This window comes from Ochotona princeps, chromosome 3 (genome assembly GCF_030435755.1).
Source record: "Ochotona princeps isolate mOchPri1 chromosome 3, mOchPri1.hap1, whole genome shotgun sequence".
Lineage (NCBI taxonomy): Eukaryota > Metazoa > Chordata > Mammalia > Lagomorpha > Ochotonidae > Ochotona > Ochotona princeps.
Window position 1 is genome coordinate 105,433,432 of NC_080834.1, and position 144,179 is coordinate 105,577,610.

The window sequence follows — 144,179 nt, forward strand, 5'->3', positions numbered from 1 at the left end:
TGTGGGTCGAGCCAGGTTCGGTTGCGACACATACTAGTACACAATAAGGAATGCCAAGGTGAGATGAGCCGTACCAGATGTGGTTGCAGCACCCAAACAGCACATGTGATAATCAGGGGGAGGAGGCAAAGCTGACAGGGGAATGTGGGCTCACCTGCTGGACAACTACTTCCATTGGAAAGCGTGAGTCGGGATGGGGGCAGATCAGAATAGGCAGGGCTGTAACACCTGTGGGCCTCATGTGGACTAGATAAGGGAAGGGCCACGGTGGGCTGACTGTTCCGACTGGTGCAAGCAAAAACTAGAGTGGGTGAGGGTTGGTTGGGCTAGCCGCAGTACTAGCTGACAGAGGCTGGCACTTGGAGCTAATTCTGTCAAGTCAAATGCCAGAACTACCTGGAGAGTGCATAATCTGGGAGTGAGTGTGGCCTAGAAGGGAAATAGCAGGCACTTCCTTCGGGGCTACCACTCTCATTGGACAGCACGAACACCAGGACAGGGGCAGGGGTGGCTGTATAGAAGGGCACCTGCCAGTAGGTGTGTGGGCTGGATAGTAGGTTGGTTGGGTTGAGCTGGGCTTCAATGCCCATCAACACGTGCGAGAGCTAAACAGGATGTGGGACAGACTTGACAAGCCTGCGTTGTGTACTGGACAGCAAGGGAACCAGGGTAGGGGGCAGAACTGGTGGGGGTTATGGGGAGTCACCCCAACCAGGCTGCAGCTCCAACCAGTTTCCGTGAGGACCGAGTATGAAGTGGGCAGGACCGAACTAGACTACAACACCCGTTGGTTCACGAGGAAGACAGGGCTGGAAACAGAACGAACCCAGCAATTGCAACGACCAGCATGAGCATAAACTGATTGGTGTGACGGACGGTGTCGGACTCTGTACTAGCAAACTCGCGCAAGAATCAGGCCTGGGATCATCTCAGATGAAGTTTCTTTGGAGATTCCAACAACTGAACTGCTGATCTTAGAACCCCAACCATGAAGAGACTGTCAGCCAGTGGATTCTGAATAGGGTTCATTGCGATTGGAACTGAGAGACTGGCAGCAATCCAGAACTGATGAACTATCGAAACTGTATGAGCCGTACCCTCAGAGCGCGCCTCCCATTGGGGATCTGGGATGGGTGGGAGGTTGGGTGGGGCTTTCCCTTTGTTTTTTTCCCTGACCCCAGATACAGGGTAAAATGATATTGATGTGGAAACAATGGTATTACCCATTTTCACCCTGTAGCCCTTTACACTTTGTTCCCTAATCAACTAAGATTATTAAAAAATAATTTAAAAAAAAAGTGAGATTCAATGCCAGTCTCCTACATTTTATGATAATTCCTCTTCTCTGCCAATAGCACATCTTGAAGTATCATTTGTAGGACAGGTTTGGAAGAGGCATATTCTTGTAACTTTTCTTTATTGTGGAAGAATTTTATTTCATTTGCAAAAACAAAACAAAGCTTTGCTGGATATGTTATCCTGGGCCGACAATTATTTTTTTCTTTTAGAATCTGGAATATGTACTTCCATTCTCTTCTTTCCTGTAGAGATTCCATTGAGAGGTCTCCTGTGAATTTAATTGGCATTCCTTTATATGTCAGTTGATTTTTTTTCACATGCATATTTAAGGATCTTTTCCTTATGTTCAGTTGAAGAGAGCTTTGATGATCATGTGTCTTGGTGAAGACTGCTTTTGGACAAGCCTGTTGGGAGTTCTGTGCCCCTCCTGGAAGTTGTTTCCCAATTCTTTCTCCAGATTAGGGAAATTTTCCCTCATTATTTCATCGAATATATTTTCAAACCCAGCCTCTCAATCTGTGCCTTCCAGAACTCCCATAGCTCTTATATTTGGCCTTTTAAAAGTGTCTTTCAGTTCTTGAATACTTTTTTTTTAACTTGACCCAGCTCTGCTTCCAGCTTTTTGTTTGTTTCCCCCTGGTGACAGGAAATATCTTCCAATTTTGATATTCTTTCTTTTGCCTCCTTCATTCTATTTTGGAGACTCTCCACTGTAACTTCAATTTGCTCCACTGTATTCATTTCTGATATATCAGCTTTCATTTGATTCATTTCCTGACATATTCCTTAAATTCCTTGAATGCATGCTTTACATGCTTCTCATTGTTAAAAAGCTTTATAACAAATGTTTTGAATTCTGTATCTCCCATTTTCTTGATGTCTTCCTCAGTTAACTTTAAAGTTGGCAAAGGGCTTTGCTCTTTTGCAGGGAAGTATTCAGTCATATTCATTGTGCCTTTGTCTCTTCTTTTGCTCTTGGTCACTGTACTTCTGGTTGTCAGATTCTTCTCCTTAGGGTAGGTTTCTAAGCTGTGTCACCCACAGGTCTACAGTTTGATTTTACTTATTGTGGTTGGTACATGGGTCTTCGTTTGCAGTCACTTGTACCACTCCCTCCAGCAAGTTCCAGGTCTGGGTTCTTATGTTAGATTTCCACCAAGGTCTTTGTAGCCCCAGCTCCTGGCTCACCACTCTCCACCTCTTGTGATACCGTGCTGAGGATGCACCATTGTCTGTACAACCTCTCTCCTATTTCCGGTTGGAGCAGGTCCGTGGATTAGGGAGACACCAGGATTCTTATATAGCTAGGTTGTTGGTTGTGCTGATCTTGCCGTAACCTGTTGGCTGTTAGGTCTGAGGGCCACACAGACCTATTTTGAACCATATTGATGCCAAAGTCAGTATTATTTTCCTGCAAGACCAGTGCAACGCACTGAGCTCAGTCAGTTCTTGTGAACTCAGCACATGTGCAGCTCACTGTTGTCCCCAGCAGTCTTAAATTCTTGCCACATTGTACAAAATGTCACTACTAGAGTTCTTGATCCACTAGCCATCAGGTCTGAGGGCTCCCCAGACCTGTCTTGGGTGGAACCTGTAGGATGCCACATGTTGCAGTTCTCTGAGCCAGAAATGAGTTCACTCCCAGCTTAGTATAAGCACAGTCCTGCGCCATAGCCCTTGCCGCCTTAAATAAAATGGTGCCAAATCAGCTCTAGGAGGCAAACTAGGCTGTGAAATCCACCCTGTTCCTGCACTGCCCACCTGGGGTCTGCTTCTCTGTCTCTGCTCCTGGTCAAATCAAACAGACCAGCAGGATGAACAGTTCTTTGTCTAGGTTCACCTCCAGAGCTCCTGGTAAACATTCCTTCCCACCTTGTTGCTGGTGGAGTTCTGGCTGCCAGTGTAGTCCAGATTGCCATTGGCTGAATGCCCCTGGGGTACCAGTCACTGCAACACCACACTGTTGTTCTTGCTGCTTTCCTGTGTCTGTCAGTCTCCAGTTACCCCTCTGCTATTGTTCTGTCCTCTCATATTTCCTGGAATGTGCCCTCTCTGCTTTACACTGGCTAATATTCCTCCATCTGTTTAAACATGTCCTTACCCTATTCTGTTATCTTGATTCTAATATTTCCAATTTGTGAAGGCAGAAAGACAAAGACAGAGGTCACCCCTCAAATGCTGGACCAGATTGAAGCCAAAATGCTAGCACTCCCTCCAGATCTCTATACTGTGGACAGGGGCCCATCTGCTTCAGCCACCTCTATTTCCTCCCACACTGTACAATAGCAGGGAGCTGGACTAAAAGCCAAGTCAGGACTCAAACATGGGCATTTCAAATGGTATGTGGGTTTCCTAAGTACCATCTTAACCACTTGTCCCTCATTTTAATTATTTTTTAGTCTTTGCTGACTAGATAATTTCAAATGGTCTGTTGTGGAGTCTACAGATTCTTTCTTTTGCTTTACTGAGTGAAATATTGAAGCTCTCAGAGGCACTTCGAATTTTGTTAACTGTATTCCTCAGATCCAGAATTTCAAAACATTTTATGATTTGTATCGCCTTGTTTAAAGTTTCATTTGTTCACATTTTGTTTTCCAGATTTTTCTCAAGTTGGCTACCTGTATTCTCTTATTGTTCACTAATCCTGTTTAGAACAAGTATTTTGAGTTGTATCAAGCATCTCGTAGACTTCTATTTCTTTGCATTTAACTACTGGAAAACAGCTGTGTTCCTCTGGTACACTCATGTTTCTAGCAGTGTGTGCGTGCTCCTGTGTGTGTGCGTGTGCCTTAAAGTGTTGCTTTGCTGTCTTTGCATATGAAGTCTCTACTTACTAACTTCAAGAGACAACTTCATCAGTCTACCTGATTAGAATCAGCGATTCCTCAATCGTCCTATGGATGGACCCACTTCACTCTGTTGGTCACTTTTAGAGGAAAGCTTTAGATTTGTGTAACTTCCCTCAGTCTAAGAAAAACAAGCTCACTGATGAGCTCGTCATCTTTATTTTCCCTACGACAGTACACTGACGTGTTCAAGAGTTAGTACCTTCCCTCCATCAGAAGCTAGCTGGCTGTATATGTTTGCACATGATCTGAAGGGGCTCAAGGATGCTGTCTGTGGGAGCATGCATGGGATGCCAGGTGGATGACAGGGGAGCTGCACACGGTGCACTGGGCTGCATGTTGGCTAGCTGAGAGGTACATAAGCAATATACTTTCTGAGGATCATGAGCAAGTTGCTTGATGCTGTCCCTGAGGCAAGTAGTAGAAACCATGAGCCTTTGCTGAGTTCTCTGCCCTATTCCTTAGGGCCCCTTTCTTTTTAACCTGATTCCACCTGCTTGCAGACAATTATGCCATGTCCAACTTCTCAGTGCTCTGGATGCTATGAGAAATGCGTGAGCAGCATCACAAGCCAGGGTCTCAGCACAGTCTCACCTCCTCTTTGGGAGAAACTGAGGGCAAGCCGTCTGTTTTGGCACTGAATTACATTGTCTTGCGGAAGGGCAATGCGAGCAGAGTGACACTGGCTTTACTACTGTCTAAAATGAATCTGTCTCAGTTGTTGCTTTGTTTTTTTTCTTTTGCTCCAACAAAGTATAAAGATCTCTCCACTGGACTCTGGGGCTCTCTCAAAGGTACTCTCAATGTGTAACATTTCTGTAAAGAATGACAGATGAAAAGAATTTTTTCCATCTCTATGACATCATTCCTGTGTAATATTTTAACATCTTTGTGATTCCATTTTCACTCATCAAAGAGGGGTGAACTTGAAAGATGTTCTACAGTTGTCTTCCTGGAACTCTACCTAAGTGATTCTTAAATTTTTTTCTGTTAATATCAATTTTAAAGTTGTTAATATGCTCCATGGAATAATTTTATTAATCCACAAATTTAGGAATCTGTAAGAACTTGGAGAAATATCCAGGTCCGTTCCCTCACTGCACACACAATGGAACTCAGAGGCATCAGGGTAACTTATCCAAGGTTGCCCAATAAATCATGGGAGGAGGGGATGAGGAATCTAGATCTAATCATTTCACCCACTGAAAAATACTGAGCATTGTGAAATACCTCTTAATGATAGTCATGCTTTAACTCAACAGCCTATTGTTCTTAAATTGATTCCTGGGCACTGTTCTTGCTACATTCTTTAAGCACAAAGAAAAGCTGCATACTGTTCTGGATTTATACAATCAGATCTGAGGACTAACATTATTGTAATTGCTTGGTCCTTGAGTCAATTGGCAGTGCATCAACCATTAAAATCAAAATCATCTAAGGATGCAGGAAGATCTTGGCAATGCATAAATGCACTTAGGAAGAAAAGTCAAATTTGAACCTATCAACCTTGGCAGTTTTCCTTTAAGAGAGCAAAGAAAAGCCTCAGTGGCCACGGAAATTAAAACTGTGTCCTAAATGAATGAGAGGTGTTGCAGATAAGAGGGGCAGAGAAAAGAATAACAAGTAGTTGAAGCTTCTGTATTCCAATCAGGGTTTTAAAGATATATTCCGGATTCCATGTAATACATGAAGCATTGGAGTGAATAAGACCAAACCGTAAGGATAATTCTGTTCTTTTCCTAGGCTCAGACCAATCAGTGTAGTAGTGCATAATTTATATTTAAATGTAAATTTCAAACCTAATTATAATTTCCAAATAGCAAAGAGTAATTCAGTCAGAATCACAATCAAAAGAGAGATTCACTCAGTTTGTTAAATTTTTTTTAGAAACAGAGTGAAACACAAAATTCATACTGGTCACAGGTTTCATTCAAACAATATCATGAACTTCTATTGGGCATTTTAATAAATTAATCAGGTTTTTAGTTAAACCAAAATCCTCTGGCTTCTTTCTAAAATTATTCCATGAATTACAGAGTATCCAGAATCAACCTATTCCCCTGCAGCCCTTGTGCAGGAAGTGTTCAGGCCAACAGAGTTAATATTCTCATTCTCTTCAGCAGGGATCTTACACCTGTCCTTATAATTCCCATATGCCACATTTAGTCTCCACATTTCATGGACTGGACTCAACCTCAAGTTTCTGTTCCACTATCAGGACTTAAAGTCCCAGTATTCTGCTTAGGTAAATAACATCTCCATAATTTGATACAAAAGTAGATCAGTAAGGCCATTTTCAAGGCCCCACAAATTTTTAAAGCAGGTCTACAACTTGCCATTAAAAATGAGCTTCTTATTCACATCATGCAGCAGACAATTTCTTAGCAAAGGGATCATAAGCTTGTGTTACTCATGTGCTCTTAAAGGGAACTAGTAATCAGTTAGCAATATTTAGTTCATTTCCATACAACTCTCATTTACTTAAGGAGAAAAATCCCAGGACATTGCTGCTATAGCACTGCCACTTGGGCCGGCAGAAGTGATCAGTGACACCCACAATTCACATATTAAAAGGGGGCAGTTGATTATGATGATTTCTGTTTTTTTATTTTTAAATTTTATATACCTGCCTTATAGAAACAAGCACATGGGGCCCGGCGGCGTGGTCTAGCGGCTAAAATCCTCGCCTTGAACACCAGGGATCCCATATGGACGCCAGTTCTAATCCCGGCAGCTCCACTTCCCATCCAGCTCCCTGCTTATGGCCTGGGAAAGCAGTCGAGGACGGCCCAAAACCTTGGGACCCTGCACCCGCGCGGGAGACCCGGAAGAGTTTCCTGGTTCCCGGCTTTGGATCGGGGCGCACCGGCCTGTTGCAGCTCACTTGGGGAGTGAATCATCGGACGGAAGATCTTCCTGTCTGTCTCTCCTCTGTGCATATCTGACTTTGTAATAAAATAATAAATAAATAAATAAATACATACATACATACATACATACATACATGAATGCCTTTATAGAGGTAAATCAATTATATATTAAAAAAAAAAAAGAAACAAGCACAGCTCTCATTGACCTATGCGACGCTGTCATAGACGAAACTGTGACCTCCCTCCTCAAATTTTTAGTTGAAGTCCTAACCACCAACATAACTAGAACACCTCTTTTAAAATTATTTATAAAGCAAATAACTAATCCAACAAATACGTCTGGGAAAACTGATTTACACAGGCAAAACAATGAAGTTGGACACTTACCTAATACCACACACACACATTAACTCAAGGTTAGGCACTGTGGCTCAGTGGATTAAGCCAACACTTGCAATGCCAGGATCCATATGGGAGTGCTGGTTCAAGTCTCTGTGGCTCTGCTTTCAGCTCGACTTTCACTGATGTGCCCAGGAAGGTAACAGAAAGTGGAGAGAACACCTGAGGCCCTGCCTCCAGCATGGGGGATCAGAAGGGAGCTCTTTGCTCCTGTCTCGCTTCTGGCTCAGATCCGGCTGTTGCAGCTATTTGCACAGCCTCTTTCCCTTGCTCTATCATTTTGCCTTTAAAATAAAATGTATAGGGCCTGGCGGCGTGGCCTAGCGGCTAAAGTCCTCGCCTTGAAAGCCCCGGGATCCCATATGGGCGCCGGTTCTAATCCCGGCAGCTCCACTTCCCATCCAGCTCCCTGCTTGTGGCCTAGGAAAGCAGCTGAGGACGGCCCAATGCATTGGGACACTGCACCCGCGTGGGAGACCTGGAGGAGTTTCCTGGTTCCCGGCTTCGGATTGGCGCAGCACTGGCCCGTTGAGGCTCACTTGGGGAGTGAATCATCGGAGGAAAGATCTTCTTCTCTGTCTCTCCTCCTCTGTGTATACCTCTTCCTCTCTGTCTGTCCTCCTCTGTGTATACCTGGCTGTAATAAAATGAATAAATCTTTAAAAAATAAAACAAAATGTATAAAAAATCAAAGTGAAACAAAATTATAGAACTCTTTAAAGAAAACATAGGTCATGGGCCCAGTACCTGGCCTAGTGGCTAAAAGTCCTCGCCCTGAACTAGCCAGGATCCCATATGGGTGCCGGCTCTAATCCCAGCAGCTCCATTTCCCATTCAGCTCCCTGCTTGTGGCCTGGGAAAGCAGTCAAGCATGGCCCAAAGCTTTGGGACCCTGCACCCACGTGGAAGACCTGGAGGAAGCTCCTGGTTCCTGCTTCAGATCGGCACAGCACCGGCCGTTGCGGCTCACTTGTGGAGTGAATCATCGGAGGGAAGATCTTACTGTCTGTCTCTCCTCCTCTGTGTATATCTGACTTTGTAATAAAAATCTTTAAAAAAAAAAAAGAAAACATAGGTCAAAAGCATCAGGGATTTGGCCGTGATTTCTTACACATGAAACAAAGAGTACAGGCAACAAAAGAAAAAATAGACAAATTGTTTTCATAAAAATTTTAATGTTATGGATCAAAAGACACTGCCAATGAAGTGAAATGTCAAGGCACGGGGCACGATAAATATCAATCTCTGGTAAGATATCAGAACACACAGAGAACTCCTAAGGTAATGAAAGAAAATAGCTACCGTTATCAACATAATGAATATATCCTTTCAAAAATACAAAATAAATTTTCAAGCAAATTAAAACTGTCAGTCACTAAAGCTCTGCATGAAAACAAATAATAAAAGTATTTCTTCTTCAGGTGGAAGGAATCCATTCACGAAAATAACTCTTGGGCCCAGTGCGGTAGCATAGTGGGTAAGTTCTCACCTTCCACACGCTGGGATCCCATATGGGTACAGATTCTAATCCCAACAGTCCCACTTCCCATCCAGCTCCCTGCTTGTGGCCTGGGAAAGTAGTCGACAACTGCCCAAAACCTTGGGAACCTGCACCCACGTGGGAAACCCAAAGGGAGCTTTTGGCTTTGGATCAGGTCAGCTGACTGTTGGGGCCATTTGGGGAATGAACCAGTAGATGGAAGATCTTTCTCCCTGTCTCTCCTCCTCTCTGTATGTCTGACTTTCCAATAAAAATAAATAAATCTTTCAAAAACAACTGTGGAAACGCAGAAAACATAGAATGCAATAGAGATGGTAAATATTTGGATAAATTTAATGAACATTGACTTTGCAAAGTAAAAAATGAAGATTTCGATGTTATAGTGTAAGAGGTATTAAAATAGATAACAACGGTAACACAAATTAGAGAAAGGGAAAATGGTCTGAGGAAATGGAAAAAGGATTCACTTACAATAGAATTCAATAAGTCAAATATTCACTGAACTTTCAAGGGTAACCAGCAGAAGAGCAGGCAATAAAGGACTGGAATGGGAACTTTGGAAATATTTGGGTTGGCACAGCTGATAAAGCTGCCACCTGCAACACTGGCATGCCATACGGGAACCAGTTTGTGTACTGGCTGCTCCACTTACCAACTCCCCGCTATTGGCCAGTGAAAAGCAGCCCAAGGATATCCACATGTTTAGGCCCCTGCCACCTAATGGAGTGCCACATGAAGCTCCTGGCTCCTGGATTCAACCTGGCCCAATGAAGGCTATTATGATCATCTGGGCAGTGAAGCAGCAGGCGGGAGAGCATCTTCTTTTTTCTCTCTGTCCATCTTCTTGTCTCTCTATGTAACTCTGACTTTGCAAATAGATAAATATTATAAAAAATGCTTAATAAAAAAGAGGACCAAGTACATTATGAAAATGGAGGGTCAAATAGAAAGCAAATATGATAGCATAAATTATATTAAATACAAATGCATTAAATGGATTAAAATGCTAAGATTACCAGTCTAGAATTTCTCTTAAACTTCACAGGTATAGTGCTTCGCAAAGTACATCAGAGTTGAAATGTGGCTGAAAGTGAAAGAGTTGAAAAGACACAGCATGCAAAGTGTAACTAAAAGAAAATTGGCATGAACATGTTAATACAAGGAGATAACTGCATGGCAGAAAGTATTACCAAGGGTAAAAAGAGGTTTTTTTTAATTTCTTTTTATGTATTTGAAATAAAGATAAACAGAGACAGAGATCTCTCATCCTCTAGTTTACTCCCCAAGTCCCCCTGACTGTGAGGCTGGCCAAGGCCAAAGCCGGAAGTTAGGAATTCATATTTACGTGTGCGCTATGGACATGAATTCTTGAGCCATCATCAGCTGCTGCCTCCCAGCATACAAATTAGCTGGAGTTAACATTATTACCAAGCAATCTCATAATTTATGCATATCAAACCATCACAAAGCATATATCCTCCCTAATTACATATGTAATATTTACTAAAATTGATCCCATTCTGAGCTATAAAGCTGATAACAGAAAATTATGGAAAAGTAAATGATATAAGCCTTGGGATTCTGCACCCATATGGGAGATTTGGAAGAGGTTTCGGGCTCCTGGCTTTAGATTGGCACAGCTCCAGCTGTTGTGGCCACCTGAGGAGTGAATCAACGGACGGAAGATCTTCCTCTGTCTCCTCCTCTCTGTATATCTGATTTTCCAATATGAATAAAATAAATCTTTTTAAAAAGTAAATAATACAGGATGTTTCTTAACCACTGCAATTAGGTTAGAAATCAATTGCAAAAGAAATTAGCTTAAAGATCTTAAGTTTGAACTTGGATAAAGTTATTTGTATACAATTGACACAGCTTGAAGTTGAATGATAATGAAAATACTATTTGTCAAAATTGTAGAATATCTCAATAATAATACTTAGCAGGAAATGTATAGTCTTGGATAAATACACAATAGACAAGAGGACAGCCTCAAAATTAATCAGTTAAGCAAGCATCTCAAGAGATAACAAAAGAGCCAAATGCCTTCAGAGCTTACACTTACAGACAAAAAACAGAATAAAAGAAACAGCAAAAATCAGTTAAAGCAAAAGTAAACACACAATAGTGAAGATAAAGACAATTTTGTACCCAGTAAGGAAAAAACAACATATTAAATGGATAAATCTTCAAAGAAATTTACAAAGCTATCTGGCAAAATGCATAGCTATTACAACTCAGCAATGATAAAGAAACTTCCTTATTTATAGACAAAGCAGCCATTACAAAGATATTTAAGGGATATTTAGATTTTTTAGAAAGGTTTAGATATTGGAAATTTTTTCAAATAGCTAAAAATGAAAATTCCTATAAAATCTATTACTTAGAAAATGTCAATACTCCTATAACTGTTAAAGAAATTAGAATTCGGGCCTGGCGGCGTGGCCTAGCGGCTAAAGTCCTCGCCTTGAAAGCCCCGGGATCCCATATGGGTGCCAGTTCTAATCCCAGCAGCTCCACTTCCCATCCAGCTCCCTGCTTGTGGCCTGGGAAGGCGGTCGAGGACGGCCCAATGCATTGGGACCCTGCACCCGCGTGGGAGACCCGGAAGAGTTTTCTGGTTCACGGCTTCAGATCGGTGCGCACCGGCCCGTTGAGGCTCACTTGTGGAGTGAATCATTGGAGGGAAGATCTTCCTCTCTGTCTCTCCTCCTCTCTCTGTATATCTGACTTCGTAATAAAAATAAATCTTTAAAAAAAAGAGAGAAATTAGAATTCTCCTCCAGAAAAAAAAATCTAAGTCCAGAGATCTTCACTGGCAAATGCTGCAAAGTCTTTAGGAAGAAACATCAATTTTAAACACATTTTCACAGGAGTAGAAAAACAATAGGTAATTAATTCCTTGTGGCTCCTACAATGACTTATTAAAAACTGAGTGGGCTTAATAGAAATTATTTCATGGTTAAAGAGGCTACAAGTTCAGTAATAGCTTCATGGGCCAGAAATCAAGGTGTTTTGCAGGGATGTTCAATATCTGGAGGCTTTTGGAGAGATCTTTGCTCTGCTTTTTGGAGCCAGCATTCCTTGCTCTTGGTACCATATCACTTCAATTTCTACCTCCATGTTCACATTGCCTTCCCTTTTGTATGTAAAAAATCTCCCTCTGTCTTCCTCTCATAACCACATTTGTAATGATAGCCAAGGTCCACCTAGATCCCACACAGGATCCCTAGTTTATTTACAGTCTATAAAGACACATTTTGAAATGAAGCAACATTTACTAGTTCTAGGGATATTTTTAGTGTGGTCATTATTCTAGCCTACCCACTCCCCAATTCATTTTATAAAACCATAACAATGAGATAAGTACTTGAAAATAACATTATGAAAAAGATAAATTATAGGTCAGTGCCACTCATGAACACGGATATAAACCCAAAACAAAACATTAGCAAACCAAATCCAACAATAATTAGTAGAAAAATAATCATCAAGTTGAGAAATGCAAAATTGTCCTAACATTAAAAATCAATCTAATTTTCTACAATAATACTGACAGAAAAGAAAAGGAGAAAATAGAACCATACACTTTTGTCTCCAACAAAGGAGAAGAGCTGTTTGATGTCATGTTGGTCTACAATTTTTTGCTTGAAAAAATTTATGAAAGGAGTTATGCCTTCACATCCTCCTCCAGCATCTCCTCTTAATAGCAGACCATTGGTTCCACAATGCTTAGAAGCATCCTTTCTAACACACACCTGTAATTTCTAAGAAAGTCATGGCAACTGGGCCAGGAACTAACTTGAGTACTGAAGAGTCTTTTCTTTGCGTGGAGGAACAAGGTAGGTTATATGTAGGTATTGTCATCACTAAGAAGGAGCAAGTGAAAATTCCTCAGTGTTTCTCTCACTGTTAGTGACAAAATTTACGTTCCAGGAGAATCAGGATGGCGGAATAGGGTAAGGACACATTTAAACAGACAGAGAACCATTAGCCAGGGTGAAGCAGAGAGGGAACATTCCAGGAAATAAGAGAGGACAGGCCAATGGCAGAGGGGCATCTGAAAACTGATGGACATGGGAAAGCAGCAGAGACAACAGTGTAGCGTTGCAGTGACTAGATACCCAGCAGAATTCATCAAGCAGTGATCTGAGTTCCACCAGGAATCAGGTGGGAAGGGGAGTTCACTGGGAACTCAGCATGTAAACCCAGGAAAAGAACTGCCCATTCTGCTGATTTGTTTGATTTGACTAGGAACAAAGTCAGAGAAGTATATTCCAAACAGGCAGTTCAGGAATAGGGTAGATTTCACAGCCCAGATGCCCACCACAGCTGCAGCAGGCACTATTTTGTGTAGGGAGGCAAAGACTATGGCATGGAACTATACATGCAGTAAGCTACACAAGAACTTATTTCTAGCTATGTGCATTGCACCAATGTGACATCCTACAGGTTCCACCCAAAATAGGTCTGGGCAGCCCCCAGACCTAATGGCAAGCAGATCAAGAACTATACCAATGGCACATCAGGCATCATTTTTCACAGTGTAGATTGTGACATTGGAGGGACAACAGTGAGCTATACATGCACTGAACTGGGAACAAACTCACTGAACTCAGTGCATTGCACTAGTTCCATAGGGAAAATACTATCAAATACGGGATCATATGGGTCAAAATAGGTCCGTGTGGCCCTCCAACATAAAGGCCAACAAGTTCCAGCAAGATCAGCACCACCAACAGCCTAGCTATTTAGGACATCTAGTGTCTCCATAATCCTGGGAACTTCTAGAATTGGAAGTGGGAGAAAGGTTGTACAGATAATGGTGCAGCCTTAGCCTGGTATCACAGGAGGTGGAGAGTGGTGAACCAGTTGCTGAGACTACTGAAACCATGGTGGAAATCTAACACATGAATTCAGACCTGAAATTCGCTGGAGCAAGTGGCATAAGTGACGGCAAACAAAGACTGGGTACCAGATGTGATCAATATATTGAACTGTAGACCTGTGGGTGACACAGCTTAGAAACCTACCCTAAGGAGAAGAATCTGATAACCAGAAGAACAATGACCAAGAGCAAAGCAAGAGACAGAGACACAATGAATGCTGCTGAAGACTCCCCTGCAAAGGAGCAAAAGCCTTTGCCAACCTCAGAGTTCACTGAAGAATACATTGAGAAAATGGGGGATACAGAACTTTAAAAAACCGTTACAAAGTTTCTTATTAACAACAAAAAGCACATACAGTAATTTAAGTTATATATCACACAGAAAATAGCATTACTGAAACAAAATCAAGACAAATTATCAGAATTGAAGGACACAATGGAGCAAATTTTAAAAGTCTCCATAACAGAATGAATGAGGCAGAAGAAAGAATCTCATAATTGGAAGAAATTTCCTTCAACAATGGTGAAAAAATCAAAAAGCTGGAAAAGGAACTGAGTCAAACTAAGAAAAATATTCAAGAATTAAAGGCCAAAGTTTAAAGACCAAATATAAGAGTAATGGGAGTTACAGAAGGCACAGAAAGAGAAGCTGAGTTTAAAGATGTACTTAATCAAACAATAATTAATTTAATAATAATTAAATCAAAACTTCCCTAATCTGAAGGAAGAACTGGGAAACAGAATGCAAGAGAGGCACGAACTCCCAATAGGGTTGACCAAACGAGATCTTTGCCATGACACATGATAATCAAGCTCTCCTCAGCTGAACATTAGGAAAGATCCTTAAATATGCACGTGAAAAAAATCAACTGACATATAAGGGAATGCCAGTTAAATTCATAGGAGACCTCTCATAGGAAACTCTACAGGCCAGAAGAGAATGGAGCAACATATTCCAGATTCTAAAGGGGAAAAGGTGTTGGCCCAGAATAACGTACCCAGCAATGCTTTCCTTTGTCTTTGAGAATGAAATAAAATTCTTCCGCAGTAAAGAAAAGCTAGAAGAATTTGCCTCCTCCAGACCTGCTCTATAAATGATACTTAAAGATGTTGTCTTACAGAGAAGAGGAATAGCACCCACCAAAACCAAAGGCAAATGTGAAGAATCCCAGTAAAATAACAAGAGAAGACTAAATCAAGCAATAAACAACCATTGCTAAAATGACAAGACCAAATTACCACCCATTTATATTAACCCTGAATGTAAATGGATTAAACTCAACAATCAAAACTCAGATGAGTAGACTGGATCAAAAATGAAACCCATCTATTTGCTGCCAACAGGAGACGCATCTCACCAACAAAGATCAGCAGAACCTACATCTCACGGGTTTCGATGTTTTTATTTTCATTTCTTCAAAATAGTTTTTTTTCCCTCATATTCTTCACTGATTCAAAGGTCATACAATAATAGCATCATTTACTTCCAGAAGGTTTTTGACTTTCCTTTTCATTTCTTCAGGAACACATTAGTCATTTGGTAGCATGTTATTTAGCTTCATGTCATTGTAAATTTCTACTTTCCTTCCTGTTATTTATTTTGTTTCATAGCTTTTCATTTAAGGGGATGTATAGTAACTGTGTAAAGGAGAGTATCATATCCAGATGTGAGAATACAATGCAATATGCATCTCTACTTCCAGATAAAAGATAGATTATCAATGAAACTGTTAAATATATTTCAGCAATAGGATGGCTGGAGAGTCTGTTATTGTCCATGCCTGCAATAGATGGATTTATGATTATTTATGAAGAACTATACTATTGTAATAACATAGGGGAATCAGTGTTGAGGGGATGGGTTTGGAAAAGGGGTATGGTAAATCCCAGAGCATATGGAACTGTGTCATAAAATAACATTAAATAATATTAACATAATAATATTAAATAATGATAATAACATTAAATAATATTAATAACAGAGGAAAAAGAAAAAAAGGCCAAAAAATTAAGACAAAATCGCTTTGAAAAAGAATTTCCTGGACTGGCATGGTAGCCTAGCACCTAAAGTCCTTGCCTTGCACTCGCCAGGATCCCATTTGGGTGCCGGTTTAGTCCCAGCCGCCCTGCTTCCCATCCAGCTCCCTGCTTGTGGCCTGGGAAAGCCATTGAGGATGACCCAAAGCCTTAGGACCCTGCCACCCATGTGGGAGACCTGGAAGAGGCTCCAGGCTCCTGGCTTTAGATCGGCACAGCTCTCGCCATTGTGGCCACTTGGGGAGTGAATCATCGGACGGAAGATCTCCCTCTCTGTCTCTCCTCCTCTCTGTTTAACTGACTTTGTAATAAAAATAAATAAATCTTTTCTTAAAAAAATGAATTTCCATCCCAATGAAATCAAATAATTTCAATATGCAATGTATTCCCTAAGATAAAGCATGTAGCACTCCATCTCAGGCATATCCTAAGTTCCTGAGAGTCTGACCAGCCACACAAACCCTTGGCCCAGTCTCAGAAAGTCATAAATACAGGAAACCACTATTGAGACAGAAAGATGCCGTATTCCTCATCTGTATTATTTGTGTACTGTAGTGAGAAGGAAAAAAAAAACTGAATATCTCTTTTCCCAACTATTTTTAGACCTTATTAAATAAACCAAGTTTTCATTCATTCAGAGAAAGTTATCATTCATGCATAAAAGCTGTATTGATGTGTAATGTTTTGAGTTAGTTATATTTATAATCTCATGGTTTCTGTTGGTGAAAAGTTCAGTGTAGCTGGATTCTCTGCTCAGGACCTCTCACAAGGCTGCGATATGAAATAGGACTGCTACCCAATCAGAGGCTTTTGGGAGGAAAGGGGTCTCTTCCAAATTCATTCAAGTTGTCATAATTAGGTTCCTTGCAGATCTAGAACTAAAGTCCCCATCTTCTTATTAGCTGTTAGCTCCTAGAGACCGCCCTCAAGTTCAAGGGATAGGAAACTCTTGTAATGTGACAGTTTACATCTCCAAAGCAAGCACTAAAATCTCCCTCTAGTCTGTTCTATTACAATGGTATATTCTAAAAAATAATGTAGCCACGGTACTGAATGTGTCATTACATCTATGAATTTATTTCTCTTTGATAAATTCATTCTGGCTATGAGTTCATCCCTCATGACCTCTGTGTTCTGCACCTCTTTCCTCACAAGAAGGGCATGGGAGAATCAAAAACAAATTCCATTCTTGCTGGAAAACACCATTGCTCATTTTTTTCATGCATCTTACAAAAGTCCTCTGAGTATTTTTTATACCCTGATACTATATTATACATGCTGCTGGAAGTAAAAAAAAAAAACAGTATATAAGAAGTAATTTCTTCTTCAGTCATAGAAAATATTTTTGTGTCAATAATTTCTCTGTCTTACACAAAAATTGGCAGTGTATCACAATAAAACTATACAGAAGTCCAAGAGCTGGGTTGGTCTGAAGGTAGGAGCCAGGGGCACTTTTTTGGTCTCCCATACGAGTGAACAGACTCATGTATTTGAGTCATCCTTCATTGCTTTTCTGGGTTATTAGCACAGAGCCGAATCAGAAGTGGTACAGCAAGGACTCAAACTGGAACATACATGGGATGCTGGCACTGCAGGCAGAGGCTTAACCTGATACACCACAGCACTGTCCACAGTTTTTAAACTCTATAAGGAATCTTCAAAAAGTTCATAGAAAATATATATTATTTTAAAACTACGCATAGTTTCCAAAATTTTTTGCACCAAAAATAAGCTTATCTTTCCATTTTAGCCACAAACTAGGTCACTAGTGAGGCAACCTACATGCCACATCAGAGTACCAACTCCAGTCCTAGCTGTTCCTTTCTGATCCAGTTTCCTACTTAAGAACTTACGAAGCCAACAGATGACAAATAATTGGGTCCCTGCAACTCATGTGACAGACCCAGATGGAGTTTTCTGACTCCTGACTCCAGGCCCAGCCCAGGCTGCTGGGAACATTTCAATGGTGAATCAGTAGATGGAAGAACTCTATCGCCTTTAAAAATTAAATAAACAAATAAAACTTTAGAAAGTTTTTAGACACCTTCTGGATTTTAATAAACAATAAAGACTTCAAAGAAGACACATTTGATCTATTTAGAAGCAAGAACAAAAGTAGATCTACGGCACCCCCACGGCTCTCAGCAGCCTGTGGCTTTCAGGTTATTGACAAGAATGCCTAAGAGAAGATTCCCCCAAAAGGACTTCCCAACCCTCTGAATTCTTCAAACCAGCTCAACTTGGGCATAACCAGTTCCAGTGTCTGCCAAGGTATTTTTTTAAGACTTATTTTTATGTAGCAAGCAGATTTTACAGAGAGAGAACGAGAGATAGCTCTTCCATCTGCTGGTTCACTCCCCAAATGGCCACCTGAGCTGAGCCAGTCCAGAGCCAGGAGCCAGGAGCTTCTTCTGAGTCTCCCAAGAGCCATCCTCTGCTACTTTCCTGGGCCAATAATATGAAGCTGGACAGGAGATGGAGCAACTGAGACACAACCCGGCACCCATATGGGATGCCAGCACCGCAATGTAGATGATTAGACACTTCAAAATGAGACAATTATTTGGTTAAAACAGCCTTGGGACAGCTGACTTCACAGAACATCGGAAAAGTGGTACTGATAAATCCCATTTGACCAAACTACAAGGTTTATGCAGGGAAGTAGAAGGGAAGTCTCGAAAATCTGACTACTGGAGCTAGGCTAAAAAACTGCCGGAAGGGGCCCGTCATGATAGCCTAAATGCAAAAGTCCTTATCTTGCATGTGCCAGGATCCCATATGGGCTCTTGTTTATGCCCCAGCTGTTCCATTTCCCATCCAGCTCCCTCCTTGTATGCTAGCAAGGCACTCAAGGACAGCCCAAAGTGTTGGGACCCTGGACCTGCGTGGGAGACCTATAGGAAGTTCCTGGCTCTTGGCTTCAGATCGGTCTAGTTCCAGCCACTGCAGCCACTTGGAGAGTGAATCAGAGGATGGAAGATCTTTCTGTCTCTTTCCTCTTCATAACTACCATTCCAATAAAAATAAAAATAAATAAATCCCCCCCTCAAAAAAAGTTGCCAGAGGGATCAGTGCTATGGCAAAATGGGTGAAGTCACTGCCCATGGCACCACCACCATCCATACTGGTTCCCTTACGGATTTGAGTCCCAGTTGCTCTACTTCCAATCCTGCCCCTGCTAATATGGCTCAGGAAAAGCAGCAGAGGATAGCTCAAGTACTTGGACTCCTGTGCCCATGTGGGAGAAGCTCCTAGCTTCTAATTCTAGGTTTCAGATCAGCCTATCTTTGTCCATTGCAGCCATCTAGGGAGTGAATCAGCAAATGGAAGATTTCTTTCTGTCTCTTGTCCCCTTATTATTCTGCCCTTCAGACAAACAAACAAAAAGATCTTGAAACAAAAAGTTCCCCCAAAGAATTTCATGGATCTTTTCTAGTGATATCTCATTCTGATAGTAAGATGGTTTTTACAGTACAAAAGTGTAGAAACACAGTTTTTGACAATTAGCTCTATTCTGGCCACATAGCAACTATGATAATAATCGATGTTCTTGGGTCCAGCGACGTGGCCTAACGGCTTAAGTCCTAGCCTTGAACGTGCCGGGATCCCACATGGGCGCCGGTTCCAATCCCGGCCGATCTGCTTCCTGGCAGCTCCACTTCCCATCCAGCTCCCTGCTTGTGGCTTGGGAAAGCACTCCAGGATGGTCCAAAGCCTTGGGATCCTGCACCCACTGGGAGACCTGGAGGAAGCTCCTGGCTCCTGGCTTTGGATCGGCACAGCAACAGCCATTGCGGCTCACTTGGGGAGTGAATCATTGGACGGAAGATCTTCCTCTCTATCTCTCTTCCTCTCTGTATATCTGACTTTGTAATGAAAATAAAATAAATCCTTAAAAAAAATAATCTATGTTCTTTTAACTTTAGCCTAGATCAAATTGAAACTCCTATCCTGATGTTGAAACAAACCTTATTACTACTCATCTCAATGATTTAGCTCTCTGAAAATGTGCCTTAAAAATGAATTCCAGACAGACCCTCTAGTGTATCTTTGCTTCACACTGACATTACGCTATTAATACATGACACTGTATCATTAATAATATTCACCAACACATCTCAGGCCCATTATTTAATGCACATTTAGTGGCAATCAGCAGCAATCAAATAATTGTGCTTGTCTGGCCCAGGCAAAAGATGCACTTACAGATTGTTCTACTGGTCAGTTCCATTTGTTGACAGCACAGCAGGGAGGGCTGGATGTTTTCTGTGCAAGAGCTGTTGCACACAATTGGAACCCAGATAGAGAAGGGCAAAAAGCACAACCAGCAAAGACTTGCTACGATGAAGTGAAATGGTGAGTCAGCTGGGAAATCTCCATTTGGGAAAGGACACCTAGGTTACCCAAATTGTCAAATTTCCCCTGACATCTTATGTGCCCTTGTCTCTCGTGCTCAAATCCAGAATTACGTGGTCTGCAAGGATGCTGCTGGCCAAACACACTGCAATTCTCTGACAAAAATCCACCTGTTATGAACTAAGGACAACCACAGTTCTTAGACAGTAAGGTAGGAAGTCAAATTAAAACAGATGTAACAAGGAAAAAATGAGACAAGTAGAATAAAGCATACAGAAAATCACCAGAGAAATTATGCTTATTTTACACTAGCCACAGCACAGGATGGGGACTGCTGGGTGGGGTGTAGATGGGGAAAACTGGAGAAGAGTTAGTTGAACTCTGGACCTTTCCTTCTGGCTTCCTAGATCCTTTTTTCTTCTCGAGTACCCAAGGGTCTCATATGACTTACACCTGGAATATCCACAAATGTCTCTTGCTCTAAATCTCTTTCCCTCTTATACCCCAATTAAAGCCTTCTTAAGTTATAACGTGAAGTAGATCTCATTAAATACTTGATAAGAGAGAGGCTGGCCAGCACATGTGTGGGCTGAATAGTGGTGCTAGTTGAGTTGAACTTGGCTTCAATGCTCATTGACATGCAAGAGAGCTGAATGGGGTCTGGGACAGATAGGACCAATCTGCTCTACATACTGGCAAGCATGGGAAACAGGGCAGGAGGCGGGCCTGATAGGGATTTTTACGGGTCGCTACAACTAGGCTTCAGCTCCCACTGGTTTGTGTAGAGGCCAAGTGTGCGGTGGGCAAGATCGAACTGGACTGTAACATCCATTACTTTGCGTAGAAGACAGGGCTGGAGATAGAACTAACCCAGCAATTGCAACTAATAGTGTGCACGAAGGCCAATTTGGGCAATGGACTGTGCCAGACCCTGCATTGGTATGCACACACAAGAATCAGGTCTGGGATCACATCAGATGAATTTTCTTTGGGAATCTCCCCAACTGAAACACTGAACTCAGAAATGTAACCATGAAGAAAATTGCAGGTTCCATGGTCTGATCGTGGAATGCATGTGTCAGAGCTGGGCCTCCTCAGTGGCTTAGTCGGAACCGTGGACAGCAAATCCAGATGCACATGGAGGATACTCGAGTACACTGAAGCCTGCAGAGGACACCTGATACCACAACAGAGGATGGAGGACAGAACAAATCAAACAACTACCCCAGCCAAGTGTTTGTAGTGACTACCTGGGCAAGCAGAGTCTCTACGTTGGACTGTCAGCCAGTGGAGTCTGGAGAGATTTCATCGTGATTGGAGTGGCATGATCAGCAGCAATACAAAACCACTTAAACAGGACCCTTGGAGAATGTTCCACATCAGGGACCCTGGGACAGTTGGGATGCTGGGTCTGGCTTCTCACCTTATATCTCCCCTTCCCGCAGGTACAAGAAGGAAGAAGAGAAAATGTGAAAACAATGGTCTCACACATTTTTCTCTGGCCCTTGATCTTTCGTACCCTAATCAAATATGTAAAAATTATCAGAAATAAAATTTATACAACAAGAGAAACGAGAGAGAGAGAGAGAGAAAGAGAGAGAGAGGCTGTCATGGTGGTTCAACAGGCTAATATTCCACCTGCAAATGCTGGCAGTCTGTATAGGTACTGGTTCATGTCTTGCTGCTCCACTTCCCATCCAGCTTCCTGCTCCTCAGGATCTGCGAAAGCATCACAGGATGGCTCAAGTCCTTGGGACCCTACATCCACATGGGAGACCAAGAAGCAGCTCCTGGCTCCTGGCTTTGAACTGGCTCTGCTCTGGCTGTTGAGGCCATTTGGAGAACAAACCAGAGGATGAAAGATATCTCTCTCCTCTCTCTCCCACACCTCTCTCCCTGACTGCCTCTCCCTCCCTCTTTTTCTCTCCACCTCTTGCTGTAAATCTGCTTCTCAAATAAAAAAATATTTAAAATAAACAAAAATACAACCACTTCATAAAGAGACTCAATATGATTACTTTTATTTACCAAGAACATAACTACATAGCGAATTATAGGGTGAATTCTTAATGGCAGATGGTCAGGAAATAGATTGCTGGAGGAACACAGAAAAAGAAGGGGTATTAATGGCCATTTATATTTGAGTGAAGAGCTGGCACATGTAACATTATGTGAACAGGAACCTATACAAATTTCTCTGGGAGGAGTGGGAGTGCTGGGTGGCACAACCAGTTAAGCCATCACTCCACATTATTACTTTCCCATATCAGAGTGCTGGCTCCAGGTCTTCCATGTGCTAATGCATCTAGGAGACAGCACAGAATGATTCAAGTGCTTAGGCCCTATGACCTTCATCTTCTAAAATGCCAAACTTGGAAGTATTCCAAAAGAGAATCTTGACTCCTCTTCCTTATCTCCACACATGCAATGGATGACTGCATCTGTTGGATGGCCCTGAAGACCTTGTCTACCATCCCCAAGATCTCTGTCTTGACATTAGATTTGCAGATCCAGCTGAATAATGGACAATACTATCTGGTTATCTCACTGGCATTTCACACTTAATATGAAAAAAAAAAAAAACCTCCCACACTCTGCTTACTCTTCTTGGAGTCTTCCTATTTCCATTCAATGACAACTCCATCTTTCCATGCTGCTCAAGTCTACAACTTTAGAACCACTCCTGATTCCTTTCTTTCTCTCATACACTATAATTAACTTATCAGTGAACTCTGAGCCTCACCTTCAAGATATAAACAGGAGCCCAGTCACTTCCCCTCCATTGGTACCATTATGTCTCAATGATTGCAGTGCACTACTGGAAAAAATGATCACCAATACTGGAAACAGATGGTTTACTCCCTTTGTTCGGGTTGCTGTAACAAAGTGCTACAGAGTGGCACATAAGCAGAATAAATCTATTTCTCATAGTCCTGGCTCCTAGGGAGATCCAAGATCTAGGTGCTGGCACATGTGCTGCCTGGTAAAGGCTTCCTTCCCCACACAAGACTACCTTCTCACTGAGGGAGAGGCAGATTTTAATCTCTCTGTCACAAATCATGTGTTCTGTGTGCCACACTGGTGAGAAGAGGCAAGGATTTCTCTGGGACCTCTTTTATGAGAGTACTGACTTTTCAAAAAAAGACTTATTTATTTTTATTGGAAAGGCAGATACACAGAGAAGAGGAAAAACAAGAGGAAGATCTTCCGTCTGCTGATCCATTCCCCAAATGGCTGCAACAGCTGGAGCTAAACCAATCCAAAACCAGGAGCCCAGAGTCTCTTCTGGGTTTCCCACGCGGGTGCAGGGTCCCAAAGCTTTGGGCCGTCCTCGATGGCTTTCCCAGGCCACAAGCAGGGAGCTGGATGGGAAGTGGGGCTGCTGGGGCATGAACTGGCACCCATATGGGATCCCAGAGGGTTCAAGGCGAGGACTTCAGCTGCTAAGCTACTGTGCCGGGCCCGAGAGTATTGATTTATCCATGATGGCTCTGCCTTCATGCTCTACTCACACCCAAGATACCATTTCTTTATATCATCACGTTGGTGATTTGGATTCAATGTATCAATTTCGGATGTTAGGGGGATGCCATTAGACCATACACAAATGGAAAATGTAAAACTGTTTCCAAACATCTGAAAAAGGTATATATTTAGTGCTATTGTCTTAGTGCTGGACATCACTTTAAATAACATCATAAAATGTTAACGTTTGAAGTTCTGAAGATATAAATTGCTCTTATACAGAATGAAAACAAAGCCCATAAATTTTTGTATTTGCCTAAAAATCAAGCAACTCATCAAAGCAGAACTGCACTGTAAAAAGATCTTTAGCACTTCGCAAAACTCTACACTTATGTTAATTATCCAAATACTGTATTGTAAAATTTGTATTATTTCCTTTTATGTTTCTCAAGCATTTATATCAAGATTAAAACTTGCTCTGTTAAAGATAAAATTCAAACCCTACTTTCTATTTTAGGGAGAGGAAAAGAAACTAAATAGCACTTCTCCATTGTAGGATTTAACAATCGGGGAAACAGAATATTGGTGGTTAGCAGAAAGCCCTATCAAGTGGCACCTTTAAATAAAATTCTTCCAAATAAAATAATGCCATTGAGCAACCCCTGAAACACTGCGTTTGGCCTTCCTGCAATATTCTCTGGTTCATGAGTGGGTATTCGCTGGTTAATATCTGTCACAGCACACTAAAATATGTTCACCATCCTTGAAAACTGCAAGCAAAATACTACAAATGGCAACTCGAGGTACTAACAGGTAAGGAGAGTTTTAAGGAACGAGGCAGAGAACCGCCCCACGTCCTTGCTAGCAAGCATTTGCAAAAGCCCAGAGCTCCGGAGCAAAGGGGGAAGTCCAACCGCAGAGCCAGAAACAGGGCGACCCGCCCACCCTCCAACCAACCCGACTCTCCCGCCCGCCCACTGCTTGGCGACCTTACCTCCACCTCCGCGGCTCCTTTTACGCCTTTCACGACAGTTTTGCGGCCGTATTCTAGGGCGCCCGCGCGGAGCCGGTCGGGGTGGCTGCTTACAGGTCGCCGCTTTGGGGTCAGGGCTCTGGCGGTGGCCGCGGCCTGTGGACGGGGATGTGCTGCGCTGCCGGTGGAGGCAGGGGATCCGCGCCCGCGCCATGGTGAGTGCAGCCTGCCGGGCTCCTGGAGCGCTACGGGCGAGGCTGACGTTACTCCCGGGATGCACCCCGGGGTGGGAGCGCCCCGGAGTGGGAGCTCCCCGGGGTGGGAGCGCCGCCGCCTCAGCCCCCTGGGCTTGGGTGACCCGGGGGCGCTATGGCCCCTTCCTGCCGGGGTGACCCAGGGGGCGCTTTGCCCCTTCCGGCCGGGGTGACCCAGGGGGCGCTTTGTCCCTTCCGGCCGGGGTGACCCAGGGGGCGCTTTGTCCCTTCCGGCCGGGGTGACCCAGGGGGCGCTTTGTCCCTTCCGGCCGGGGTGACCAGGGGGCGCTATGGCCCCTTCCGGTCGGAGGGTCCCAGCGGGCGCTTTGGCCCCTTTCTCCGCCACCCTATGGCTCCGCGCACAGAGGTCCTTGGACTCCTGTGAGGTTGGAGCTGCCACTGCGTGGGTCGGCCGTGGGGATACCTCCCAGTGTCTGCTCTGCCGGCCTTTGTCCCCCGATATTGATGTCCACTCCACGATTCCCTAACATATCTGGACTTGTTTTGTTAGGAGACTACAGAACAGTTTGACGAGCTTTCCGTGTCACGGTTAGCATTTAAAATGCCGCCTCAGAATTTTACAGGCCCTATCAGTGAACAGCCTTTCCATGAACAGCATTTTCCAATGTTCTTGACCTCATGCGCCCGAGGAGGAAAGCCTTTGGCAAAAGGAACAGTAAATAAAGCAAATCTTCCTGTTCTCTTCTTCCATAGTTAAAATAATCCCATACTTTTACACATGATCTTACCCAAAAGGCCGAGAAACAATAAAATAATCCCAGACTTTTATTAGTGTGTTGGATATTAAAGGATCACTTATTGAAATATTGTCACCTTAAAAGTTCTTTCTCCATTTAAGAAACTTGTGATGAGTTTGGTTGGGGAGAATGGGCCCAAAGAAGGGTAGAAATCGGAGAATAAATATTCACTTTTTCCCCTCACCAGGCCAGTACAATGGTGGCAGTTGGACTGACTATTGCTGCTGCAGGATTTGCAGGTTTGTTTATGGTTCGGGGGTGGAAGTGAAGTAGGGTAGAGTGTGGATTTATTTACCCTATTCTTTGTGCTTTTAGGTCGTTATATGTTGCAAGCTGTCAAGCAAATGGAGCCTCAAGTAAAACAAGTTTTCCAAAGTCTACCAAAATCCGTAAGACTTACTAAACATTCTTGCTAACTTCCTTTGTGTTTTGAAATTTAGTACATGTTTCAGGATTCTGTGCTTATATTCTCAAGATAATTTATAATGGCTGGAAAAGAATGCTGTTTAATCATCATTAGAATACCATTTGACACAGCTTATATAAAGCCACAAGTGCAATGGGAATTCCACCAAACCTAGCATGGCACATTAACTGTTAACCCTTTACCTGTAATCCTGCTATTCTGTATACGCTCCTCTCCATTTCCTGTCCAGCTCTCTGCTAATGGTCTGGGAAAAGCAGCAGAGAATCACCCAAGTAATTAATTGGCTCCTGGACATCGTGGCCATTTGGGGAGTTAATCAGCAAATGGAAGATCTGTTTTCTCTGTAATTCTGCCTTTCAAATAAGTTTCTTTTTAATAGTATACAATCATAGTTTCGAAAAATTTCTCTGCATATGTTCCACTTTTCATACTGAACATCTTTAATAATTTTTCCTAACACACATTTCCTCTTTCAGGCCTTCAGTGGTGGCTATTACAGAGGTGGATTTGAACCCAAAATGACAAAACGAGAAGCAGCATTAATCTTAGGTGTAAGGTAATATTTTATTGTTTATTCTTGAGCTATGAGGAAACGTAACTTCCTTGTTTTACGAAGTTCTTTGGGATTTTGTCCCGGTTAAGACAGTGTTGTTGGTTCTGTTCACTGGAGTCTTACTATTCCTTCCTCGCATTTGGATAGCTAAAATTGAAAGCTCTTTAGGAAAAGCCAAGGGAAATGGTACAGTAACAGTAGGGCTTCCTCATTCATGGGAAGAGGATTACACAGTGCTGTGGTGTTCTCTGTAAAGATGACTTTTTCTGTGTTGAAATTCTGCCTTCCTTTCCAAATACTCAAACTTGATTTCTTTCTCTAAATTTTATTTGAAAGACAAGGAGAGTAAGCATTCTTTCTCTCCTAGGTAAGAAACATTTTTAAGAATGCCTTATTTGTACATAAGAACTTTAATCCTGTGATTCAGAATATGCATTTTCCGTAATTGTTTACAGAGATTCTTAAACAGTTTTTATTTCATTTACTATTTGGCCTTTATCTGCAATTAATGCAGTAGGCTGAAGTGATACCTTTTCCATTCCTAATTAGCCCAACTGCCAATAAAGGAAAAATAAGAGATGCACATCGACGAATTATGCTCTTAAACCACCCAGACAAAGGTAAGTAGCCATGAAGCTGTTGCTACACATGCTGTGGAAGGAACTAATTGTAATGTATGGTCTAGCTTTGTATCTGATTCTTAACCGCTATGTAAGAGAAGCCTAAATATGTATGAGCAATGTCTCCCATGGTGGCTGCATGTTTTTGGTGTCTGAAAAGAAGCTGAATAAAAATACACAGAATGAATATGTATGAACAATATCTCCCAAACTGGCTGCATGGTTTTGGTGTCTGAAAAAAATAAAACTGAATGAAACGTTTATTTACAGAATGAAGAACACATCTGAGTGCTATAATTTTAGCATATAGATATTAATGTTTTAAGATCTACAGTTGTAAAACTTCTCAGTAATGGCAATCACAAATAATACCATTGTTTTGATACTTTTTTGGAGTTAATAAAATTAAGATTCTGAATGGGAAATTACATAGGAATATGTGATATATTATGACATACTTATTAGCAGCCCTAGGCTTCTTGAAAACATACAGTCCCTTTGGAAAACAACAGACCACAAAATTTGTTTTTTGTTTTCTTTGCTTTTTATAAGAGACCTTTCAGTAACAAAGAGGGTTCTCACAGTGTGAAAAGGGTTATAACCGTTTGGTATCAGAGTAAAATAAATTTGTTTGCATTACCTACAGCGCTTCTGATTTTTTGGAGTCTTGACTACAGCCCATAAATATCAAGTGTCCTGTTGATGGTTTTAGGGCCACTTTTTGAGAAGAAGTACTGCAATGGCAGATTAAAAGGGAAGCAACCATAAATGACATTTTGAAGGGACAGTTGATAGTAGAAAAAGGAAAATGAGAAGGAAAAAGATAAAAAAGCAAATTGAGGGGCCCAGCATGACGGCTCAGTGACTCAATCCTCATCTTGCATGTGCCAGGATCCCATGAGAGCACTTGTTCATGTCTTGGCTGCTCCACTTCCCATCCAGCTCCCTGCTTGTCGCCTGGAAAGCAGTTGAGGACAGCCCAAAGGCTTGGGACGCTGCACCCACAAGGGAGACCTGGAAGTGACTCCTGGATCCTGTTTTCAGATCAGCTGAACTCTGGCTAGTGTGGTCACTTGGAGGAGTGAACCAGTGGTTAGAAGGTCTTTTTATCTCCCCTTCCCTCTGTAAATCTGCCTTTTCAAGAAAAATAAAGCAAATTGAAGTCTTTCCCAGCACAGAACCTCATGGTTTTACAGTAAGAGTACAATAAATCAATCAGGATTTGAGATTTGTCATGAATACGCCAACTTGCCCTATCATCTAAACACATCGTGGGGGCATTTTAACTCATTTTGCAGTGATTGTTATTACATAGTCATCCAGTTACAGTGTAATAATTTCACTTCAAAAAAACATTTTTTTAAGATTTATTTTTATTGGAAAAGCAGATTTACAGAGAGGAGGAGACAACAAAGATCTTATATCTACTGGTTCACTCCCCAAGTGGCCCACAGTGGTCAGAGCTGAGCTGATCTGATCAGAAACCAACAGCCAGAAACTCTTCTGGGGCTCCCACGTGGCTGCAGAGTCCCAAGGCTTTGGGCCATGATATACTTTGAGGCCACAAGCAGGGAGGGAGATGGATGGAAATGGAGCAGCCAGGATAAGAACCAGCACCCGTAATGGATCCTGATGTGTGCAAGGCGAGGATTGAGCCATTGAGCCACGGTGCCGAGTCCAACATTGGGATATTGAGAGTAGCTTTTACTAATCAGCAATTGGTAATACGTATTATAACTATTGTTTTTTTCCTGCAGGAGGATCTCCTTATATCGCAGCCAAAATCAATGAAGCTAAAGATTTACTAGAAGGTCAAGCTAAAAAATGAAGTAAACATGAATTTTCAGTTCACATTAGTGTGTATAATCAACACCTTTTTATAATAAAATAACTCAGAGCTAATTTTTTTTTAAGTCAGAGCTAATTTTTTAAAATCATATAGAAAAACCTGAATGAACCCTTGGTATAATTTTCTGGTTTAAATGTGAAACTTTTACGTCACACTTTAGCTGAACATTGAGTAAATGACACATTCACATTTGGGTAGAAATCTTGTTCATTATTCATTTAGCAAATAATTCAGTACCTGTATGTACTGTTAAGGGTAGGTCCTGACTCAGGAGACCCTCACCCCAGTCAAATGGAAGGTTAATAAAGCAGTAATTACACATTAAATCTAATGGTGGAATTAACACAAAATAATAAAGTAGACCCTCTTGCAGCTAGCCTAGCTACATCACAAAATTGCAATGCCACAATTAAGATCTGAAGAGTATGGGTCCTGGTTTTTAGTCAGAAGTACTGTAATTCAGCCATATCCTTAAACATGCTGACATTCTGTAAATTACTGCTGTACTTGGACATAGCCAGCCTTGCTGCTGAGACGAAGCCTTGAACATTATTAGCAAAAACTGAACACTGAGCGATGGCATCTGACAAAATGGTTAAGATGAAGCTTGGAATGCTTGTTTATCCAATATTGCCGTACCGGGCTTTGAGTTCAGACTCTACTTAAAGTGCTTATTAACCCAGGTGTGAGACTGAATTCCAGCCTCCTGCCTATTGCAGGCATTTCCAAAGTGAATCAGATGCAATCTGCCACATACAAGTCAATCATTAAAAAATTGATATACCAATACATTTTACATCTGAAGGCAAATGACTGTTGGTCTAAGAAAATATAGGTGGATCTTAAGAAACCCAAACACAGAAGTATGTGATGCCTCAATGAAAGTATTTATTACACATAGCTAAGATAAATGACACTACTTACCATCTAAACTTGGAGTTTAGATGTAATCACTAACAAAGAGACTCGATACAAATATACTGGGAGCTGGAAAGTATGTAGGAGCATTTTAAAGTAAAGGTAAGTCTCTTGTTCTTCCTGTGTACAAAATCTTGACATATTAGAATTTGAGTTTGAAATCTTTGCACTTACCACTCTCAAGGGCAAAGGGGCATAAAGCTACACATGATTCTTTATACGTGAGTACTGTCTAAAGTTACTGTGAACACTTGATTTAGCATATAATGAACCACTGTTCATAGAGGAAATACAAGGTTCCTGTGTGCATCCGAATGGGTACAGACTCATGACCTGCCTCATCCACTTCCCAAGTTGAGTTGACTCGAATTCTGAAAAATCTCCATTTTTCTAAAAGGGCGATACAATGCTCACAGGTAATCACAGGTAAACAGAACACTTCCTAAGTTTGTTTTTGCATGTTCAATGTAAACAGGATACCATTTAAGACAGCTGTTGAAGCAACAATTGAAACTGCTTGAAAATAATGCTTAACGTAGTACATTTGTCTTTGTAGCAACTACCCCTCCATCAGCAGGCTTGCCTTTCAAGTAGGAGAAATCAGTATCTTACTGAGGGCTCTAGATCATACTAACTGGTCCATTCATGAGCCACAAAGTGCCTTTTTCTTAGAAATGCTTTATCTGTAATGACATTTACTAAATCAAGGTACTAAAATTATGCTAGGCATTTTCTAAGCATCTCAAATAGATGTACATTTTACATATGAACAAAGTTCAATGAAATTAAAGGCTGTTCTTTCTGGGATACAAAGTTCCAGTTAGACATCTATAGGATATGATACTTATTAGGTATTCAAAGGGGCTATAATGATGTGGTCCTGAAGAGGCTGGCATAGTAGCTCAACCGGCTAATCCTCCACCTCCAAGTGCAGGGATACCATATAGGTGCTTCCTATCCAGCTCTCTGCTTCTGGCCTAGAATAGCAATGGAAGACTAACAAATCCTTGGGACCCTACACCCATGAGAAACAGAAATTCGGGCTATTGGATTTGGATCAGCTCAGCTTCAACTGCTATACCCATTTGGAGAGCAAACCAGTGCATGGAAAATCTGCTTTTCCAATACACGAGGGGGGATGGAGGGGCTTGGCTTGCATGCGCCAGGTTCCCATGCAGGTTCCCTGTGTATCCAGGCTTTTCCACTTTCCTTCCAGCTCTCTGCTTGAGGCCTGAAAAAAGCAGTAGAGGACAGCACAAAGCCTTGGGACCCTGCACCTGCATGGGAGACCTGGAAGCTGGCTCCTTGGCTTTGGTTCTGCTCAGTTCTGGCTGTTGCAACCACCTGGGGAGTGAGCCAGCAGATGGAAGATGTCACACCTCTCTGGATTTAACTTTCCAATAAAAATAAACGACTGTTTAAATGTGTGTGTGTGTGTGTTCCTGGAAGTAGTTTTAAGTAAATCCTAGTATTTTGTATATCATTAATATATTGTTTTTATCCAGAGGTAGAACATGTTTATACAACTATACATATTATGTACATAATTACATATAATAGTATTTAAATGCAGCATTTAAATATAAGAAGTCTAATTGTTCAGATCAATATTACAGAAGACTCAAACAACTCAAGGAGTATGTAAAACTGTGTGAGCACAGGTAAGCCCGCATCTGTATATTTAGTTCTGGTTATTTGGGTTTATCTGTCATCCTAATTTGTTGTAAATTACAAGTCAGCTAAAAACAGAATCACTGAAAATTGGGGCAAATTCACTGCATTATGCAAGGTAACCCCCCCTAAACATACTATGTGACAATGAAAAAAAAAAATTTCACACTGGAAATCAAGAAATCACAAGAAAATCCTAAGTACTTAAAAATAAAATCCCCTCCAGCTAAATGTTTGAAGGATTTGCAGCTTTACAATTGGAAACGGTTTCAAACACAAAGATGTGTACAGTACAGCATCTTTCTCTTGAACAATGATCTGCAAAAGGATTTGTAACTCAAGATGGAAATAGCAGATAAAAATTGAGTGTGAATGACACAGCTCAATTCCAATGAAAATATAAATCAGCTCAAGAAATTTCCAATAGTACAATACAAAACTAAATTTGAGATCAAATTTTTTTTAACTTTAAAAATACTCCAGTGGTTTATGAGGCACCATTTATCCCAGACAACTTAAAAGACTGAACTTTGCCTTAATCCTGAAGCACTGTGTACTCCAAAGACAAGTCTTCCCAGAGCCAGTTGTTGACCCTATAAGATATATGAAGACCTTCCAACCTGTTATTTTCGTTCGTTTTTAAAGATTTTATTGGAAACGCAGAAATACAGAGAGCAAACATGGAAAGATCTTTGGTTCACTGGTTTACTCCCAAACTGGCTGCAACGGCTGGAGCTAAGCTGGTATACAGCCAGGAGTTTCTTTCAGGTCTCCAACACAGGTGCAGGGTCCTAAGGTTTTGGGGCATCCTTGACTGTTTTCCCAGGCCACAGCAGGGAGCTGGACAAGAAATGGAGCAGGCAGAACACAAATCAAAATCAGCACACATATAGGATCCTGGAGCATGCAAAGTGATGATTTTGCCACTAATCTATCACGAAGCCCTAACCTGTCAACTTTTTTTCCTGTAGAAAGTCCAGTGTTGGGATATTTTTTTTAAAGATTTATTTATTTTTATTGTAAAGTCAGAAATACAGAGGAGGAAAGACAGGAAGATCTTCCATCGATGATTCACTCCAACTGAGCGCAACAGTTGGTGCTGTGCTGATCCGAAGCCAGGTGCCAGGAACTTCCTCCAGGGCTCCCATACGGCTGCAGGGTCCCAAGGTGTTAGGCAGTCAATTGCTTTCCAAGGTCACAAGCAGGGAGGGGAAGTGGACCTGACTAGAACAAACACCTTATGTCAATAGGCCATTTGCCGGGTCCAGTGTTAGGGTATTTCAAGAATGTATTACTTTCTGCCACATAAAATGTTTCAATTCCTGCAATTTGCTTTACAACCTGAATACAGCTAGGATGTAAAGATGAGCCTCAAATGGCTTCAGTGTAAGCTCCAGGGGAAACTTCAGCGTAAATTATCTATAAAAACTACTGGATGGTATTTTTAATGAAATATGGTCTCCAGCCTAGAAAGCTGTTTAATGCATTTTATAATTCTATCCTTTAAGGAAATGGTTGGGATGGATACAACACAAACTTTTCAATTGAGTATTCACCCCATGAGAACATTTATTTTGCCATTTATTTGGTGGTTACCCAACATCTCAATAGAACTAGATTCCAATTATGTGAATATTGCAAAAAAGTTTCAAAATATTTACTAGCTCCACACCCCCTAATTGGATGAAATTGAAATCATAGAAGATAGATTAATTCCCAATTCTGTACTTATAGTTGACCATTTTTAACCAACAAATGTGGGAATTCTTTGTTGTTGAATTTGATTATCCTATTTTCTAATGCACTTTTATTTATTTGAAACAGAGTAGAGATGGAGACAATCAGTCTTCACTCCCTCCCAGGCCAAGTCGAAGTTTCCACGTGGGAGCAAGGGAGGGTCCTAAGCACAAGCACCACTCTCCACTGCTTTCCCAGATGCCGTCCAAGGGACTGGACAGGAAGTATAGCATAGAGGATGCCCACCATCACACACAGGCCATAGCTTAGACCACAACATGGGCCCAGTAATGGCCCAATTCCAACCAGCTGTACAATGCAGTTTAAAAATTGACTGGAGTGCCCGGGGGCGTGGCCTAGCGGCTAAAGTCCTCGCCTTGAACGCACCAGGATGCACCAGGATCCCTATGGGCACCGGTTCTAATCCCGGCAGCTCCACTTCCCATCCAGCTCCCTGCTTGTGGCCTGGGAAAGCAGTCGAGGACGGCCCAATGCATTGGGACCCTGCACCCGCGTGTGAGACCTGGAAGAGGTTCCTGGTCCCGGCTTCGGATCGGCGCGTACCAGCCCATTGCCGCTCACTTGGGGAGTGAATCATCGGACGGAAGATCTTCCTCTCTGTCTCTCCTCCTCTCTGTATATCCGGCTTTCCAATAATAATAAAAATCTTAAAAAATAATAATAATAAATTAAAAAAAATAAAAATTGACTGGAGCAGACTGCAGCTGCTTTAATAGTTCCTGAAGAAACTTATACTTTCAGACTGATAAATGGATTCTGAGCTAACATTCATTTGAGCATACATGAGGATCCCATGAGCGTCAGTTCCGTGTCCCAGCTGTTCCACTTCCCTTTCAGATCCCTGCTGGTGGCCTGGGAAAGCAGTCGAGGATAGACCAAAGCCTTGGGACTCTGCATCCATACGGAGGAACTAGAAGCTACTCCTAGCTCCTGGCCCCAGATCAGCTCAGTTCTGACCATTGAGGCCACTTGCAGAGTGAATCAGCAGAAGAAACATCTTTTGTCACTCCTTCATTCTGTAAATCTGACTTTCCAATCAAAATTAAAAAATCTATTTTTAAAAAAAATTTCAAATTGGGACCCAGCATGATAACATAGTGGTTAAAGTCCTCGCCTTGCACATGCCAGGATCCCATATGGGCTAATCTAATCCCAGTGGCCCCGCTTCCCATCCAGCTCCCTGCTTGCGGCCTAGGAACGCAGTCAAAGACAGCCTAAAGACTTGGGACCCTGCACCTGTATGGCAGACCTGGAAAAGCTCCTGTCTCCTGACTTCGGATTGGCTCAGCTCCAGCCATTGCGGCCGCTTGGGGAGTGAACCACTGGACGGAAGATCTTCCTGTCTCTCCTCCTCTTTGTATATTCACCTTTCCAAGAAAAATAAATAAATCTAAAAAAAAATAGTTCCAAATGCAGTGTTAGCAAAACTATACACGAAATGCTTATAAAAGGTAAGACCCAAGCCCTAACATGAGACTTTACTCTGCCTTTTTACGAATTCTTCCAAACCCACAAATTCAGCAAAAATCCTTGCTTAAGTCTCTGAAAAAAACTCAGGCATAAAAGAAATCTTTGTCATTCACTACCATCTGACAAAGAGCGTATATATTATATTTCAAGTTTTACCTTTACCTGTTCTTAGTTCGAAGCTTACTGTAGGTACAGCCTGTGAGAACAGGAAGGAGTATGTTTGAACCTCACATTGTAAATCTATTTGTAAAAACAGTTACTCCCATTGGCTAGCTCTACACTACAGAGATTTTTCAAAGCACCAGAATGGCAAACAGGCATAAAAATAATCTGTAGCTTTAGCAAAGATGGAGCTCTTGCTCCCTGCTCTTGTATTTCCCTATTTTTCACTCCTTCTTACCTACAAGTACTGTTCTTTAACCTTTTCTAAACATTCCTGGTACATTTTCACCAATATTACCAGATGTAACACTGCAGAACAATTACAGAATAGACAAGGGAGATGTGTTCAGGAAAAGACAACTTTATGTCCCTTACTAAATTGTTATTTCTTGGCTCAGTTTAAGTTTTGTATTTGATTTCTCACAGAAACATGCAGCATTTGATAAGCACGTCTGATAATACCATTTTTGAGCCTTTGTTTTGTGTATACCTTTAAATTCTTCCATAGCGACAGCTCATCTCATTAGGACAACAGGCAGAAATATGGACCCCCTCATTATTTGAGTATGGAAACACCAGAGACAAGTAACCTCTGGAAAGCAGTTTTATAATTACAAAATTAAAAAAAATTTTTTTTAACTTGTAGAACAAATGGTTTAATATCAAAACAAGTTAAACTGTCCATCTCTCTGAAGTCTCCTCGTACTTCAGAATCTGAACATAGGTTTTAGAAGCATACTTCACATAATTTTTTAACTCATATTTTTAAAAGAGAAAAGAGATCAGTGGTAATAATTTATAAAAATGAAATCTTAGTCACTACTATGATTTACTAATTGATTACTGCTATTCTGAACAACTAAAATTTTAACATAATTTTCTTGGTTTCCCACTTACATAGCTAACCTTTATGGAAAAATGTTTTAGTGCATCTCATTATTTGACATGTAAAAAAATAAAATGACTTCTCATATCTTATAAAGTCACCAAAATACACAGTTAACCTGATCAAATAGCCAAAAATGTGCTTCTAGTTGATTATAAAAACATTCAAGAGTATTTCAAATTTGAGGATATGAAATTATGTGATTACTTTTACAGAAAAGTACAGCAACTACATCATTCACTGTTAAACTCTTAGCTATTCAGGAAAGATTATAGAAAGGTTCAGCAGAAAGCATTTACGTTCCAAGATATTTTAACTTCTAAAAGTATAGTATGAGACAGGGTTATATGTAAACAGACCTGGTAAACCTTACTGTACCCTGAATTAATGTTTAATTTCTGAGTTAAAATGCCTTAACATTTTTATACACATAGCAAATACACACAAATCACGCACATAAAAAAAATCTTTCGTGGATAGCAGGCATTGTCAACTCTTCACTTTTTGTACTTGCAATCGAGCTGCCTGCTAATGCCTGGGAAAAGCAGTATCTGGAGCCTTGCCATCCAAATGTGAGACCCAGATGAGGCCCCTGGCTTCATCTGGATCACTGTAGCCATTCAGGAAGTGAACCAGTAACGTGAAGATCCTTCTCTCTTTGCAACTTTCAAAATACATACATCATCTTTAAAAAAAAAAAAAAAAAAAAAGAACAAAACTTAAGGTTATCTCACTTTGTGCTTCATTTAATACTATGGAATAAAAACCTTCTTTCCTGAATTGATAATTCTTTGCTTTGGCCATTTATCACACAACTGTTACTGAAAACTTCATGGTTAAGTCTTTATTTCCACAAAATTCAGTCTCAAAATATTTGCTTTTTAAATCATTATTCTAAGAACCTTTAAAATTACTTCCTTAAAAAATCAATAGGTAAGATTTTTGTATGTCCCTTATTTTAAAAACATTTTGAAATCTAAAATATTTTATGAAGGAAAAATTAAAATGCTTATCTTAGAAAAGTTGCTTGAAATTAGTTTTGCTACTTTTTTCCTAACAAAGTGTACTATCAATTCCCTAAGCCACCAACTTCTTAAAACCCAAATCAAGTGTTAAAATTCAAGTGTATTCATTAAAATATGGCTAAATGGCCAACTGATACTTTTATTGCTACTTAGGAGGAAGAATGCTTTTTAAAAGCGGTCAACTGACACTACTCTAGGGTTGTAAGTAGTTAACTACTTTTTCAACAACTGGTGTATAAAGTAGAAAGTTAAAAATCAGCAATGGAAGATCAAAGTTTATTTACTACCTGCATACAAAAACATATTGCACATCAAACAACCAAAATCAAAAACCGAAAAACAAAACAAAATAAAACAAACAAACAAAAAAAAAAAACAAAAAACAAAAAACAAAAAAAGAAAAAAGAGGGGGGGTTAGGGGGGAGAGAGATTCTACTGAGCCTAATATGTAATTTGTACAGATAAACCTTCTGGAAAGTGATCTTTTCAGTAGTTCAGGTTAGGTCTGAATGAACATGACTCATTCAACTTAGTGTCTCTTTTTAAAGTAAAGCTATGTTTGATTTTTAAATACTGTACACTTTAATAAATAAACCAAACAAAGCCTCAATGTAGAACAGTCACTGCCAATATCAACCAGTGTCCCTGCAGATGAGTTTAACAAATGTATTCCAGTGGTCTGCAGATTTTTTCTTCTACATACAGCATTTAAAAATACATTAAAACAGACCAGTTTCCAGACTAAACTAATGAAGAAAGTACAATTCAGTGCAAAATATTTTAGACTGCATTTCATTCTAAGTTTCCTCAGGTGAAGAAGTGGTTGCATATTATTAAAAATGTAACAAAAGCAGCTAACGCTTTCATAGAGAATATTACCTTAGGGATCCCACCCCACCCACCTCCCCCATCTCTGCCACATGTTGAGAACAAAATAACATTTCCTATAGCCAGCAACTTTTTTTAATGTTACATATACTATTCTCAAGGCACATCTGATGATAGATTTTATAACACAGTAGGTGTCAAAGTATGTTTAACATATGATTTCTTCAGGATCCCTCCCCTTTCTGGATTCCAAATGGAGGAACTGAAAGTGCGATGGAAAGACTGGCGATCCATATTCTATCTTTGGCAAGCTTGTACAAGCACTATTGTAAATGTAATGTAAAAGAACTGTAAACTAGGAACTTCTTCAGTTTATGAAACACCATTCAGGACTGCTGCTTCTTGAGTGTTTTCTTCTTTTAAGGAATTAATCTTCTCTTCTCCTGGAGTACGCTGTAGCTTAGGAATTTCATCGCCAGAAGCACTAGTTGGGCCATTTATTGCCTTTTCTGAAGGACCGTGCTCTTCAATCACATCTTTTGCCTGCCAAAGGGAGACAACTTTTCAACTTCTTTATATTAAATTAAAAAAATCTATAGCTGAGGAAAAAAATAGCTACATAAACATTAATTCATTTAAAAATTGCAGCTTAAATGTCACAGTGGATCCAAGAATTAAAATGTTCATGAAATTCAAATATCAACGTATACCACTCTACTTTTCAATTCCATTATACCTAGTAACTTGGCAGTGCCGAAACCACTGAAACCATCAATACTGTTAATACTGTTTAATGAAACCTATCTTTAAAAAAAAAAAAAAAAAAATTTGAAAAGCTCGTCATTTTAAACTGTTAATGCCCAAAGCAAAGCAATGGCTACTCACCTTATTTGGAAACTCATTATCAAATTTTAAAAGGTCCATCTCCATTATTGCAAAGAGGTACACACAGCCTAGTCCTCCCCCAAATTAAGCAACAGTCGCTCTGCCCAATGTTTTTGGATAGACTGAACTTTATAAATGCTATTTAAAGTTCTAACTGAAAAGTATTTCAGGCTCAAGCATGCATACTCTATTACCAGGGGCCAAGAATAAAACTGAATTGTCTTTAATTACTTCTCTACTTGGGGAAACAGGTGATCATACAGCAAGAATTGGAAAAAAAAAATCTAAACCATAACCAAAATAAAAAAGAAACCCTACAGGTTAAATTCTCCTTACCATTTCTTTCTTGTTTTTAGCCAAAGTTTCCCTTGGGAGGTTTCTTTGTCTGCTCTGAGACTCAGCTCTAGAAATATAATCTGCAACTGTGACTGTTAAAGATGAGAAAAAAATTACAGGAGTTGAAAAATTTTCTAAAGCTTATTTATGGATAAAGAGTAATTTCACTATTAAATAAAATAATGGTGGGCCACCCAAATTCAGTATTTATTTTCTTAAGCTGGGCACCACCTCTAACCGAAAGCAAATTTTGCAAAAATCTATTTAGCACTAAACAAACTTTTAAAACTCTCAAGAGATTGAGGAAGTCTGGATTAAAAATCCTCATTCCCAAGACTCCAGCTATTTCTGTGTGGTTAAGAGTAAAGCCACGGAACAAGTCTGAGGTAGGAAGCCACAACCATGAACAGGAAGTATGGATGCAGTGTTCTAGGCTGAAGACAATGCTTGCTACACTGGGGCAAATAACACATATGTAAGATGTCATTAAAAAAAAGCTCAAATGTTTTCCTTCATTTTTCAAACAAAAAAAATTAAACTTAAATCTGACACTTTGCTTCCTTTTTAGCATTTCATGCTAGAATCCACTCTGCTAAAATAATAAACTACAAGTAAAATAAGGATGACAGACCACTACCCATCCTAAAAAGTAGACATTGATCAGAATTGATCCAGGGCCAGAATGAATTCTGTGACCACCCCTACTCTTACACCAACCCCCACTGCTATTTTTCCTATCAAGTGTGCAAGACAGACCAGTGCAGAGTAATGATGAATCTGGGTAAAGATTAATCCAAACTAACACCACACTGCCAATCGTAGCACAAGTCAGGTCTATTCAATATGTATACATACTGGCCTCACTTTATGCCTTAATTCTTTCAAATTTTGTATAACAAACTGAGTAAGGAAAGCCTGCCTGGATGAAAATATAGTATGTATTTGAAAACCTGGGTGTAAGATACTTCTGTAAGAACTCAAATTTTAATTTGGAACCACATGGTCCATCTGGTTCAAATTACGCCACAAGGCATCATTTTGATTTTATATCATGCAAAACTAACTTCAGAACTTTGCTCATTTTTATCTTAAAGCCTATTGTTGAGTCTAAGACTTCCTTTCTTATTCTGAATGATAAGAAATTCAACATGCTCATTTTGAAGCATTTCAATTTGTTTCAGTTCACTGCTGCCACTATCAGTCTGCAGTACTCAGGGTGGAGATATTGTAATTCACTTCACTGCTACCTCTACCTCATGGTGGAAAAATTATTCCCAACCTTGGATAGTAGCAAAATAAAATTGTACTGTTTTCAGTTTAAGCCTCAGCGATGCCCGGAAAAATCTAAATTACTTGGAAACTGTGCTATATACAAACATGCTAAATTTAAATTTAAATACATGTTGCAATGTTTTTCAGATGCTTTGCTGTGTACATACACAGTGTAATAGGATTTGATATAGATATCAATCAAAAAAGACTTAGTGGAATGCTCCCTCCCCAAATATAGGAAAAGACAAGAAACAGTTAATTTTAAAAATTTCTAGCCAGTCTGTATAAAAACTTCTTAAAGTTCAACAAATATTGAAACATTTAACAGAAGAATTCAGGAAACCTAAATCTACAATTTACACTCTAGAATTTTTTACAAGGGTCTGGATTTAACGAACTGCACATTTAAATGCACTGTAATATTCTAAGGATAGCAAAGAATATGCAATACTTAATTTACAATGAGAACAAGAAATTTTAACCAAATAAATGATAGTATTACTTTAGAGTGCTATTAAGAAAAAAATCACTGAAAATGCTTCCCTTGAGCAGCGAGTAATGAGAAGCTAATTTTATGTTCGTTTTATCCACCCTACCTTCCTACCAACTGAGGGGAAACAGGAAACCAGCAAATTTAAGGTGGAAAGAAGTGCAGAAAACCCAGAGTATAAAAGGAATGAAGGCAGAATAGGACATAAATTATTGGCAATTATTCCAAAATGCAAATTATGCATTTCAATTAATACAGAGAAATTGGTGCCTCTTCTGCAACAAACCCCATTATTTTATGCCTTTTAGGTCAGCTACTTGAGCAAAAAACACTACTCATTAAGTTAACCCATTGTATTCCATTGTGCCATATATGAAAGGTAAAAACCTAGCAAGAAATATGTTACTTACGATAACTCTGAAATGAGTACTATGCCACTGAAACAGACCCAAAATGTAATCTTGGGACTTAATGTGTTAATTATTTTATTCAATATTAAGCCCAGGCTGATATCCTGAAATTTCCTATTTATAACTTGAGGCCAGAATAATGTATTCAGTGAATATACATGATGACTACATCTAAAGTGTATTTCTAACACAGAAAGAAAAAAGAGGATAAAAAATTTATGGATGCTAATTTTTTACATGTTTAATTGCTCTTAAAATTCCCACCTATTTTTATAAGAACTTTCAAAAATGGGACCTAATACCTTTGAACTAGCTTTTCTAAATATCCCTACAACCACCAATGTTAAAATGCTAAAGATGCTAGAATTTACATCCTTTATTTTGGGAATAGCATATGAATGAATTTATTATGGAAATAATGCAAAAATTGATTAGTTTGAAAGGGGTTTATTTCTGGTGCACACACATTTCTTCATTGTGAATAGACGTGATACTCTACAAACAGGAAATGAAATTATGTTTAAAATAACAAACACAATAAACAAGTCTTAGAAATTATTCTAAACTACGACGACATAAAATGACATTCTAAAACTAAAGATCGTAAGTTGAACAGTTAGTAGGTGAAAGAAAAAAGGCATAACACTACAATGCAACGAAAACACAACATGCACCCCTCTTAAGACAAAAAAGTATTTTCTCTTTTGTAGTTTTTGCTTCTTTGCTTCAATACTGGGTATTACAAATCCCACAAAAATGAGGTGCTGAATCCAGATATAGTAAGCAGGCACCATGCAAAAGCTGCCCAGTTTTTGCCAATCAACCTCAAATCGCACAATTTACAACACAGTCCCTGGGATGGCAGGCCTCATTTCAAGCATCTGCCAAGTGAACAAAATCATAATGGTCTTCTCAACAGTATTTCCATGTAAAACATTTAGACACATTAGATCAATTGAACATGTTACTAAAATATTTACAGTCTGAAGGAAAAATGCACTTTAAAAGTAGTAGTCTTATTAGTTGAACAACGCACGTTTTCAATGTATATGCACAGGTGTAAACATAAGTATACTATATTTAGAATGCAGACACATAACATTTTTTTCATGCTGTGACCTTAAGTTGTCAACAAGTGCACTCCAGTTACCTGGCTGTCTATCTTCTGCCTGACCCCTGAAACGACGCCTGCGGCTACGATTGCGTCGCTGGGGTTTTTTTTCACTATCATCTGCAATTGCAAAGTTTACCATGAACTATTCTGACAAAATACAAAATAAACACACAAACAAGAAAGCTTCTTCCTTTCAAACCTCTCAGGAGACAAAGAAAGTTGTATTTATATACCAAAGAAAATATAACATCACTTATTAAGATATACAATTTTGTAGCTTTAAGCATTTATAATAGATTAAAATTGTAATTATCATTTGAAAATAACAGTTTTACCTCAAAGTGAAGTCTGACTTAATTTAAATCCTTCAAACATAAAGCTTTCCCCAATAGACTAATTTTATCCCAAATCAGTAATGTCAAAATGTTCACTCGTAATACACGTGTACGTATATACATATTATATACATTATACACACACACTTGTATGTATGTATGTATGTATTTTCATTAATGTCATATAAAATTTGAAAGAGGCAAAACGAAAGCTCTAAGTACTGTATGCAGTATGAATATCTGTGCTTAATTAATGGTATCAAGGGGCAGACAAAAGCTATATATCTTCTTTAAACACTACAAAATTCATCAATGGCATACTTCTTAGGAAAATGCTTTATACATGAACAAAATACGTATGTCTTTTCCCTAAATGCTTACATACCTAGCCCATTTTCATTAACGGAAGCTGTGTCAGATTCCGTCATTCCATCCATCAGAACCGCATCTTCATCAGTCCTCCGTCTACGAGACCGCCTACGACGGTTAGTACTGTGATGAGATTCGCTGGCGTCAGTGTCTGCAGTCTGATCTGATTCTGTATTATCAAGTAAGCTGTATGGATTGCTGTCTGGATCTTTGAGCACTATATTCATGTCAGAGGCAAGAAACATTTGTTTAAGAGGGCTGAAGTCATGAAAGCTTGATTTAAACTGAACTTTATTAATAAATGGTAAATAAACTCCAACTTTCCCCCAACAAAAATATACTGCCAGCAAATTTTTCTGTATCACTATTTCATCTAGAAAACAAGTTACGGAAAATTTTACATGGTGATGAGAAATTATCAAGCAGAAAATGAACAGACACCTACATTCCCCCAAACATTTCCTCTGACATGTTGTGAAAACATACAGTTGTTTCTCTGCCTCTGTGGGTTCTGCAGAGTCAACCAACGCTGAGCATGTATAGATCCTGTTGCCTTTAATGCACGACGCATTCACTTACACAGTGTTTACATTGGCTGGGTACAAAACTGGACTGAGTACATCTAGAATTTGGTCCCAGCTTGTGGGCAGTATGCCCCTGAAACCAATCCCCTATAGATAATGAAGGACAAATGTATACGGAATGGTGTTTTATGCTAGTTCTGACAGTCATGTTTCAAGGCAATCCTACACATAAGCTAGAGAAATAAAAGGAAATAAATATTCAACTAATGTGAATTATTTCAAAGAACTTTTACCCCCTTTACTGACTCTTACGGGACTGCTGCTTCATACCAATATTAATCATGTCCAAATACCCAACACCTGCACTCTGACATAACGGAAATCTGTAACATCAAAACAACTCGACATAAAGCAGCAAACTGAAGTAACACTGAAATTCTGATTATGAAAACAAAAATGTCAAAACAAAAAGTTGGCTAGTACTCCATCTCAAAAAAAAAAAAATAAAGAGTGAAGGTAGGGCAGGATGAGGTGAAGGTGTAAAAGAAGTTTTAAGACACAATTTGTAAGAAAAAGACCCATCTTACCTAAGTGCACTTATTGCCTCCAACAATCAAATTATAGAAGAAATTCACCTAAATCACGATTTTTTCCTTTCTAGATTTCCTTTGGTACAGCTAGCAAGCTAGCATCTTTGCAAAAAACACTAATTATATCCATTAATAATAAATACTAGTTAGGGTACACTTATTTTGCAATTAGCATACTACAATTTTATAAACCTCACTAACAGCTCGAACAGTTCTAAAATATAAAAACTATTTCCACAGCCTATAAACTGAACTTTGGACTCAAAGAATTATTATTGTGGAACTTGAGAATGAATGCCTAAAAAATAAAAACTCACCTAAATTTTATGCTGATTTGTATTCATTTATCTAAACAGAAAAGCACACTTGGCATATATTAAATAACATATATCCTGTATAATACTTGAATAATACATAAGCTATGCTGAAGATTACACTGTTTCAAGAAAAAAGTGACAATGGCATGATAAATTTGAGTATTTGATATTAGCTAGTCCATATATCCCTGCCAAATTCCTCGCCCCCAACCATCAAGCTAAGAACATTCTGACAACTCTTATAATATTGCCTAACTTAAAGCGTTAAAAATATTCAAAAAGTTCCTTTTGTAACTCAAATCATTTGTCATCTAAACACTCTTCTCAATCATTCAATTCCTTACACTAAAAATGTGTTAAAAAGCTGATTCTGCCATTTTTCCCTATTCACACATATAGTACATAGTACGGCAAAGAACGCTATTCACTAAATTTCAATTTTACTTATAGAAATATTTACATTTAGATTTCCCTGTGTATTAGGATTCTTTGTGAATGAATGACTGGGGAATAAAAATACGTAACTTCTGAATTCAAGAGAAAACAGAAACAAAAATTCTGTATATTACACAACACTCCCCCAAAACTGAGGGAATAAACATCTGACTCTCAAGACAACCAGATAAACTAAAGCTCTGAGCTGAATATTTGAAGTGCACCTTCACTGAAAAACAATCTAGTTTTTCCTTACATACAGAACTTTATAGTACGGTCCATTGCTTTCTATAGGACAGTGAATGGAAAGAGAAATTTCCAAGAATGGGCGTCTCTGGAAGATGAATTAACTTTTGTAAGGTTATAGTGTTTATAAGGCATGGATGCTGACATAGTATATAAAAGACTACCAGAACTGATGGAGGATTTGCCACCACGTGGTCCACCACGACCTCGACCCCCTGAAACACTTCTGCCTCTTCCTCCTGGGCGTCTCCTGCTGTCACGCTGATGTCGGTTCTCTCGATCATCCTCTCCTGCCAGTGACCAATCACTCAGCTCGTCTTTACGTTCAGATTCTGTTTCAGAGGGGTTAGACAGCTCAGAATTTGTACCTTGGGAAAGAAGAGACATAAGCAAATGATACTCATAATTTTTTTTAAAGTTTTAAATTTTAAATTATTTTCTGCAAATTATTCTTTTAATTACCATTACTGATTGTTTCTCAGAAGACTAAATAAAAATTAAGTTCACAAAAATGAAATGTATTAACCTAAAATTGCACTTATCCATTGCCAGGAAAGGTTAAAATTGTTCTGATATACAGGAACCAATAACACAACAATTGTAGAAAACACACAACACATTCAATTTAAGTTATTAAAATTCATATAATGTGGAAAGATTTTTAGTCATTTTCTTCACAATTCTTGGTTTGTGATCAAATACAGTCACTACCCAAATACTTGGAAAAAAATTCATACTTAAAAAAAACCAAGTAACTTACTCATACAGTAATCCTACAATGACTTCACTGAAACTAAAAATGTATGTTTTTCCCCCACATTTTTGACATCCCCCAATCAGTACTTTTCCAATTGATGGTGTTATAAACTGGACGGTTTCATATTTTCCTACTGTCTCCAATTAGAAAAACATAATATCTGAAACTATTGAACACATTTTAAAAAGTCTCTAAACCAAATGTTATCTGACAATAGGATCAAAGCTATATATAACCAGTGAGAGTGAGCAACATGTACAAGTTTATAGAGCATTTTTAATATTCCAACAATCTATTTGAGACTTTTCAAAAACCTAGCCACTGCAAAGATTTCCTCATCGTTAGTGTGTAATTGTCAGATACATATGACCCAATCACTCTCATAACCATTCACACTCTGTCTGGGAGGCCACTTTCCTCTTATCTATACATATCTCTCCTTCAGAACCTAGTTAATTTCTAGATTCAAACAAAGCAAACTGGAACCAGACTTCTCCCCTTCTCTTTTGCTCTCAAAAAGCTCTGTGTTTCTACTACAGTGTTATAAGCTTTCTACTCTTTTAAGTTGATTGAAAACTGGTCTACAATAAAGGTAGAAAAAAATCATCTTTAGTCGGCAATGTGTGTTAATTTGCTCTTAAATGAATATACTGTAAACTTCAAGTTCACTTGAATAAACTCACAAATAACAGTGATTTCACAAAAAGCCTAGTTATTTAATAATAAGTGTGCTTATTGTTCTATTGTACAAAGCTGTAAGTAACTGAAGAGGTACATAAACTTTCATTCATCTGTAGAAATAACTGCAATACATCCATTTTAATCTGTAGGATTGTAACTAAAGGGGAATCTCATTCAGGAAAATGAAATTTAAAGTTTGTTTTGGTGCAAAAATCTTAAATCCTTGAAGTTCCCATGAATTTTCCAAGAACCCTTAAACGAATTTAACTAGTCTATCACATAAGTGACTTAGAGACTAAATTAGGAGCATATTTTGGAAACTATTTCAAATTTCTTTTCACTACTCAGTTTCAAGTGTTTCAGGAATTTAAAATCATGAATGGAATTAATGAACTTTAACTTTCTCCAGGTGGAAAAAAATTTCATTAATTACATACCAAAACATGGGAATTAAGGCAAATATTAACAGTATGAAAAAGTCTGAAATATGTAACCATTTTAAAGTATTTACAAACCTGTAGCTAGCATGAAACATTATAAAAATTTGAAGGTAAAACTCTTATTTTTTAGGCCTTTCAAAAAAGTTTCTATTACATTTTTAGAAATCCAGGGTAGTATTTATCTAATATAATGTTACAAGCAAGAAATTCTATCTAACCTAAATCTAAAATTCAAGATATATAAAGGAAGTATCAAACCTGACATTTTAAGTAGGTAAGACAGATGAGAGGCCCAAACCAGCAACACCAGTGAGCTTCTACCACAAGGCACACTTGACCCCACACCTGACACCTCTGCCTTTCAGACAGCCTCCTGGTAATGCATTCTGGGAGACATGCTGATTCATGTTCTCAGATCCCTGCCCCTGATGAGAGATCTCACAGTCTACCTGGCTGTGGCATGACCCAGCCTTGCCTATTGCAGATATACGGGGAGTGGACTGAATAATAAATGAAGTGGACAGAAGATATCTGTCACTCTTTTAATTAAGTAAACTTACATAAACTGTAAAAAAAAAAAAAAAAAGAAAGAAAAGAAAAAATACACAGGGGTAGCGCCATGGCTTAGCACATTAAGCCTCCAGTTAGACCCAGCAATTGCAACTACCAGTGTGTGCATAGGCTGATTTGGGTGACAGACTGCCGGACCCTGTATTGGCAACACACACACACACACACACACACACACACACACACACACACACACACACACACACACACACACACACACACACACACACACACACACACACACATATGAATCAGGTCTGGGATGGCCTCAGATGAGGTTTCTTCGGTGATTGTCTACCAACTGATCCGCTGGACTCAGAACCCTAACCATGGAGAGAACTGCAGGTTCCATGGGCTGACTGTGGAGTGCATGTGTCAGCACTGGGCCTCCTCAGTGGCTTAGATGGAACAGTAGACAACCATATCCAAATGTACATGAAGGATATGGCAGTGCATCGGAGCCTGCACAGGACACCTGGCAGCATGGCAGAGCATGGAGGACAGAACAAACTGATCAACCACCCCAGCCAATCATTGGCAGTGAAGATCTGGGCAGACGGAAACACTAAGGTGGACTATAGCAGCCAGTGGATTTGAGACAGATTTTATCGTGATTAGAGGGGTGGGATTGCCAGCAATTCAGGACTGTTGAACTATCAAAAACTCTTGAGAAATTCATGGTGTTGTAAAATTCTAATGTTCTTCCTGCTGTTGATTTTGCTATTGTGGCTTTTCATTTAAGAGGGATGTGTGGTGACTGTGTAGTAGAGACTATCATGTCCAGATGTGAGGATGCAGTGAAGTGTCTATCTCTACTTCCAGATTAAAGATGGACTCCCAAAGAAACTATTAGCTGTTTCTTGACAATAGGATGCTGGACTCTCTGCCACTGTCCAAACCCACAATGATGAACATGTGACTGTTTATGAAGAGCTATGCTATAGCAATAGTATAGGGGATTTCGGTGGGGGGTAGGGTGGTGGTGGCAGGGGAAACCCCAGGGCCTATGGAACTGTATCATAGAATGATGGTAGTAACTTAAAAATAAGTTAAAAATATCTATGTATGTGTATGTGTGTATACATAAAATTACTTTTTTTAAAAAGCCTCTAGTTAGAGTCCCTACAGCTATACTTCCAGTCCCAGTTCCCTTCTAATGGCCTGGGAAAGAAGTAAAGGATGACCAGTGCTGGGGCCCTGCATCTACATGGGAAACCTGGAAGACACTTCTAACTTCTGGTTTCAGAACAGAAAATTTAGAACTTTCTGGCCATTCTGGAAGTGACCCACCAAATGTAAGATCTGTCTCCCCTTTCTCTGTTAACTCTGCATTTGAAACAAAAAATGGGGGAAATGAGGTAGCTTTTAGCCTAACAGTTAAGCAACTGGTTGTGACATGACACCCGACAAGACAATCCTTGTTAGACTGAGGGCCTTGGTTGGACATCCAGCTCTAACTCCCAAGGCTCCTGCTAATGAAGATGCTAAGAAGCAGCCATGAAATATCAGCTAAAGCAGTTGTTTTTCCTGGCACCATGTGAGACCTAGACTGAGCTCCCAACTTTAGCACCCATGCACCACTGACATTGGGAAACTGTGGATGGAAACATTAGCTCCCAATATTGAAAATTTAAAGCTTTAAAACATCATCCAATGAGTATAAGGCACATACCAACTACAAAGGCTACACCAGTACATGTTTCCTATAGAAATACCATGTATTATTAACTAAAAATTCTTCTGGTAAAAGGTAAACAAAAACATCCACAATCAAATTGAACTAGTATTATGTTCTCTTTCAATTTCTCAAATTTAACAACTACTTTAGAAATGCAATATTACTAGTTTACCAAGATTCTTTGGTCATCGACTGAACAATTTATGAAACTTTAAGCTACTTAGATGTTCCTCTACCACCAGTATTTTTCCCAAAGTGACTGATGTCTCATCAAAAAGCATAACTCAGGTAACACCATCATCTGCATATGGGATGCCAGTTTGAGTCCAGCTGCTTTTTCTTTTCAATCCAGTTCCTGCTAATGGGCTTGGGAAAGAACTGCTAGTGTCTGAGCCCTGGCACCCACACAGAGACCCGGATCAAGCTCCTGCTTCAGTCTGGTCCGACCTTGGCCACTGCAACCACGTGTGCAGTGAACCAACACATGACACAGTGATTCTGTCTCTCCCTCTACCCTTCAACTCACATCAAGGGCAAGAAAAGTCTTCAATCAAACTCAACAGTCACAAATCTGATTACGTATGCTAATAAATCACTGTTCAAAACTTCGTCAGAATATATTTAATTTCTCCTCAGTAACGGATTGCATATTGTACTAAATGTGATTTCAGGAACACAATAATCCTTGAAAATTCTCAGACCTTCATATGTTGAAAAGTCTGACACTGGAATTTCACTTTTCAGGTCAAAAGTTGAATTAAAGCTAAAGAGTTAAAAGCAAAGCAACATTTAAAAACTAAGAATGTAAGGAAATAAATTTTATTCTTCCAACCCTATCATAAAAGATAAAATGTTTTATATAACTCTGGCATCATTAGATGACACCTCAATCAAACATGAAATCTGGAATGCTCACACTGGAAATTTGTACTCATTTATGATTTCCTCAAATGCCTTTAATTTCAGAAAAGGTGAATAGATCATTTTCCAAAGCCAGGATGAATACAAGGAAGTAGCAAATGATAGGAGACAAAAAAAAGCCAGGTCACTGCCAAGATCCAGGTTCAAACGCTGAAAATTAACGCCTGCCAAAGTTGAATATGTGAGAATTTAGGATTACAGAATGGTTGACTATCCCCACTCCATTGTCCCCTTTATACAGTAAGGCTTCATGCTCACAGCAAAATACCTGAGAGTAAAATGTTAATCAACTTTGACATTTAAAGATTTCCTTTTAGTGAAATGCTGTTATTACTACACAGATTCCACAGGATGTTAATACATTCAAATCTGCCTACAAACAATCTTCGCATTGTGATAAACCCTTTAGTTTTTTGGGGGATGAGGAGGACAAATAAAAGATGGTATCTAGTAGTATCATTGCCACTACTATAGGCTGTAATTATAAATGTATAGGATTATAGCAGGAGGACTGGGAAATAAGTTCCATACTGAGTTCACTCTAAGCATTTCAAATAAACATAATTATGAACGGTCACTCAAAAACATTTCATTATAAAACTGCTTGCAAATTAAATGCTTTTTAGTTATTTAATGTAACATTGTCACTACCATTAACACTTCTAATTCAGAAATGCACTGTATCTTCAAAGCGCAAACACAGTCATTGAACTAATAAATAAAATATACTACAATACCTAATTCAGAATTATAATTACTGGTACCAAAAAAGGTTTTTTTACCATAACCGGAGGTGTAATTAGGGCCCCGACGACCTCTGCCTCTTCCACTATAAGACCTAGAACCTTGTACAGAAGAGACGGTACTTTCATCAGTGGTATATCCTTTCTCTTTTTCAGGCCCTCTGCTGGAAGAAGGTCTGAAACCCATACCAATCTGACGCAGCTGTTCATCAATCTGTAGGCGTTCCATTCTTAACTGCTCTACTTCCTATAAACAATACAAAAAAGGGTGAGTCTTCTTAAAGCCTACAGTTAAAGCTGTACTTCTCACAAAAGAAAGAGGTTGTGGTCTTGGTTTAACTATTTTGTAAGAAAACTTACATTTAATTCAACTACCATTTACTGAATACATCAGACTATGGCTAAAAATGCACCAACAAGAATGTGATAACATAAAAGACACAGATTCCTCCTTCAAGTGGACACATTAACAATATTAAGACAAATTTATTACGGAGCTAGCAATAGGGCCAGCACCACGGTGTGGTGTGCTAGTCCTCCACCTGCTGCTCTGGCATTCCATATGGTGCAAGCTCCCCATATGATGCCAATTTGTGTCCCAGTTGTTAAACTTTCCTTCAAGATCATTGCTTAACGACATGGGAAAGCAGCAGAGGATGGCCCACGTCCTTGGGACCCTGCAATTGCATGGGAGAAGCTACAGGCTGCTGGCTTCTAATCAGCTCAGCTCCAGCCATTGCCAGCTTTGGGAAGTTCTGGCTTCCATTCTCTTTACAACTCTGCTTTCAAATACAAATAAACAACAGGGCATGGCACTGTAGCCTAGTGGCTAAAGTCCTCGCCATGCATGCTCCAGGATCCCATATGGGCGCCAATTCATATGCCAGGCATTCACTTTCCATCCAGCTCCCTGCTTGTAGCCTGGGAAAGCAGTTGAGTGACGGTGCAAAGCCTTGAGACCTGGCATCCATGTAGGAGACCTGGGAGAAGTTCCTGACTCCTGGCTTCAGATTGGCCTAGCTCCAGCCGTTGTGATCGCTTGGGGAATAAGTCAGTGGATGGAAGCTCTTCCTCTCTGTATATCTGACTTCCCAAAAGAAAAATAAATCTCAAAATATATAATTTCAAAAAACTAGTAATTGTGTAATATTACCAGTTTTTTATCTTTGAAGATTACACCCTCATAAATAGGGGATTGAGATCAGATTTAAAAGTATGGAAGAGTTTTATGCAGGATGTGAAAACAAGGTTTCAAGAGAAAGCTCTTGTGGAATAGGAGGTGGGATACCATAAAAGTACTGACTTTGTGGACAGCTTTCATTAAAAAAAAAAAAAAAAAAAAAAAAAAAGGACAAGACATTTCAGGGGGTTCTTTCAAAGTATTAGCTCTGCAATAAAATAAACAGGGAATAAAATCTTGGAGACAAAATAATTGAGGATATGACCACACTTTAAAAGTATAAAACCAATGTTACTAATCATTCAGGGGACATTTCCTTTCCTAAAATCTTTTTCTTTTTTAATTTATTTTATTTTTATTACAAAGTCAGATATACAGAGAGGAGGAGAGAGAGAGAGGAAGTGGAGCTGCCGGGATTAGAACCGGTGACCATACAGGATCCCGGCGCATTCAAGGCGAGGACCTAAGCCACTAGGTCATGCCGCCGGGCCCTCCTAAAATCTTTAATGTTTAGATACCAATATAAATCAATTATTTTGTAACAAATGTTAAGAACTATCTAATGATATCAATAAGGTCAGTGTACCTACTTCAAAGAACAGCAGCATTAGCAAGTAACACACAAATTCACTCAGTTCTGTACCCCGGCTACACATGCAGTACAGAGGTGAAAACAGATGGTTCTAACATATAACATACAGACAAACGGAATGGTAAAATTATATGAATACTGGAAGTGATCACTTCTTAAACAAACAAAAAAAGAAACATAAAATCAAAGGGAAGAAAGAACCATATAAAGGCAAAGGACAAAAATACTTGAACAATTGAAATTCACTACAAAAGTGTTTTACAAACAGAAAAAAAGGCAACAATTATGAAATGTAATACGAACAATATACATACCTTTAGATATGCAATATGATACTCTAAAAGAACCTGCACATTTCCGATGCTCTCTTTAGTGCCAACAAATACAAATGGAACCATTCCCTGTAAAAAAATACAATACCATCGGTATGCAATATTTTAACAACCTCTAGTCTGGATTTGACTTTATAAATGCATCACCTGGAAAAACTGTTCTAAGTTACACAGCAATTTACATCTACTGACTTCAAATTTAAAAAGAAATTGCCAAAATTTATGTGATTTGAAAGTCAAATTTTCAGTAATTCTATTTGCTGTAATTCAGAATTTTATAATGTGCTAGGAAAAAAAGTTAAAAACTAAAAAAAGTTTGATTTGTAATTGAATTTAATTTTCTAGTTTTGTACCCAATTTGAAAATGAAACATTTCATTCAAGTTGGCCAAGAATTTCCAGAAAGATCCTCCAACTTGGAGGGTACAGTTTTACATTACAAAGCAGTCAAAGTACCACTATGATGTTTGATCACATTTACTATCGGCAATGCTTCTTCATCAGTAAGAAGTATCCCTCACAATGCTTATTTCTACAAACAGGAAATAAAAGTACTATTGATGAGCAGATACATGCAGTTAGATTATAAATAAAAAGAGTAACTCAGATTTGATTTATTTTGTGCAATCTCAGAAAAAGTTTTACAAAATTGGGACAAACAGATGGTTAAAAATAAGGTTTTGGTTTCCTCAAACAACTTTGTTTCCTAATGCCCAAGGAAAATGTAAAGTACAATAATCAATTTATGTTTCTCCAAATTTTCATATTATTGTTCTATATATGAATTTGCATTTTATCTTCAAAGTAATTCTTAAGATGATTCACTGTTAACTTCTACATAATACAGATTTCAAAATGAATAAGCGGGCCCGGCGGCGTGGCCTAGCGGCTAAAGTCCTCGCCTTGAACGCCCCTGGATCCCGTATGGATGCCGGTTTTAATCCTCTAATACTCCTAAGAGAGCGAACGAGAGAAATTAAGATGCCGCAATACAGTAAGGACACATATAAACAGGAGAAATATTAGCCAATGTGAAGCAGAGGGCACATTCCAGGAAATGGGATGACAGAACAACAGCAGAGGGGCACCTGGAGACTGACAGACACAGGAAAGCAGTGGCCACAATGGTATGGTCATACAGTTACTATTATCCCAGCAGCATTCAGTGAATGGCGATTTGAACTCCACCAACAGCCAGAATTCCACCAGCAACAACGTCGGAAGGGATGTTCACTGGGAGCTTCAAATGTGAACCCAAAGAATTTCCCATCCTGCTGGTCTGTTTGATTTGATCAGCAGCAGAGACAGAGCAGCAGATCCCAGATAGGCAGTGCAGAAACAGGGTGGATTTCACAGCTGAGTCCGCATCCTAGAGCTGAATTAGGCGCCATTTTGTTTAAGGAAACAAAGGCAAGGGAAAGAACTGAGTATACACTGAAGTGGGAGTGAACTCATTTCTGACTCAAGAACTGCTACAGCGTGACATCCTATAGGTTCCACCCAAGACAGGTCCAGATAGCCCGCAGACCTGAAGGTCAGTGGATCAGGAACACTAGCAGTGGCACATCAGGCACCATTTTGTACAATGTGACAAAAGTTTAAGGACTGCAGGGTTAACAGTGAACTGCCCATGTGCTGAGCTCAGCAAGAACTCACTAAGCTCAGTGTATTGCACTGGTCCCACAGGAAAACAACACCGACTATGGGACTGAACAGGTCAAAATAGTTCTGTCTGGCCCTCAGACCAAACAGCCAACAGGTTCCTGTACGAACACTACCAACAACAACATAGCTATATAGGACTCCTGATATCTCCCTAATCCAGAGACCTGCACCAACCTGAAGTAAGAGAAAGTTTGTACAGACAATGGTGCAGCCTCAGCACAGTGTCACAGGAGGTAGAGAGTGGTGAGCCAGGAGCTGGGGCTGTGAAGACCATAGTAAATGTAACAAGAACCCAGACCTAGGGCCTGGCTCTAATCCCGGCAACTCCACTTCCCATCCAGCTCCCTGCTTGTGGCCTAAGAAAGCAGTCAAGGATGGCCCAAAGCCTTGGGACCCTGCACCCATGTAGGATACCAGGGAACCTTCTGGCTCCTGGCTTCAGATCGGCGCAGCACAGGGGGTACAGTACTTAGAAACCTGCCACAAGGAGAAGAAATTGATAACCAGAAGTACAATGACCAAGAGCAAAAAAAGAGACAAAGTCAAAATGAGTATTACTGAAGACTTCCCCGCAAAAGACTAAAGCCCTATGCCAACCTCAGAGTTCACTAAGGAAGACATTTACAAAATGGGAGATACAAAATTCAAAACACTTGTTATAAAGCTTCTTATCAACAATGAGAAGCATGTAAAGCAGGCAGTCAAGGAATTGAAGGAATATCTCACATTGCAAATGAATCAAATAAAAGCTGATATCAGAAATGAAGAATAGTGGAGCAAATTAAAAGTACAGTGAAGAGTCTCCAAAATAGAATGAAAGAGGCAGGAAAAAGAATATCAAAATTGGAAGATATTTCCTGTCACCAGGGGGAAGCAAACAAAAAGCTGGAAGCAGAGCTGGGTCAAGTTAAAAAAAAAAGTATTCAAGAATTGAAAGACACTATTAAGAGACCAAATGTAAGAGTTATGGGAGTCCCAGAAGGTACAGAAAGAGAAACTGGGTTTAAAAATATATTTAATAAAATACTAAAGGAAAATTTCCCTTATCTAGAGAAAGAATTGGGAAACAAGATCCGGGGGGAGAGGAGGACAGAACTCCCAATAGGGTTGATCAAAAACGATCTTCGGGCCCGGCCGCGTGGCCTAGCGGCTTAAGTCCTCGCCTTGAACACCCCGGGATCCCATATGGGCACCGGTTCTAATCCCAGCAGCTCCACTTCCCATCCAGCTCCCTGCTTGTGGCCTGGGAAAGCAGTCGAGGACGGCCCAAAGCTTTGGGACCCTGCACCCGCGTGGGAGACCCGGAGGAGGTTCTAGGCTCCTGGCATCAGATCGGCGCAGCACCGGCCATTGCGGCTCACTTGGGGAGTGAAACACCGGATGGAAGATCTTCCTCTCTGTCTCTCCTCTTCCTCTCTGTATATCTGACTTTGTAATAAAACAAATAAATCTTTAAAAAAAAAAAAAGATCTTCACCACGACACATGATCACCAAGCTCTCTTCAATTGAACATAAGAAAAAGATCCTTAAAGGCACACATAAAAACTCGCAGGAAACTCTACAGGCAAGAAGAGAATGGAGTGACATATTTCTACAAGAAAAAAAAAATTGCCAGCTCAGGATAACATATCCAGCAAAGCTTTCTTTTGTCTTTGAAAATGAAATAAAAATCTTCCACAGTAAAGGAAAGTTAAAAGAATTTGCCTCTTTCAAACCTGCCCTACAAATGATACTTAAACACGTTCCCTTGACAGAGAAGAGGAATAGCACCCACCAAAACCAAAGGCAAATGTGAAGAACATCCCAGTAAAATGACAACAGAAGACTAAACCAATGAACAACCCATTGCTAAAATGACAAGACCAAAGTAACACCCACACATATTAACCCTGAATGTAAATGGCTTAAGCTTAATCAAACGTCAGATTAGTAGACTGGATCAAAAAAACAAAACCTCTCTGCTGCCTACAGGAGACATATTTCACCAAATTAGCAGAAACTACACTTCATGAATTTTGATTATTTTTGTTGTTGTTAGTTTCATCTCTTCAAAATACTTCGCATTAAACGACTCATAGATCATACAACAGCATCATTTTCTTCAAGAAAGTTATTTTTATTTCTTCAGCGGTGCTTTAGTCATTCAGTAGCATGTCATTTAACTTCATGATGTTAACTACTTTTTTTCCTCTCTTCCTGTTGATTTTGTTTTGTGGCCTTTCATTTAAGGGGATATACAGTAACTGTGAAATGGAGACTAACATACCCAGATGTGATGATACAATGCAGTGTGCATCGCTACTTTCAGACAAAAAATGGACTCCAATGAAACTGTTTACTATATGACAATAGGATGATGGACTCACTGTCACTGTCCATGCCCACAATAATGGACATGACTGTGAAGAACCGTACTTCAGTAATGAGGTAAGGGAACTCGGTGTGTGGGGGGGAATTGAGAGGGGATAAGGGAAATCCCAGGGGCCTATGGAACTGTATCATAAAATGATGATGATAATAATAATAGATTAAAACTACAGATATTTAAAGCAAAACAATATGTTTATTTATCAGATTAAAACCTATATACCAAGAAATGAGTTTAAACTCAAGCACTAGTAACTGATTAAAAACTGAACTTTCGGTTACTACTTAATAGAATGAAAACTGAATTTTTAACAATAAGAAAAGTTCATTGTATTAGCGTACAGGCAGATTAATGGATATGTTTCCTAAAAGACTTCCAAATTATAAAGTAACATTAAGTCACACAATATTTTAAAAATGGATCAGCATGGTGGCACAGGAACGCCCTAAACCTCCGCTTGCAGCACCTGCACCCCATTTGAGGGCCAGTTCAAGTACCAGCTGCTCCACTTCTGATTAAGCTCCCTATTAGTGGCCTGGGAAAGCAGTGGAGGATGGCCTGAGGTCTTGAGCCTGAGCACCCACATGGAAGACCTGAAAGAAGCTCCTAGGCCTACACTTCAGAACAGCTGCGCCCTGGCCACTGCAGCCACTGAGGCAGTCAACAGCAGATGGAGATCTCTCATTCTTTCTGTGTAACTCTTTCAAGAACAATCTTTTATTTTTTTTTTTAAAAAGGAAGTTAAGGGTCCAGTTGGTACCCCAGTGGCCTAGTTGCCTTGTATCTGCCAGGTTCCCACATGGGTGCTGGTTGGTATCCTAACTGCTCCAGCTCCCTGCTTGTGGCCTGTGAAAGCAGTGAAAGATGTCCCAAAGCCTTAGGACCCTGCACCCATGTGGGAGACCCAGAAGAAACTCCTGGCTCCTGGCCTCAGTTCACCTCTGGCCATTGCAGCCACTTGGGAAGTGGCTTCTCTCTGCATATCTGCCTTTCTAATAAAAAAAAAAAATCATAAAATGGAATATTAAAAAGAAAACAAATCAAATCTGTAAATACTTACATCTTCTCTAGGTAGTTTGTTTTCATTGTCACCTTCAATTCTCACCCGAACCACACCAGATTTGTCCACAATTTCTTGAATAACTTTGCCATTTTTTCCAATTACTTTTCCTTTAGTAAGAGAACACACACACAGTAAGTTAAAAAACTCCTATCTTTTGGTAAGCTATGACTTGTTATTGGATTAAAACCACCAAGGAAAACACTGTAATTTTACTTCCAAGTAACTCAACCTAAAGGCTAACAAGGATTTTTATCTGTGGTCTCAAACTTCTTTGTCTTCAGTATGCTTAAGTGTTCACTGCTAAAACCAACACTGCTGCTTCTATGTTACAAATGCTCTGAGACTAAATATTTTTAAATGTCTTATGTGGCTTTCATTTTTTATTTCAAAATCTTGGATATGAACAAAACTTTTCATTCAGCATCAACTTATTGCTTCTTTATGATATTCACAAGTAACAAATTCATCAGGTTGCTATTTCTCCAACAGGTAAATGTGATTGCAAGTTAGCTTTAGAATGAATTATCTTCAGAATATTTACATGTAACATGTATTCACATCCAGAACACAACACAATATTTGCTATCAACTCCACATACTTAGTCACTTCTTTTACTAAATCAGTTGAACAAAAACTTGAATTGACTTCAGTTGAAGCGAGTTAAAATGGAAATATTTACAATGCTTGCCTAGAACAAATAAGAGGAAAATGCCACTAGAAAACTGCCTATAAAAAAGCACTATAATTCCTAGTCTCAAACCTCTTTTCCATTAATAATTTTTCTCATCAATAATTTTCAATGTAACACTACAACAGCACAGGGAATTCTCATGGTGCGTGTCTTCTCTGAGCACCCCTAGCAGCAGCACATAAAAGCAACCTTCATTGTTAACACTGAGTGAAGCTCAAGCAGCAACTCCAATCATCATCCTGCTAGAAGCAAGCAAATGTCTTTCGAAAAACAAAAATCAGGTAGACATAGCGAAGTCCCTCCCACAGAATCTATCACTTCCATCATGTGAACTATAACCAGTAGTGTATGAATACCCACAACCTTTCTGGAGTCCACAGCAGGAACCTGCCTGCAAGTTTTATTAATTCTCAGAGACTCAATATATTATTTCATCATTTCCATAAATTCCAGAGCATAATGACAAACCAATGCAAATCAATAGTATAAACTGAGAGGATTCAGTAAAACGCTGAGGGGACAAAGTAATAACTAAGGAGAGCTTCTAGGAAGTGAAAACTTTGGACCCATCTCTAAGGCAAAGCTCATGGATTATTTATCGTTTGATTTGGGGGGAACAGGAACGATGAAGTCCTAGAACACTTGGAATGTTAATGTGTAAGGGAATTGCTCTGGAACTTACCCTGCAAGCGGTCCTCATTCCCTTTTATTCCTCAGTCCTCTTTTGTTTCTTTCACTTGGACTAAGAATGCACTACTTTTCAAAAAAGACTGCTTCACCCATAAAATATTTCAGAGGGAAATACAGCATTATTATACATGATAGCCAACAGAAATTTTTACACTACTTTGGATTTCACAACTGTCTAATCATTGCTGCTAATGTGTATTTCCTAAAAACCACAGTTAACCCTTATCACCAGACTCAACCAAGATGAGATAGAGGGGGAAAAAAAGACATAGCAGGCACTCACATCATTGCAATGAAAAACAAAAAAACAAATCTGAAGTACATATATATATATATATTTAATTATTTCTGAAACAGGGACTTTTATTAACAAAGTACCACAGAAGACCAAAGATATCTTAGAATTATTACACTGGAAACAAACCCGCTACTGAATCATTTATGTAAGTGAAGAAGAGAGTTACTACAATATTAATACTGATGTCAATGATTTGGACTGACTTAAATAAACAAGCGAATCATTTTAAAAAGCAGCAATTCTGACAAAGGTAATTCATTTATAATTATAAAGCATGTCTACACTAACAATTTTCATTAAAATTAGACAAAATTCTTCAACCTTATATTCAATTTAAACATTTCAATTCCGTTCAGTACATCAAACTACAGTGAATGATGATAACTCAAAAACTGATGTAACTGCAAGGTGTCCTGTTACCCTAATCTCTGAACTGCACTGAAAGGCTACCTTCTACTGATGCTGAATTCCTATTAACAAATTTTAGTGTTGTAAGCAATTTAAGAGTACACTATTTTTGTTGACTAAAACAACCTTCTTTTCAGAATACTCAGTATTAAGTTCTCTATTCATGTTTGACTTTATTTAAAGACTGGGCAAATCATTTCCTAAAGCTGAACAGGCTTCACGACACAAACAGAACCCGAGGCTCCCACTGGAAGAAAGGACTTGCTTATCCTATTAAATCTTTCTCACCACATTATGTTAGTGCCTGCTCTTACATTAAGTGTTAAGGCTAATCACTGAGTATTCACGTAGTCAAACCCTCTCATTTGCCTCAAATAATCATAAAAAGAAGGTAAACATTGATGCAGGACATATTAATACCAGACTTACTCTATACAACGTTCATGTAGCAATAACTTACAACTCAAAGACCTGTCACTCAGATAATACATAAGTATAAAAACAGTTCACATGAGAGGTATCCAACACTTAGTGAAACTGTTCACCTCCACAGCATCCTTCTGCTCACAACTTACCACTTCATTCTATGTCTTCTCAGCAAGCAATTATTGATTTATTCAGGGTCTATGGATATTACCCTATTATTAGCCTACTGTTATTGTTTTTCACTGAAGACAAAGTTCAAGCACCTTCTCAAAATGTGCTACCACAATTTTGAAATCAGAAATCAGAAAAACGTATTAAAAGGCTGAGAAAAACAAACACCAAAAGGGTGAGAGGATTTAAGAAAAACTGTTAATGACACAGTTAATAAAAGTATGAGTCTTATTATTGGATCATGGTGCACAGAAAAAAACTTATGTTTTAAAAGCAAGGTACAAGTCAAATCTGTTGCCACTAAAAAATAAAAACACTGCTAAGTACTGTAAAAATCACTGTAAACAGAATTAGGTATTAAATTACATATTCAATTAAGTCACTAACAGTAGCTAAGTAACACAGCTCATTTAATAATCAGTAAACACACTTACCAACAAGATTTCTGGGAACCTGAATAAAGTCCTCCACAAATTCCAAGAAACCTCTAGCCTTTTTCACAGCATCAGCACTCTAGAGATGAGGGGAAAATTAACATAAAATGCCATCATTACATACCTGAAGCAATCTAAATCCCCAACAAAACAAAGCTTACTTTGAACTACTATGCTCTACTAAAAGGTTTCCTCAGCTGATTGGAATGACATTTCAGGTTCAGAAACTCAAAAAGAATTTAAACAAATTTTCCAGCACTATTGAAACCAAAAAACATTAGATATCCATAATGTCTCTTTTTGAAAAGCTAAGAAAATCGGCAAGTTTGAATTAGTTACAGCTAATAGCTACAGAATAGATAACCTTAGGCAAATCTAAGTAACCAGTGCTCAATATCCCCATTTTGCACCTATCCAGGTGACTGTAAAAAACAGGGGTGCACACTGAGCTTCCGCCTACAGCACAGCATCCCATATAGATGCTGGTTCAAGTCCTGGCTGCTCCATTTCTGATCAAACTCCCTACTTCATGGCCTGGGAATCAGCTGTAGATGGGCTAAAGTCCTTGGTACTCTGCCCAAGTGGGAGACCTGGAAAGAAGCTTCAGGCTCCTGGTTTAGGATCTGCTCAGCTCCAGATATTAGTAGCATTTGGGGAGTGAATTAGAGGATGGAACATCTCTCCCTCTTTCTCTCCCCCCACACCCCATTTCTTCATAAATCTGCCTTTTAAATAAGAAATAAAATAAAGCTTCAAAAATTGTAATTCCTACAGTTTTAATAATCTTTTTTAAAAGATTTGTATTGGAAAGACAAATCAGAGCTATAGACAGGAGACGCAAAAGAAAAATCTTCCATCCACTGGTTCACTTCCCAAGTAACTGCAATGGCCAGAGCTGAGCTGATCCAAAGCCTGCAGCTAGGAGCTTCTTCCAGGCTTGCATACAGGTGCAAAGTACCAAGGCTTTGGGTCATCCTCTACTGCTGTCATAAGCAAGAAGCTGGATGGGAAGTGGAGGAGCCGGGACACTAATCTGCACCCATGAGATCCTGACACTTGCAGGGTAAGGATTAATCCATTGAGACATTGCACCAGGCCCAATCATCTTCATTTTTTACAAGCACTTTTCAAAAGTGCCTACTAGTAACAGTAAAATCTCAGTATCAGCTTTGCTTTTGATAGTTTTCTTTAGAAACCACAGCACAGAGTTATTTCGTGCATTTATATCATAAACACATATACTGAAAAGTACTATCACTCTTATTAAATGATGAGGACACATTCACGGAAGTAACCTAACTAACTGCAAGCCCACTCTAAGCAGTGCAGACAGGATTCAAATCCAGGCAGCACATCTCCAAAGCCTGTTTTCTTAACTACTATTCTCTACCCTTGACACATGAAGATTTCAGAAACAAAATGACATTTCATACTTACTGTATAAGTATTGAGTAAAAGCTGTTATAAAAGTCAACATTTGAAATCGTATCAGTTCACAAAGAAGCCCTCTCTACTATTTCAAAGAGTGGTCTCAACAAAGCTTTGGGATTTCTTATTTCTGGGGGCAGGCATCATGGTGCAACAAGTTATGGTGCTGTCCGGACATCAGGGTTACAGTTTAACTGCCAGCTTCTCCACTTGTGATCCACCTTCCTCTAATGTGTCTCAGAAGGCATGATGCTGGCCCCCACATTTGGGTCCCTGACACCTTGTGGAAGAAAGCAAGACGGAGTTCTCAGCTTCTGGCTTCAGCATGGCCCAGCACTAGCTGCTGCCACACATGGAATGAAATAACAGATGGAGGATATCCATTTCTCCTTCAAGGGGTAAGCAAGCACTCTAAGGAATAATTTCAATGATTATTGAAAATGAAAACTGAATTGAACAAGTAGTGATCTCAGAAAACCTCAGAAAATACTATGCATCAATCACTCAATAAATCTTTCCCCAAACAAAATCAGCTTTAAATCACCTACATAAGTAACAGTTGTCAGGCACTTTAATTTTAAATGAATAGATTGTCAAAAGTGTTTCACTAGAACATTACATTTCAAGATAAAATGCTATCAAACAGATGGTAACGAAACAACAGATGGTTAGCATGTTACAATAAAGTCAGTCAAGTTAGGAGATTGACAATCTTACCTCTCCATAGATTCTGAATGTTCCAGTATCTTCATCTAGCTCAATGGCAGTAACACCAGGAACCTTCCTAGCTTGCTGTATGTTACTACCATGTGTTCCTATTGCCAGGCCCATTAAATCTTCTCTCACAACAAATTCCTCATGAAAAGCCGCTGCAAGCTGTTTTGTGCACTAGTAAGAAGAAAACTGGAATTTATTATAAAGATCAAAAACTGTTTTTCGCACATGCATGTGCACAGCAGCATTCTTCACTGTAGTCAAGAAGTGTGGACCCAGCAATTGTGTAAGCTGCCTTTGAAGCCAGGATTCCATGAGCACCAAAGCCTTGGCTACTTAACTTATATTTCACACCCCCGCTCCCTGTTAACATCCCCAGGCAAAGCAGCAGAAGACATCCGAAATACTTAAGCCCCTGCCACCCATCTAAGAGACCTGGACAGAGTTGTAGGCTATCTTCCGGCTAGCCCAGCCCTGACCTTTGTGGGCACTGGGGCAGGGAATCCACAGCTCAACGATTCATCACTTCCCCCCCAACCCCTGCAGTAACTTGGCCCCTCATTTAGCTAAAATTTTTGAAAGGAATTCTATACCAAAACAATCTTTTCATTTCATTTTCCACAAACCACCTGAAGCACGCTTGTAAATACATTATCAGACTTAAAGGGAAATTCAGATACAAGTAACAACATGGGTGAGCCTTGAGAACCCTAAGTGATAAAGCAGTAACAGAAAAAACTAATAACTTGATTCTGATTTATGAAGTGTCAGGAGCAATGAAATTTACAGAGCAAAGGCTGTCAGGAACTGGAACAGCCAGTGGTGAATTCTTACTTAAAGGGTAGGGTCCATTTTCCAACATTTAAAACTAAAAATTTAAACTACCAGCAATACCATGTTCTAAAGTCTCCTCTTGTAAGTTATCCAGAATGAATTAATTACCGATAGGAGTATGTTACATCTAATGGTAAGAGGGTAGTGAAAAACAAGGAAGAAAATGCAATATAGTTCTTAAGTTTATTCCTAACAAAAGTAACTGGGCAAGTGAAATGCTGTGTTTCATAAAAGTAAAATAAAAAGTAATTTCTTCTAATACCACACTCACAACAGACTTAACCACAAAACAAGTCAGTTTGAGCCACAGTACAGCAAGAAAATAATTATGATATTAAATAAGACAAGCAGAAAGTGTCTTGTAAGTAAACTCACTTCTAAATGTTTAGTGGCTTCTTCATTTCTGGACATGAGCATCAGTTTTGTACGAATACTTCGCAAATGCATGTCACTTAAAATATTTACTCTCTTCACAGTTGCTTCACTGGCAGACTATAAATAAACAAGTTAGTCACCCAAAATGTTATTCATTTTTCAAAGTAACACAACACTCACTTCTAGTCAAAGCTTTGCCATTTCCTCCACTACACTTTTCTATCACCCCACATTCTGTATCCCTGGGTAGCCCTACCTCACTTCCTAAATTCCTGTATTATATGTATCTATTATTCAAAACAGCAATGGTTATTTAAATATGCAAGATCCCACACAATTCAAATTTTAGCTAAGAGTGTCATGTGAACAATTTTATCTTCATCCTTACTCCAAAGTTAAAAATTAAATAACATTATATTGCTACAAAAAAATATTTTCTTCTGTCATCTTAATAAATTTGCTTATATCAGGTTTACCTTATCTTTTATCTCGTGAATTATCTAATTATAAAACCTGATCCATATGCACTAATTACCTTCAAATATGGGGCTATCTTACCAGTATCATTAGCTGTGTAGTTTCTGGGTGGTAAAAAATTCTGCATGCTCCGACTGCTTTTTTAAAATCTTTATGTGCATTTTCATTAGCACACCTGGAGAAAAATCAATTCACATTTAAAACTTCAGTATTAGATTAAGTTATGTTGATAATGCAAAATTTATGTTGTTATTCCCCATTAAAACCTTCGTTTATAAAAAAGATTTTATGAAAAAAGTTGATTGTGTTTGAGAAAAATTATTCTGTGGTATTTTTAAATCCTTTAATTGGCCAAGTGATTCTATAATAAATAAAATTACTCACGCCTCTCTCAAATCCTCAGGAACATCCACCGTGCATTTAAAGAAGGTATTTTTTTTGACAGTTTTATTTTGATTGACAGGCCGAAGTCTTTCAAATGTTACTATTTCATTGTAAGTGGCATCACAAGCAGCATACTCAATCACATAAAACTAAAAGACATCAAAATACTTCAAAAATTCCATCCGAACAAAAAAAAAAATAAACTTTAGAAAGTGCTAATAACCTTGCTCAGCTTACCAGTTGACACAAACAGTAAGTACACCTTAGTTGTGGCACAAACAGTAAGTACACCTTAGTTACACAATCTAGTTTGCCTAAACTAGAGCACAGGTTCTGACAAGCATGAACCCTAGTGGTCTGTATATGCTTGAGGTGTACCTCTGGAGAACAGCTTTGGGCTTTGCCAATACAGAACACAAGCAGAAATTAATGATATAATCAACTCTTTCTAACAGGCTTTTAGAAATGTAACTGTAGTTGGAATATTTACACAACACCAGAGTTGAGATTATTCCTTGGAAAAAACTCACATAACATGTGAAGATCACTTACCTCTCCTTTCATCATCCGAACTTTGGCCAACCACCATCCACATGGTTCTTGGTCATTTGCTCTAGAATATACCTGAGAAAAGGGGGAAATGCCATGATTCACTTATCTTAAAAAATTCCAAAGCACTTAGTAATGTTATAAATATCATGATATGGTATAAATGCAAAAACCCATTAAACATATTTGACTGGTCCTTTACCAAATGCAATTCAGTGAAAGTGCTTTGTATATTTAAATCTTAACAGCTAACAAGAGAGCTGAGTACTTCTTATGGAACATGGCCCCTTAGAAAATTAACTTCAAATTTGCTGAGCTCAAACACATTAAAGCAAGCTGTTTACAAGTCCTCTTCACATAATTTTAAACACAGATCTTTCTGTTTTTTCAGCACTACCTGTCAAAATTATGAGGTTTTTTTGAAAAGTGTAGAAAGTGGTAAATCCAATTATAAATTCCTTCAAGTATGTAACACTAGGAGCCAGCACTATGACACAGCTGGGTAAGCCACTACCTACAAAGTAGGCATCCCAAATGGGTGACGCTTGAGTCCTGAAGGCTGAAATCTGAGACCAAGATGTCAGCAAGCGCAGTTTTGGAGCCCACACTGTGGCAGAGTTAACTGCTACCTGCAACATCAACATCCCATGGTGTCAGCTCAACTTCTGACTGCTACTCTTCCAATCCAACACCCTGTTTATGGGTCTGGGTAAGCAGTATAATGTGGCCTAAGACGACCACATCCTTGGACCCTTGCACCCATGTGGGAGACCCAGAAGCAACTGCTTTTAAGTATCACTTAAAAATTCCTATTCACAAGAAAAAGTAGGGGGGGAATCCTGTATGTTACCTGCGCAAGTAACAGTACCATTAACATAAAATACAATACGTTTCTGTAGCTTATTTCTTATGATAAAGCAGCTTACTTATTTCCAATCACCAACAAGAATAGGAGAACTGAGAACTAGCAAGTTCTCCCACAAAAATCTTGATTGTAACAATTAATACTACCCTTGCAAGCATGGCCAAGGAAATCTACTAGCCCATGGCAAGACCCATCTGAGACACAAACACAAACAACTACAGAAAAATAACTGGTGAGCCTGCGGCTTATGAACAAAACTGGAGAATAACTGAAGTGATGGGGACATTGGAATTATAGATGAGTAAACAGAAATCTAATGATCAACTTTATTGTAAACAATTAGAAAAAGTCTTGGAAGAAAAAAGTTGAGATCAATGTGCCAACCATGTATATGTAGCTCTAATTAATTCAAAAGGATCAATTTTTCATGATTTTTCTTTTCTTAGAAGTTATTCAAGAAACAAAATCTACTATTTATGTTCTCAAGAACCTTAAAGACTCAGTGTTCTATTTTCCCTTTAGCATTTCACTGTTTTCTTCATCATTCAAAAATTATTAATAGTCTTTCCTATTATTCGAGGAAAAAGATGACAATGGCACAGTAGATCCCACTGATAAATGTGAAATTAAAGTACTCAGGAATATGAAATCTTTAGATGGCGACATTCCAAGATGACTTTTCTGAATGTATTTCCAAGGAGAAAAAGAAGATGGTATTCTCATCCACTTAATCATTCAAATGAGATGTCTTCACACAAAACACATCAACAAAAACCCAGAAGACCGTACTATTCTATTAAGACAAACTGACATCATGCTTTCATCTTTCAAGAAGGGGATGTGGAACTGGCCCACTGGCTGGGCAAGGCCCACGTAATCACTTGCTCAGCCCATTCCAAGGCAACCACTGGCAGGATTTGATTTTCAACAAATCTATAGCAGGCTAATTTTAAGTTGGTGATTTCTGTGGCCTACAAATGATGTTATTAAGTAACCAAGAGACCCTCTGCCAACACTCCCACCCCTTCCCCCAAAAAATTGGTTCCCAAGTCAAGCTAAGCTGTCTTTGAACCAAGTGACTTATCAGGAGAGAAAAAGTCAAAACTAAATGTGTATACTAAGATGACTAGAAAGAAACAGAAGATGAACAAACGCAAATGGCTATCCTCTTAATAAAATTAGAAGCTACTCAAGTTCGAAAATACTTTCAATTGTCAAACCACATTCTGATGTTGTAAAATGTTGCAAAGAACCAGCAATGACACATTAGAACTTATTAAAGCAGAATGTTAAATGATAGCAATATTTACAGGTTCTATATATTACTGCTGATTAGTAGTAAACTATTTAGAGAATTATGCCCATTTTTGGCTTATATATTGTCAAAATCAACACAGTAAGAAACGTTGGGTCCGGTACATAGCCTAGTAACTAAATCCTCGCCTTACATCAGTTGAGATCCCATATGGGTGCCAGTTTGTGTCCCTGCTGCTCCACTTCCCTTCCAGCTAGCTCCCTGCTTGTAGCCTGGGAAAGTAAGAGAATGCCCCAAAGCCTTGGGACCCTGCAACTGTGTGGGAGACCTGGAAGAAGCTCCAAAACTCTGGCTTCAGATCAGCTCAACTCCAGCCATTGCGGCCACTTGTTGAGTATACCAGCAGACAGAATATCTTTCTCTATCTCTCCCCCAGTATGTCTGTCTTTCCAATAAAACAAAAGAAGAAATGATGGATTTGCAATAAAATCCAAAATTGTAACTTCACCCTTTCAACAGGTAGGTGGTTCAAGCTTGGTTTGCTAAGACTTAAAAGTATTCAAAACTGGGCCTGGTATCATGATGGCTCAGTGCTAATCATCACTTTGCAAGCACTGGGATCTCATGAGTGTCAGTTTGTGTCCTGACCACTCCCCAAATCCAACTCCCTACTTGTGGCCTGGGAAAGAAATAGAGGATGACCCAAATCCTTGGGACCCTGCAACCATATGGGAGACCCAGAAGTTCTTAGTTCCTGGCTTTGGACTGACTCAGCTCTTACCATTGTAGCACTTACGGAGTAAACCAGCAGATGGAAGATTGCTGTCTCTCCTCTGTCTCCCTTTCCAATAATAAAGTCAATCTTCAAAAAAAAAAAAAAACTACTCAAAACCTTCAGAACCTCTTGGTTTCACCAATTCTATGCCTTTAAAATAATTAAAAGAAAAAACTCTTTAATTTGGAGCTAACAAATTTAATTTGTGGCACAGGGTATCAGGTATCTGTAGCACCAGCATCCCATACAGGTGCCCATTCAAGCACCAGCAGCTGCTCCATCCCCCAGCTAATGTGCCTTGGAAAGCTGCAGAAGAGGGTCCAACTACTTGGACCCCCACACCCATGTGAGGCCACTGTCAACACCTAAGAAATGAACCAGTAGAGGATCTATCAACTCCCCTTCTCTTCTATAACTATGCCTTTCATTAAATTTTAAAATCTTAAAAAAAATAGTTGGTAAAAAGGTGTCCTACCTTAAATGATTGCATTTCCCTTAAATTCAACGTCTTCAAAACAACAGCGGATGTGGAATTAAAAGGTCAACATGGGGAACAGGCATTCAGCCTAGCAATAAGGATGCCCACCCTCCCACACTTTAAAACTTGCATTCCACTCCCAATTCAACAATCTGATTTGAAGGAGACAGCAGTGATAATGGCGCAGGTCATCTATTTCCTTGCACCTACTTTGAGATCTGGACTGTCCTCCTGGCTCCTAACTCCTAACCCTTACGCACCACCACCCTATCCAGCCCCAATACTGTGTGCATCTGGGGAAGGAACCAGCAGATGGAAGTGTCTTCCCATACTCTGAAACAGTATTTTGAACAGGTATATAAGGACCAGCATTATGGAGATTAAACTGCTACTTAAAACAGAGACATCAGGGCCCGGCGGCGTGGCCTAGCAGCTAAAGTCCTCGCCTTGAAAGCCCCAGGATCCCATATGGGCGCTGGTTCTAATCCCGGCAGCTCCACTTCCCATCCAGCTCCCTGCTTGTGGCCTGGGAAAGCAGCTGAGGACGGCCCAATGCACTGGGACACTGCACCCACGTGGGAGACCTGGAGGAGTTTCCAGGTTCCCTGCTTCGGATTGGCGTGCACCGGCCCATTGCAGCTCACTTGGGGAGTGAATCATCGGAGGGAAGATCTTCCTCTCTGTCTCTCCTCCTCTGTGTATATCTGGCTGTAATAAAATCAATAAATCTTTAAAAATAAAAATAAAAAAATATATATTAAAAAAACAGAGACATCAGATATTAAACAGTGCTAGTTCTAGTACTGACGGTTCCCCTTTTGATCCAGCTCCCATTAATACACCTGAGAAAGCAGTGAACATGACCCAAATGCAATGGGGCCCCTAACTCCCAAAAGGGAGATCTGGGTGGAATTTCCATGCTCTTGGCTTCTGTGCTCCAGATCTATTGAAGTAATTTGGAGCGAACCAGCAGACGTGAATGTTCTGTCTCTAGTATTCTATCAAAAAAACAAACAAAAACTAATAAAATACATCTATATTGACACAAAAAAACAAGGTTAATGCACACTGTTTTCATAATTTCTTGCACCAAAATCCACATTTTTAAAGGTTTTTGCTTCCTCTTTAAGATTTTTTTTTTATTGGAAAAGCAGATATAAGGAGAGAAGGAGAAACATAAAGAAAGATCTTCCATCCACTGGTTCACACCCCAAGAGACCACAATGGCTGGAGTTGAGCTGATCCAAAGTCAGGAGCCAGAAACTTCCTCTGTGTCTCCCACACAGGTGCAGGATCCCAAAGCTCTGCGCCATCCTCCACCGCTTTCCCAGACTACAAGCATGGAGCTGGATGGGAAGTGGAGCAGCCGAGATATGAACCTGTGCTCAAATGGGATCCCAGAGAATGCAAGGTAAAGATTTAGTCCTAGGCTACCGTGCCAGGCTCACTTGGGTCCTTTAGTTTTGTTTTTTAAGGATTTTCTTTACTTGAAAAGTTACAGACAGGTAGTAGACACAGGTCTTTGATCTGCTTGGTTAACTTCCCAAACGGCTGTAATAGCCAGAGCAGGGCAGTTTCAAAGCCAGGAGCTTCTCCCAGGTCTCTCACATGGGTCAGGGGCCGTAGACCTTGGCGCCATCCTCTGCTGTTTTCCCAAGCCATTAGCAGAAAGCTGGATCAGAAATGGAGCAGCTGGGAATAAAACTGGTGCCCATGAGATGCTGGCACCACAGGCAGAGGATCGGCCTGCTAGCTGGCCCTCAAAATAACCTTTTAATTCCACTTTTTCCATGAACTTCATCAAGACTAGGTGCATACCATGATGCCTGAAAATTTGCCTCACAGCTGTAACAAGGCAAACATCACAACAATAAGAACTTGTCAGTTCCAGATACTAAGCCAGAAAAATCTCAATATTCCAGAACACTTTTTATCACAAATATGCTAAACACTGTATTTTAAGTTAAAAAAATCTTAGAGAACTTACATATCAACTTGAGATGGCAAGCTTTACCAACTAGCTCTGTTATATGTATTAGCTTTAAGACAACCAAAGTAGGAAGCCTGTGAAATCTCTTAAACAGAGGAAGTTCTTTCAAGACTGTTATGTTCCTGATAGGTTATACTTCACGTCTTCCTCACACATTCTAAGGAGATGGACGACTTCTCTGCTCTCCCTCCATATTTCCGAGTAGTACAGGGTCTTAAAAGTATATTAGGTTTTACAATTCTTTGATGCAGATCATAAGCAGTCTGACTCATATCGATTGTTGGTTCACTGGTTACTTCACAATATCTTATTGCATGCGATACAGACTGTTTGGGGTTGAAATAATATTACAGTTTTTTGGATTGACATCATTTCCTAACAGCCACATCAACAACAACAACAAATTATAGCACCCTGAAAAAATAACATGCCACTGAGTAACCAACACATGCGTGACAAAAAGGAAACACATTAGACAACAGTAAAACTAAAAAGTTATACAGGTGGAATCAAGAGTGATCCTTAACAGGAGGTCATATGCACAAAGTAGGGGGGGGACCCCAGGGTGGAACAGGTGGACAGGAGGAGGTTTGTATCCCAACCCTGGGGACTCCCGGATCCTCACCAAGGACTACATCCCAACTGCCAAGGAGACCACGGGGGACTGGAATGCCTTCGGAGGCCAAGAACTCTGAGGTCATCCACCCCCGTTTGGATCTACCACATGGGATGGACGAAGCCCAAACCCTTCCTTGCAGGATCCAAGGTCATCGGAACAGTAAGCTTCCTTCAGGACTAGGGAGAGGAGCTTTCTCTGGTCCTCACTTAGCTCCAACTTTGGATCCCCACCCTATATTGCAGTGACCATCAGGGTCGCTCCGGAGCCCCCCACCCCAAAACACACACACACAAATTGGAATAGAGAACAAGGAAAACTCGGAACCAGGCAAGAAACGGTCAACGTGGACTCACACATGCCTTACTAGGTAGGACACAAAGATTAGTTACTCCTCACTAAGGTATTGAAGATATCTCTGCACACCCCTCCTAAAACTGTTCTGCACTTCAACTGTTGACATATGCCTTGTTAGAGTTATAAGCCAGTTTAGACTATCCCCAAATCTGACAAGTTCAGCAAAATTAAGCTTCAACACTATAAACTGCTGAATGCTAAAATGAAAATCATCACGAGATGGCTGAATAGAACCCTATAGCCATCTTAAGGTGCACAGCAGCCGGTTCTGTGTATACACTAAAACTGAAATGTCAATTAAGTAGTCACAGGATGTGGTTAAGAACTTGCATTTTTTAACATATTTGTTACTCAATACCATGTCAATTAATTCCATAATGTTACAAATTGATGTTGATGTTATGCTGTGGCTTTTACTTGATCGGGATATTCTGCCAGCTCTGTTTTCAGACCAGAGATGGTCTCCCCAAGAAATCGCTGAATTTATCTGGACAATAAGATGCTAGACTCTATGCTTGCAATGAAAGAATCTTGACTGAATTTGATCTGTAATGCTGCAACAAGGTGGAGGAATCCACCATGGGGGGAGGGTATGGGGAAGGGTTCGGGGATTCCAGAGCCTATGAGAGCGTCACAGAATGCAATGTAATCAATAAAAAATTATATAACAAAAAAAAAAGAGGAAATTATTGGTGCAAGCATCAAAACTTCTACCTAGAATTCTGCATGCCACCAGTGTTGGTTTAAGACCCAGCTACTCAGCTTCTAACCCAACTCCTCACTACTGCGCCTGGGAAGACAGTGGAATATGACCATCCACAGAAGATACCCATATGGAGCTCCTGGTTCCTGAACTGTCTTCTGGCCCAGTACTGGCCAAAGCAGCCAGCTCAAGACATTAGTGGAGAGAAGCCTCTAACTATGCCTTTCAATTAAATCAATCTTTAGAATAAAGAAAAAATGCTAACGTTGAGCCAGCATTTGTGGCACAACAGGTGAAGCTGCCATCTGTGACGCCAGCATCTGGTGGCTCCAACAGAGCAGGACAGCCCAAATACTCAGACCCCTGCTATTCACATGGGAAACCAGGGAGGAGTTCTTGGTTCCAGGTTTCACGCTGGATGTTCAGCCTCAGCCCTGAACATTGGCCATTTGGGAAGTGAACCAGAGGATGAAATATGTGTGCGTGAGTGTGTGTGTCCCTCCAAATTGACCTTTCAAATAAATATTTAAAAAGACGTAGATAAAAACAAGACAATTCACACATGGAACTAACCCAATTAACCAGCAATGCAACAGAGCAGTAAGCCCACTGCCTAGAGTATCTGCTGGCCTCCCACACGGGTGCTGGTTCAAGACACAGCTGCTTTGCTTCCAATCCAGCTCCCTATTACTGTGCCCAAGAAAGCAAGACAGCCTAGATACCTGCTTTCCTACATCCCACGGGGTAGGAGATTTGAAGGAAGCTGAAGACCCCTGAATACACCCCCAGACTGCAACCATTTGGGGAGATAACTGGCAGATGGAACATCTGTCTCTTCCTCTATACATGTAATTTGGCTTTTAAATGGGTAAATAAATCTTAAACAAAAATAAGAAAAAAAGTATTGATCAAGGAAAATGAAATTCACTTTTATTTTCCTTTAAAGATTTATTTATTTTTTTATTGGAAAGGTGGACATACTGAAGAGGAGAGACAGAGAGAAAGATCTTCTGTTATGGTTCACTCCCCAAGTGACTGCAACGGCTAGAGCTGAGCCAATCCGAAGCCAGGAGCCAGGAGCTCCTCCAGGTCTCCCACGCGGGTGCAGGGTCCCAAGGCTTTGGGCCCTCCTGGACTACTTTCCCAGGCCACAAGCAAGGAGCTGGATAGGAACTGGGAACTCGGATTAGAACCTGTGCCCATATGGGATCCCGGAGCATGCAAGGCGAGGACTTTAACCACTATGCTATCGCACCGGGCCCAGAAAACGAAATTCAAAAGAAAGTAGCTTCTCTCCGTCAGATTTGCAATATTTCGTAGACCAACAATAATCCAGTCTGTGGACCTACGAAGAAATGGATAGCAATTTCACATAGCAATTTAATTACACAAATTTTCTGAAAACAAAAAGGCACATTTTGGTAATATCAAAATTTTAAAGTAGCGTGTCCTTTGACTCAGCATCTTAAACTCCCCAGAATCCATTCAACCAGGCAATTTACATTAAATTCTTTTTTTTTTTTTGCAAGTCCTAACCACAACCCATGATTAGCTCATTGACATTTCAATTTTAGTTTATATACAGGACCGGCTGCTATATACCTTAAAATGGCTATAAGGTACCATTCAGCTGTCTCGTGTCTATTTCATTTTAGTATTTAGCCATGTGCTGTGTTGAAGTATAATTTTGCTGATCTTGGTAGATTTTAGGATAATCTAGACTGGCTTGTAACTCTAACAAGACATTTGTCGACATTTAAGGTACAGAACATTTTTTTGGGGGGGTGTGCAGGAAAATCCTCAACACCATGGTGAGGAGTAACTAATCTTTGTGTCCCACCCAGCGAGGCATGACTCTGAGGTCACCCACCCCCAACCGGAGCTTCCGCAGGTGATGGAAGAAGTCCAAACACTACTGTCCAGAAACCAACGTCATCGGAAAGACAACCAGAAGCCCTGAGCGGTCCGCAGAAACAGAAGAACAATAAATGTCCTTCGGGACCAGGGAGGAGAGCTTTCTCTGGTCTGAGAGCCTGGCTCCACCTCTGGACCCCCGCCCTCCCTCACAATGACCATCGGGATCACTTCGAAAACCCCTCACAGCAAACAAACAATCATACAAACTAAAAAAACCTAAAATAAATAGACAAACAACAGAAAGTAGAGCTTGAAATCTGACAGGAATTTACATTAAATTCTTCACTGCCTTTTTTCTAGGTAACAGTAAAAATGCTAAAAATGTCACTGTCTCTGATTTATGATACATGGACAACAAGGAATCTTTCCAAGAGATTATCTGTTTGAGGGGAGTGATTCCTTGGGCGGAAGATCTTCCTGTCTCTCCTCCTCTATGTCTGACTGCAGTAAAAATAAATCTTCAGAAAGAGAGAGAGAGAGATTATCTGTTTGAAAGAAGAGTACAGAGGGAGAGAGGGAAATGGGAAAGAGAAACATCTTCCATCTGTTTTATGTCTATAACAGCCAGTTCTGGGACAAGAGCTTCCTCAGGGTCTCCTATGTGGCTGCAGGGGCCCACTTGGGTCATCCTCTGCCGCTTGCCCCGGAACATCAGCAGGTAGCTGGACTGCAAGTGTAACAGCCCAAATTGAATCAGCTTACTGGCTTAAATTTAGGCCCTGGGAAGCAGCAGTAATGTGGTTTCCAGTCAACTACATGGGAAATAGGGACTGAAATTCAGGCTCCTGGCTTTGGCCTGGCTCAACCCTGATCCTTTGGCAGACAAACAGATGGAAACTGTCTTTCAAATAAACAAGTAAGATTTTTCTGAAAAAGAAAATCAGAAATGCATAATGAAAATCTTAATAAAATATCTACATAACAAATGCAAAAAAAATCTGAGAAAATTCTGGTAAACAAGATGTAAGTTGGGGTGAATGGAGAAGCTCAACCACGCAGCAGAAAACTTTACTTACTACTTCATGAAAATTACACCAAGTTTTAAAGACGACTTAAAAGTTATTTGAGTTATTTCAAACAATAACACACTAATAACTAAAATTTCTTAACAGATTGAGCCAGGGGCGATAGTGTAGTGGTTAAAGTTCTCGCCTTCCATGTGCCAGGATCCCATATGAGCGCCAGTTCTAATCCTGGAGGCCCTGCTTCCCATCCAGCTCCCTGCTTGTGGCCTGGGAAAGCAGTCGAGGATGGTCCAAAGTCTTGGGACCCTGCACCCGCGTGGGAGACCCTGAAGAGCTCCTGTCTCCTGGCTTCGGATTGGCTCAGCTCCAGCTGTAGAAGCTACTTGGGGAGTGAATCATCAGAAGGAAGATCTTCCTCTCTGTCTCTCCTCCTCTCTGTATATCCACCTTTCCAATAAAAAAAATTAAATAAAATAAAAATTAAAAAAATAAATTAAAATTTTTTTTTCTTAATAGATCATATGAATAAGTTCCTAAATGCTGGTAACCAAAAAAACCAACACCATCCCAGCACATGGTTGTGGCATCTGAAACAAATGGGTGCCAAGATGAAATGTAAGCTTCTTTCTCCCTTTCTAAATATTTACTTGTTTATTTCATAGAGAAACAGAGAAAGAGACAAACAGAGAGTACTCAAGCTAGAGCTAGCACAAGCCAATGGAAGTGGTCCAGAGCTCCCTCGGGGTCTCAGACAGGGAAGGCAGGGGACTAAGCATGTGAGCCAAATCCTGCTGCTTTCCCAAGCACACTAGCACACAGTTAGCTCAAAGCAAAGCAGCTAGCGCAGCCAGCACTCAAAACAGTGTTCTTACACAGGAAAGCTAGTATCACAACCTCCAGCTTAACCCACCACACCACAATGCTGGACCAAGAGTTCTTTCGTTTTAAATCCTCAAAAATAAACAAAACAAAAACAATCAAAACTGGAACAAATTTTCCCAGAGATAACCCATAAAGTATCTGAGTAACCAGTTTCTAAATCATTCTCTCTCACACATCAATGTTTTGATCATATAGATGTTGGCCACAGAAATGAATGTTTCAGGACAGAGCAGAAGCTTCCTGGACCTATACCAAGAAACATACAACATAACACCACCGCTAGCACTAACACGGAGTAATCTTTTTCCCTTTTGAAACATTCAGCTATTTATAAACGTCTGAGCAAAAACAAAACATTAAAAACACTGCCTTGTTGTTGTGGCTGTTCTAATTCATACCAGTTGTTGACCTTGTTTCATGGTTTCTCAATTAAGGTAATACATAGTGATGGAGTACTGGGGTCTATCACATACACATGTGGGGGTACAATGGAACATGCATTCCTGCATCCAGATGAAAGATGGATTCCCAATGAAACTGCTGAACATGTGTTGACAATGGGATGCTGGACTGTGTGACACTGTCTGCACCAACAATGTTGAGATACACTTAAATAACAGACTGATAGAATTATGATTACTTATGAAGGACTACACTATTGTAACAAAATGGGAAAAATCTGTGGTAGTTAGGGGGGAATCCCAGCCTATACAAATTGTACCACATAATTAAAAACTCAAACTAAAAAACACTGCCTTGGGCCTGGTGCCATGGCCTAGCAGCTAAAGTCCTCACCTTGAACACACCGGGACCCCATATGGGCGCCGGTTCTGATCCCAGCAGCTCCACTTCCCATCCAGCTCCCTGCTTGTGGCCTGGGAAAGCAGTCGAGGACAGCTCAAAGCCTTGGGACCCTGCACCCATGTGGGAGACCCGGAAGAGGTTCCGGGTTCCTGGCTTTGGATCGGCACAGCACCGGGCCGTTGCAGCTCACTTGGGGAGGAAATCATTGGACGAAGGATCTTTCTCTCTCTCCTCTCTGTATATCTGACTTTATAATAAAAATAAATAAATCTTTAAAAAAAAAATACACTGCCTTCAAAATTTACATTTCTAATTTTAGAAAATTTTCAAATCTAAATCTCATTTGACTTGACTCAAAAACCCACAAGGAAAAAATAAAAAATTTCAAAATGCAAAAATAAATCAAGCTCATTTTTCCATCTGGCAGAAAGATGTAAAATTAGCATAGAATATGATATTAAGAACAACAATTTCAAGAGTTATCCATTTACTTCAAAGTCACCAAGTTATCGGAGAAGCAGGCCAAAGAGTTGTTCCATGCATGGGTTCATTCAGCAGACTGTCACAAAGCACAGACTAAAGCCAGGACACTCTGGGAAAGCAGTCGAGAACGGCCGATGCTTTGGGACCCTGCACCCAAATGGGAGACATGGAAGAGGTTCCTGGTTCCCGGCTTCGGACTGGCACAGCACCAGCTGTTGCAGCTCACTTGGGGAGTGAATCATCTGATGAAAGATCTTCCTCTCTGTCTCTCCTCCTCTCTGTATATCTGACTTTGAAATAAAAATAAAATAAATCTTTAAAAAAAAAGAAAGCCAGGACACTCCTGTGCAGAGGCGCAGCCAAGCACTGGAGCCATATTTCAGTTTTTCCTAGACTAACATTAACAGGAAGATGAATGGAAATGGAGCAGCCAGGACACAAACTGGTACCCTTATGGGATGCCAAGGCAGGAGGTAGTAGCTTTACCCACTAGGCTGCAATTCTGGTCCCAAGAAAACATTTTCACTGGAGTCTAAAATACAAGTAAAGGTGCTACGGTAATTTTGATTCACCCAACAAGTACCCTACTTCATAGCTCTTACACATCTATACCAATTACAGGTATTCTTTTGGAAGCAATTGCAATAGAAAAAACGATTGTTTTAATTTGAAGAACTGAGTTCATGATGTCCTGATATAAATTATATCACCTTGCTTTATCAAAAGCAAAATGGTGCATAGTGAAGTAACTTAGAACAAACAATTAAAATCAGGCTAATTTTAAGGTAGAAATTTAGGTTATTGGCTTTCTAATACAATACCCAAGATTAAAAGCAACTAAAAGAAAATTTGCAGCCTGGTGCAGTAGCCTAGCAGCTAAAGTCCTTGCCTCACACATGCTGGCATCCCATATGGACACAGCTTCTAACCCTGGCAGCCCCGCTTCCCATCCAGCTCCCTGCTTATGGCCTGGGAGAGCATCTGAGGATGGCCTAAAGTCGTGGGACTCTGCACCTGCATGGGAGATCTGGAAGAAGCTCCTACACCTCCCGGCTTTGGATCAGCTCAGCTCTGGCCACTGTGGCCACTTCGGGAGTGAATCAGCAGACGGAAAATCTTCCTCTCTGTCTCTCCTCCTTTCTGTATATCTGATTGTCCAATAAAAAAAAATCCTAAAAGAAAATTTATCTCCTAAGTGCCCGAGTTGTCTTGTACCTAGATAAGTGTTACACTACTGGAACAAGAGCAGCCAACAACTGACAGACATCCTGGGACTGAATAATGCCAAATTTTTGTTAACTATACCAGTGTGCCAGCACAGTTACCTATCTTTTTTGTTGTTGTTGTTTAAATATGTGGGGAAGGCAAGGAACTCCGGATCAGGACACATCTCCCCAGCCCCCAGTGGGGCAGTGGGGGTGCCGTAGATTGCCTGGGGAAGGGGAAGATTCTGGGAACAACATGGAGCAGGAGTGGCAGAGGGCATGTTAGAGGAGGAAACGACTCCTAAAATCTTCCACAGACTGGGTCACTGCACTCGTAGGTAGGTAGGTAGAGCTGAAACACAGTGGTTCAGTTGAGGGAAACCAGCTGTTATGTCTTGGTCAAGCCAAGGCACCCACCCACATGGGAGACCTGGGCTAAGCTAAGTAGATCTACTGCATCCCAGTGGAACACAAGAAAACTGGGCTGGAGGGCATGAGGGCTTGGGCTAGGCTGTAGTACTCACAGGGGAGTGTCGGGTTAGGGAGTGGACAAGGTCAGGCTGGGCCGCAACACCCACCAGAACACTAGAGAGCTAGATCTGGGGGCAAACTGTGTAGGTGCCATATTGGCTAGCCTCTGTGGGACTGCAGGACCTGCAAGTTTGTGCAGGAGCTGAGAGTGATGAACACGCTAGCCAGGCTGGATGCTGAACTCATCTGACACTCAAGGGGGCTGGGGCTGGGAAGAGGCTGGATTGGGCCAGGCCACAGCAATTGCAAAGGCTGGGGAAGAGGACAGACCATGCCAGTCAGGTCTATGCCAGCATACTTGAGATTAAGAGCTTGGAGCAGCTCATAGCAAGAGAACGTGGGAAAGAAACTCCCTACTAGGCCACAGTTCTTCGGGGAATCCAAGAGCTGGGGCTGGAGGTGGACCAGGCCAGACTAGGCCACAGTACCTGCTGGCACACAATAGAGCCAGGCCACGTTGTAGGCTGCACCTGGCTGGGTTAAGCTGCAACACACACCAGCGAGACCTAAGACTGTGGGCGGGGGCCTGGCGGCGTGGCCTAGTGGCTTAAGTCCTCGCCTTTAATGCCCCGGGATCCCATATGGGCGCCGGTTCTAATCCCAGCAGTTCCACTTCCCATCCAGCTCCCTGCTTGTGGCCTGGGAAAGCAGTTGAGGACTGCCCAATGCATTGGGACACTGCACCCGCGTGGGAGACCCGGAAGAGGTTCCAGATTCCCGGCATCGGATTGGCGCACACCAGCCCGTTGCAGCTCACTTGGGGAGTGAATCATCGGATGGAAGATCTTCCTCTCTGTCTCTCCTCCTCTGTGTATATCTGACTTTGTAATAAAAATAAATCTTAAAAAAAAAAAAACAAAAAAGACTGTGGGCGGACCATGCCAGACTGGGTCACAGCGCCTTCCAGCACACATACAACTTTGTGACTCTCCTGATACACTGTATCTCCCACAGGTGTATGCAAGAGCCAAGGTTGTAGGCAGACCAGGCTGCGAAAGGCTGCAGCACCCATGCACATATATTTGGGCTACATCTGGGGACAGGCCAGACTTGGACAGGCTCCAGCACCTGCTTGCACTCATGAGAGCCAGACTGGAAGTAAGACAGGGAAGATTAGGCTACAGCACCTGATGGATCACATGACAGGTATTGTGTGGGGCCAGGCTGTAGCATCCACCAGCAAGAACTAAAACTGGGGACGGGCCATCTCAGACTGGGCTACAACACCTGCTGGCAAGTGCCAGACTACGTGCATGTCCTGCCAGGCTGGAACTCAGTATCCCCGGCAGGTGCAAGACTTGGGACAAGGAGTGGAACTAATGGGAAACTATGGGCATTGCCCTACTGGGCTGCAACTCCCACTAGTGAACAACAGGGCTGGGAATGGACCAGCTCGGTCAAGGCAGCAGCGCCAACTGGCATACATAAGGGCAGGGTCTAGGGGAAGTCAGGCTGAGCTAAACTTCAGCAATGCACAGGAGCCAGAGAGGCAGTATGGACCAGGCTGGGCTGCAGCACATAGCAGCACAGGCAAAAAAAAGTGGGCTAGGGGCAGGCCGGCTGGGGATTATTTTGGATTGCCCCAGCTAAGCTGCCGTTCCCAGTGGTGTGCATGAAGACCGGGCCTGTGGCAGGCCAGGCTATGCTAGGCTGCAGCACTCAACAGTTTGCTTGAGAGATGGGGCCTGGGTTGGAACTGACCAGGCAGTTGCATCCTCCAGTATGTGCAATGGCTGGTGCAGGTGACAGACCGCAACTGACCCAGTGCTGGCTGGCCCACACAAGATGGGGGACTACCTAACTAGACTGCTGGACTCAAATCCCAGCCCTAGGAACAAAAATCACAAGATATGTGGTCCAACCTTGAAGTGCATGTCTAGAGACTGAACCTCCTCAGTTGCTGGTGCCTGTGGACAGAATGGCCAGATGCACACACAGGACCTGACAGCCAGCAAAGGACGTCAAGTGTCTTGTCAGAGGATGGAGAGCAGAACAGGATGGACAGCTCTCCTGTCACAAGCTTTGCAGCAAGTGTCTGGGATTACAGATGTACACTGAGGTGCACACTGTTAGCCAACAGACCCTGGAAAGATTTTTCTGATTCCTGCTGCAATGAAACCAACAAAATCTCAGAACTATCAAAACCACTTGAGTTACACTCTCATAACACTCTTATCCACATTAGGGTCTATAAGGCATCATCACATGACTGTTCCTCATCCCCAGGTGCTGATGTAATTCGACAGCAAGGACAGTCTCCTCCCCTTCCCCAGAAGACCAGGAAAACAAAAAGCAAAGAAGTATCTGTCACCACCTTCCTCCATACCCAACCCTCCCCAAATTAATCAGAAGCCCACATGAGCATGCATCCCTCTTAATTTAGTAAACAATATTAACAACAAAATTTTTTAAAATTCTCAAAGCAACAGTCTACCATAATAGCAAATATAAAGAATAAAAATTGCAGATAAATCACTGGCCAAGTGCTTAAAACAGTGCCTAGCATGGACTATTAAAGGCTTATAAAATCATCGTTTCATCATTAGGTTCTACTATACCACAAATCTCCCCATCCCACATTTTATAAATTAAGTACAAATAAGACTTGAGAATTTCATTCAATAATATTAAGCTGCCTTCCTATAAGAAGCATATTTAGCATATTTGAAGCTCTAGATGAAACCATACCAATTTCTTGAAAACTGGATTTTGTATATACACCAAGCTCACCTCATTACACTTCTGACAATTCTATCCAAATTCTTTATACTAGCAGCAGGCTTATTATTCAAAAACAGTTAACACTGCAGACAGAAATCAAGATCTTTCAAGCACCAAAATAACTAGATGAAAAGAAACAGTACAATATATCACCACTTTGAGTAAGGAGCAGGAGATGGCTAGCATGAACATAACAGGACTAATCTTTAAGAATTATTGAGGTCTCTCTTTGCTTTTCTGTAGTGCTAAATTTTTAATACATTTATAGAATGTTTAAGATGTTCTATAAAGTAGCCCAGATGGCACATTTCATACTACATAGGAACTGTATTAATTATCATAATAAAGGACAACCAACATTTTAAAACATACCAAATCAGAATCTTGAAACAAAAGTAAGAATTACCAATACTGTACAGGTTTTTAAGATTCTTTCAAAACTAAATCAAATTTACTATTTTCCTTAACTTTCTAATTATCTTAATTTTATCAGTAACGTTGAAACCCTATGGTAGGGCCCGGCAGCGTGCCCTAGCGGCTAAAGTCCTCGCCTTGAAAGCCCCGGGATCCCATATGGGCGCCGGTTCTAATCCCGGCAGCTCCACTTCCCATCCAGCTCCCTGTTTGTGGCCTGGGAAAGCAGTCGAGGATGGCCCAGAGCACTGGGACATTGCACTCGTGTGGGAGACCTGGAAGAGGTTCCAGGTTCCCGGCATCGGATTGGCGCGTACCAGCCCGTTGCGGCTCACTTGGGGAGTGAATCATCTGATGAAAGACCTTCCTCTCTGTATATCTGGCTATAATAAAATGAATAAATCTTAAAAAAAAAAAAAAAAAGAAAAAAGAAACCCTACGGTAAAAATGACACAATTGAGAATACATCCTGACTCCCAAATTTCAAACAATGCTGTTACAGAGCCATTATGAATAGAAAAACTAGATTTTTCATCAGCTGAACAATTTTCCCAAGAATACAAACACACATACCTCTACTTCATCTCCTTCACTAATTTCTTTTTTTATATCAGGCGGTGGTGGTAATCTAACTTCATTAAATGGAACTTGGCGCTCTGGTTGCCAACTGAAGGGTCAGAAAAGGAATTGACAGTTTAAAATGTATCACTGAAGTAGGCCCTATTATGGGAGCTTTACAGACTACGGTTAATGTCACATATGTTTTTAGTTAGCTTATCATTTAGCTTTCCCTAAAGACAAGAAAAACATCCTTTGCAGCATGTAATCTTCCAATTACTAAGGTAGAAAAATGTTTTCTATAACTCTTGGTGACATTTCTAAATAATTAACATGATTGAAAGCATTACCTAATAAACTACTCATACTAAGAACAGCACAAACATATCTCTGCAACTAAAAAGTTAAATTCAAAGCAATAAATGACCAATTTAAGATCTGAAATGTTACATCCATAACCATCAAATGTAGATCAGCTTATTTCAAATGCTTTTATGAAAATGAAACATTACAAACAATTGCATAATTTCTTATAATATATAAAAACAATCAGAAATTACATTTTAAACACATTAGATTTCACCTTTTTATCTTTTCTACAGTAAATATAAAAATATAATTAAAGCCTATGAAAGTCTTATCCAATCTCTAGAAAAATTAAATGCAGCTAATTTGTTGATTATGTGACATTTTTCATGTTTTTATGAGATTAAATTATAAAGTGGGTCGTTCTCCCCTGCTCTTAAGTTCTCACAGCTCATTTATACTCCTTGGAAGCATACCAGCTAATAAAACACTCCCAGGAATTCTATCTGCCATTGCTAGTCAAAGTAACAGCTGACCAAGTAAGATATTTCAGGGTGTTTCTTTTCAACCACTCCCTTGTAAGTGGCAGCTGTTGAACAGCAGAAATAATTTCAATACTCATTTCCATGTGAAGCAGCTCTTGGGCTGAGAAATTTTCTTTTCAGAAGTTCTGGAAGCAGCTTAGAAGATGCTGCTTCTGTTTTTCTCTATCAAATGGTGTTCTTTTAAAACTATTCATAATAACACCTTTATTTTTATTTTGATTGGAAAGTCAGATACACAGAGAGGAGGAGACAGAGAGGAAGATTTTCCATCCAATGATTCACTCCCCAAGTGACCATAATGGCTGGAGCTGAGCCGATTCGAAGCCAGAAGCCAGGAGCCTCTTCCAGGTCTCCCACGCGGGTACAGGTTCCCAATGGCTTTGGGCCGTCCTCGACTGCTTTCCCAGGCCACAAAGCAGGGAGCTGGATTAGAATCAGTACCCATATGGGATTCTGGCACATGCAAGGCAAGGACTTTAACCACTAGGCTACAGTAGGCCAAATCAAGCCCATTTTTAAACTACTTTTCGTCCCTTGGACCATTAAAGCACAGAACGTCCAGACTTCAGCATCCCACATGTAAGGGCAGGCTTGAGTCCCAGTTGTTAAAGTACTAGCCTAGCTTCCTGTTAATGCAACAGGGAGAGCAGCAGAGGACTGTCTACATACTTGGGCCCCTGCCACCCAAATGGGAGACCGCAATATTCTTGAACCCTGTGCTGGGCCTGCTCCAGTTTTAGCTACTGCACCAATTGGGGCGTGAACTCACAGATGACTATCACTCCACCTTTATGATAAATAGTTTTTAAAATTAAAAAAACAGGGCCCGGCAGCGTGCCCTAGCGGCTAAAGTCCTCGCCTTGAACGCACCAGGATCCCATATGGGCGCCAGTTCTAAACCCGGCAGCCCCACTTCCCATCCAGCTCCCTGCTTGTGGCCTGGGAAAGCAGTTGAGGACGGCCCACTGCATTGGGACCCTGCCACCCGCGTGGGAGACCTGGAAGAGGTTCCAGATTCCCGGCATCGGATTGGTGCGCATCGGCCCGTTGCGGCTCACTTGGGGAGTGAATCATTGGACGGAAGATCTTCCTGTCTGTCTCTCCTCCTCTCTGTGTATCTGACTTTGTAATAAAATAAATAAATCTTAAAAAAAAAAAAATTAAAAAAAACAAACTACCTTGTTCTTAAAATAAGTATGAAATTGGTATCAGTCCTCATTAATGTCAAGCAATTAAAGATGGCCTAACACTTTAGGCATTTTGAAAGCCACCTAGAGTTTCATTTTTCTGTAATATGTTCTCATCTGTGTGATCTACTTCCATCAAAACTATTTTTATTCCATCCACGATTCAGCAAAAGGGGGAAAAAAAGAAAAAAAAATGTGAGGAGTAACTTTGGACAAAAGAAAAGGTAACAAAAACTAAACCCAAGTGAACTCTAAGCACCAACACTCAAAAGCAACACACAAGCTGGCAGCACCTAAAACAAAGATCTATGAAAAATAACTTACTTATTTTCAAAAACAACGGTGAGGGAGTCTTCGTGAACATCTTTGATAAATCCCTGCAGTGAACAAAAACATTTAAAATATATCAATATTAAATTAAACATTCTATAGCTCTAAAATGCTGCATACAGAATGGGAAACACACTAGAAGCAGTGAAAGACTACAGGGTTTGGAATCCAGACAGATCTGGATTTGATTTTCATCTGAACCATGATGAGGTACATTACCTCAACAATTACATAGCTTCTCAAAAACTCATTTTTCACTAGTATCACCCACACCATGTACAACCCAAACCACCACAGTAATTAGCTGAGTGAGATAGTGCTTATTATTGTGACCTGATTTCAGTATTTAGTACTGTGTTCAAGTTGTCGTATCTGCTTTCTGGTTCTGTCACGTCTATGTTCTTGTGAACATTTTAAACACATTTAACATCACAAAATTATGAGTAATAATCTAACGCATGCCTCAAAGTATCTGGAAAAGAGTTCAACTCATAAAAATGAAATTAAAGGGCATTTTAGAAAAACATGAGTTCATTTACATGCTATCTTTGTCATTAACTTAATTCTGTTTTTCCTATCTGCCTTAAAGCAGAGGTGGGAAACACTTTTTCTTCCAAGAGTCACTTAGATATTTCCAACATCAGTCACAGATTATGTAAAAGTATCAATTTAAAATTAGCCTGCTACCTAGTTCTGCTGATTATCAAGTCCTGCTTGCGGTTGCCTTGGCAGGGCCAGTTAAAACTAACGCTTGTGGCCAGACATAACCCAACCCTGATTTCTAAACAATGTCAGACAACAGCTGAGGATCCTGCATCAGAACAATTTTAGAATGATTACAGATTCTCAGTAAATACCATTAGTCATTTTCGAATCTTAAAATTATATAATTAATCTTTTTAATGTATCTTCATTAAACTAATACTGAAAGAAGTCACAGACCAACTACTTAATATATCACCTTATAACCTTGAGCAAGAAGTTCCTGGCACCTGCATAAGTACAACTGATATTAAATGACACTGCCCATCAGATCCATAAATTTCTCAATCTTAGTCAAATATACTTACACACTTTGAATCACTGTAATTAAAAAATACTTTTAAGAAGCAACAAGTAATGTTTACAGTGTATCAGACACTGCTCTCAACAAATTAAGAATGTGAAACACAAATTGGCAGCAGAAACATCTAAACCCAAGCAAGCAGGAATAAAGTGCCATTTACCCTTTGGAATTAAAGAAAGTCAGTCTTGGAGAACAGAGGGGTAAGCAGTCAGGGCCTATTTCACGTTCTTTAATAACAGATTCATCAACCCATCCATCGTGGGGATTCATAAAGTCTCAGTGAACCTCCCCCAACATTTGCTATTCGACTTATTATTCTGTAGTCTAACCCTATTTTCTTCTCTAGTTCAACTGCCTGGTACAGCTCATTTACTTATGCTAGGGCGTGTTTTCTTGCAAATATCCTAATATGAAGCCCAGAACTGAGGATCCCTATCTCTTCAAGAATACTGTTCTATCTTCTTAGAATTCTAGATATAGATATAGATATATAGATATAGATATTAGATATAGATACAGTTTAAAAACTAGCCTGTCCCTCCAGTTCAGACGCTTGATTATCTAGCTATGCTATAATAATTACTTCCTGGGCACTCTATTTCTAGCAGTAGGTAAATCACTTTCAGTAATCATTTTGGTAAGCAGTTACATAGTTTTGGTATCGATAAATCTCATGTGATCATAAAAACATCTTGAATATTTTAATATCTAAGAAACAGACCCAGAAAACTCCCAGGGCTAGGTGCAACAGCCAGGGCTAAGTGTGGGGTCGGGGTCAGCAGCAGATAGCTCAATCTAGTTTTTCCAGAGTGGGTAGTAAGAAATGTATCCACTTGGTTGGGCATTGCAGCACAACACGTTAAGTCCTCACTACCTGTTGTGGGCTATCAGCATCCCATTTTGCAACGCCCCCCCCTCCTCCCGCCACAGCCACTCAACTGCTGATTTAGATTTCTGTTAATGCATCATAAGAGGCAGCAAAAGATGACCAGTTTGGGACCTTGCCACTCATATGGAAGATGCAGATACAGTTCCTGTCTGCTAGCTGTTGCAGGAATTTGCAGAGAACCAGAGGATAGACACGAAGATCTCTTTCACTCTTTGAAAAAGATTTAAATAATTTTCAAAAAAATCAAAAATAAAGATCCAATCACTTCAGTCATTTTATCTGCTAACTATAGAGTTTGCATTCCTCTATAGTTTCCATTATCAGGAAGCAGATGGCAGGGACAGGAGTTGGTTATTAAATCCCCAGGTATTCCCAATGTGGGACACCGGTCTTTCAATATTTCATCTATATTTTTACGCACTAAGTCAAATGTCCATCACAATCTTCTGTTATCATTTTTCTAATTTTCTTTTATTGGAAAGGCAGATTTTATAGAGAGGAAGACACACAGAGAAAGCTTTTCCATCTGCTAGTTCACTAGCAAAGTGGCCGCAATGGCTTTCCCAGGCCACAAGCAGGGAGCTGGATGGGAAGTGGAGTTGTCAGGACACAAATCAGCGCCCACATGGAATCCTAGCACGTACAAGGCAATGATTCAGCCACTGAGCCATCACACCAGGCCTTGCTGTTTTCTAGTATTTAGTAAATAGTGCTTCCAGGTTCATAAGTGCATTTCCTGCTACTCGAAGCTAGTTATATTTTAAAACTTTCACTAATATTCCCTCGTCCTTCATTAGTTTAAAATTTCAGAAATTAAAATGAGAAGTCCAAGACACAAGAAAATTCTGCCCTTTATTATACTAAACATCTCTTTAATCTAGAAATCAATGTTTGCATTTTTCCATAAACATTTCCACTATAATCTGCAGCTCTAGACATATTTACACTTTTATTGCTTTCACCACAAGGTTTACTTACTAAAGGCCTGTACCTAAACCTTAAGACATACATGGAGTACAGTTATTAATGGCCTACTCCTCCAAATCTAATTCACAAGTACTAAATTCTAGCTATAACATCCTTACGCATGGCCAGATCTCTATAAAACTGAGCTGATACCATGCAGAGAGTTAAAATTACTTAAAGATATTTTTGCGCTAGGGAAGCCACCAAAATGATGGTAGCTCCCACTCAGTTTAAGAGACATAAATGGCAGGGTTGGGTCTTGATCAAAATCTTTTCACAGGCAGGAGACAAACAGCAACAGCCTCTGTCTGCACATGGCATAAAACAATTCACTAATTTTAAAACTGTAAATCCTTCTGAGTAAAGTGATAAAATCTTGTCTTTCTGCCCAAGAAGGAAATCATTCACACTCTATAAGACACACTCTGGTTAGTAACCAGTTTCCATCTGAATGATCAGATTCACTTATCCAATACCCAAGTGCTAGGTTCAAAACAATACTCTAAAGCACAAAAATAGTGATGCAGAAGATTTATAGTACTCCCTTTAGATGAAACACATGAAAATATTATATATTGGGCTCTGTACAATGTATAGATCAGGAATCCACTAGAATCCTTGGGATATATCACCTGTGAGTAAGGAGGGACTACCGTATTTCATAAAAATATTTTGATGTTTATTTTTCCTCTTCCCTCATACATGCAAACACAGGATATTCCAAGTCATATACTTCATTTCACACAGCCTATTACATGCTTATATCACAAACTGTTAACTATTAATATAAATAAAAGCAGTGAAATATATCTGAAGTGCACTGAAAATCTTAACCTGATAGGACCAACAAAACAGATTATCATACAGTTTTTTAAAACTAGGAATATCATAAATTTTTTTAAGATTAATTTATTTTTTTATTGCCAAGTCAGATATACAGAGAGGAGGAGAGACAGAGAGGAAGATCTTTCATCAGATGATTCACTCCCCAAGTGAGCTGCAACAGCTGGTGCTGCGCCAGTCCGAAGCCGGGAACCAGGAACCTCTTCCAGGTCTCCCACATGGGTGCAGGGTCCCAAAGCTTTGGGCCATCCTCGACTGCTTTCCCAGGCCACAAGCAGGGAGCTGGATGGGAAGTGGAGCTGCCGGGATTAGAATCAGCGCCCATATGGGATCCCGGGGCGTTCAAGGCGAGGACTTTAGCCACTAGGCCATGGTGCCAGGCCCGGGAATACCATAAATTAAAATGTAACACAGAAAGGTTAGAAAATTACTGCAAATACTGTTTGAAGAAGTGATTTTTAAAAGAACTCTAGTCTGAAAGACAATTTGCTGCCTCCTGCAGCACAGGTAGTTCCTATGGGTCTCAGTTCCAGGCCTGGTTGTTTCCACTTGGTATCCAACTCCCTGCTAATGCACTTGGGAAGGCAGAAGATGATCCCTTGCACCCACACAGGAGACCAACGCACCAGGCTCCTTCCTAACTTTGGCCTGGCACAGCCCTGGCTGCTTGAGGCCATTTCAGGCATGAACTAGTGAATAGAAGATCTTTCTTTCTCTCCCACCAAGTGCCTCTCAAATAAAATTAACCTACACTTTTGATGGGATCCCACCAAAATACTGAACAAGTATATGCACGTTTGAGGAAATTAATCTTAACAAAATCATAGTAAACTTTATCTCAAAAACAAAACAAAATGGACTAAAAAGAAACAAGATTTGATTTTTAAAGGATTTTAGCACATCTACAGTTACTTGAAACTATTGCAGAAAAGTAAAGATCGAAGTATCCATCAACTTAAGAGGGACAAAAGATTCACACTTTTTAAATCAACAAGATCCCAGGAGAAAACAAGCCAACTATGAGCTTTCCTCACAAAAGCAAAAACCCAGAAGTTACAAAAATTTGGAATTTCATACTACCCAAAAGCTCAAGTATGATAAACAATACTACAAAAAACAAGGCTCTAGAAATGAGACAGATACTAACTTCCCTATGTAGCAAGTTGTTAATGAAACCAAGAACTATGTGAATCCTAATTCACCAAAAAAAAAATTATATTTTCCTTCCTACCAATCTTTAAAATGTCACACATTTGCCAGTTTGGGGGGGATCTTTGCTTTTCTTCTAGGACTTTCACATAATCTTGTCACAATATAATAATCTCCCCCAATTTTTTAGTACTTCACTAGACTGCTTGCTAACTTAACATGGCAAAGTAAATGGCCTATAATTTAAACAGATTTTGGGGCAAGGTGGGCAGCACAATGTCCCAGTGGGTAAATCCTTGCCTTGCATGTGCCAGGATCCCACGTGGACAAGAGTTCATATCCCAGTGGCTCAATTTCCCATCTATCCAGTTCCTTGCTTCTGGCCTGGAAAAGCATTAGAAGACGGATGGCCCAAGGCCTTGGGACCTTACACCTGCATGGGAGACCTGGAGGAAGTTCCTGGCTCCAGATGGGCTTAACACCAGCCACCGCAGCCATTTGGGGAGTGAACCAGCAGACGGAAGAGTTTTCTATCCCTTCTTCTCTCTGTAAATCTGCCTTTCCAATAAATATCATCTTAAAAAATAAATAAATAAAATGGGGCCCAGCACGGTGGCACAGCAGCTGAAGCCCTCTCCTTGAACACAACAGGATCCCATAGGGGTGCTGCTTCTAATCCTGGCAGCCCTGCTTTCCATCCAGCTCCCTGATTGTGGCCTGCAAAAGCAGTCGAAGACAGCCCAAAACCTTGGGACCCTAAAAACCAGAAGAGCTCCTAGCTCCTGGCTTAGGATCGGCTCAGCTCTGGCCGCTGTGGTCACCTGGAGAGTGAATCATCAGACAGAAGATCCTCGCCTGGCACACACCAGGATCCCATATGGGCAATGGTTCTAATCCCAGAGGCCCTACTGCACATCCAGCTCCCTACTCGTGGCCAGGAAAGGCAGTCGAGGACAACCCAAAGCTTGGAACCATGTACCCTTGTGGGAGCCCCAGAACAGGCTCAGCTCAGGCTGTAGTGGCCACTTGCGGAGTGACTGAAGTGGATGAAAGCTCTTCCTCTCTAAAATGGTTTGGGGAGCCTAGCAGCTTAAGTCCTCGCCTTGAACACTCTGGGATCCCATATGGGCGCCGGTCCTGATCCCGGCGACCCCGCTTCCCATCCAGCTCCCTGCTTGTGGTCTGGGAAAGCAGTCGAGGATGGCCCAAAGCCTTGGGATCCTGCACCCATGTGGGAGACCTAGAGGAAGTTTCTGGCTCCTGGCTTTGGATCGGCACAGCACCAGCCATTGCGGCTCACTTGGGGAGTGAATCATTGGACAGAAGATCTTGCTGTCTCTCCTCCTCTCTGTATATTCAACTTTGTAATAAAAATAAATAAATCTTGGGAAAAAAAAGGTTTGGGGCTAGCACTGTGGTGTAGTAAGTTAAACCTACCACACCTACACGTCATAGCTGTCAGACTGACCCAACTTTCATGCCAGATGGCCTGAAAAGGCAGCAGAGGATGATTCAAGTCCTTGGACCCTTGCACCCACGTGGGAGACTCAGGAGGCTCCTGGTTCTTGGTTTCTGACCAGCACAGTTCTGGCCACTGTGGCTACTTGGCAGAGTCAGCCAGTGGATGGAAGATCTCCGTCTCTCCTTCTCTCTGCAATTTTGTCTTTCAAATAATTTTTTTAAAAAATCTACCTAATTATTCATGCATTTCAGAAGTTACAGAACAAAAAAATTTTTTTTAAAAAGTTTTTTAACCTAAGGAGGGCAATCAAGGGAGAGGAGAAAAGAACTCTGGGCTCCAGCCTGGTGGCAGTAGTAGGTTAATTCTTTGCCTGCAGGCACCACCTTCCCATCAGGGCACCAGCTCTAGTCCCAGGTGCTCCACTGCCAACCCAGTCCCCTGCCTCAGGCCTGGGAAAACACCCCAGTATGACTCAAGCTTCTGACCTCACAACCACAAGGGAGTCCCAGAGAACGTCCTGGATTCCACCTTTGGATCAAATCAGCTTCTGCTACTGTGGTTATCTGGGCAGTAAACCAGAGGATGGAAGCTCGCTCCCCTTTCTCTGTAAAATTTGCCTTTCAACAAGTTACTTAAAAAAAAAAAATCCTTTGAGTTCAGCAGAAAGTTTATTTTTCTAAAGACTTATTTATTTTTATTGGAAAGTCAGATTTACACAGGAGATACACAGTTCTTCTGTCCACTGGTTCACTCCCTAAGTAGCTGCAATGGTCAGAGCTGAGCTAATCCAAAGCCAGGAGCCAGGATCCTCTTCTTGGTCTCCCATGAGGGTACAGGGTCCCAAGGCTTTGTCTGGCCCATCCTCGACTGCTTTTCCAAGCCATAAGCAGGGAGCTGGACTGGAAGTACAGCAAGCAGCCAGGATACAAATCAGCACCCATAAGAGATTCCAGAACATGCAAGGAAAGCACTTTAGCCACTAGATTATCATGCCAGGCCCAGAAAGAGTTTATTTTCAAGAATTCAAAGACTGGTATTATAAAAAGCCACAAATCCCGTTAAGAACACTAGCTACCAGGGATCTATCAAATAATTCCATAGGACACACACAAAATTTAATTAACATGGGCCCGGCAGCGTGGCCTAGCGGCTAAAGTCCTCGCCTTGAACGTCCCGGAATCCCATATGGGCGCCGGTTCTAATCCCGGCAGCTCCACTTCCCATCCAGCTCCCTGCTTGTGGCCTGGGAAAGCAGTTCGAGGACGGCCCAAAGCTTTGGGACTCTGCACCCGTGTGGGAGACCTGGAAGAGGTTCCTGGTTCCCGGCATCGGATTGGCGCGTACCAGCCCGTTGCGGCTCACTTGGGGAGTGAAACATCGGATGCAAGATCTTCCTCTCTGTCTCTCCTCCTCTCTGTATATCCGGCTTTCCAATAATAATAAATCTTTAAAAAACAAAATTTCATTAATAAGCCTCCCAAACCTCACTGTAGAAAAAGGGCAGTTGAAACAACATACATCCTCTAGTGTAGGCAGCTGCCCAGGTTGCCTTGCACTTAGGCAAGTGATTACACTGCTGAAAGAAAAACAGCCAGTAGTTGGCAAGTATTCTGGGCCTGGTGTACTGCCAAATTTATGTAAATTATACCACTATGCAAGCATAGCTGCTTATTCTTTATTAAAATTTTTTTTAAAAAGTGAACAGGCAACGTAGGGAACTCCAGGTCAGAACATGACACACCAGTCCCCAGGTGAAGAGGCTGCAGTCTGCCTGGAGAAGAGGGGGTCTGCGATGTATTGCAGTGGGAGCAGCTGAAGGCAAATTTAACAAGGTGGGAATGATACCTGGGGTCTTCCAAGGATCTGGCCACTGCATTTACAGGTACAAGGGAAACAGGAGGGCATATAAGGGTGAAGCCAAGGCACCTGTCCACATGGGAGACATGGGCCGGGTTAAATAGCATCACACACAATCACTGAGACACACAAAAGCCAGGGCTGGGGACAAGCCAGTCCAGTCAAGGCTTCAGCACTTGTCAGCATCTGTACAGGGCAGGTCTAGACAGGCCAAGCTGGATCATCCCTCAGCGCCCACCAGCATACAGAAGAGCCAAGTACAGGTGTGGGCCACACCCGCCTGAGCTAGGTTGCCACACACTAACAAGAGCTGAGACTAATGGCCATCCCAGGCTGGACCAAAGCACCTGACAGCACACATAAGACCCAAGGCCTAGCAGGGGAACTCTGGAGATTTCCCTTCTGGGCTGCAGCTCCCACTGGTAAAAATTCAAGAGCTGGTATGAGAACAGAATGGGATGTGGGACAGAGGGACTAGTCCGATGCACATACGGGCAAACCAGGGTACGGGGCAGGCCTGGTGGGGGTTATTGTGGGTCGCTCTGACTAGGCTGCACCTCCCACTGGTTGATGTGAGGGCTGAGTATGTGCTGGGCAGAACCAGGCTGGACTGCAACACCCATTGGTTCCAGTGTAACTCGGGACTGAAAACAGAAACAACCCAGCAATTGCAACCACCAGATGATCAGGGTGATGGACTGTGCCGGGCCCTGTGCTTGCCAGAACATACAAGAATCTGGTCTGGGAATACCTCAAAGTTTCTTTGGGGATCTCCCCAATAGAAATGCTGGACTCAGAACCCTAACCAAGAAGAGACAGAAGAAAGAACTCAATCAACCACCTCAGCTATATGCTGGCAGTGAAATACTAGGCAAATGAAGAATTTAGGATGGACTATGTCAATCAGTAGATTCTTCAATGGCCTCATCGTGCTTGGAGTGGCGAGACTGGCAACGATTCATAACTGGTGAACTATCAACAACACTTGAGCAAGAATCTCAGAGCATGCCCCACATCCGGGACTAGGGGTGGGTGGGAAACTGGGTGGGGCTTCTCCCTCAGTATCCCCCTTTACCTTGAACCTTTTTACCCTAATTAACTACGTAAAGATTGTCCAAAATATAATAAATAATATATATTAAAAAAAATTCAAGAGCTGGGTTTGTGGGCAGTCCTGACTGGCCAAGTCTGCAGTACCCAGCAGTATCTGTGTGGTCTGGGTCAGGGGGTAGGTTAAGACTGGGCTAGGCTTCAGCACCCACTGACACTCATGAGAGCCAGAATGGGTACGGGACAGGCTGGGTTAGGCCACGGCATCTGCCCATTCACAAGAGCACCGGGACTTGGGGCTGGCCAAGCTGGCCTACGCTGTAAACCCAGCAGTTAGAGCTGGAATGGGTGCAGGCCAGTCAGACTAGGCTGTAGTATCCACTGGTGAGTGCCAGGACTGGAGCCAGCCATGTCAGTCTGGGAAACATCTGGAAAACATTGCCAACATCAGAAAGATCCATTTTGGGGAGCAGGTCTGGCAGGGAAACTTGGGAAACTACCCTGCTAGACCACAGCTCCTGCTGGTGAGCGTAAGAGTCAGGGCTGTGAGCAGGCTAAACAAGCCAGGGCTACAGAACCTGTTGGAATATGTGTGAGCCAGGTTTGCCAACATACTGAGCAGGTCAGTCCACACTAGCACAGGTGAGAGCCAGGACAAGGTACAGGCCAGCTGGGTTGGACCACAACATCCACCAGTTCACATGAAGGCTGGTGCTGGGAGTGGGCCAGGCTAGGATAGGCTACTGCACCCACTGGCAAGATCTGGGACTGGGGGCAGGCAGGAGTAAGCCAAATCATAGCACCTACTGGTCAATGAGCCCACCTCAGACTGCACCTCAACACTTGCTGGTACACACAATACCCAGGGCTAGAGTAGGCCTGGTCGAACTTCAGGACTCCTTTGCTGGGCTGCTGCTTCCAATGGTAAGCATGAGAGTTGGGACTGGGGGCTCTCACCTTGGCTACCCTTCAAGCATCAGGCTGATCTGGAGATAAGCCAATCTGAGCTAGGCTGTAAAATCCATTGGTGTACACAAGAACCAGAAAGGCTATGTTGCGGGCCAGCCAAGCCAGGCTGCAGCACCACCTGGCAAGTGCAAAGACAAGGTCTGAGTCATATTGGGCTGGACCAACAATCTCTTTGCAGCCCCAAAACATACAACTGAAAACATGCCTGGCAGGAGAACTATGAGTACTCCCATGCTAAGCTGCCACTATCACCGGTGAACACAAGAACCAGGGCTGAGCTGAGGGCGACCCTGGCTGAAAAAGGCAGTGGGACATGTTAGCATATGTGAGCGCTGGATCTGCAAGTTGGGCTGAGCTAAGCCGCAGCACCCACAGATGTGCACCAGAACCAGACGGGATACAGACTGGGCTACAGCAAAGGCTGGCATGCACCAAAAAGAAAAAAAAAAAAAATGGGGCTGACGGCAGGCCAGGTGGTGGTTAATGGGTGTTACTCCTACAAGGCTGAAGCACTGCTGGTATGCCTGAGGACAGGGTCTGTGGCGGGCTGGCTGGACCACAGTATCTGCTGTTTCAGCATGAGATTCAGGGCTAAGGCTGGGGCTGAAATGACCAGACACCCACCAGTTTTTGCACCGGATGGTACAGGTGACATACTGAGCCTGACCCTACAATGGCTGGTACACAGAAAATTTAAGTCTAAGGTCCCACACTCCAAGGTCACCTTAGGCAAGGTTTCCTGGGGGGATTCCCCAACTAGACCACCAGACTCAGATCCTGGAGACAGGGTAATCACTATCACAGGATACGTGGTCTGACCTTGGGGTGCATGCAACACTGGGCCTCTGCAGGTGCTGATGCCTGTGCACTAAAAAGCATGTCCAAATACAGGGGACCTGACAGCCAGCTCAACTAGGCAGCAGGGGGACACCAACTGCCTTGTGTGAGGATGGAAAGCAGGTTGGATAATTGTCCTGGCCAAGCTTTGCATCAAGTATCTGGTGTATAGATGCACTAAAGGGGACTTTGTCAACCAATACACCTTGGATTCTCTCAACCCTGGAACAAAGCAACAACAACTCAGAACTATTGAAACCATCCCAGTAACACCCTTGGAATCCTCTCCCCCCACTGTGGGGGCTCTAAGGTATCATCAAATGACCATCCCCATCCACAAGTGCTGATGCAGTCCGACGGCAAGGAGCAGCATCTTCCTCCTCCCGCTGATGCAAGGGGGGGGGGGAGGGGAAAGCAACACCGAAGTCTATGTTTCACCAACTTTCGTCTGTATCTGACCCTTCCAGCCCTAACCAGAATCCACATGGGTATGCATCCCTTTCAAATATGTAAACAATATTAAGAATAAAATAAGGGCCCAGCACAGTAGCCTAGCAGCTAAAGTCCTGGCCTTGCACACACACCAAGAACCCATATGGGTGCTGGTTAATGTCCTGGTGGCCCAGCTTCCCATCCAGTCCCCTGCTTGTGACCTGGGAAGGCAATCAAGGAACAGCCCAAGGCCTTGAGATTCTGCACTGGTGCGGGAGACAAAGAAGCAGCTCCTGGCTTCTAATTCGCTCAGCTCCAGAGCACATTCAAAACTGTCTCACTAGGGCCCGGCATAGTGGCTAAAGTCCTCACCTTGAATGCGCCAGGATCCCATATGGGTTCTAGTTCTAATCCTGGCAGAGCCGCTCCCCAACCAGCGCCCTGCTTGTGGCCTGGGAAAGCAGTGGAGGACAGCCCAAAGCCTTGGGAGCCTGCGTGGGAGGACCTGGAGGAGGTTCCAGGCTCCTGGCTTCGGATAGCTCAGCTTCAGCCGTTGCAAACAATTGCGGGGTGAATCACTGGATGGAAAATCTTCCTGTCTCTCCTCCTCTCTACATATCTGACTTGGCAATAAAATAAATAAATAAATAAAATAAATAAACCAGCCTCACTGGAAAGTTAACTCATAACTTGACATTTTCATAAAACTATCATTTTTCTGTTATTGCATCTCCTTCCCATACCTTACAAAGGGGAAAACAAGGGCTCTGCAAATGGCAGCTGGTGGCTAAACTCCAACCAAGCTCCCTGCTTATGATCTAGGAAAGGAAAGCACTGATGAATGACCAAGGCCTTGGGACTTGCAATCACATGGGAGACCTGGAACAAACTCCTGGCTCCTGGCTTCAAATCAGATAAGTTCTGGCCGTTGCAGCCATTTACAGAGTGAACCAGTGGATGGAATTCTCTTTCTGCTTCTCCTTCTCTCTATAAATCTGCCTTTAGAATAAAAATAAATCTTAAAAGGGGGGGGTGTGTGGTGGGGAGATAAATTGAAAGACCTCACTACTTAGCAAACTATCAACTGCAGTCAAAAGCTGAACTGCCTGAATCCACAAAGTTTACAACAGAAGCACAGAATAAAAATATCCAAATTTACACTTTCAAATTTTCACTTAGACATCAAAATTCTTTTTTTTTAAATATTTATTGATTTTATTACAAAGTCAGATATACATAGAGGAGGAGAGACAGAGAGGAAGATCTTCCATCCAATGATTCACTCCCCAAGTGGTTGCAATGGCTGGCACTGCGACTATCCAAAGCCAGGAGCCGGGAACTTCTTTCCGGGTCTCCCACCTGGGTGCAGTGTCCCAATGCTCTGGGCCATCCTCGACTGCTTTCCCAGGCCACAAGCAGGAAGCTGGATGGGAAGTGGAGCTGCTGGAACTAGAACTGGCGACCATAAGGAATCCTAGCGCGTTCAAGGCAAAGACTTTAATAACCACTGCGCTATAGCGCCGGGCCCTCCCTATGCCTTTCAAGTAAGTTAAATAAAGCATTTTTAAAAAATCACGAGCATAATTTCACCCAAAACTCATCACCTCAGGTTTCTGTTTCAAGGATTGCCACACTGATTTCTCGAGAATCAGGATACGCGATAGCATCTTCAAACAGCTCAGTCACATGGCAGTCAAAACAGGTATCACTGTTCAGGCATGCTCAAATTTGGTTTACTTAAACATTTTGCACTTGACTATAATTCTTAAGATTTCAGTCAGTAAATAGAGGACCATTTTCAGAAGGATCTAGATTTCCTAACACACTTGTCTTAAAGGTTTATTTATTTTTACTGGAAAGGCAGTTTTACAGAGAAGGACAGACAGAAAACTCGCCCGTCTGTTGGTTCACTCCCCAAATGGTCAAAGCAGTCAGACCTGAGCTGATCTAAAGCCAGGAACTAGAAGCTTCTTTTGTTAATACTTTCTGATCAGCATCAAACACTTGCAGTGGCTGCAGCCAGCACTGTGACACAATGGCTGGGTCACTGCTCTGCCAGCTTCCCATGCCAGAGTGCAGGCTGGAGGCCAGACTGCCCTGCTTTGGATCAAGTATCCTCCTAACATTTCTGGGGAGGCAAGAAATGACAACCCAAGCAACGGATACTCTGTACACTCTGTCACCACTGTGGCAGAGCAAGGATGGAGGTTCCTGGCTCCTGGATTCAGCCTGTTGTAGATCTGGCTGTAGTGGCCAGAGGAAATGAATTGTCTCCAACAAATGAAAAATATCTCAATGTCCCCGACCTTGCCTTTCGAAAGTGAATCTGGGGGCGGCGGAGATAAGTATTTCAAAAGTCTACTTGTTCCCACTTGAGAAGAGACACAGACATCTGACTGAATGTAAAGATGTTCCAATCATATTTTATTTTTCTTGCATTTCTCACTTTATGCATTGCAGTGTTCAAAAGAGGTATTTCCTTAAATATGTAAGAATATTCACTTTCAGTATACGTGCTGTTTGGCAGCACAAAGTATAAGAATGTTCAATGGGGGGGCCCGGCACGATAGTGTAGTGGTTAAAGTCCTCGCCTTGCACCCACCAGGATCACATATGAGCATCGGTTCTAATCTCGGCGGCCCCACTTCCCATCCAGCTCCCTGCTTGTGGCCTGAGAAAGCAGTGGAGGACGGCCCAAGGCCTTGGGACCCTGCACCCACATGGGAGACCCAGAAGACCTCCTGTCTCCTGGCTTCGGATTGGCTCAGCTCCAGCCATTGCGGCTCACTTGGGGAGTGAACCAGCAGATGGAAGATCTTCCTCTGTCTCTCCTCCTCTCTGTATATCTGCCTTTACAATAAAAATAACAACTAAATCTTAAAAAAAAAAAAAAGAAAAAAGAATTTTCAAGGGGGGTGGGAGGGAGCCACACATTACTAGGACAAACTGGTAAGAATTATACTTCCTTAGTGGTAAGAATACTTCAAGCAAGAGACACTGCCTTTAGGTACAATGAAATTACATGGATCTTCCACTAACTTCCCAAATTGCAAACTAAAGAAGTTCAAGCCTCTTAAACCGGAATATTCCTGGGCACTCAAAGGTATGCATACAGTATTTAAAAAGCTACCCTAGGGCCAGGCACGACAGCTTTGTGGCTACATCACACCTTGAATCAACCCACTGGGATCTTATATGGGTGCCATTTCATTGCCTGGCTGCTACACTTCCCATCCAGCTCCCTGCTTATGGCCTGCAAAAGCACTGGAGGACAGACCGAAGCCTTGGGACGCTGCAGCCGCGTGGGAGACCCAGAGAAAGTTTCTGGTTCCTGGCTTTGGATCGGCTTAGCTCCAGCTGATATGGCCACTTGGGGAGTGAGCTAGCGGATGGAAGAACTGTCTCTCCTCCTTTCTGTATATCTGCCTTTCCAATAAAAATATAAATAAGCTCTTAAAAAGTTACTCTAGTCCCCCAAAATACCACAATAAATCTTCCTGGACTATTTATGTCAAATCATTTTAAAGGTTTACAATAAAACCATTGTGAACTATACATAGTTAACAGAAACACACACACACAAATCCTTATTAGAGCCAGAGAGAAACGTCTTGCTGAATGAACACAAATTATAACAGTATTACCACTAAGTCTTAGATCCACTAATTACTATGTGGTAGGTAAAACAACAAAAGACCAAAGAGGCAGTACTGGAAGGCTTTCTTTTTCAAAAGTGAAATCCTAAGGTTCCCCTCGCAAGCCTCTGTGCACTCTTTCCACAGCAGTCCAGAGGCCATCTGAAGCAAATGTCAGGAGGGCCTGTCAACCCACAATGGGATTTACTCCTTCAAATATCAACTATCATCCTCTCCTCAATTCTACAACTTAGGGAGATATGATTAAGGACAGCAAAGAGCTAATTCCCACATGCCCCCCCCCCAAATCCATTCAGAGGTGAACTAGTATTTCATACTTGATGCTAGCACAGCTGCTTATCCATATTAAACAAAATATTTCAGTATCTCCTTTGGAAATAGTGTAGTTTACCGATATTTTGTGTGTGTGAGGTAATAATAGAGTTCCCATATACTGCTTACCACATTTCACCCTCAAAACTAATTGTTAATACAGAAGGGATGTACATTTCATCTAACTGTTAACATGTCTAGTACAATGTCCAAGTGCCAGGATTCAAGCCTCAGTTTCAGTTCCTGAATCCAGCTTCCTCCTAATACAGATTCCTGAGACACCAGTGATGGTTCAAATAACCAAGTTCCCGACAGCTGCAAGGAAGACCAGCATAGAGTTCCAAAATTCCCTGCTTTGGGCTGGCTCAATCAAAGTTATGACAACTCTTTAGATTCAGCAGACAAGTTATTAGAAAACCTGTATGTGGCAAGGATATGAAAAAGAGAAGAAGTGGCCAGGCTCAATGACTCAGCGTTAAACCCTCATCTTCTACATGCAACATGGGTGCCGGGTTCATGTCCTGGCTGCTCCACTTCCCATCCAGCTCCCTGCTTACGGCCTTGCACCTGCATGAGATTCTGAGAAAGCTCCTGGCTCTGGACAGACCAAGCTCTGGCCACTGAGGATGGAACATCTCTGTCCCTCACTAATTCTACCTTTCAAATTAATAAATCTTCTAAACACCAACTAAGAAATTAAAAAGGGTTGCTGCCTATTGATGCAAGAAACAAGTGTTAGCCACTTCGCAAAAAAAGAAAAAAACTCAATATATATTAGATTGTCATTAGAAGTTCCTTTCCACCAAGCTACCCCACAGTCATTAAAATTTATCAAATATATACAGACATGTAAAGTGTCAAACAATGAGAACCAAGTGATTATCAACAGAACAGCTTAATTTGAAATACTGCTGTGAAGTAACAAACATTACACGGCTGGTGTTGGCTCATCAGTTAAGACACTACTTGGGACACCTGCATGCGCCTCTACTGAACCAGCTTCCTACTACAGTACAACTTGGAAGGGACCAGCTAATGGTGCTGGTACTTGGGTCCCTGTCATCTACACCAGACGCAGACTGAGTTCTAGGCTCCTGGCTTCAGTCCAGTCCACCCCAACTACTGCAGGCACCTGCAGAGTGAACCAGAGGATGGAACAGCTCTCTCTCAAAGTAGTTAAGATGTATACGATCTTAAATTTCTTTGACATATATTCAAAAACCCTGCAGATCTATGTACATTTTATGAACATGAACAGAAATCTAGACTTGTATATACTTAGTTACAAAACAGCTGACATGAAATAGAGAGAAAGTATATTAAGTGATAGAATTAGGAAACGCAGGGCTCGGCAGCGTGGCCTAGTGGCTAAGGTCCTCGCCTTGATCCCATATGGCCGCTGGTTCTAATCCCAGCAGCTCCACTTCCTCTCTGTCTCTCCTCCTCTCAGTATATCTGACTTTGTAATAAAAATAAAATAAAATCAATCTTCCAAAAAAAAAAAAAAAAGAATTAGGAAACGCAGAAAAAGAAATTTCAATAAATCAAGCATACTGGGCCCGGCACTGTAGCCTAGCAGCTAAAGTTCTCGCTTTAAACACCCCAGGATCCCATATGATCTCAGGTTCTAATCCTGGCAGCCCCACATTCCTTCCAGCTCCCTGCCTGTGTCCTGAGAAAGCAGTCAAGGACTGCCCAAGATCTTGGGACCCTGCACCCACGTGGGAGACCCGGAAGAGGCTCTGGGCTCCTGGCTCTGGATCAGTGCATCTCTGGCCGTTGCGCTCACTTGGGGAGTGAATCACCTCTCCATCTCTCCTCCTCTCTGCATACCTAACTTTCCAAGAAATAATAATGAACTTTATAAAAATAAACACCATATCTATATGTGTGGAAAACTGTAACAGGTAAATGCAGATTTTTTTTTAATTGGCATGCTTAAAGTATTTTAAGACTGCACATTTACTAATTCCATTATATACAACAAAAATTACTGAATTATTACGGAGTAAGTTCTTATCAGAAAAAAAGGTCACTTAAGGCTAGCCTTCACCATCCATTAGCACGCAGTATTAAACACTTCTATATAGGAAAACAGAAGGGAATGAAATGAAAATCTCATAATATATAAATACCTATACTAGTGTTTACAAACCAGTAATGTTCTTTAGCTATTATCTAAGAGTTCTTAAAATGGAATGATTTCATGCAAAGGCACTTCAAAAGTTCATAGAAAATGTGTCTCAGGGCTTGCTCAGTGTCTTATCAGACTAGTCCTCCATCCACAAGCACTGGAATCCCATGGAGGCACCTGATCATTTCCCAAGTGCTCCACTTTCAATCCAGCTACCTGCTTATGACCCAGGGGAGCAGCAGAGGCTTGCCCAAGGCCTTGGGCACCTACAACCCACATGGGAGTCCCAGAGCAAGCTCCCAAATCCCACCATTAGAAGGACCCAGCGCAGCCAAGAGATAGTCTGGGGAGTGCTCCAGCCGATCAGCTGATGCAAGATCCTCTCTTAGTTTCTCACCCTCCCTCCTCTGACATAACTGCTTCAAAGAAATTCAACATGAACCAAACAAGAAATCAAGTTAGTTTTATATGTACGTGGTTACTAAAATCATACACAATAAAGTGTCCAGAAATCAAGATTTATTTTTCCATCCAATAAATACAAAGACATATGTAAAATAAGTAGTATACATCAAGACACTTAAGAATTTAAGTCCTGGGACCCAGCACTGCAGCCTAGCAGCTTAAGTCCTCACCTTGAACGTGCCAGCATCCCATATGGGCACTGGTTCTAATCCCTGCATCCCCACTTCTCATTCAGCTCCCTGCTTGTGGCCTGGGAAAACGGTCGAGGATGGCCCAAAGCCTTGGGATCCTGTATCCACGAGGGAGACCCAGAAGAGGCTCTGGGATCCTGGCTTCAGATCAGCTCAGCTCTGGCCCTTATGGTCGCTTGGGGAGTAAATCAACAGACGGAAGATCTTCCTCTTCGTCGTTCCTCCTCTGTATATCTGACTTTCCAGTAAAAATAAATAAAAGTTAAAATTTTAAGACCGGGTCTTGCACAGTAGCTTAATGGCTAAAACCCTTACCTTGCGTACACCTGGATCCCGTATGAGTGCCTGTTCATATCCTGGCTGCTGCACTACCCATCCAGCTCCCTGACTGTGGCCTGGGAAAGCAAGAGGACGGCCCAAAGACTTGGGACTCTCACCCACATGCGAGACCTGAAAGAAGCTCCTAGTTCCTAGCTGAGGATTGGCTCAGCTACAGCCGTTGCAGCCACTTGGGGAGTGAACCAGTAGATGGAAGATCTTTCTCTCTTCTCCTCTCCGTAAATCTGACTTTCCAATACAAATAATAAGTGTTAAAAAAAAAATGTAAGGCTTTATGTCAACGTTGTGAAGCAGTCATGTGCAATGCTGCCATCCCCTACAGTACATTCACGTACCTGCTGATCTACTAGTGGCATGGGAAAGGTAATAAAAGATGATCCAAGTGCACTGAGGAAACCTGGGTGAGGCTCCTGGCTCTAACCTGGCCAAGTCCTTGCCACTGAAGCCATCTGGGGAGGAATCCAGTGAATGGAAGATTTTAGTCTTTCCCTCTATATAATTTTTTTAATTTCTTTTTATTGGAAAAGCAGATTTACACACAAAAAGAGACAAAGATCTTCCATTAGCTGTTTCACTCCCAAACTGGCTGCAACGGCCAGAGAGCTGATCCGAGGCCAGGAGCCAGGAACTTGCCCTGGGTCCTCCACACAGGTGTGCAGGATGTCAAGGCCTTGGGCCATTCTCCATTGCTTTCCCAGAACACAAGCAGGGAGCTGGATGGGAAATAGAGCAGCCAGGATACAAACCAGCACCTATATAGGATCCTGTCATGTGCAAGGCAAGTATTTATCCATGGAGCCATCCCTAGCTCAATGGAGAGAGACCTCTTTTTTTTTTTTTTTTTTAATTTATTCATTTTATTACAAAGTCAGATATACACAGAGGAGGAGAGACAGAGAGGAAGATCTTCCATCCGATGTTTCACTCCCCAAGTGAGCCGCAACAGGCCGATGCGCGCCGATCCGATGCCAGGAACCTGGAACCTCTTCCGGGTCTCCAACGTGGGTGCAGTGTCCCAATGCTTTGGGCCGTCCTCAACTGCTTTCCCAGGCCACAAGCAGGGAGCTGGATGGGAAGTGGAGTTGCCGGGATTAGAACCGGCGTCCATATGGGATCCCGGGGCTTTCAAGGCGAGGACTTTAGCCGCTAGGGCACGCCGCCGGGCCCGAGAGACCTCTTTTTAAAAAATTCAGCTTTAGTAGGAGTTCCACTTTACCATAGTTCTCTAAGGATATGATAGGATTGCTATAAATGTTAACATATATACTCAAAGCAACAAAGCAAGGCCTTATTGTTTTTTTCTCTCAAGCTACTTCTAAAAATAGTCAAGAAAGACCATCACACCAGTTTCTTCTTACCAGTAAATCACCTACCAAAGGAATCTTCTAAATTCAAAAACATGCCCTTCCTGCAAGCAGCTATAGGTAATCATGAATCTTAAGCAGTGAAAATGGTTCTCTATTCACTTGAGCCAGAAAACCCCACAAAACTCATTCAAATCAAGATGTTGAAATCTTTGTGCTCACTTTAAAGAGCACCCAATAAACTCCAGGAGCAAGCTGGGTTACGTATATAAAAAGCAATGCATAACATTCTATGCTTATGATGATGGAGTGGGTAGGTGTGCCCATGCCAAATAGCTGGGTGGCCTCAAAGAGTGAATTTCTACCGCACATACTTAAAAAAAAAAAATGCAGATTGGGCCAGCATTGTGGTGTATCAAATTTTGAGTCGCCTGTAATGTTGGCATCCCATATGGGTGGCAATCAGTACCAGGACTCCACTTCCAATCCAGCTTTGTGAACAAACCTGGAAACAAAAAAGATAGCCCAAGTACTTGGGCTGCTGCACCCAAGTAGGAGATCGGGAAGAAGTTCCTGGCTCCTCTGCCCTGTCCACTGAGGCCATCTGAGGATTGAATCAGCAAACTGAAGCTGTCTGCTTTTCAATAAAAAACAAAATATCAAAATTAAATAGCTCCATCCATGTTTTAAAAAACTTTTCTAAAAAGGTTACAATGTATATTGATCACCGAGGATGCACCACTATCCTTAGACTTCAGTCATATTAAACCATATATGAGCTCTTGTGCCGCACTATTATTCTCAGAACCTAACTGCTTCTAAACCACAAAAGGAGGTGTACAAAAAAGTATCCCATAAAAACTGAAGAGACGAAAAGTTTATGGGATGGCAACAGACCCAGCATAAAATAAATGTAAAATAAAAGTCACAACATACATAAAGTAAATGCAAATTAAAAGCAAAGTAACATGAAAAACAGCAGCAAGGTTACTAAGAGAGGCTCATACAGCCATATTAAGAGTGCCATCTAGTTCTGGCTGCCGAGCTTCCAATTCAGCTTCCCGCTAATGCTGCTGGAATACTGAAAATTGGCCCAAGTACCTGGGCTCCTGCTACCTATATGGAAGACCCAGATGGAGCTCCCGGCTTCCATCCAGCCTAGCTCTGCTAGCGTAGCCATCTGGGGAGTGAACCAGCAGACAGAAGGTCTTTATCTGCTTTTCCAACACTCTTTTAATATTACTAAAAGATTAAAATTATATACATCATTATATACATCATGAGTACTACACTAATTCATTTCAAGTTACTTCCAAAAATACAGTAAAATATAAAAGTAACAATTGTGGGGCCTGGCGCGGTAGCTTAGTGGCTAAAGTAATCGCCCTGCACGCGCCAGGATCCCACATGGGTGCCAGTTCATATCTCAGCTGCTCCACTTCCCATCCAGCTCCCTGCTTGTGGCCTGGGAAAGCAGTCAAGGACGGCCCAAAGCCTTGGGACCCTGCACCCGCATGGGAGATCCAGAAGAAGATCCTGGCTTCAGCTCAGTTCCAGCCACTGCAGCCACTTGGGGATGGAATATCTTTCTCTCCTTCTCTCTGTAAATCTGCCTTTCCAATAAAAATAAGTAAATTTTTTTTAAAAAAAGATGTAACAATTGTGGATAAGTCAGCACTAATAGAAAAAAAGTTATTGATATGTCTAATTTAAAACTGTCTGGGAATCACATTAAAATAAGTAATACAAGACCAGCAGGTGGCACAGCAAAACAATCCTCCACCTGCAATTCCAGCATCACAGATGGGTGTCAGTTCCCGTCCAGGCTGCTCCACTTTCAACCTAGTCCCCTGCTTATGGCCTGGGAAAGCAGCAGAGGATGGACACACAAGAGAGACCTGAAGGAAACTACTGGCCCCAGCTTCAGAAAGACTCAGCTCTAGCTGTTTGGACAGTGAACCAGCAGATAGAAGATCTCCCTAACTCTTTCAAGTAAAAAATAAATCTTAAATTAAAAAAGAAAAAAAAAAATAGGGCTCAGCCATGCTGCTCTTCCCACTACCAAAGGTAACTTCCTATATGCTTAACATTCTGATAGAGAACTGAGTTCTAATCCAGTCAAATGTCTACCCTTATCTTCCTAACTAAAATATAATCTCCCTACTCTAAAATTTCCTTTGAAGAACCACTAAATTCTAAACTAATCTTGCCAACTAAAAGTGACAAGTCCTAGAGCGGAATAAATAATATTTCAGCTACAGTGTAATCCAAGACAAATTACTTAATCACTATCAGCTTCCTAATACATAAAATGGAGATTAAAAATGTGCCCTCATCTTTTAAAGGAAATCAGTACATGCACTCTAAAGTTTACAGAATATACAGTCAACAATAAACTCTCATACTAAGCTGTTAAAGTACACAAGCACACGATGATATAGGAACTAAATGGGAGTGTAAGACTGCTAAACCTGTCTTCAGGAGCAACAGACTAGAAGAAAATCTGCATACTATACAACAGCCAGGGGACTAATATACAGGATGTACAAAAAGCTTCAGAAACTCAATGACAGCAAAACAAACAATCCTGTGAAGTGGGTGTAGGAAATAAACAGACATTTTTAAAAACAACTGCAAATGGCTAACAGACATGAAAAAATGCTCAGGCTCCTTAGCTATCAGGAAAATACAAATCAAACCACTTTGAATTTCCACCTAACTTTAGTGAGACTGGCACACATGCATTCAGAACTCTACTACCACCACCTGCTGGCATGAATGTGGAGAGAAAGGCATCCCTCTTCACTGATGCTAGGAGCTGAAGCTAGCACAGCAGCTTTGGAAGTCAGTACGAAGACAGCTAAGGCAACTGAAAACTCATCTACCCTATGACCCAGCTATCTCACTCTTGGGAATAAATCCAAAGGAAATGAAATCTGCACATGAGAGTTACCTATAACACTGTATTTACAGCAGCACAATCTACAATAGCAAAGACACGGAAACAACCCAGATGCCCGTCAAGATGAATGAATGAAGAAATGGCGGTACATTTACTACATAAAATACTACTTGGCCATTAAAAAGAATGAAATTCTACCAATTTCAACAAAATGGTCCCAATTATAGACCATTATGCTCAGCGAAATAATCAATCCCAAAAGGACAAATACCATACGTTCTCTTTAAGACAACCTTCAGGCAAAACACAAGATCAATATAGATGTAAATATGTATATACATATATTCACCTACAGGAAATGTATAATGGAGGCAAGCGTATTGGGAAGTGAAGATACACTGCAGTATGCAACTTTACTTCTTAATAAAAGATGGACTTGCATGGAAACTGTTAAATATATCCTGACAATACGATGCTGGACTTTCTACCATTGTCTATACCTACACTGTCAGGATAAACTTAAATATCAGAATGATGAACTTGTGACTATTGCTGAAGGACTATACTATTGTGATAATATAGGGAAAAATGAAGGGCAGTGGTGGGGAGAGAGGATGGACAGGATGTGTGAAAAGGGAAATCTCTGAGCCTAAGGAACTGTATCATGAAAATTTTAAAAAATCAATATGGTAAAAAATGTTTTCAGGAAGTGTATAAATCCAACACTTGACACTGTATCAATACATACATTTTTTTTGCTTTTATGCTTTCAGATATTTACGATTATGTACTGCTCCCATAATACAAAAACAAAACCTGTAGGAAACATACATTTTTCATTTCATCTTTCCTTCATCAGAAGTCACATCTGGCAGCTACCAAGAACAAACTTTAAAATTGATCCAACCGCTTACTTCCACTTAGTCTGCTTTTATGAAAACCACATTTAAACATGCAAAACCAAAAATTTTTAAAACATGTCAAACTGTATTTAACAGTACTGATATTAAAACAGTAACCACTTTTTCCTTAGTTACGAATCTCTACATTCAACTAATTGTGTGCTAAATCTGAAAAGACAAATAACCATCAGAACATAATTACTTTAAGTCTATAGGTCATTATCACTAGTATAACATAGCTACTACATAACAAATATAACAAATTTCAGTTAATATGCAAAACTAACCACACATTATACTTTGAGATTTTAGTCAATTACACGATGAAAGAAATCCAACAACTCTAAAGGCAATTAATTGTATTTTCTACTACAAAAGAAAACGCCAGCAATTTCCTGACTTGAGAAATGATACACTTTCATGGAATCTTACCTCTACAGAAACCTGAAACTGAGTGATAAACTTTCAACATCTGTTTCAAGTAAATTTTATCCCAAGCCTGTATAAACTGCAATGGTATTCATATTACAAAGCTAATATCAGAGAACAGCATCATGGCGATGCAGGTTAAGCCACCACTTTCAATACAAGCAAGAGTGCTGGTCTGAGTACCGCTGCTCCACTCCCAATCCAGCTTTCCTGGTGATGTGCCTGGCCCTTGCTTGGATCCTTGCACCAACGGCAATGACGCAGAAGACGCTCAGTTCTTGACTTTGGCCAAGCCCAGCCCAACCCTGAAGCAAAGTGCCCATTTGGTGAGTGAACCAGCAGTGGTTCTGACCTTCAAACTAATAAATCCTAAATTTTAAAAAGCATATTTTCATAATGTATTAGTTAAAAGGCACTTAAAACATAAATGTGCTTTATGCTTTTTTCTCATTTATAGATATTCTGAAATAAGCTGTAACAACAGTTACACAATTCTGTAAACACACTATTATTCAATTACACATTTAGAATGGATGACTTTTGAACAATCAACCTTTTCTTCTTGTTCGTTTTTATTGATTTAACATTCAACCTTAATAAAGCTTTTTTAAAAGGCAGCTCAAATGTGCAACAGCATTAAACTCTAGAACACTGCTCTGGATGTGACAAGTACAAAATACTACTCTTTCAGCACACCTTCCCATCCTCACAGATTTGTTGTATAGGCAACAAACCATACATGAAACAGCCAAGGGCAGAACTGTGATTACCATACTACCATGTGTTTATATTTTTAAAAAACATGGGGAGCCAGTGTTATATGTGCCATGAGAATGGTAAAGCTGCCATTTGCAATGACAGTATCCCATATTCCAGGTTCAAATTCCTGTTGCTCTGCTTCCAATTCAACTTCCAACTAATGTGCTTCGATGGTCCCAAACCACACAGCCCAAGTTCTGGGGTCTCTGCGCACACATGAGAGACTACAACCTAGTTCCTGGCTCCTTGCTCTAGCCTGCCTCAGACTGGCTGCTATTATGTCCACTGTGAAACAGTACATAATTCATTCCTTTCAAATACATCAATCAACAATTTAAAAAAAAATAGTGTAACACACTAACCCAATGGCAGTGCCACCCTGCCATCCTAATATGGGCATCAGAGTCAGAGCTGCTCCACTTTCCTATTCAACTCCCTGCCAATACGCCTAGGAAAGCTGTGGAGGAAGGCCCAAGTGCTGGGACCCCTCACCCAAGAGGGAGACATAGAAGTTCTGACTTCTGACTCTCCTCTGTCTTTCAAATTATAAATACTTAAAAAAAAAAAAAAAAGGCTACAGGGCCCCAGCATAATGGCCCAGTGGCTAATCCCAGCGCTCCACTTCCCATCCAGCTCCCTGCTTATGGCCTGGGAAAGCAGTAAAGGGTGGCCCAAAGCCTTGGAACAGTGTACCAACACGAAAGACCCCAAAAAAGTTCCTGGCTCCTGGGTTAGGCTGGCTCAGCTCCAGCCATTTCAGCCTCATGGGGACTGAGTCAGAGGACAGAAGACCTTTCTGTATCTCCTTCTGTCTATAAATCTGCTTTTCCAATAAAAGTAAAATAAATCTTAAAAAAATAATCTACACTGGGCCCGGCACAGTAGCCTAGTGGCTAGATTCCTTGCCTTGCACATGCTGGAATCCCATACTGGAGATGGTGCATGTGCCGGCAACCCCACTTCCCATCCAGCTCCTTGTCTGTAGCCTGGAAAGGCAGCCTTGGGACCCATGTAGCAGACCCAAGGTTCCTGGCTCCTGGCTTCAGCTCAGCTTAGCTCCAGACTTTGCAGCCACTTGTGGGGAGGGTGGTGAATCTGTCTCTCCTCTCTGTATAGTTCACTTTCCAATAAAAACAAGTAAATCTTTTGTCCGACTCACTCCCCACCCAGACCCAAGGGCCGGAGCTGCACCTATCCGGAGCCAGGATCCCAGAGCCTCTTCTGGGTCTCCCACACAGGTGCAGAGTCCCAAACGTTTCAATGGCAATCCACACTTAGAATAGACAAGTCTGTCTGCACCAAGAGGGAAATGCAAGGGAATGACAGCAGGGTAGCCAACTACTGCATAGCAAAAATACCACCAAAAAGAACAAAGGTGATTTATTATTTGCTTCTAAAATTCCTTCACTAACCATGTTATTTTTTTAAACTATTAAAAAAAAAACTAAAATGCCTTTTGTGCCTAAACGAAAGAAATCAGATTTTAGAATATCTCATACATAACACTGAATATACTATAGGACATTCTGGGTAAGAGAACCATTAGACTTGAAGACACTCCAGCTACTGGGACTGAGGTGAGATTAACTAAAAATGATAAATGAGAGATGTTTGAACTAATCTATCATTTTCACAGTAACAACGGTAAAACTTCTCAGCATTTATTAAAACTCATAACAGAGCAAAAAAAAAAAAAACTATCTGTAAAGTAACCGCAATTTAAAATCCAAATGGCTGGGCCCGGCAACATGGCCAAGCAGCTAAAGTCCTCGCCTTGAACACCCTGGGATCCCATATGGGCGCTGGTTCTAATCCCAGCAGCTCCACTTCCCATCCAGCTCCCTGCTTGTGGCCTGGGAAAGCAGTCGAGGACAGCCCAAGGCTTTGGACCCTGCACCCGCGTGGGAGACCTGGAAAAGGTTTCTGGCTCCCGGCATGGAAGAGGTTCCTGGTTCCCGACTTCGGATCGGCACGCACCGGCCCGTTGCGGCTCACTTGGGGAGTGAATCATCGGACAGAAGATCTTCCTGTCTGTCTCTCCTCCTCTCTGTATATCTGACTTTGTAATAAAAATAAATCATTAAAAAAAAATCCAAATGGCTAAAAATATAAAGTGTTATGTGATGAGCCAACTTGTTTTCTAAAACCACCGTTTTATGGGAAAAAAACTGAGCACCACTGTACTACTTCAAATCCACTATTTACACCCAAGAAGACTCATTCAGCGAACTACCAAAAGACAATAGTAAACTTAAAATACAGACCTAACATCCCACTTACTTCAAATCCAAGGCTATTTACACTTCACCATGATCCTTTCAGAGTTCTCAACACCACAACTTCCACGAAGTACATGTACAAGCGTATGATTATGGCAGGGCATGAAATTCTCAACGTTGAGAAGCAAATATTTGAGTACACACACGTAGCTAGCCTACTTCCCAACCTATAGACAAGGACCAGTGAGCAGCAGTGTCGGAGGGGGTCCCCACACGATTTAGTGAACCAAAGGAAAAAAAAAAAAAATCCGAGGAACCAGACTGCAAACAATGGTGTCAAGAATATCTGGTACAGCAGGCCATCAACACAAAGCTCTACATGGGGGAATGTGACATCAGGAGCATCACCAACTTCTCAATCTGCAGTGGAAAAGCACACACCCCCTTACACAAGAAGTGCACAGCCCAACCGCGAAGATCTTCCACTGGGAAAGAGGAAGGTAATGGTGAACTCTTCCAGACATTAAAAATGTGGGTCTGGGAACCAGCGGCGTGGCCTAGCGGCTAAAGTCCTCGCCTTGAATGCACCGAGATCCCATATGGGCGCTGGTTCTAATCCCAGCAGCTCTACTTCCCATCCGGCTCCCTGCTTGTGGCCTGGGAAAGCAGTTGAGGACGGCCCAATGCTTTGGACCCTGCACCCGCGTGGGAGACCTGGAAGAGGTTCCAGGTTCCCGGCATCGGATCGGTGCGCATTGGCCGGTTGCGGCTCACTTGGGGAGTGAATCATTGGACGGAAGATCTTCCTGTCTATCTCTCCTCCTCTCTGTATATCTGACTTTGTAATAAAATAAATAAATCTTTAAAAAAAAATGTGGGTCTGTCCCTTCTTCACACCTTTTAGGCAGCTAATAACCAGTCTTTCAGATAAAAGGACCAATATTCCTATCTGCTAGCCATTCAATGGACCACTAGCTTTGAATAGATAACGATGCTTTTATCTATTCAAAATGCACTTGGGTGGGTTCCCTGATAAAGTTTTAAGCCTGAAAGGCTAATGTTGCTAGCCACGCATTAGTAAGCAGGTCTTACAAAAGACTCCCTTACTACTTTATGTGAGCCATCTAAGAGAATTTCAGCTTGTTACAAGCTCAGGGGATCCCAGATACTGGTGTTTTACTATGCCATTATTCCCACGTGACAAGCTAAATCAAACCCACAGGGCTCATCAGTAAACCAAGAAAGGAAAAATAACAGCAGTGAAAACAGGAACTCGCGACCACCAAGTAAGAAATTACTCATGGGATAAAGGTACCCAGACATGAAGAATTGGCTCTGCGTAGGCACAATACTCCTGTATTACAAGGTCCTTCGTAAAAATAGCCAGGACTCTCAAACATCTGAGATGCTGGCTTAGTGAGAGTGACTGACAGACAACAGCTGGGGAGAGTTAGTATTGATCTTGTAACCTCCTGGCATACTTGGGGAGAAAGAGCAGAGCTGGGGAAACGAGCGTTATCAGGGTAGACGTGGAGGGGAACCGTTGTTATTAAAATTTTCAATTCCGTGACCTTTCACACTAAGGTCCCGAGCAAATTCCTCTACTCTCGACCGCTCTTGTGTTTTCCAACGCGATTCCCCGGGAACGCGTCTCCTTCCTCCAAAGGCAACAAACAAAAAGAACCTCGTGAGGTGAAGGCAGAAAATGCCCGCACCTCACGGAATAATTGACCAGAGGAAATAAATAAACACATAAAAACCTACCAGCTGTCACCCCTACCCGCCTCCCCGGGTCGCTTCACATTTTAAATCTTACTCGAAAGCCGAAAAGTCTCGCCTTTTCTTCAGTAACAGAGGGGCTTAAGGCGCCGCCCAATTATCCAGGCCGCACCAAAAAAAAAAAAAAAAAAAAAAAATTTTCCTTCAACCCACCACCCCCTCTGGGTTTCCTACTTTTCTCTCCTCGACCTTAAAACCTCCATCCGGGACCCCCTCTCCTTCCCAGGCACTTCTAGATGTGGGGTCCCCCCCTCCACAAGGCCTTCAAAAAAAAAACCCCAAAGGTGAATTCCTCACATTCCGCGCGCACCCCCTCGGGAGGGCCGCGGGGCTGGGGAGGGGGCGGCGGCGCCCCGCAGCTCCCGCCCGGACCGGCCGTGACCGCACAAGCCCCCCGCCGCCTCGGCCGCCCACCTCCCCGCGCTCGGGCCTGCTTCCCGGGGCGCTCCCCGCCGCCGGCAGCCATTCGGCCTGCCCTTGCCGGCCGGCCAAGGGCGGCGGGAGCGACCCCCCCGACCCCCGGAAGCCTCTCCCGAGGAGCAAACAGCAAGAGGCGTCCGACGTGTTGTTTCAAAACATAACGGAGCCCCTGGCCCCCGAGACCGTTAAACCGCGGGTGGAGGGAGGAGAAGCCAAGGACCCAGAAAAGCCTCTGCTGTGGCCTCCGCCGCTCGTCTTCGACCCCGAACCTCACACTCAGGGACCACCCACTGTCTCCCAAACCAGCTCCGGCCCCCGGAAAACCCGACAGGGCGACAGAAGGGTCAGTACCTTGTAGAAAGCCCCGTTGGAGCCGCGAACCTCCACCGTCAGCTCCGCCATGTTGGAACCGCAAAGGCCGCTGGGAAGAGATTCTAGAAACTTTCCAACCAGAGGGGAGGCGGGGGGAGGGGCGTGAAGGAGGCGGGGGGAGGGGCGGGGAACACAGGGCGGGGATTGGGATTCCCCCGCCCCGCACCCCTGGGGTCTCCGCGTGCCGCCCCTACTGTCCAGGTGGGACCCCCTCCGCTCGCTCCCTCACGCGCCCTGAGCTCCGCCCGGCGTCTCCGACGCCTTGTTCTCCTCCCGACACAATCGGCCGACCTCTGCCGTCCGCCCTTGCAGCCCCACCCCGCGGCGCTCGCCGCTGGCCGGGCTCAGGTGCCCTGAGCTTGAACCGTGCTGTGGCGTCTCCCAGTCCTGTCAGCCCCCGAGTGTCCCGAAGTGGAGGAGCCTAGCGAAGACCAACTTTTTGGGCTTTCCAGTTGCCCACTGGCACGCTCATCTTGGGAGGAGAAGAGAGGTAGAAAAAAAAACAAGTGCAATACTAGTCTCTAGTGGGCTTTCCACTCACCACAGCTCCACTCTCCCTCAAGCAGCTTGCCCAAGCACTCTCCCCACCTGTTACCACTTCAGCTGTTTGAACGCCAGCGTTATTTTCAGCGTAACTTAGCTGTGTTCACAACTGGAGCCGACTTGAAGGTAATACCCGTTGTTAGAAGTAGCCAGGGAAACTTTAGAGCGGGAAACCACTTCCCTGCTGCAAACCGTGCCAAAGCAGGGCTTTGCTACCAGAACCTGTGTGGGTTCTGGAAGCATGGGTCCTTTGTATTAATCATCTTTTTTTTTTTCTCTCCCAAAGCAAAGCCTTTGGAAATAATACTGGTAGAGGTTCCCTTATACGTATGTTGTTAGGTTTGTTTTTCTCCTTTTTTTTTTTTTTTGTTTTGTTTTTCTTTTTGTCTTTTCACGTAACAGTTTGACACACACGCGCAGATGCACAGAACATTTGATGAACACTCCAGCGTCTGCAGAGGTTCAGGATTGGGGTAGGGGGAACTATGGCAAAAGGGCTCACCATTCTTCTGCACAACTTTTACTGTTTCTTTGTTTAATTTTTTTTAATTTATTTATTTTTATTGGAAAGGCAGATATACAGACAGGAGAAGAGACAGAGAGGAAGATCTTCCGTCTGGTGATTCACTCCCCAAGTGAGCACAATGGCCTGTTCCGATCCTAAGCCAGGAGCCAGGAACCTCCTCCAGGTCTCCCATGCGGGTGCAGGGTCCCAAGGCTTTGGGCCATCCTCTACTGTTTCCCCAGGCCACAAGCAGGGAGCTGGATGGGAAGCAGGGAGCTGGATGGGAAGCAGGCCCGCTGGGATACAAACCAGCACCCATATGGGATCCTGGTGCGTTCAAGGCAAGGATTTCAGCCGCTAGGCTATCGCAGTAAATCTTTTTACAAGGTTTATGTTGTAGTGTGTATTATTATTTATTCCTCTTTGTCATTTATATCATGTAGGGCTGTACCATATTTTACTTATTCATTCAGCAATGGGCAGACATGTGGATCTGTTCTACTTCTTAGCCATTAGGAATAATGGTGTTATGAAGATTCCTGTCCAGGCTTCCCTAGATATGTTTCATTTATCATGAAAATGGAACTTTCACATGCTTAGAAATGTGATTGCTGTGTCCTGTGGTAAGTTCGTGTTAAAGTTGTTGAGGCATTGCCAAACTCTCCCACATTGGCTGTATAATTTACATTCTCACCAACTGAGCATAAAGGACCTAGTTTGCTTCATAAGACTTTCTTTTTTTTACTTGTTTTGACCTCCCTTGCATTGTTGTTTTTTTATTTGTTCATTTATTTGTCATTGTAAATTATTTCAGTTGAACTGTGAACTGGACACAGGCCAAAGCATTCTACGCTGTCTGAACTCTGAAGAGGGTTGGTCCTCTTTAGGCCTTGCTAACTGAAAACATTTGGAATACAGTCAACACTTGATTTCAAAAGCCAGGTGTACTTTAAGAATCTCCCCCTAGCCTTGTTCTCCCAGGTACCAGTAGTTATCATGACCCTGCCTATGTGGACCATCGCCTGGCATGACACTCACTGATGAGTACTGTGGCCTACCCCTGCAAGGCAGACCCTGTAGCCCTAGCTTTCATGTGCACTGGTAGATGGTGGGCAATGCCTCCTAGCCCAGTCCAGGTCTCCCACATGGGTGGGTGCATTGATCTGATCCAGTCATACCCCCTGTTTTCTCTTCCTCTGTAAGCCATCCAGCTTCACCTCCCTGGTTTATCCATGAGTGTGGTGGGCCGTTCCATGGAAGCACCCAAAAGTCATTCCATACCTGTAAAGCACACTTTCTCGGTGGTTCCCACACATCCCCAAACTCCCTTCCCTGGGCAATCCAGAGCCTCACCTCCACTGCCAGCATATAAACCCCTGGCTCGTCTTCCAGCAAGGGCTCACCAGCCCCCCTCCCACATATCTTTAAAAAGAAAAAAAGAAAGAAAGAAAAAATAGGCAACTGTGATGGCACACTGATGTAGTTAACACAAATTTGGCATGGACAAGGCCCAAGTACTGGCTACATTTCTCCCAGCAGGGGTAACTCTTGCCTCATTACAAAGCAGCCCAAGCAATTGCCTACAGCTGAGGTTTAAATTACCAACTGGGGAAACCTGCAAGAAATCAAGTTAAGAGATAACTAGATTTGCTAAATAAACCAAAAGTCATGTTAATGAATCTCCCTGAGGCTTTATTCTTAATCCTTACAAAAAGTAAACTTGAAATGTTTTTTATATTAACAAAAAGTTTTTCTTTTCTATTGTTATGTCCTTATCTTCCCACTAAAGGAAAGTAACTTTGAAATGACCAATTTGCTTTCTATTCTTTATTTCTGCTTTATTTACCACATCTGTGTCTACATCCAACTTCTACTCAGTCCTGAATACTTTTTATGGAAACAAGTGTTGCCCAATTCTAAAGAGTAAAGCCAATTAAGATCTTTCAGTTGTTTTAATAACTACCATTTGATACTGTCTGTAGCAGGACATTGTGACCCTAGAAGGTCAGTGAACACAGGATTACAATTGACAGAATAATAGTTGACAATAGTTGTATGAAAACAACCGAGTGGCTACCATTCCTATAGCTAAATGGGTATCATTTGTATGAGAACAGCTGAGTGGATAACATGTGAATGAGAACACTTGGTGGAATATACAAAACAAAAGAGTTCCAAACGAAAGTATAGAAACAGTTGATGGGTTTTATTGATAAGCTCAGTACCTCCTCACTTATCCTATATGACTCTCAGTGTATAAAGTCTGATGCCATTAACAAATTTCAGCTTTCAACCATCAGAGTCCACAGGTGTTATTATCGGCTCTAAGCACCAAGTCCATTGCTGCGGAACAGTGACAAGGCACTGTCTATACACACCACTGGAACACAAAATAAGAACTGAATGTATTTTTTAAAAGATTTATTTATTTTCTACCTGAAAGAATTACAGAGAGAGGAGAGAGAATCTTGCTCCACTGGTTCCCAAATGGCCACCATGACCAGAACAGAGCTGGTCCAAAGCTGAAAGTCAGGATTTATTTCGGACTCTCCCACATGGATGCATAGGCCCAGAGATTTGGGCCCTTGTCTGCTGCGTTTCCAGGCCATTAGCAATAAGCTCGATTGGAAGTGGATGCAAGCACTGCATTAGGAGGCTTACCTTGCTACACTACAGCACCAGTCCCAGAACTGAATAGTTTGCTCAAGTTTGCAATAGAACATTTAATTTTAATGAGATGTAATATAAAAACATGCTCTCATTATCGTTAAAAGATTTATTTTATTTATTTTAAAGGCAGAGATACAGAAACGGAGGGAAACAGAAAAAGAAAGAGAGCGAAAACTCTCACCTGCAGGTTCACTCCTCAAATGGCTCCTACAAGCTAGACCTGGGCTGGGTGGAAACCAGGAGCCTAGAACTCTGTCTGGGTCTTCTATGTGGATGGCAGGATCCCAAGTACTCCTTTTCTTTGTTCCTGCCTTCCAGGGTGCACCAGCTGGAAGCTGAATCAGAAGCAATTGGGACTAGAGGTGGCACTCACATGGGATGCCAACATTACAGGAAGCAGCGTAACCCACTGCATCACATTGCCAGCCTTGCTATTATTATTTTAAATCTTCTCAAAGCAGTGCACTTGAAAATAACTTGTGTAAGTAGAGACTATGGTTTTCCTTCCTTAAGAAACCACTAATTAGAGATCCTAAAGTAACTTTTCAAGTGTTCAAAACATAGTTCCTATAATAAATTGTGCCTAACTTTATAAATAGCTAATGAATGACTTCAGAGACATTTTTAGCTTTTATTGTAGATGCATCTCTCATATTTTTATTGCCGCAGATTATCAAACATTGAATGTAAGAATATTTAAAAATTAGTTAAAACCAAGCTATTGAGCTCAGTTAAATTCGGGTACTATGATCTTGATATTAGAGCTACATGATTTGTTTACAATAATATTGGCAGCCAAGAGAAAAAAGCATTAAAAGAAAGCGCAGTGGTTTTGTTTTTGAACTTGGAAAATGATCCTTTTTCCTCTTTTGGCCTTCATCTGACGTAACATTGACATGAAAGCAAAGTAAACTTTGTAGTAATATGAAAGCAGAAAATCTATTTAGTCTTTGACACAAGTGTCTCATGGACCCCTGAAAACCTCTGGAATTTCCTTGCAGGAGTATCTTTTGTTATTCTGTAATTCATGCTAATGATATAACATAGAGTGGTGTCCTTAGACAGCCTTAGAATGGGACTTGTTGAAAAAAGACCAAGTAAGTAGGAAATTAGAGAGTTGGAACTGTCAGTTCTAGCCCTTGACCTCCAAAAAGCAAAGAGAGGTGGAGCTGAAAATGAAGCCCTACAAAGACTCTTAAGCCATGGGATCTGATGATTCTGGATTGTTGATTGTTGATTGTTGATTGTTAGGAGGTGCTAGGAGGATGACATATCCCATATTTTGTCCTGTGCATCTCTTCATTTTGCTGTCCATCTGTGTTCTTTATAACAAGCTTTATGGGAAAGTGTTACCTGGATTGGAGAAGAGATAGGAGCAATGAACTCAATCCAGATCTTCCACAAGAAGCCCTGTCACTTGAATCATCAGCACTGCCTCCCAAGGGCACATATTAGCATGAAGCCAGAGAAAGGAGTGGAGCTGAGTATCAAACCAGGTGCTCTGATGTAGGCTGCAGGCATACCAAGCACATTAACTTTTAGGGTAAACACCCAGTGCCCATAAGCTCTTTGAGGGATGTTTTTGGTTTTCTATGCTTCCAACTATACTTGGAACTAAATAAACACTTAATGAATAGTAGGATGGATTTTGGATCCAATTTGGAAGAAATACATGAGCCATAATAAATAAATTCCAAATTAATGTATTTCTGTAAACCACTTTTTAATGCAATGTTAACAGCAAGGACTCTAAATTCAAACTGCCTGATTCTAACACTTACCAGGTCTAAATTTGGGCAAGTAAACTGAAACTGAAAGCTGTTCTGTTTTTTCATTTCTAAGGCTGGAATAAAAGTGGTAGCTATGTCAGAAGGTTGATATAAGGATTAATTAAAACAATACAAACGATGTATTTAGAAGAATGTCTGGTAGGGGTAGACAGTGCTTTGATACTCTGTTGTCCATACTGGTTTTCCAGAACCTGGGTTTCTGAGCCAACTTTCTGCTGGCAGGTATCCTGGGAGGCAGTAGATAATGGCTCTACCCTGCCATTCTCATGAAAATCCCAGATTGAGCTCTTGGATTTGGCTTAGGCTAGCCCTGGCTCTTGTAGGTATCTGAAGTATGTGCTGGCAAATAGAGGATCTCTTTCTATCTCTCTGCCTTTCTAACAAAATGCAAAGAAGTTTATCAATAAATTTTTAAAAATTTGTATTTTATTATTATTGAAAAGGCAATTATACAAGAGAAGGAAAGATAGAAAGATCCTCCAACTGCTGGTTCACTACCCAAATGGCCACAGTGATTAGAGCTGAGCTCATCCAAATCCAGGAGCAGTATCCTCTTCCAGGTCTCCCACATGGCAGCAGGGTCCCATGGCTTTGAGCTATCTTCTACTCCTTTCCCAGGTCACAAGCTGGGAGCTGGATGGGAAGTGGAGCAGCCAGGACATAAACTAGCACGCATATGGGAGACCGGCTGATGCAAGGGGAGGATTTTTTTTTTTTTTAAGATTTATTTTTATTACAAAGTCAGATATACATAGAGGAGGAGAGACAGACAGGAAGATCTTCCGTCCAATGATTCACTCCCCAAGTGAGCCACAACGGGCAGGTGTGCGCCAATCCGAAGCCGGGAACCAGGAACCTCTTCCAGGTCTCCCACACGGGTGCAGGGTCCCAAAGCTTTGGGCCATCCTCAACTGCTTTCCCAGGCCACAAGCAGGGAGCTGGGTGGGAAGTGGAGCTGCTGGGATTAGAACCGGCGCCCATATGGGATCCCGGGGCTTTCAAGGCGAGGACTTTTAGCCGCTAGGCCACGCCGCCGGGCCCAAGGGGAGGATTTAACCACTAGGTTATCATGGTGGGTTCAAACAAAAATTTTAATACATTTCTGGCACGTATTTAATCTCCAGCAAGCATCAAATATTGGGTCCTTTTTTAAGCCAGCAATTAAACTGCCTGTTGCAATGCTAACATGCCATACCAGAGTCCTAGCTGCTCCACTTCTGATCCATCTTTCTGCTAACGTGTCTGGGAGTCAGCAGATGGTGGTCCAAGTCACTGGACCTCTGTTACCCATGTGGGAACACAGAATAGCTTTAGTGTCTCTTAGTTTTGTCCTAGTACACACCTGGCCATTGTGGCCATCTGGGTGAGTGAGCCATCAAGTAGAAGCTCCTTCTCTTTTCTCTGTCACTGTCACTCTTTCAAAAATTAATCTTAAATATGATCATAATATGACAGTGGGATTTCTATCAGACAATAAATGATCACTTGTTTAGAAGAAGGAAGATTGGGTTAACAAGAGAATTATTAGCAGGAAAAACTGAACAATTACAATAATATAGAAAACACAGAAAAATGGTTGAAAAAAATCTGTTGAAAGCCATGCCAGTGCAGTGGTGTTGAAGAACCTGTTTCAAAATTCCAAGTGTTTTTTCATGGTTCATTGCTACTAAGAAACTGTATGAGCCTGCAGGCTAAATGCCCTATGGCACCTTTAGCAGCCTATGTGACTTTTAGCACAGATGGGCCTCAATTCTTACGAATCCAGGCCCACTTGAGTCTGGTTATCTCACAGGTGACTCCAAGTAATTAAGTGGGCACTTCCCTTAGTTGCTGGAGGCATGGGCTATCCGGTCATGAAAGATAGAGAATGTGTGCTATTTCCCCTCACCTTGCAGACTATTGTGAAATTCCCTTTTTCAAGCTATTGTGGACTGCCCCTATAAAAACCCTATGAATGTGCTGTTTGGGGCCACACTGGTAAGGGTTGTTGGGCCCTGCCGGCTCTCAACCAAAAACCCAGGCTTGGATGTGCTGAGCTTCAATAAACCATCCTTATGCCCTTGGATTGTCTTCAAACTCCTGGTGATTTCTGGGGATCTCAAAATCTGGGCACAACAGTGTAACAGGCTAATCCTCTGCCTGCAGTCTTGGCATCCTGTAAGAGTGCCAATTTGAGTCCTGGCTGTTCTGCTTCCGATCCAGTTACCTGCTTATGGCCTGGGAGAGTAGCAGAGAACGGCTCAAGCCCTTGGGCCCCTGCACCCATGTGGGAGACTTTAAGGAAGCTCCTGGCTTGGGCTTCACATCAGCTCATTTTGGCCATTGTGGCCAGCTGGGGAGTGGGCTAGCCGATAATTGATCTGTCTCTCTTCCCCACTGTCTCTCTCCTTCTCTCTGTCACCCTGCCTTTTAAATAAAAATAAATGTTTTTTAGAAGGTTTTTATTTATTTTTATTGGAAAGTCAGATATAGAGAAGATGAGAGAGAGAGAGGAAGATTTTCCATTCTGTGAGTCACTTCCCAGGTGAGCTAACCTGATGCCAGGAGCCCAGAACCTCTTCTGGGTCTCCCACATGGGTGCAGGGTCCCAAGGCTTTGGGCTGTCCTCAACTGCTTTCCCAGGCCACAAGCAGAGAGCTGGAAGGGAAGCAGGACTGTGAGGATTAAAACCGGCACCCTTATGGGATGCTGGCCTGTGCAAGGTGAGGACTTTAGCCACTAGACTACCATGCCTGGCCAAAATAAATGTTCTTTAAAAAATGGTAAAAAGCATAAGGAAAAGTAGAGACTAACAATGAGAGTGTCAATAAGAAGATAAACTTGGAAATATTTAAAACATTGAAGCAATAGGGGCTAGAGACAGGAATAAATTTTACTTGTCCATTTGAATACATATTGTTGCCATTATTTAATACAGAAGGTACCGGAAGATTCCTTTAACGGTAGAGGGAAATAAAAAGTTCCATTTGGGAAATGATGTATTTGAAATGTCTTCAAAACATTCAGTGGGGGCTCACCCTGTAGCTTAGAATGTAAAACCTCTGTCTGCAGCACTGGTATCCCTTATGGGTGCTGGTTCGAATCTGGGCTGCTCCGTATCTAATCCAACTTGCTGTGAATGTGTCTGGGAAGGCAGCAGAGGGTGATCCAAGTGCTTGGGTTTCTGCATCCACATGAGACATCTAAGAAGCTCCTTGACTCCTGAATTCGAATCAGCTCAGCTTCAGCAGCTGTGGCCTTTTGGAGACTGAACTAGAGGATAGAAGCTCTCTCTCTCAACCTCTATCCCTGACCCTGCCTGTATTTATATGTTTAAACATTCAGTGACATTTGAAACAATGTTAACCTAGAGAGTCAGTTTTCACTGGTGAGTATTTAGAGATAGTAATAGAACTGCCTCCCACAAGGACCCCCAATGGTCATGGTTTCCTTAAACTAATCATGGAGTTCTCTGTGGTAGTGCCTCATCCAAAACCTGTAAAAAATGAATTACTTTACTGGGTGGAATGGAGACAATGGCAAAGAGGAAAGGTGTTTTAATTGAGAAAAGCTGGTGTGAAGGCCTGCTGAGGACCAGAATGATTGGAGCACTAGGGAAGGGTTTCAAGCTCATGGTTAGTTAAGACTTCCCTGGGGTTTTGTGTGAAGCAACCTTCTTCAAGTCCTGGTGACTCCTCTTGAAGTCTAGCTTCCTGTTAGTGCTCATGCCAGGATGCACCAAATGATGCCTCAAATGCTTGGGAAACTCCACGCCTGAATTGGGAGAACTTGCCTGGCTTCTGAACTCTTGACTTTGATTTGGTGCAGACCTGGCTGTGGTATTTGGGGGAATTTTCTCTCTCTCTCTCTCTCTCCCTCCCGCCCTCTCTCTCTCTCTCCCTTTACCTTTCACATAACTTTTTTTTAAAATGTATGACTGGATAAAAGAGCGTAGGATAGATATGGCAAGGGATGAGCATGATCTAGAGATTCCTGACACACACAAAAAAAAGCATTTACGTTCTATCCTGAGATAATGAGGATTCTTTATAGGCACAAAAAGAATTGTGCTATGATGAGAAGCTCCAACAAAAAAGCATGTGACTTTATCTAAATTTAGAATTTGAAGATTATCAAAGGACAGATAACTGTTCACCTGATTTGCCTGGTCAGGCAACCCTAGAAAAATTCTCAACTTCTCTAGGTATGAAGGACTTGAAAAAATAGATGCTCTTAAATTCATGTAATCTGAAAGATGTGATCAGTCTCCTAAAAATGCCCATTTCCACACTCTGAGTATTTTCCAAAATTTAAATGAAAAGTGATAGTCCTGCTTTATTCTGGAGTTTTCAGTTTTTTTCTTAAAATTCATTTAGTTTTATTTAAAAGGAAGATTTTACACAGAAAGAAGGTGACATTGAGAGCAGATCTTTCTTTCGTCTACTGGTTCATTCCCTGAATGGTTTCAATAGCCAGAGCTGAACTGATCCAAAGCTGGGAGGCAGGAGCCTTTGATGGGTCTCCCAAGTGGGTGCAGGGTCCCAAGAACTTGGGCCATTCTCTGCTGCTTTCCCAGTCCATTTGCAGAAAGCTGGATGAGAAATGGAGCAGCCAGAACATGAACTGGCAGCCATATGGGATGTTGCTACCGCAAGAAGGAGGATTAGCATGCTACACCACCACACCAGCTGCTACCTTTCAATTCTTCACTAGCACTGCTATTATTAAGTACCATATATGTCTTTTTCTGTTTTTAAAAAAATTTATTTAATTGGAAAGGGAGTTCTTTTTTTTTTCTTTTTATTGTATTGTTGTTGACAATCTTTACATAGTTAATTACAGTTAAAGGAAAAAGAAGAAAAGAAAAGAAAAAAAAAAAGAAAGAAAAAAAAGGTTCAGGGGGATAGGAAAGTGGGTAATGCTATTATGTCCATATTGTTTCCATCATGTATCTGAGGTAAAGGGGGATATTGAGGGAGAAGCCCCACCTGGTTTCCCGCCCACCCCAAGTCCCGGATGTGGGGCATGCTCTGAGATATGTGCTCAAGTGGTGTTAATAGTTCTCCAGTTATGAATCGCTGCCAGTTTCGCTCGATGAGGTCGTCCACTGATTGATATGGTCCATCATAAAATCTCCGCCTGCCCCATAATTTGCTGCCAACACATAGCTGAGATGAATGATTGTCCTGTTCTGTCTTCTGTCTTTTCTTGGTTAGAGTTCTGAGTCCAGCAGTTCGATTGGGGAGATCTCCAAAGATACTTTGAGGTATTCCCAGATTAGTTTCTTGTATGTTCTAGCAAGCACAGGGCCCGGCACAGTCCATCACCCCGATCAGCTGGTGGTTGCAATTGCTGTGTTGGTTCTGTTTTCAGTCCCGAGTTGCACTGGAACCAATGGGTGTTGCAGTCCAGTCTGGTTCGGCCCTTACATCAACCAGTGGGAGCTGCAGCCTAGTTGGGGCGACCCACATTAACCCCCACTAAGCCCGCCCCTTACCCTGGTTTGCCAGTATGTGTAGCAGAAGACCAGTCTGTCCCCCATCCCATTTGGCTCTGGTACTTGTCAATGGGTATTAAAGCTGGGCCTCCCCTACTGCTCGCCATGTGGCTTGAGCTGGGGGGAGGAGCCAGGAAGGGTGGGACTGGGGCCCAAGGTAGCTGCCTGCCGGGGGGGGGGGGGGGGGGGGCTTGGGATGGCCACGCCTCAAGCCTGGAAAGAGAGTTCTATAGAGAGAAGGAGTAACAGGAAGATCTTCCTTCTGCTGGTTCACTCCTCAAGTAGCTGTAACAGCTAGAGCTGAGCCAATCACAAGCCAGTAGCCAGGAGCCAGGAGCTTTTTCAGGGTCTCCGAGGTGGACTCAGGGTCCTAAGGCCGTTGAGCCATCCTTGACTGCTTTCCCAGGCCACAAGCAGGGAGCTAGATGGGAAGTGGAGCAGCCAGGACATGAACTGGTGCCCATATGGGATCCCAGTGTGTGCAAGGTGAGGATTTATCCATGGAGTGATTCTACTAGACCTATATGCTTCTCTTAAGCATAAATTTGTCTTGGAGTAATTTGAAATGTACAAAAAAGTTGCAAAGGTCTTAGAGAGAGTTCCCTATGTACCCTTAGCCTAATTTTCCCTGAGTAGCAGTTTCTATTGCTGTGTGCCCAGTATATATCAGGACAAAGAAACCAACATTGGTCTGGTTCCATCAACTAAAGCCCAGATTTTATTAAAGTTTCATCAGTTCGCCATTACTAATTTTTAAAAATTTATTTATTTTTATTTGAAAGACAGATATACATAGAGGAAGAGAGACAGAGAGGAAGATCCTCCCGCCTATGATTCACATAGTTTTTTTTTTTTAAGATTTATTTTATTTTCATTACAAAGTCAGATATGCAGAGAGGAGGAGAGATAGAGAGGAAGATCTTCCGTCCAATGATTCACTCCCCAAGTGAGCACAATGGGCCGGTACGTGCCAATCCGAAGCCGGGAACCTCTTCCAGGTCTCCCACGCGGGTGCAGGGTCCCAAAGCTTTGGGCCGTCCTCAACTGCCTTCCCAGGCCACAAGCAGGGAGCTGGATGGGAAGTGGAGCTGCTGGGATTAGAACCAGCGCCCATATGGGATCCCGGGGCTTTCAAGGCGAGGACTTTTAGCTGCTAGGCCACGCTGCCTGGCCCTATGATTCACTTTCTAAGTGTCCACAATGGCTGGAGCTGAGCTAATCTGAAGCCAGGAGCTTCTTCAGGTCTCCCACATGAGTGCAGGTCCCCAGTGCCATCCTCGACGGCTTTCACAGACCACAATCAGGGAGCTAGATGGGAAGCGAGGCTGCCAGGATTAGAAGCAGCACCGCCATGGGATCCCAGCATGTTCAAGGCAAGAAACTTTAGCTGCTAGGCAACTTCGCCAGGCCCGCCATTGCTAATTTTCTTAATGCCCCATGATTCAAACCTGGAATCACATTGTATATAGTTGCCGCTTCTTCCCTGTTTGCTCTGGCCTTTGACAAGCTTTCAGTCTTTCCTGTTTCAGGATGTTGAGGGTTTTGAGAAGTTAGATATTCTGTATCATGTCCTTGGCTTTTGTTTTATCTTATGGTTCTCTGACTAATAGATTAGACTTATAGTTGATTTTATTTTCATTTTATATTTTATTTTATCTGCCTCAAACCCAGAATGACTTGTATGGGAACTTCAAAAAATTCATAGGAATATGGGATGCCTGCGTTCCATATCAGAGTCCCTGGAATGAGTCTTGCTTTCATTTCTATCAAGCTTCTTGCTGATGTATATCCTTGGAAGGCAGAGATAATGGCTCGAGTACCAGGTGCTTGCCATTCAGGCGGGAGGACCAGATGGAGCTCTTGTTTCCTGGGTTTTGGCCTGATTCAGCTCCAGCTGTTCAGCGCTTTTGGGGAATAATCCAGAAGATGAAAGAAATCTGTCTCTCTCTCATTTTGTTTCTCAGAATAAATAAAATAAGCAAATAAATAAACAGAGGTCTTTTAAAAATATTTTGGTGCAAAAAATTTGAAATTTTTGCAGTTGTTTTCATTACACACATTTTCTATGAACTCTGTGAAAACGTGTATCTCTAAATATATGTGATTTTTGATTCAAAATTTGTCTTAGTAGAAACTTCTTCAAACTGGCTGGTAGGTTCTTCTAGCATAGCCATCAATATTTCAGCAATATGTACTTTCTGCTACTAGAGGTCCTGGTTTTGTCATGTATTCTTGTTCCCCTTCCTTGGAACTGACCAGTTTTTTCAGGAGCTGTGGTTTTGTTCTGTTTTGTTTTGCAATGGGGAGCTATGTTTAGAAACAGTCAGTGTGACAAGAATATATCTGTTTTTTTTAAAATTGTCAGCAACCCCGAATCACTGTGTACCCTGAGCCAAGCAGAGGGACTCGGGTTGAAAAGAAGACAACACACAGCAGGTCATTCTTGTAAGGAGAATGCCAAATGCCATTTATTGAAACTCCAGGCTGCCTTTTATATTCTGCCTAGTTCCTCCCAGTATTTATCCAATCCTCAAGCAGCTGCCCTAAAATCCTCTGGGGACATAACTTGACAAACAGGAAACAGGAACTTGTGGTTAGGCTGGGGGGTTAAATGTGTCATGCCAAGATTGCACGTCCACATCCTGTTACACCTCTTGAGAAATAGGCTAAGCTATGGAGTCAACCCATGGGAGACCGGACCCTGCATGTCCCCCTTTTTTTGTTTTTTAATGGATGCCTGTCTTAGGTTGTGCAGCAGTCAGTTGATGCCTTACCCGTCATGGGGAGCCCCACCTGGGGCATGCAGGATCCCTGTCTTAGGTTGGTCGTCAGCTCTGCCAGATCTTACCCGTCTCTGGCTGCCCATCACGCATCATGCTTAACCAGACTTGAGCGCTAGGGTTTTCCACAGCCAAGTTCATCATGGCTTTGCTGAATGATGACCCACTTCCGGGCTTGTTGCCTGCATAGGCGGCTGAAAAGAAGAAAGAGTACTGCAATTGTGGCTACGACCATCAGCCCCAGGGCCAAGATTCCGCCCCATTCCTTTAACATCCATGCTGCCAGTTTAATGCCATTTCATGGGGGTAACGCATAAATGATGGTAAATCAGGGATCACCTGGAGATCTGCATTTCCCATGGTCATGATACTGAGAAGTTGCACCACTGCTGCCAGGGTCTCCTCCTCCCAATGACTTTTATCCTGTAAGTACATCGTTAGGAGTGGGATCATGCAGAGTTGGAGCCAAGGAGATTTGTCATGTAAGTCTCTCAGGCATCCATCTCGGCATTTCTTCATCCTGAGGAAGAACACAAAGAGCCTCGCCCCCATGTTAGCACTGGATCTGGTCCCCGCCATTTGTTTGTGGCCGGATCTTTCCATTTTACTTGACCTTTATTCTCATTAGCAGAGTGTAGCCAATGGTGCTCTGCAGGAGCTACATCATTAGTGACAGTCAAAACATTTAACACATAGATGGCAGATGCCAGTAGGGAATGGGGCGAGCTGGCTGCGATTGGCGTGTTCAACAATGGCCTAACCCTGAGGATTATAAGGGATGCCTGTTTTGTGAGTTATATTAAAATCTTGGCAGAACCTCAAAACCCTGGCTAATATAGGCCGGTCCATTATCAGTCTTTTTTTTTTCTTTTTTTTAATGAAGATTTATTCATTTTATTATAGCCAGATATAAACAGAGGAGGAGAGACAGAGAGGAAGATCTTCCATCCGATGATTCACTCCCCAAGTGAGCCGCAATGGGCTGGTACGCGCCAATCCAAAGCAGGGAACCTGGAACCTCTTCTGGGTCTCCCATGCGGGTGCAGTGTCCCAATGCATTGGGCCGTCCTCAACTGCTTTCCCAGGCCACAAGCAGGGAGCTGGATGGGAAGTGGAGCTGCCGGGATTAGAACCGGCGCCCATATGGGATCCCGGGGCTTTCAAGGCGAGGACTTTAGCCGCTAGGCCACGCTGCCGGGCCCCATTATCATTCTTAATTTTGTTTGGAGACTCCATATAGGCAAAGGCCTGTAAGCAATGGGCTTTAACATCTTTTAATTTCTCTCCTGAATGAGTGGAGGCTTATATTAAATATGAATAGGTATCAACAGAAACATGCACATATTGAAGTTTTCCAAAGGAAGGGACATGGATAACATCCATTTGCCACACATGATTGGGCAATAGCCCTCTGGGATTAACCCTTAGGAATGGAACAGAACAATATTGAGTGCAGACTTCACAATTGGTGACAATCTGGGTGGCTTGTTTTCTAGTCACCTTAGCATGTAATCTCAGGGAAGCTGCATTGTGATGGAACCTTTTATGAAGGCGCACTGCCCGTTCATAAGGGTCCGTGGTCAGGGATATGTGCAACACCTGAGTCCATGCATCTGCCCATGCATTACCCTCGCTTAGGGGGCCAGGCAAGGTGTGCACTCTTATATACCCAAAAAATGGGGAATAAGTGCGCTGCCAAATCTGCTGCTGTAATTGCAAAAGAAGCAAATAAACTGAGGAGGTCGGGGCTATATAGGTCTCGGTTTCTAAAGGTAAAATGACATGAGCCATGTAGCAGCTTTTTGTGTATAAATTCAGGGGCTCATTATGATAAATTTTTTTGTTTTTTTTTTTTAAATATTTATTTTATTTTTATTGGTAAGTCAAGATATACAGAGAGGAAGAGAGACAAAGAAGATCTTCCGACTGTTGATTCACTCCCCAAGCAACTGCAATTACCGGCGCTGCGCTGATCTGAAGCCAGGAGCCCAGAGGCTTCTTCTGGGTCTCCCATGCAGGTGCAGGGTCCGAAGGCCTTGGGCCATCCTCCACTGCTTTCCCAGGCCACAAGCAGAGAGCTGTATGGGAAGCAGGGCCTCTGGGACCAGAACCGGCACCCATATGGGATCCCGGCATGTTCAAGGCGAGGACCTTAGCCGCTAGGCCATGCCGCTGGGCCCTCATTATGATAAATTTGAGGGGCAAAAAGAACAGCGGCTATTTCGGCAGCTTGAGCTGATTTGTGAGAGATGGAAACAGCCCGTTCTTCATGTCCAGATATTATAGCAGCCTTTCCTTTAGCCGACCCATCGGTAAAAACCGCACTGCCTCCTAATACAGGTTGTTGTTTAATTATTTTGGGAAAAACAACCGGATGTCTTTTGAAAAACTGTACCAAGGGATGGGAAGGATGATGATTAATTAACTGAGCAGAAACCGTGACACAAAAGACAGACCAATCATCAATATTTTTCTGTAGCCATACCACCTGTTGAGAATCATAGGGAATGGAGATGAAACCAGGATATTTTCCAACACTCTGCAGGCTGACCTTAACATGCCTTATACACAGAGATATAACAGCAGTGGGATAGGATTGAATGAGTTATCCAGTGGATTCTGGGGAGTGGACCCAACATATAGGTCCAGTCTGCCAAAACACTGCTGTAGGCGCATGATTGGAAGGAAAGATCAACAACCATATTGGTGCCTTATAATTCACACAGCTAACATGAGCATTATGAATGGCATGTTGGACTAACTGTAGACATTCCTTGCCTTCTTTGGACAATTGTCTGGGTGAGGAAGGATCTGGATCATCTTCAAGAATATCAAAAAGGGGCTTGAGATGCCCAGTGGAAATATGCAAAATTGGTCGGATCCAATTAATATCACCCAACAAACTCTGCAGATCATTCAAGGTCTTCACATCACTTAATCTGATGGTCAAATTCTGAGTGGGTGATGCTAGTTGGCAAAAGTTGATGGCCTAAATACTGATAAGGAAAATCTATCTGAATTTTATCTGGGGCAACAATCAACCCGGCTGTGGCTAAAGCCTGATAAATGCATTGCACTGCTGAGGATAGAATGGAACGGGTTTCAGCTGTGATCAAATTATCCATATAATGGATTAAATAAATATTTGGAAATTGTGATCTAATTCTTTTTAAGGCCTTATCCACATAGATCTGACAATTGGTAGGGCTGTTCATCATTCCCTGAGAAAGCATGACCCAATGGAAACGCTGGGAAGGGGCTTTTAGATCATAGACAGTAATGTAAAGGCAAAACACAGAGCGTCTTCCTGGTGCAAGGGAATGGAGAAAAAGCAGTCTTTTAAATCTAATACAAGCATATGCCAATCTTTTGGTATTCCCACAGGAGAAGGTAGTCCAGGCTGTGTGGCCCCCATAGGGGCCATGATGGCATTTGCTGCGTGAGATCTTGCAAAAGGTTCCAGTTACTATTTTTCTTTTTAATAACAGAAATTGGGGTGTTCCAGGGAGAAGTGGACGGAACAGTATGTCCAGCCTCAAGCTGCTCCCTTACCAATTCAATTGCAGCCTATAATTTTTTGCTTGAAAGGGGCCATTGTTCAACCCATACTGGTTCATCTGTTTTCCATGTTATTTTAATGGGTTCCACTAGCTGACGAGGCTGCTCTACAATGGCCCCTGCAAAAAAAAGTCCTAACCGTGTTTTATTCCCTGTGCTACGAACTTCAATCTTTTTATCACAGACTGGTTGGGAGTCACCTTGAAGATATCTGCCCAAACCTTTTCCAGGAAAGTATACTTGTCTATTAAGCATATTTGGCACAGGCTGAGAGGTCAATACAACATTCATGGCACTCAACAAATCTAGTTCCCACAGATTGATAGGCATATGTGGTAAAACATATGGCTGGAAAACTCCTGAATGCCCCTCTTGATCCTTCCACCTTAACAACCTGGCACTTTTCTGTGGCTGAGAGGTTCCTATCCCTTGGAGAACGGTTGGGGTGGCCTCTAATGGCGAGGAGCTTGGCCACAGTGTCTGGGATATAACTGTACTATCGGCCCTGGTATCAAGTAATCCTGTGAATTTTCTCCCTTCTGTCTCTAACTGCAAGGTGGGTTCGGTTTGCATGTCGGAGATCCAACATGCCAAGGGGCCAGAATCAGCAAACCCTCCTTGTCTATCTCTTTTATAAATGGGGTGGTCGGTTGGAACCTTGGGGATCAAGATCAGCTGGGCAAATCTAGTTCCTGGCAGAATGATTATAGTGCCTTTGGCTGATTCTGCCATGACTTCTATTTCTGTGGGGGTGTCCTCATCTATCACTCCTGGGGCCAGCAAGGATTGCGGGGGTGATCTTCCTTGTCAGAGGATTTGGGACACTGTTTTTTAAAATGTCCAGGCTGTCTGCATCCAAAACAGGCTTTAGGATGTGCCCTAGGGTGGGTCCGAGGGTGTTGAACAGCTGCTGCTATTACTTGCCCAAGGATATGGGTGGAATCAATATGTCTGCAAATTTTAAGGTAATCATATAGGGACTTATCTCTGTGGGACCGGAGGGCATCCTGGCAATATTTATTAGTGTTCTCAAAGGCTCTATGCTTAATTAATGGCATAGCCGGTTCCACGTTACCAAAGATCTTAGTAGCAACCTGCATAATACGGTCCACAAATTTTTGAAAAGGTTCTGTAGGGCCTTGTAAGACCTTGGAAAGCTGGTCTCCTGTATTAGTGTTAGGTAAGATCTTTCAGGCTAGAAGGGCTGCATTTGCTATCTGTGCATAAACTCCTAGATCATAATTAACTTCTTGTTGGATGCCCTCAAAAGGTCCAGTGCCAGTAAGCATTTCAAGGCTTCGATCTGCATGTCCCCCAGCCGCGTTCTGCTCAGCAAAAAATCTGCACCTATCTTGAAAGTCCCCTCTCCATAGGAGAAAGTCTCCACCATCAAGAGTGGAGCGGCACAATTGCATCCAATCACTAGGAGCAAGATTCAAACTCAAAAAGGATTCTAGGAGTGCAAGAGTAAAGGGCACCTGAGTGCCATAATCTTTAATGGTCGCTTTACATTTTTGAGGTCTTTAAATTGAAGGGGCTGATGCTCCTTTCGAGGGGACCCTCCTCGAACTGAGACCTCTATTACGGGGAAGCATCAAACCCCACCCAGTGGCTGATCGGTGGGGCCGTGACCTTCTCCTCATCTCCTTTGTCCTCACTCTCTTCTGAAGAAGAGGCCGCATTTGGGGTGGCTGAGGCTTCAAAAGTAGTCTGCACTTCTCTTGTTTCTTAACTTTCATTTTATCAGTAAATAATGAATTACGAACTAACTGCCACAAAGAAAAGGTGGATTGTTTCTTAACTTTCACTTTATCACTAAATAATGAATCACGGACTAAGCACCATAAAGAAAAGGTGGCAATGAGGAAATTATCTGGGTCTTTTTTTAGGCAGGACCGTAAATCAGCCTTAACCTGTTCCCAATTGGGGATACTCAAACTGCCTGAAACAATAAACCAAGGACTGCTAGGTTGAATGGCTTTAACAAAATTTCTAATTATCCTAATTTTAACTGGCGTCCACTGTTGATGTAGAAATTCTTTTTTTTTTTTCTTAATCCAATGGCCTCAATTTTTTTAACATGTATTTTTATTGCATTTCCTTCTTGTTAAAACTAATTACATTGCATTATGTGATACATTTTTTTATGCACTGGGATTCCCCCCGCCCCTCCCCAAACCCTCCCCCCACGGTGGATTGCTCCACCTTGTTGCATTTCCGTAGTTCAAATTCAGTTGACATTCTTTCATTAGAGGTATTTACCAAGCATAAAGTCCAGCATCATATTGTCCTGGTAAGTTTAATGGTCTCTTGGTGAGACCATCTCTGGTCTGAAGGTAGAGCCGGCAGAGTATTATTCCAATCAATTAAAAGCCCCAACATAATATTTCCAACCATTTACAACATTATGGCATTAATTGACATGGTATTGATTAACCAATATGTTAATAGGAAAATGCAGGTTCTCAACCACAACCTGTGACTTCTTCATAAACATTTTTTTTTTTTTGGTTTTATCTCCCTTCTTTTTTTTTTTTTTTCTTTTTATTGTATTGTTGTTGACAATCTTTACATAGTTAATTACAGTTAAAGGAAAAAGAAGAAAAGAAAAAAAAAGAAAGAAAAAAAAAGGTTCAGGGGGATAGGAAAGTGGGTAATGCTATTATGTCCATATTGTTTCCATCATGTATCTGAGGTAAAGGGGGATATTGAGGGAGAAGCCCCACCTGGTTTCCCGCCCACCCCAAGTCCCGGATGTGGGGCATGCTCTGAGATATGTGCTCGAGTGGTGTTAATAGTTCTGCAGTTATGAATCGCTGCCAGTTTCGCTCGATGAGGTCGTCCACTGATTGATATGGTCCATCATAAAGTCTCCGTTTGCCCCATAATTTGCTGCCAACACATAGCTGAGATGAATGATTGTCCTGTTCTGTCTTCTGTCTTTTCTTGGTTAGAGTTCTGAGTCCAGCAGTTCGATTGGGGAGATCTCCAAAGATACTTTGAGGTATTCCCAGATTAGTTTCTTGTATGTTCTAGCAAGCACAGGGCCCGGCACAGTCCATCACCCCGATCAGCTGGTGGTTGCAATTGCTGTGTTGGTTCTGTTTTCAGTCCCGAGTTGCACTGGAACCAATGGGTGTTGCAGTCCAGTCTGGTTCGGCCCTTACATCAACCAGTGGGAGCTGCAGCCTAGTTGGGGCGACCCACATTAACCCCCACCAAGCCCACCCCCTACCCTGGTTTTCCAGTATGTGTAGCAGAAGACCAGTCTGTCCCCCATCCCATTTGGCTCTGGTACTTGTCAATGGGTATTAAAGCTTAGTTCTATCTAACCAACTCAACCATCCAGCCCTCACAGATGTTGTTGAGTGCCTCTCTGTCTACCCATCCCAGCTCCCGTCCTTGTTTTCATGCCCTCCCATCGGAATAGTGACCCAAGAAGGGGGAACCCACTTTTCCCTCCCAGGTCTCTCTGTCCCGGTTTATGCACTCTTTAGGTGGTCCTGTGATTAGACTCGACAGAATTAGTCCCCAGTGCCAGCTTCTGCCAGCTGATGCTGCGGCCCTGATCTAGTCCACATGCAGCGCACAGGTGTTATAACCTTGCTTAGTCGGGTCTGTCTCTATCCCAGCCAACACTCTCCAGTGGGAGTAGCTGTCCAGCGAGGGAACCAACCCCTTAATCCCCCCGCCAGCTCTGCCCCTTCCTTCCTGGATCTCACGTGTGCTGGATGGGTGCTGCACTCATATCCAGTACAGGCAACCACGCCCTGGCATTCCATAATGTGTACTGGTTTTGTCGCAACCAAACCCGGCCCATCCCACACTCTGTTCTGGCGATCGGATTTGCCAGTGGTTGACATGAACTGATTCAGCCTGGTCTGCTCCTGACCCATGCTGAATGTATGCCAGTGGGAAACTTTCGAAGGCCTATTCTGGGCTGTTTCCTATCATGCTTCTTGCGCTTACCTGCAGGGACTGTGTCCTGCCAGAGGAGTTGCCCAGGCTCCTCCATCAGAACCCCTCCCAATGCCAGATTTTGCGCATACCAGGGGGTCCTTGAGCCAACCCTACTCAGTTCACCTCCTGTCCTATCAGGAACAGTGGTTTTTCCTCGCTGGCTTTCACCCCATTCTGGTTCTTGTTGGATGTTTCAGCCTAGTCATGGCTAGTCCATACCCACATACAGCTCACACATGGCTCAGAAGAGGAGTGAGACCCAGCCTAGTCAGTCCCACATCTACCCTGGTTCTCCATAACACCAGATGGTGTTGGGATCTGAACCGGCCTGGTGCATCCAATCCCAGCCCACACTAGTGCCTCGGGTGACTACAACTGTTTCCTAGATAGAACGCAGCCCCCATTCCAGCACGTACACTCCTTGGTGGGAGCCTCATCCCAGTTGTGGTGTCCCCTTACCTCCCAGATTGGGCTTGTTTCTAGCCGTAAATCACGCACCTGCCCGTGGTTGCTCTGAGGACCATTAGGTGCAAGCCTCAAATTCATTTGGGATTCCCTCATTGCCAGCATTCTGTTTCCTCCATTTTGATTGAAGGGATCCCCAAAGAGACTTTGAGGTGTTCAGAGATCAGGTTACTAGCAAGCACAGTGCTTCACGCTCCAAGCATTGTGGGTTCAGGAGGGAGCCTCCCAGGCAGCAGGTCAATGAACCAAAAGTCAAAAACTCTCTGACCGGGCGGCCAGCCGGCGGAGCCTGGCTCCAAATGGCGCACTGGCCGCCCTGGAGCAGCTCCCCACGTGTACGTGGTAGCTACTGTGTGTTCCCAGGCTTGAGGCGTGGCCATCCCAAGGCCCCCCGGCAGGCAGGAGGTTCAAGTCCTTGGGCCCCAGTCCCACCCTTCCTGGCTCCTCCCCCCAGCTCAAGCCACATGGCGAGCAGTAGGGGAGGCCCAGACTCACTACACAGACCCCCAGGACTCACCCAGAAAAGGGGTAGCCATCGAGGTTCTGGCAAATCTGGGAGCAGCTCCCCACGTGTACGTGGTAGCTACTGTGTGTCAATGTAGAAATTCTTTAAGCTCAGTGACTAATTTATTTTTTTTAATTTATTTACTTTTTTAATTATATTGTTGACAATCTTTACACAGTTAATTACGGTAAAAAGGTTCAGGGGTATAGGGAAGTGGGTAAGACTATTATGTCCATATTGTTTCCTTCTTATATCTGAGGTAAAGAGGGATATTGAGGGAGAAGCCCCACCCAGTTTCCCACCCACCCCAGGTCCCGGATGTGGGGCATGCTCTGAGATCCTTGCTCAAGTGGTTTTAATAGTTCACCAGTTATGAATCGCTGCCATTTTCGCCACTCCCAGCTCGGTGAGGTAGTTGAAGAATCCACTGATTGACATAGTCCATCATAGAGTCTCCATTTGCCCAGTATTCCGCTGCCAACATATAGCTGAGATGGTTGATTGACTTGTTCTTTCTTCTGTCTTTTCTTGGCTAGGGTTCTGAGTCCAGCATTTCAATTGGGGAGATCTCCAAAGAAACTTTGAGGTATTCCCAGATTAGTTTCTTGTATGTTCTAGAAAGCACAGGGCCCAGCACAGTCCATCACCCCGATCAGCTGGTGGTTTCAATTGCTGGGTTGGTGCTGTGTTCAGCCCCGACTTCCACTGGAACCAATGGGTGTTGCAGTCCAGCCTGGTTTTGCCCAGCACATACTCAGCCCTCACATCAACCAGTGGGACGTGCAGCCTAGTCAGAAAGACCCACAATAACCCCCACCATGCCCGTCCCCTACCCTGGTTTGCCAGTATGTATAGCAGACTAGTCCAGTCTGTCTCACATCCCATTTTGCTCTTGTACATGTCAATGGGTATTAAAGCTTAGTTCCATCTAACCAGCTCCACTATCCAGCCCTCACGGATGTTGTTGAGTGCCTCTCTGTCTAGCCACCCCAGCCCCTGTCCTAGTTTTCATGCCCTCCCACGGGAGTAGTAACCCAAGAGGGAGAAGCCCACTATTTCCCTCCCAGGTCACTCTCAATCCCAGTTTATGCACTCTTCGGGTGGTTCTGTGGTTTGACTTGACAGAATTAGCCCCAGTGCCAGCTTCTGCCAGCTGATGCTGCGGCTAAGCCCAAACAGCTCTCACCCACTCTAATTTATGCTTGCACCAGTAGGAACAATCAGCCCAAGATCCTTTCTTTGCAAACATATACCAAGCATAGAGTCCAGCATCTTATTGTCCAGATAAATTGAACAGTTTCTTGGGGAGACCATCTCTGGTCTGAAGGTAGAGCTGGCAGAATATCATCCCAATCAATTAAGAGCCCTAACGTAACTTCAACAACAATTTGCAGCATTATGGAATTGACATGGTTTTGAGTAACCAATACATTAAAAAAAATGCAAGTTCTTAATCACATCCTGTGACTACTTCATTGATATTTCAATTTTAGTTTATATACAGAACCGGCTGCTATACCCATTAAAATGGCTATAGGGTACTATTCAACTGTCTCGTGTCTATTTTCGACCTAACTATATTTCAAAATAAATCTCCCTCTCCTAACTGTCAAGGAAAGGCTTACAATACGTCCCACTTACCATAATCAGCTGACCAGCCTCCCTGGACGACCCTTCATCAAATCCTCTCTTTATCGATCTCGGTGGGACCTCCAGATGTTGGCAACACCCAAATCACCTTTTACCCCGAGCCAAGCAGAGGGACTCGGGTTGAAAAGAAGACAACACACAGCAGGTCATTCTTGTAAGGAGAATGCCAAATGATGTTTATTGAAACTCCAGGCTGCCTTTTATATTCTGCCTAGTTCCTCCCAGTATTTATCCAATCCTCAAGCAGCTGTCCTAGAATCCTCTGGGGACATAACTTGACAAACAGGAAACAGGAACTTGTGGTTAGGCTGGGGGGTTAAATGTGTCATGCCAAGATTGCACGTCCACATCCTGTTACACCTCTTGAGAAATAAACTAAGCTGTGGAGTCAACCCATGGGAGACCGGGCCCTGAATAAAATATGACATTTTTATCAATTACTTTTATAAACTAATTATTATTTTATAAGGCATCAGAATTTTACTTTTAAGCATAAAAGATAATTTTCAATGCCATAACTCCTACATGACCTTTTTGGACTTTTTCTTGAAGACGTTGAAAAGTAGGACTTACTTTATGAATGCAGATTTGATGTGAAGCTTTAATGAATATCATAATTTGTCATAGCAGCAAATACTTGTTTTTTGAGATTTAATTATTTCTATTTGAAAGACAGGTATACAGAGATAGAAGGCAAGGTTGAGAGAGACACAGCTTCCTTTCACGTGTTCACTCCCAAAATGGTCTGAAGGGCTGGAGCTGAGCCAGTCTGATGCAAAAAACCAGGAGCTTTTTCCAGTTCTCCCACATGAGTGCAGGGTCCCAAGGACTTGAGCCATCTTCTGCTGCTCTCCCGGTTCATAAGCAAGGAGCTGGAGCAGAAGTGCAACAGCCAGGACTCAAACCTATGTCCATGTGACGTGCTGGCATTGCAGGAATAGGCTTAACTTAAACCATTGTGCAGACCTCAACAGCAAATGCTTTGAGAAACACATACAAGTATTTGTAACAACTTTTATTTCTTTCTATATGTAATTTTGCTTTTATTAAAAAAAAAACACTATTACCCTTAGATAGAGCTTATGCCAATGTTTCTCAAATGTTTAAAAAATACCTAAAGAAGGCAAAGTAGTCAATTCTATCTCTACTGTTCTATTTTAGGCTATACAATGTTGAATGGATTGATTTCTTCATCCAACAATGAATCAGGACTACAAGTTTTAAAAAGGCACAAAGATGTGTAGCTATTTCAAACTAATGAGTCTCACACATAAATACTAATTCTTTTTTTAAAAGATTTATTTATTTTTATTGCAAAGTCAGATATGCAATGCAGATGAGAGACAGAGAGGAAGATCTTCCATCCGATGAGTCACTCCCCAAGTGACCACAATGGCCGGTGCTGAGCCAATCCTAGGCCAGCAGCCAAGAACTTCCTCCAGGTCTCCCATGTGGGTGCAGTGTCCCAAGGTTTTGGGCCATCCTCGACTGCTTTCCCAGGCCACAAGCAGGGAGCTGGATGGGGAGCGGGGTCACCGGGATTGGAACTGGCACTCATATGGGCGAGGACTTTAGCCGCTAGGCTAGGCACAGAGTCCTGTGTCATCATTTACTACATTTGATCTTAGCAAAAAGGCCGAGAATCGATCCTGTATCATCTTTTATTGCTTTCCCAGATGCATTAATGGTGAGTTGGATTGAAAGTGGAATATGTGGCACCGGGTGTGGTAGCCTAGCAGCTAAAGTCCTCGCCTTGAACACACCAGGATCCCATATGGGCGCCAGTTCTAATCCTGGCGTCCCCACTTACCATCCAACTCCCTGCTTGTGGCCTGCACCCGTGTGGGAGACCCGGAAGAGCTCCTGGCTCCTGGCTCCTGGCTCCTGGCTTAGGATTGGCACAGCACCAGCCGTTGTGGTCACTTGGGGAGTGAATCATCGGATGGAAGATCTTCCTCTCTGTCTCTCCTCTCTGACTTTGTAATAAAAATAAAATAGATTTTTAAAAAAGAAAAAGAAAGTAGAATATCTGGGCGTCAAACTGACACTCCCATGAGATGTCACTGTCATTGGCAGGAGGCTTAGCCTGATATACCATCACACTGCTCCCCCCCCTGCACTGTTTTGTGTTTTGCTTTTTAATTGCAACAGCCACAATCTGCACATGCTTCTTCAGAAAGAGATAGAGAAATAATTTTTTTACATCTTTTATAACTAATGTATCTTGACTTTACTTTGATAGCTAATGTTATTAAGGCTGCATTTAAAATTTTAATTTGAAAATTGTATTTCCTCAAAATGTTGAAGGTATCGCTCATTTTCTTAATCCCCATTGTAAAAGTTGAAGTAATTTCGGGCCCGGCGGCGTGGCCTAGTGGCTAAAGTCCTCGCCTTGAACGCACCGGGATCCCATATGGGCGCCGGTTCTAATCCCCGTGGCCCCACTTCCCATCCAGCTCCCTGCTTGTGGCCTGGGAAGGCAGTCGAGGACAGCCCAAAGCTTTGGGACCCTGCACCCACGTGGGAGACCTGGAAGAGGTTCCTGGTTCCTGGCTCCGGATCGGCAAAGCAACGGCCCGTTGCGGCTCACTTGGGGAGTGAATCAGCAGAAGGAAGATCTTCCTCTCTATCTCTCCTCCTCTCTGTAGATCCAGCTTTCCAATAATAATAAAATCTTTAAAAAAAAAAAGTTGAAGTAATTTCTAACCTTTCATCTCTTGTATGGGATCATTCCTTCACTTCTAGAAATTTTCCAGTACGTTATTTCCATCATTCTAGAATTTCTTAACATGATTTAGAAAGTGTAGGGTACTAGTTGGGATTTTGTTTTTTAACTGGAAGGTCATATTTACAGAGAGAAGGAGAGATGGAAAGATCCTCCATCACCTGGCTCGTTCTCCAAGTGGCCACAATGATTGGAGCTGAGAGCTGATCCGAAGTCTGAAGCCAGGGTCTTCCTCTGGGTCTCCCATGCAACTACAGGATCCCTAGGCATTGTGTCGTGCTCTGCTGCTCTCCCAGGCCACAAGCAGGGAGCTGGAAGGGAAGTAGTGCAGCCTGGATACAAATTGATGCCCAACTGGGATCTCGGCACATGCAAGGCAAGGACTTCAGGTACTATGCTATCGCGCAGACCCACTAGTTGGGATCTTACATCTGCCACCCTATGCCCTCTAGAAAATGGTCCTGAATCTCTTTGATAATTTCTCCCCTTCCTTTTTCCCTGTTCTCCTTAACATATCCCCAAGATTGTTCTAATTTTCTTTCTTTTTTTAAAGATTTATTCATTTTATTACAGCCAGATATACACAGAAGAGGAGAGACAGAGAGGAAGATCTTCCATCCAAAGGTTCACTCTCCAAGTGAGCTGCAATGGGCCGATGTGCGCCGATCCAAAGCCAGGAACCTGGAACCTCTTCTGGGTCTCCTACGCGGGTGCAGTGTCCCAAAGCTTTGGGCCATCCTCGATTGCTTTCCCAGGCCACAAGCAGGGAGCTGGATGGGAAGTGGAGCTGCCGGGATTAGAACCAGCGCCCATATGGGATCCCGGGGCTTTCAAGGCGAGGACTTTAGCCGCTAGGCCACGCTGCCGGGCCCATATTCTAATTTTCTTATCTTTTCTCTAGCAGTGTCATTTTTTGCTCTGATTTCTGAAACACTCTCAATTTTAGCTTTCGACTTCTCAGTTGAATTTCTGTGTTTTTCCTCACATTGTTAACTTCCAGAAACTCTGATTTTCTGAAGTAATTATTTAGTGTACACAAAGTATCATATATATTTCTCAGAATCTCAGTTTTTCTTTATATATAAATCCTGCATGTTTTGGTGATAATAATGGTATTCAATAATGATCCTTTAAAGTTTGTCTTCCTTGTTCTATCTCTATCTGTTTTAAGTTGACCCAACTCACTAACCTCACTGATGCTGTCCATTTACAATTTTGTTCACTGATTTTTTTCTTTAATCTTATCTATTTTAAAGGCAGAGAAATAGAAACAGGCAGACAAATGGAAAGAGAGTAAAAGAGATACGGTATACTGGTCTACTTCCCTAAAAGACCGCAATTGGTAGGTTTGGACCACACCCATCCGAACACGCAGAGCTGCATTCGGCTCTTTTACGTGGGTGACAGGGCCCTAAGTTTTTGGGTGACCATCCACTGCTTTCAGGTGCATTAGCGGTGTACTGAATTAGACGCAGAGCAGCCAGGACATACACAATGTCTAAACCTAGCGGGAAATCTCTGTTCGCTTGCAGCTGAGTGTTCACAGTATCAGTGGCTGAGCCAGGCCAAAACCAGGATCCTGAAATTCAGACCAGGTCTCCCCAACGTGTAGCAGTCATGTCAGTTCTGATGTGATTCTCCAGGGTGCGTATCAACAGGAAGCTCGCGTGGGAAGTCTCTCCTGTGTTGGATGTGGGCGTCCCAAGCAGCAGCTTCACAACCGCAGCAAATGTTTACCTTGTTCACTGATTTTTTTTGAGGGAAAGATTTGTATTTGTTCTTATTTGAAGGGTAGAGTTACAGAGATGGACAAAAAGAGAGAATTTCCCAACTACTGGTTTACTGCTCTCATGGCTGCAAGAGCAGAAGCAGGACCAATCAATCCTAAGCAAGAGCAAGGAACCAAGAGCTAGCACATCTCCCACACAGGTTCAGGGGTGCAAGTACTACGGGCAT

At 42.0% G+C, this 144,179-nt stretch overlaps 2 protein-coding genes across 10 annotated transcripts; one reads left to right on the forward strand and one right to left on the reverse strand.

Annotated features, from left to right (window-relative positions):
* The first annotated feature begins 24,656 nt into the window (after positions 1-24,656).
* Positions 24,657-29,472, forward strand: DNAJC19 (DnaJ heat shock protein family (Hsp40) member C19). 2 transcript variants are annotated; one of them, XM_004591255.3, is made up of 6 exons: positions 24,657-24,849; positions 25,834-25,885; positions 25,962-26,035; positions 26,550-26,629; positions 27,176-27,246; positions 29,004-29,472. In XM_004591255.3, the coding sequence occupies exons 1-6, from the start codon at positions 24,847-24,849 to the stop codon at positions 29,072-29,074; spliced, it is 351 nt and encodes a 116-aa protein (XP_004591312.2). In that variant the 5' UTR covers positions 24,657-24,846; the 3' UTR covers positions 29,075-29,472. The 2 variants fall into 2 exon arrangements, with proteins under 2 accessions (XP_004591312.2, XP_058518204.1); XM_058662221.1 differs by lacking the exon at positions 25,834-25,885.
* An 8,453-nt stretch (positions 29,473-37,925) lies between these two features.
* On the reverse strand, positions 37,926-115,803 carry FXR1 (FMR1 autosomal homolog 1). 8 transcript variants are annotated; one of them, XM_012928709.3, is made up of 18 exons: positions 115,576-115,803; positions 85,888-85,940; positions 83,541-83,634; positions 66,010-66,081; positions 65,458-65,606; positions 65,155-65,248; positions 64,597-64,713; positions 63,391-63,561; positions 61,246-61,324; positions 58,124-58,233; positions 53,013-53,099; positions 51,116-51,173; positions 50,966-51,028; positions 45,301-45,504; positions 43,041-43,241; positions 42,357-42,437; positions 39,035-39,126; positions 37,926-38,356 (listed from the first exon to the last, which is right to left on the reverse strand). In XM_012928709.3, the coding sequence occupies exons 1-18, from the start codon at positions 115,624-115,626 to the stop codon at positions 38,186-38,188; spliced, it is 1,947 nt and encodes a 648-aa protein (XP_012784163.1). In that variant the 5' UTR covers positions 115,627-115,803; the 3' UTR covers positions 37,926-38,185. The 8 variants fall into 8 exon arrangements, with proteins under 8 accessions (XP_012784163.1, XP_004591314.1, XP_004591313.1 ...); XM_004591257.3 differs by lacking the exon at positions 42,357-42,437; XM_004591256.3 differs by having other exon boundaries at positions 50,966-51,173.
* Between the last annotated feature and the right edge of the window lie 28,376 nt (positions 115,804-144,179).

Excerpts from the sequence above, each read along its gene's own strand:
- DNAJC19 (XM_004591255.3), top strand. Across the intron at positions 26,036-26,549 it reads TCCAAAGTCTACCAAAATCC|GCCTTCAGTGGTGGCTATTA; the intron begins GTAAGACTTACT and ends TTCCTCTTTCAG. Across the intron at positions 27,247-29,003 it reads CTTAAACCACCCAGACAAAG|GAGGATCTCCTTATATCGCA; the intron begins GTAAGTAGCCAT and ends TTTTTCCTGCAG.
- FXR1 (XM_004591256.3), bottom strand. The coding sequence starts at position 115,626 with ATGGCGGAGCTGACGGTGGAGGTTCGCGGCTCCAACGGGGCTTTCTAC. Across the intron at positions 66,082-83,540 it reads GTGAAGGAGATGAAGTAGAG|GTATATTCTAGAGCAAATGA; the intron begins GTATGTGTGTTT and ends CCCTTTTCTCAG. Across the intron at positions 51,174-53,012 it reads ATCATATTGCATATCTAAAG|GAAGTAGAGCAGTTAAGAAT; the intron begins GTATGTATATTG and ends TATTGTTTATAG.